General features: G+C 43.4%; 5 protein-coding genes across 8 annotated transcripts; 4 read left to right on the top strand and 1 right to left on the bottom strand.

Annotated features, from left to right (window-relative positions):
• Positions 1-1333: 1333 nt before the first annotated feature.
• LOC130382423 (otoferlin-like) lies at positions 1334-31628 on the top strand. Its single transcript, XM_056590154.1, has 39 exons — positions 1334-1384; positions 1490-1621; positions 1771-1833; positions 1938-2022; positions 2155-2314; positions 3133-3319; positions 3658-3844; positions 5129-5352; positions 6097-6205; positions 6673-6850; positions 7486-7606; positions 8642-8742; positions 9112-9202; positions 9572-9688; positions 10189-10341; positions 10672-10858; positions 11429-11553; positions 12215-12349; positions 13915-14076; positions 18392-18511; positions 19609-19770; positions 20256-20418; positions 21094-21167; positions 21330-21356; positions 21544-21672; positions 21981-22053; positions 22375-22478; positions 22661-22798; positions 23073-23210; positions 23630-23757; positions 23868-24038; positions 24223-24383; positions 24843-24985; positions 26320-26408; positions 26684-26782; positions 27424-27665; positions 27949-28127; positions 28405-28505; positions 31215-31628. Exons 1-39 carry the CDS (start codon positions 1349-1351, stop codon positions 31393-31395), a joined length of 5175 nt encoding a protein of 1724 aa, XP_056446129.1. The 5' UTR covers positions 1334-1348; the 3' UTR covers positions 31396-31628.
• On the bottom strand, positions 30571-47279 carry marc1 (mitochondrial amidoxime reducing component 1). The gene is made up of 7 exons (XM_056590153.1): positions 46890-47279; positions 45671-45841; positions 42761-42923; positions 42399-42542; positions 34611-34672; positions 34424-34495; positions 30571-34153 (listed from the first exon to the last, which is right to left on the bottom strand). Exons 1-7 carry the CDS (start codon positions 47135-47137, stop codon positions 34027-34029), a joined length of 987 nt encoding a protein of 328 aa, XP_056446128.1. The 5' UTR covers positions 47138-47279; the 3' UTR covers positions 30571-34026.
• A 4639-nt stretch (positions 47280-51918) lies between these two features.
• On the top strand, positions 51919-62429 carry LOC130383047 (mitochondrial amidoxime-reducing component 1-like). Of its 2 annotated transcripts, none has more exons than XM_056591063.1 (7): positions 51919-52392; positions 52988-53158; positions 53743-53905; positions 54374-54514; positions 60201-60262; positions 60378-60449; positions 60946-62429. In XM_056591063.1, exons 1-7 carry the CDS (start codon positions 52145-52147, stop codon positions 61070-61072), a joined length of 984 nt encoding a protein of 327 aa, XP_056447038.1. In that variant the 5' UTR covers positions 51919-52144; the 3' UTR covers positions 61073-62429. The 2 variants fall into 2 exon arrangements, with proteins under 2 accessions (XP_056447038.1, XP_056447037.1); XM_056591062.1 differs by having other exon boundaries at positions 51922-52392; positions 54371-54514.
• An 8620-nt stretch (positions 62430-71049) lies between these two features.
• Positions 71050-76331, top strand: LOC130383220 (E3 ubiquitin-protein ligase TRIM35-like). Of its 2 annotated transcripts, XM_056591319.1 has the most exons (7): positions 71050-71957; positions 72262-72357; positions 72479-72709; positions 72998-73020; positions 73373-73491; positions 73745-74373; positions 75755-76331. In XM_056591319.1, exons 1-6 carry the CDS (start codon positions 71340-71342, stop codon positions 74326-74328), a joined length of 1671 nt encoding a protein of 556 aa, XP_056447294.1. In that variant the 5' UTR covers positions 71050-71339; the 3' UTR covers positions 74329-74373; positions 75755-76331. The 2 variants fall into 2 exon arrangements, with proteins under 2 accessions (XP_056447294.1, XP_056447293.1); XM_056591318.1 differs by lacking the exon at positions 75755-76331 and having other exon boundaries at positions 71051-71957; positions 73745-75153.
• A 28109-nt stretch (positions 76332-104440) lies between these two features.
• On the top strand, positions 104441-112113 carry osr1 (odd-skipped related transcription factor 1). 2 transcript variants are annotated; one of them, XM_056590461.1, is made up of 3 exons: positions 104441-104730; positions 108665-109420; positions 110024-112113. In XM_056590461.1, the coding sequence occupies exons 2-3, from the start codon at positions 108693-108695 to the stop codon at positions 110154-110156; spliced, it is 861 nt and encodes a 286-aa protein (XP_056446436.1). In that variant the 5' UTR covers positions 104441-104730; positions 108665-108692; the 3' UTR covers positions 110157-112113. The 2 variants fall into 2 exon arrangements, with proteins under 2 accessions (XP_056446436.1, XP_056446437.1); XM_056590462.1 differs by having other exon boundaries at positions 108668-109420.
• The last annotated feature ends 13967 nt before the right edge of the window (positions 112114-126080 follow it).

The following is a 126080-nucleotide window of genomic DNA, read 5'->3' on the forward strand; positions in this document are numbered from 1 at the left end:
GTAGTTCCATAATGACAAGGAAATGGGTTTAAAAACTATGCTTGATTCAATAGATTGAAGTGAATGTAGAGAGCCAACACAAGCGATATAATGTTGTGTTATAAAAGGGTGCTGAATGTGACTGGGTGCATTATAAAAGGGTGCATGATGCTGAATGTGACTGTCATCCCTCTAGAGCGAGGAGCCAGCTGTTTGCAACCATGAAGCGCAGTAAGCACCGTGCACACAAGGAGAAGAGCGGAGGTAATTACATTACATCTTTCCCGAGGTCTCTTCATGTGCCTAAAGGATTTGAAGAAGATGTTGAAATGATGATGTTAATGTCGATAAAAATAAAAATGTTTTAATATTTCTCAAACTAATATAATTCATTTTTTATGATTTGGTATTCTTCTGAATTTAACTTGGAAATGAACATTGCCTTGAACCAGAGGAACAATCCCAAAATCCACCAGTGCAATCTAACGATGGCGGAGCTATTAGGCCAGGGGGCGCCAGAGACAGAACAACTGTGACCTGACAAGCTCTATCTGTTCAATCATCCCTCCCCCCCCCCCATCTCTAGATGAACCTGCCGTTCTGGAGACGGAGTCCCTGTTCATGGGAGGCCAGGATCCGGACACGGTGTCGCTGGCCTCCGTCACCGCCGTCTGCACCAATGTCTCCAACAAGAGGCAAGGTTCACACCGCTGGAACACAGCAGACCCACCGGTGTACATCACCGGTGTACATCACATGGAACATTAATCACAGCGAGAAGTGTCGTACATTAACACACACAACAGCACATGAGACATCAGGTAGGGAGTTTGTTGAGGCCAGGGATGGCAGAAATCACAAAGAACACGTGGAAAATGTTAGATGATGTTTTCAGCTTAGCTTACCTTAACTTACCTCATCTCACCTTAGCTGATCCCCCTACATTACCTCACCTCACCTTACAACACCTCACCATACCTTGAAATACCTCACCTTACCTAACCTTACAATACCTTACTGTACAATACTTTACCTTACCTAGCCTTACAATACCTTACCTCACCTTACAATACCTTACCTTACCTTACAATACTTTAGCTTACCTTACCTCACCTTATACTTGTCCTACCTTAACGAGCACCAACACCCAACTGCCGAGATAGGTTAGATCCCATCCCACATGTCTGCCAACAAGAGACAACAGCCAACCACCACCCAGGGAGGGGTTTGTTGGTGGCTTTGGGGCAGTTAGCCCCTTCCTCTTACCTTGCCATGTATTTTCTTCTATATTCTTGATGTAGCACATTTTATCTTAAGCTGTTTATCTAATCTTATTTAATCTTATTTTAGATCTAAGCCAGAAATTAAGATGGAGCCCAGTGCAGGGAGACCCATGGATTACCAAGTAAGGCAACGACCACACCACACAGACAAGTTATTGTAGAGACTTGAGTTTGTTCATCCCTCCCCCTCATGTATGGGTCCACTGATGAACGGTTTGTGATGTAAGGTGAGCGTGACAGTGGTGGAGGCCAGGCAGCTCGTGGGCCTGAACATGGACCCGGTGGTGTGTGTGGAGATCGGCGATGACAAGAAGTACACGTCCATGAAGGAGTCCACCAACTGCCCGTACTACAATGAGGTGACAATAGCAACAATGCTAATAATACTATGCTCCTAGCATCCAAAACATGTGAAATATATTCATTCAAATACAATCAAACAATGTATACAAAGTCCTTATAAATAAACAAACCATACCAAATATTTTTCCTTTCCCCCACCCCCCAGTACTTTGTGTTTGACTTCCACGTGCCCCCAGACGTCATGTTCGACAAAATCTTGAAGTTGTCTGTAAGTTGAGCCGCAGTGGTGCTTCCACAAAGTCATTCTTAATCATGGTCACATTGGAGCATTTATAATAATCTTTGATTGTTCTCACCCCAACCGACTACCAGGTCATTCATTCCAAAAACCTCCTGCGCAGTGGTACACTGGTGGGGTCATTCAAAATGGACGTTGGCACTATCTACACTCAACCAGGTAAATGAGGAGTGGAGGAGTTGGCCCAAATATTTATAAATCCTACCCAGCAGCACGCCCTGTGGTCAGGCATGTGTCACTGCAGTCGCTATTCATGCATGTATTTTAAAATAGTGCTCTTCTGTTCTTTAGAACATCAGTTTTACCATAAATGGGCAGCTCTATCGGACCCCGAAGACATCACGGCTGGATGTAAGGGCTACATTAAGTGTGACATCGCCGTCGTGGGGAAAGGAGACAACATCAAAACTCCACACAAGGCCAACGAGTCGGATGAAGATGAAATTGAAGGGTATGGGGTTCCCCGTCAATCGGACATGAATTCTGTCCTTGCAAATAGTAACTAGGCGGTATATTTCTGAATCAACCAAACAATAACCCAGCATGTATTTTTAAATAAGATGCTTCATTGAGCCCAGACTTAAAATGTTCTAACCAGGGCAATACTGGAGAGTATTAGCTTGATAAACATGCATTGATTTTTTTTTACAAACGACCAAAGATATGCATACTATACACAGTAGTAGAAATGTATGTGCAAAAATGTCGGAATAGAAGTGAGTTAGTCAAATTGTGAATTTTATTCTATTTTATTTATTATTTTAACTTTTATTTATTCAGAAAACCTCAAGACTTATTGAGGTTAGGCACTTATCTTGCAAAAGAGACCTGATCGCAGCACAATCACGAACAACACATGACATTGAGCTTGTTCATCTGGATGTCACAGAGCAATGGTCGCCTCCATTTTGGAAGTAGAGTAGCATAGGAATGTTATCAGTAGTCATGGTGTTTTTTTATCATTGTCCACAAATTTATCGTAAATGAATTGGGCCATTATGGGGTGACACTGTTTCATTTGAAACTGCCATAGTGTTTCTCAAATGATAGGAGACAAAACAAAGTTTAGATTAGCCTTGGTTACGATATATTTACATTTATTTTGGATTTGACATGACTACAACTCTCTTGAGTCGTGACAAAAAAATGCATTCTAATGTGCAAGCCCTATGCAGGCAAATTACCCGAATTACCCGAAGGTGGTGTTGAATGACCTCTGTGGATTGCGGAGGTTGTAGTTCTCTTATGCACGTCTACCTCTGGCTACAGTAATCTGCTGCTCCCAGAGGGGGTTCCTGCGGAGCGCCAGTGGGCGCGGTACTACCTCAAGATCTACCGGGCCGAGGGGCTGCCTAGGATGAACACCAGCATCATGGCCAACATGAAGAAGGCCTTCATAGGGGACAACAAGGACCTGGTGGACCCCTACATACAAGTGCTTTTCGCTGGGCAGAAGGTGACTCAGAGTGGCAGACAAGTCATCGACCACACTGGATGAGATAGCGTCAAGAAAAATGATTTTCTATTAAATAATTAATGAATTCCATAATCATAGAACTCATGATGTGAAGCCCTGTGTAGCACTGCATTAACACAGCCAGGGTTAGGGTTAGATCCCCATCTGTGGGAATGAATGTATGCTATCGGTGCTGATGAGATTCTGTGGATGGAAGCATCAACCAAATAATATATAAGGAATGTTTAAAGAGTTATTTTAATCATTTACTTTCGGTTTCTGGAAGTTTCTGTCTACCATTTTAACCGTTGATCTTGACTCATTTATTTTCACTCCAGGGCAAGACCACGATTCAGAAGAGCAGCTATGAGCCCATCTGGAACGAGCAGATTGTTTTCACTGAGATGTTTCCCCCGCTGTGCAAGCGGATGAAACTCCAACTCCGGGACGCGGATAAGGTCAACGACGTTGCCATAGGAACGCACTTCCTGGATCTGCGCAAAATTTCAAACGAAGGAGAGAAAGGTGAAAACGACTTTCTCTGTCCCTTATAAGTCTGTTTCTATTCAAGCAATAAGCAGGGGTTAAAGTAATAGCTGATTTAATAACTAAATAAATGCATTTTCTAAGTCATCGCTGTATGGGCTGGGGTACACCATTTCAACCAGCAGGGGGACGTAACTACCGTTTTAGCTCTTTGTTGACTCTAGTTATGGATTCAGGGATTATTTTCTTTGATTCAGTTTGCGTCGGTCAGTTTGCCAAGAAGAATCGTTCAGAATCGTTTGTTGGTTCGTTCGTTCAGTCTAGTTTCCGGTAGCGGTGAATCGAACTTGGAATGCACGGTATTCAGCTGAGTCAGTCAGACTCAGCCCCTCCCTCGTTATCATTCTCAAACGATCTTGGAAGTCGGTCGTCAATCAACATTACAACTTTAACCAAACGCAGCGGGATGGGTGGGTGTGGTTGATTATTGGATGTATAACTTATCAGCAAGATAATAGACTTGATTTAGAAATTATGGTGGGGGTCCCGGGTGGAGCGAGCCATAAAAGAACGAGACAGATTGACGAGACATTCAAATATTTGATTAATCTAGCATGACACAGAAAGTACAAAGGCACCATGCATTTACCATTTCACTGATATTGAATCGTATTATCGTATGCTCGCTCACTAAGCCTCTACCCTCTACACCACTCACAGTCAGTGAACGAACAGCGAGCCAGCGAGTCAGCGACTAATGGGTCTGGGAGGAGTCGAATCTGGGAACGAACGAGACGAACGAGAGAGAAGAATCAGTTTGGCTCGTTCTTGTTAAAGATTCGTTCATTCGATCTGATTCGGTGGCGACCGACCCATCACTAGTTGACTCGCACTAAACCTGGTTTAATAGGTTGTTACTGGATAAGCCTGAAACATGGAGCCTAACTGACAATAGATACATGCTTTTATGTCAGCTTTAGACATTAACTTAAACTGTTAAAACTTTAATTAAGTGTTCTAACTGTCCCGTCAAAGCTGCTGTCGGTAAGATTTGAGGGTTGCGAAGAGAGAGAACAGAAAAGTGCAGCAGAGGCAGACGGTTATTCACTCACTATAATAGCTGACTATGTGACTGGTCGGACTAGGTTACCTATCTCTAGGGCATTTCTATCGGATTACACTTAAATTATAGCTCTTATACCTAAAGTATACCTACAGCAAGTTGAACTTACCAATAACGAAAATGATTAGGTAAACTATGATCAAATTCAGTTCTCAACTGAACAAGACCTGATACTTTACCATTGACCCCCCTCCACCCAGGCTTCCTCCCCACGCTGGGGCCCGCCTGGGTCAACATGTACGGCTCCACCCGGGACTACACCCTGATGGACGAGTACCAGGAGCTGAACGAGGGCCTGGGGGAGGGCGTGTCCTTCAGGGCCCGGCTGCTCATCAGCCTGGGCCTGGAGCTGCTGGACACCTCCTCGCCCGAGATCACCTGCTCCACCGAGGTGCAGGTGGAGGGCGTGCCCAACATCTCCGAGGTGGGCTCCTCCGTTGACGCTTCCATATACCTTACATCTTTTATTAAATTTTTCACTTGCAATGGGGGAAATATGTGTAAATATAAATGTTTTTTATTCATATATATAACATTAACATTTTTATATATTTTTATTCATTTATAAAGAGGGGGGGGTTCAAGTAGTGAATTATTGATTCACTACAATACAGCTATGTGCATTATTAATGCGACGTATGCGCTAGGGGAATGACTTTCTGTGGATGGCGTGCTTCAGTCACGCTCACAGACTCAGTTGTTTGGCGAGGGCTAAGGGATTCCACCATGTTGGTAGAATAGTCTGTTCTGAAGGATCAGATGACAGGAGTCTAAAGGGACCGTGTTACACAGCTTAGCAGCCTGTCATGCATGACAACAAGCTGCACAGTCCAAGCATGAATTTATTCGGACATTTCTTGAACCTCCACTTGTTGAAATGGGCACCATGACCCCCCCCTGGTGGAAGTAGATGGAAGTGCTTTAACGAGATCAATGAAGCACGTCTGCATTGTGTCGACTGAAACACGGTTTGATATAGAATTTAACTATACCTTTGGATGGAATATCGTTATGGTGTTCAACGTGACCTACTGTGGGAACGAAATGTGTGTTATGTTATTGGGTGATAGGATTCTATGTACTTGAATAGAGGGTTTTCCTGACTAAGTATGGATTATCTCAACGCTGGGTGGAGGTTGGAGTAGTGTTGACCCCTCTGTGTGCCCAGTCCGCCACAGGCAAGGTGGAGGAGTTCTTCCTCTTTGGTTCCTTCCTGGAGGCCACCATGATCGACAGGAAGATCGGCGACAAACCCATCAGTTTTGAAGTCACAATAGGTAAAGGCTATTGATTCATACTGCGTTGACTGACAATTTGTGTTGATTTCATTTTTGATTGATTATTTGGTCTTAATAAGTTAATACGTTTAATTATTAAAACAAATTAATAAGTTAGTTCAGTTAATAAAATGGATACGTTATCAGCCGTTCAGTTGGAATTGCATCACTCCTAATCCTATTGAATTGCCCCATTGATGAACGATACCCCCACTATTACGCTTTGCTGCAAATAAGACACATTTCATCCTTCATGCATGAACGTTTTGGTTAAGCTTGTTACTTTGGCTCATAATATGATTTAATTACAGTACTCTAATATAACTCAAGGATAGATAAAGACGGATGAAAGTATCTCTAGAAAGCACTGTATATTTACAGTGTCCTCGGATTCCATCAAGGGTAAAGGAGGACATTGCTCATTGGTTGAGGTGTGAGGCTGAGGAGAGACTTATTTGACTTGCCAGGGAACTACGGCAACGAAACTGACGGGGTGTACAAGCCCAAGGGCAAGGGGGGGAAGGGGAGCGGCGAGGAGGAGGAGTCTGAGCTGATCCAGAACTCCAGCGACGAGGAGATTGATGACGACCCAGACCTGGCCGCCGTGGCGTCCACGCCCCCCATGAAGCCCGTCATCACGGACAGGTTTGATTGGCTCTAATTCAATCGGTGCATTCTCACGTTCGATTAGCTGACTCTCGTGTTCAATTGATTCAGTTGATTCTTGACATTTGTACATTTGATTGTTGGATTGGTTTATTATTATGTTTGAGCGGTTCCTTCTCACATTTAATTGGTCTATCTACGCTGAGATTCTCTGTTGAATGTAACACAATAACACAATATAACACACTGTAACCAGAGGAAGACGATTTCATCAAACCGCTGCAGAATATCGTCCGTGTTCAGAGTTGCTTAAAAAAAAAATCCAATATATGGTAACAAAAGCTTTTATTTTCTCTATTCAAATACTAATAATCACCATTAACAAAAAAAAAAATACTTAAATCTTCCATGCTACATTTGGATCCTCTCCATATGGGCCAGTTTGAACTGAAAGGTGTTCTGTATGTCAGGAATTGTTCCCACCTGTCCAAAGGCCAGTTTGAACTGAGTGGAGTTCTGTATTACATGAACTATTGACTGTTTGACCAGAAAGGTACTCTATATTACAGGAGTAGCTCCCACCTGTCTAATGGCGTTTGGGAGTTTGACCTGAACAGAGTTCTGTATTACAGGAACTACTGACAATTTGAACTGAACGGTGTTCTGCATTACAGGAACTACTTCCACCTGCCGTACTTCGAGAGGAAGCCCTGCATCTACATCAAGAGCTGGTGGCAGGACCACCGGAGGCGGCTGTACAACGCCAACATCATAGACAACCTGGCAGACAAACTGGCAAGTCGTTGTCTGGTGCAAATACAGCCTTTATCCTTTAGCAGTGACCACAAACACAGTCTTTATCCTTGAGCAGTGACCACAAACACAGCCTTTATCCTTTAGCAGTGACCACAAACACAGCCTTTATCCTTGAGCATTGACCACAAACACAGCCTTTATCCTTGAGCAGTGAACACAGACACAGCCTTTATCCTTGAGCAGTGACCACAAACACAGCCTTTATCCTTGAGCAGTGACCACAAACACAGCCTTTATCCTTTAGCAGTGACCACAAACACAGCCTTTATCCTTGAGCATTGACCACAAACACAGCCTTTATCCTTTAGCAGTGACCACAAACACAGGCTTTATCCTTGAGCAGTGACCACAAACACAGCCCTTATCCTTCAGCAGTGACCACAAACACAGACTTTATCATTTAGCAGTGACCACAAACACAGCCCTTATCCTTCAGCAGTGACCACAGACACAGACTTTATCATTTAGCAGTGACCACAGATACAGCCTTTATCATTTAGCAGTGACCACAGACACAGACTTTATCATTTAGCAGTGACCACAGATACAGCCTTTATCATTTAGCAGTGACCACAGATACAGCCTTTATCATTTAGCAGTGACCACAGATACAGCCTTTATTTTATAGCAGTGACCACAGATGCAGCCTTTATCATTTAGCAGTGACCACAGATGCAGCCTTTATCATTTAGCAGTGACCACAGATACAAGCAGAAAGGAAGTGCCACAGCTAGAGGAAGCCACTTGTATAATGGCTGGTGTTATTTGATGTCTCAGATTGAAATTGTAGCGTATTCATAGCTTAACTTTAAACAGTTGACCCGGTTCACTAGTAATGAGTTGTGCTCTAGATGCTACTATTCTACCTTGTATTTTATTTTATTCTTTATTCTTATTTCCATCCATTTGCACTAATTATTTTTAAGGCAAGCGAATTTGGAATTTATTTTTGCTTGGTGTTATCACCGCGTGATATGTAACCATGAAAACGTCTTGTTTGGCATGGTTGTGCAGGAGGAGGGGCTGAACGATGTGCAGGAGATCATCAAGACGGAGAAGGCCTACCCAGAACGCAGACTCCGCGGGGTCCTGGAGGAGCTGAGCATTGGATGCAGGTCACTAGACGCTCACTAGGACCACCGTAGAAAGTCTGGCATAGTTGTAGCAGCCATAGCATACGAGTGGTATTGGCAGCAGCTGTATTAGTTGAAATTACATCCTTACATTAAAATAAATGCCTTCAACAATCAATATATATCCAAAAAGTGTAAGAATCAGTTGAGTACATAAACTTCCTCATATTAGCAAACAGTTTTAAGTGCTTTAATAAAGAAACAAGAGATAGAGATTATTGTTGAAAATATACTGCCTTTATTATATATGTTATCAATTTATTTTAATTACATTTAATTGTATCAATAGTAGTGGTAGCAGTGGTATGCAGTACAACGTAGCATAATGTGTGTCTGCTGTTGTGATTCCAGTCAGTATTTGGCCCTGGCCAACAAGGACCAGAGCCAGTCAGGCAGAACCAGGCTGGACCGGGAGAGACTGAAGCTGTGCTTGGCTGAAGTGGTACGACATTCAAACACCAGCCATGCCCCACTTCCCAGTAGTTGTGTTAGCGGCTCTGACCAACTCTGTTCTGCCCTCTTTCTTGGACCTCTCATCTGGTCCAACTGCCTCTGTTTTATTTTGTTCATTTCTCTTGCCTCCTATGAAGTTACTTTATCCAAGGTGCCGATCTTACTTTTTTTTTTTTACTGTATTGTATTGTTGCTTTTAACTGTTTAAAGGCAACAGCTACTACAGCATTTTGAGTTTGGAGGAAAACCCTTTCAATAAAATGTGTAAATGCTATCATTATATATGGTGGTGTGTTCAACGCTGGGGTTGGACTGATGGTGGAACTGGGGGATTGACTGGAAATGATGCTGCTTGCAGGAGAGCATCGGCCAGCAGGCCAAGACCATGAGGTCTCAGGTGAAGAAGAGCACCGTGAGGGATAAGATCAAGCTGGCTCAGAACTTCCTGGTGAAGCTGCGCTTCATGGCCGAGGAGGTATGAAGAATGAGATGATTGTTGGTTGGTTTTGTTTGTTATTGTCCTGTGAGTTCCTGAAATGTCAATGAAACGTTTCCATTGTGTAATTCCTCCAATGCGACAAAACAATTCCAAGATAAGCAATTGTTTTGGTTTGTCTTGGAAAGATCCCTATGTATTTTTTTTGGTCGTGCAGTGGTCGTGCAGACAGTGTGAGCTCTACTGTATACACATTATACACCAGAGCTCACATTTCAAAGTCCTTTCTTCGATCCACAACAATAGTTCAGCTCAACATAGCGCATTATAGACGGGCGCGACATTACCAGTAAATCAGTAAAACCATTTTGTCATTCAGCGTTCATCCAAAGCAGCCGTCGAGTTAGGCCGAGGAAAATCGAGGCGTACAGTTATGACTGGCGCTATCACCTCACACAATCTGTGGGCGGAGCCTATATACGTGTTTGCGTTTGGTTTGTATCCTGGTGACCTTGTGATCCTTCTGGCGGACCCTCCAGCCCCAGCACAGCGTCCCAGACGTGTTCATCTGGATGCTGAGCAACGGGAAGCGCATGGCCTATGCCCGCGTGCCCTCCAAGGACATCCTGTTCTCCAGCGTGGACGAGGAGACCGGCAAGGAGTGCGGCAAGGTCAAGACGGTGTTCCTCAGGGTGAGGCCGGCGCGCACACCGTACGGTAGCACACGATAGGAGATGTCACACGACCGGGGGGGACGTAACATGGGAGTCGCAAAGCGCACATGAGATCACATGACGGGAAATATCACAAAGAAACACATGGCATGAGATCACATGTTAGAAAATCACATAAAACCTCAATGTCAGTCTCTTCAAATCGGCATCACAAAGATTTTTGTTTTGTTTTCTTTGGCAACATAGTTACTGTACAGATTAATGTTAATTACTCTGTAAATACTATGCTAATGCCATTCTAATGCTCAAATACTTTTTCTAATCCCCCCCGCCCACCTTGGCTCACAGATCCCGGGTAAGAAGGGCTTTGGCCCGGCGGGCTGGACAGTGCAGGCCAAGCTGGAGGTGTACCTGTGGCTGGGCCTCAACCGCCAGCGGAAGGACTACCTGAGCGGCCTGCCCAACGGCTTCGAGGAGAACAAGCTATCCAGGCCCGGCCTGCCGCCCTCACCCCCCATCAGCCTCACCTACATGAGTAAGACCCCCCCCCCCCCCCCTCACCTACATGAGTAAGACCCCCCCCCATCAGCTTCACTTACATGAGTAAGGCCCCCCCCCCCCCCCCCCATCAGCCTCACCTACATGAGTAAGACCCCCCCCCCTCACCTACATGAGTAAGACCCCCCCCCCCATCAGCCTCACCTACATGAGTAAGACCCCCCCCCCCCCCATCAGCCTCACCTACATGAGTAAGACCCCCCCCCCCCCCACCATCAGCCTCACCTACATGAGTAAGACCCCCCCCCCCCAATCAGCCTCACCTACATGAGTAAGACCCCCCCCCCCCCCATCAGCCTCACCTACATGAGTAAGACCCCCCCCCCCCCCTCCCCATCAGCCTCACCTACATGAGTAAGACCCCCCCCCCCCCATCAGCCTCACCTACATGAGTAAGACGATTTAGAAGTAGTAGCACTAGTAGTATTGTACTTGGCAACAGATGCACGCAAACACGACTAAATATATGCCGGTCATTTTGAAATCGAAGCATTGTCACACAGATCAAATCTCTCTCTCTCTCCCTCTCTTCTTCGTGGATGTGCAGTGAAGCAGATCTTCCAGCTGAGGGTGCACATGTACCAGGCCCGGAGCCTCTTCGCCGCAGACAGCACCGGCCTATCGGACCCCTTCGCCAGGGTCTTCTTCTCCACACAGAGCCAGGTCACAGAGGTGAGGAGAAGAACCACGACACGTCTCGCCAATACCTAAAGTAAACCATCTATGCTAAATGAAAGGTTCTATCTGCGACCCAAGTGCAGACATGCACCCTGAAAGCATGTCGATGCAAAGAACTGTGGGAACAAAAAAAATAAGATTCAAGGTTGTGAAAACTAGGCCACAAGAGGCAAGGATAGAAAACCTGGATGTCTGGCTACAGGACAGGAGACAGGGTGAACTTAAAAACACACTCACACAGATGAACACAATGTGCACGGGTGAAGGAAATACTGAGGGGAAGCTAACCTTATTCTGAGTGTGGAAGACATCTAACGGATAGGAGTAGAACTACATCGGTGATACACCACCAACATTTATCACACTGTAACATCCTGAAGATGGATACAATACATATGGGACAAATAGTGTTACTGGTACTCTCTCTCTCTCTCTCGCTCTCTTTCTGTCTCTCTCTGTCTCTCTCTCTATAACTCTGTCTCTCTGACACTCGGTCTCTCCCTCTCTCTCTCTGACCCTCTCTCTCTCTCTCTCTCTCTCTCTCTCTCTCTCTGACCCTCTCTCTCTCTCTCTGTCTCTCTCTCTCTCTCTCTCTCTCTCTCTCTCTCTCTCTCTCTCTCTTCCCCCCCCTCCCCCCGCCCCACCCTCCTCCCAGGTGTTGGCTGAGACCCTGTGCCCCACCTGGGACCAGCTGATGGTGTTTGAGAACGTGGAGCTGTTCGGCACGGCGGTGGAGCTGAGGGACGACCCGCCCATCATCGTCATTGAGATCTACGACCAGGACACGGTGGTGAGCATCAGCTACAGACCAAGGAGACTAAACTGTCTCCTGGCTCTCAAGGGTCCGGTCCGATTTATGCTGTTCAAACTGTACGACTTTCTGTGTTATTCAGATACTCAAGCTAACAACTGTCCTGGTTTGAAAGACTTTGAAAGACTAATTATTTGTTGTTTTTCCTAGTAGTAATAATTGGTTGAAAATGTATACGTTTCCCGCTAAGTATCTATACTGTATATCTATCTATTAATCAAAAATGGCCTGGCACTAGTTTATATTACATTTTTGTTTTTTCATTCATTCATTATTCACTCAGTTTAGTTGTATTAACCTCAAGTGAGCCTGTTGCGTAAACTGCCATGACTTTTTATTTGAACCATGCTTCATATTGACTCACTCACTCTGTATACCTGCTGCCACCATAAACCATTGATTTGGATGACCCCTTCGGATAAGTAGAGTGTGACTTCTCATGGCTTGGAGTATCGCCCCGAAACACTGCATTGTGTGCAGAGCACCGAATGTAACCAACTAAAACTGCACACTAAAACAGAGACAGCATCTCTGAAGTCTCTCTAAGGCCATGCAAGAGGAACACAGCCAGGCTCTCTCTGTGCTCGTTGGGTCTGGTCTGTGTGGCCCGCATCGATGTGGTCTCCTCGTTGCGCTTATAGACCACCCATATGCTGCCGTTCCCTGACCACGTCTGCGCCACTTCCGGATCCACTACAGTTTCCTTTAAAGGGAATATTACGTAACTGTTATTTAGTCACCTATCCCTTTAAATATTTGTTTATTCAAGGCAATGAATACATCACATGGTAAAGTACTTATGTTACGTTATCGTAAAAATGTAAACGCTACCGAGCTCCTGGATTTATGTCAAACTGGTTGACGTCGGACATCAAATGCTGCACTACACTTCATTTTCGTAACAGTTTAATATTCTATATTCATTTTGAGTATCCCATTTCAATCAGGCTGTGTTGGCTTCAATGTAGTTATAGGCTTAGTTGTAGGCCTAGACCAGTGGATCCGGAACCGCTTATTTGGATGGACAAATGATGTGGGTTGTGGGTGGTCTATACCTGTTGCATTCCTTGAATTACAAGCAGTTGATATTGGATGCTGTAAGTAACGGAGATAGGCTCCACTCATAACCACTAACTGTAAGAGAGATCCACTCTGCCTCCATTGTAATCATTATATTTATAGATATATAACCCTGTTTTATAGTTCACTGGTTATGCTGGATGTCTGGCGTTGGGTTTGTTTTTTAATTGTATTAGCCGTTAGACCTGGGTTTCTTGTTTTGGTGCTACCTATTCTCTCATTGCTCCTCTGTCGATACTGTGCCTGGAAACATGAGCCCTCCGTCAAGCCATGTTTCTCGACCGCGCAGGTACAGTATGTCAAAGGACCAATGACAAACCGCCCAGCGGTGCCATTTAATTGTCATTCCATGGCAAAAAACAACAACCTTCAGTTCCACGAGCTGTGGAAGGAGAGCTAGTCGAGCTGAATCCCTGAAGGAGAATCCCTCCGTCCTCACCACCCCGTATCACGCCGCTCTGTAGGGGAAGGCCGACTTCATGGGCCGAACCTTCGCCAAGCCCGTGGTCAAGATGGCCGACGAGCACTACGGCCCGCCGCGCTTCCCGCCCCAGCTGGAGTACTACCAGATCTACCGCGGGAACTGCACCGCCGGGGAGATGCTCGCCGCCTTTGAGCTGCTGCAGGTCTGTCTGTCTGTCTGTCTGTCTGTCTGTCTGTCTGTCTGTCTGTCTGTCTGTCTGTCTGTCTGTCTGTCTGTCTGTCTGTCTGTCTGTCTGTCTGTCTGTCTGTCTGTCTGTCTGTCTGTCTGTCTGTCTGTCTGTCTGTCTGTCTGTCTGTCTGTCTGTCTGTCTGTCTGTCTGTCTGTCTGTCTGTCTGTCTGTCTGTCTGTCTGTCTGTCTGTCTGTCTGTCTGTCTGTCTGTCTGTCTGTCTGTCTGTCTGTCTGTCTGTCTGTCTGTCTGTCTGTCTGTCTGTCTGTCTGTCTGTCTGTCTGTCTGTCTGTCTGTCTGTCTGTCTGTCTGTCTGTCTGTCTGTCTGTCTGTCTGTCTGTCTGTCTGTCTGTCTGTCTGTCTGTCTGTCTGTCTGTCTGTCTGTCTGTCTGTCTGTCTGTCTGTCTGTCTGTCTGTCTGTCTGTCTGTCTGTCTGTCTGTCTGTCTGTCTGTCTGTCTGTCTGTCTGTCTGTCTGTCTGTCTGTCTGTCTGTCTGTCTGTCTGTCTGTCTGTCTGTCTGTCTGTCTGTCTGTCTGTCTGTCTGTCTGTCTGTCTGTCTGTCTGTCTGTCTGTCTGTCTGTCTGTCTGTCTGTCTGTCTGTCTGTCTGTCTGTCTGTCTGTCTGTCTGTCTGTCTGTCTGTCTGTCTGTCTGTCTGTCTGTCTGTCTGTCTGTCTGTCTGTCTGTCTGTCTGTCTGTCTGTCTGTCTGTCTGTCTGTCTGTCTGTCTGTCTGTCTGTCTGTCTGTCTGTCTGTCTGTCTGTCTGTCTGTCTGTCTGTCTGTCTGTCTGTCTGTCTGTCTGTCTGTCTGTCTGTCTGTCTGTCTGTCTGTCTGTCTGTCTGTCTGTCTGTCTGTCTGTCTGTCTGTCTGTCTGTCTGTCTGTCTGTCTGTCTGTCTGTCTGTCTGTCTGTCTGTCTGTCTGTCTGTCTGTCTGTCTGTCTGTCTGTCTGTCTGTCTGTCTGTCTGTCTGTCTGTCTGTCTGTCTGTCTGTCTGTCTGTCTGTCTGTCTGTCTGTCTGTCTGTCTGTCTGTCTGTCTGTCTGTCTGTCTGTCTGTCTGTCTGTCTGTCTGTCTGTCTGTCTGTCTGTCTGTCTGTCTGTCTGTCTGTCTGTCTGTCTGTCTGTCTGTCTGTCTGTCTGTCTGTCTGTCTGTCTGTCTGTCTGTCTGTCTGTCTGTCTGTCTGTCTGTCTGTCTGTCTGTCTGTCTGTCTGTCTGTCTGTCTGTCTGTCTGTCTGTCTGTCTGTCTGTCTGTCTGTCTGTCTGTCTGTCTGTCTGTCTGTCTGTCTGTCTGTCTGTCTGTCTGTCTGTCTGTCTGTCTGTCTGTCTGTCTGTCTGTCTGTCTGTCTGTCTGTCTGTCTGTCTGTCTGTCTGTCTGTCTGTCTGTCTGTCTGTCTGTCTGTCTGTCTGTCTGTCTGTCTGTCTGTCTGTCTGTCTGTCTGTCTGTCTGTCTGTCTGTCTGTCTGTCTGTCTGTCTGTCTGTCTGTCTGTCTGTCTGTCTGTCTGTCTGTCTGTCTGTCTGTCTGTCTGTCTGTCTGTCTGTCTGTCTGTCTGTCTGTCTGTCTGTCTGTCTGTCTGTCTGTCTGTCTGTCTGTCTGTCTGTCTGTCTGTCTGTCTGTCTGTCTGTCTGTCTGTCTGTCTGTCTGTCTGTCTGTCTGTCTGTCTGTCTGTCTGTCTGTCTGTCTGTCTGTCTGTCTGTCTGTCTGTCTGTCTGTCTGTCTGTCTGTCTGTCTGTCTGTCTGTCTGTCTGTCTGTCTGTCTGTCTGTCTGTCTGTCTGTCTGTCTGTCTGTCTGTCTGTCTGTCTGTCTGTCTGTCTGTCTGTCTGTCTGTCTGTCTGTCTGTCTGTCTGTCTGTCTGTCTGTCTGTCTGTCTGTCTGTCTGTCTGTCTGTCTGTCTGTCTGTCTGTCTGTCTGTCTGTCTGTCTGTCTGTCTGTCTGTCTGTCTGTCTGTCTGTCTGTCTGTCTGTCTGTCTGTCTGTCTGTCTGTCTGTCTGTCTGTCTGTCTGTCTGTCTGTCTGTCTGTCTGTCTGTCTGTCTGTCTGTCTGTCTGTCTGTCTGTCTGTCTGTCTGTCTGTCTGTCTGTCTGTCTGTCTGTCTGTCTGTCTGTCTGTCTGTCTGTCTGTCTGTCTGTCTGTCTGTCTGTCTGTCTGTCTGTCTGTCTGTCTGTCTGTCTGTCTGTCTGTCTGTCTGTCTGTCTGTCTGTCTGTCTGTCTGTCTGTCTGTCTGTCTGTCTGTCTGTCTGTCTGTCTGTCTGTCTGTCTGTCTGTCTGTCTGTCTGTCTGTCTGTCTGTCTGTCTGTCTGTCTGTCTGTCTGTCTGTCTGTCTGTCTGTCTGTCTGTCTGTCTGTCTGTCTGTCTGTCTGTCTGTCTGTCTGTCTGTCTGTCTGTCTGTCTGTCTGTCTGTCTGTCTGTCTGTCTGTCTGTCTGTCTGTCTGTCTGTCTGTCTGTCTGTCTGTCTGTCTGTCTGTCTGTCTGTCTGTCTGTCTGTCTGTCTGTCTGTCTGTCTGTCTGTCTGTCTGTCTGTCTGTCTGTCTGTCTGTCTGTCTGTCTGTCTGTCTGTCTGTCTGTCTGTCTGTCTGTCTGTCTGTCTGTCTGTCTGTCTGTCTGTCTGTCTGTCTGTCTGTCTGTCTGTCTGTCTGTCTGTCTGTCTGTCTGTCTGTCTGTCTGTCTGTCTGTCTGTCTGTCTGTCTGTCTGTCTGTCTGTCTGTCTGTCTGTCTGTCTGTCTGTCTGTCTGTCTGTCTGTCTGTCTGTCTGTCTGTCTGTCTGTCTGTCTGTCTGTCTGTCTGTCTGTCTGTCTGTCTGTCTGTCTGTCTGTCTGTCTGTCTGTCTGTCTGTCTGTCTGTCTGTCTGTCTGTCTGTCTGTCTGTCTGTCTGTCTGTCTGTCTGTCTGTCTGTCTGTCTGTCTGTCTGTCTGTCTGTCTGTCTGTCTGTCTGTCTGTCTGTCTGTCTGTCTGTCTGTCTGTCTGTCTGTCTGTCTGTCTGTCTGTCTGTCTGTCTGTCTGTCTGTCTGTCTGTCTGTCTGTCTGTCTGTCTGTCTGTCTGTCTGTCTGTCTGTCTGTCTGTCTGTCTGTCTGTCTGTCTGTCTGTCTGTCTGTCTGTCTGTCTGTCTGTCTGTCTGTCTGTCTGTCTGTCTGTCTGTCTGTCTGTCTGTCTGTCTGTCTGTCTGTCTGTCTGTCTGTCTGTCTGTCTGTCTGTCTGTCTGTCTGTCTGTCTGTCTGTCTGTCTGTCTGTCTGTCTGTCTGTCTGTCTGTCTGTCTGTCTGTCTGTCTGTCTGTCTGTCTGTCTGTCTGTCTGTCTGTCTGTCTGTCTGTCTGTCTGTCTGTCTGTCTGTCTGTCTGTCTGTCTGTCTGTCTGTCTGTCTGTCTGTCTGTCTGTCTGTCTGTCTGTCTGTCTGTCTGTCTGTCTGTCTGTCTGTCTGTCTGTCTGTCTGTCTGTCTGTCTGTCTGTCTGTCTGTCTGTCTGTCTGTCTGTCTGTCTGTCTGTCTGTCTGTCTGTCTGTCTGTCTGTCTGTCTGTCTGTCTGTCTGTCTGTCTGTCTGTCTGTCTGTCTGTCTGTCTGTCTGTCTGTCTGTCTGTCTGTCTGTCTGTCTGTCTGTCTGTCTGTCTGTCTGTCTGTCTGTCTGTCTGTCTGTCTGTCTGTCTGTCTGTCTGTCTGTCTGTCTGTCTGTCTGTCTGTCTGTCTGTCTGTCTGTCTGTCTGTCTGTCTGTCTGTCTGTCTGTCTGTCTGTCTGTCTGTCTGTCTGTCTGTCTGTCTGTCTGTCTGTCTGTCTGTCTGTCTGTCTGTCTGTCTGTCTGTCTGTCTGTCTGTCTGTCTGTCTGTCTGTCTGTCTGTCTGTCTGTCTGTCTGTCTGTCTGTCTGTCTGTCTGTCTGTCTGTCTGTCTGTCTGTCTGTCTGTCTGTCTGTCTGTCTGTCTGTCTGTCTGTCTGTCTGTCTGTCTGTCTGTCTGTCTGTCTGTCTGTCTGTCTGTCTGTCTGTCTGTCTGTCTGTCTGTCTGTCTGTCTGTCTGTCTGTCTGTCTGTCTGTCTGTCTGTCTGTCTGTCTGTCTGTCTGTCTGTCTGTCTGTCTGTCTGTCTGTCGTTCTGTCGTTCTGTCGTTCTTTTAGCTGATGCTCAAGTCCCCCGTACTGATTGGATGATCTGAGTGGTGGGCAGCCCTTAAGGTGCCATTTGATCTTCTGATTGGATGATGGTATTCACAGGGGAAGTACATTGAGATGGGGACGAGGCTAGTCTATAATCGATATACGTTATACTTAGGAGGCTGGGCCTTATACTCTCTGTGGTTGTTTTCTTTCAGATCGGCCCCAACGGGAAGGCCGACCTGCCTCCCATCGACGGCCCCACCGACTTCGACCGCGGGCCCATTCTGCCCGTGCCCCTGGGCATCCGGCCCGTCCTCAGCAAGTACCGCATCGAGGTGACGATTGGTTGGTGTCTGCTCTGTGGAGCGCAGGCTCTGATTGGTTCAAATCATGGCTGGACCATCCCAACTACAAACGATATTTAAACTAATAAAAACAGCATTTGATTTATACATTTTTCTTAACATTACAATTAGTGCTGTCAGTTTAACGCGTCATTAACGGCGTTAACGCAAACCAATTTTAAGGGCGTTAATTTTTTTATCGCGCGATTAACACTCTTTTGGCTTGGCAAACGTTGACGTTTTTTCACCTGCTGTCTAGCAACAATTAGTCACGTTAGAAAAACTACAACACTATACCGGATCTAGCTACATCGGGAACAAAACAACAAGCACGCCGCACAAACTAGTTGGGGCAAGCAAGGAGTCGGAGCGGGTGAAAAACTCTTTGAAAGTGTGTGTGTGTTTGTGTGTCACTCTGTTCGAGCCTGCACGAGAGTTCAATGTTGTCATTAGCTGTTAAGTCTTTCTGACCAATCGCAGTTCAAGGCCCACCTGGGCTGTGCCGCTCAGTTACTCCCCTCCAGAAAAAATCGACTTGGTTGCGATGTTGACAGTTTGATAGTGTTGCGTCTGTTGAGTGAGTGAGAGGTTGCGGACGCACAGCTCAGGCTGCAGGACGGCACTGCAAGGAACTTTTATAAACGCAATATTGTTATCCTGTAGTAATTGCGTATTAATTCAGTGATTGCAACAAATAAAAGCATGGGCTATTGAATTACGGTAGGCCTACCACTGTCATGCACCTACCCGATGTCAAGTGGACCGGGTTGAATTAACTGCGGGTCTCTCTTCTTACTGTCCTTCTCAACACTCTCTGATCTCACTAAAAGGCTAGCAGCACGAAATCAAGGAATAGAAAATAATGTGTGATTAATCGCAATTAATCAGGTGTTAACTATGACATTAATCGCAATTAAATATTTTAATAGCTTGACTAATTACAATATTAAATTGGTTAATTAAACAAAATATTTAATGACTAAAAGACTGTTATTATTATGAAACCATACATAATATGTGTATATATATATTGTAAATAAGCTGCTCTCCGCGTGGCGGCGCTCACTCAGTGGACCCCCTGCTCCCAGGTGCTGTTCTGGGGCCTGAGGGACCTGAAGAGGGTCAACCTGGCCCAGGTGGACCGGCCCCGTGTGGACATAGAGTGTGCCGGCAAGGGGGTCCAGTCGGCCCTCATCCCAAACTACAAGAAAAACCCCAACTTCAGCACCCTCGTCAAGTGGTTCGAAGTGGTACGCTGTCCCCTTAATGAATCTGTGTGCGTGTGTGTCTCTTTGTGTATTGTGTTTATATATGTTTGTCTGTTTATGTGTGTGTGTGTCTGTATGTGTGTGTGTCTGTATATGTGTGTGTGTGTGTGTGTGTGTATTGTGTTTATGTTTGCGTGTTTATGTGTGTGTGTCTGTATGTGTGTCTGTATATGTGTGTGTGTGTGTGTGTGTGTGTGTCTCCGTGTGTATTGTGTTTCCATGTTTGTGTTTTTATGTCTGTGTGGTGTGTGTGTATATGTGTGTGTGTGTGTGTCTGTATATATGTGTGTGTGTGTGTGTGTGTGTGTGTGTGTGTGTGTGTGTGTGTGTGTGTGTGTGTGTGTGTGTGTGTGTGTGTTTGTGTGTGTGAGCTCCACCGTCAGCATGTCCCTTTCTCCACCTAGCTCTGTCAGTCTGTCTGTCTGTCCACACTGAGCTGACGGTGTACATCAACCTGCTCTCTGCAGGACCTCCCGGAGAACGAGCTGCTCCACCCCCCTCTCAACATCCGGGTGGTGGACTGCCGGGCATTCGGCCGCTACACCCTCGTGGGCTCCCACGCCGTCACCAGCATGCGCAAGTTCATCTACAGACCCCCCGACAAGCAGGCAAACAACTGGTCCTCCTCGGGTAGGTCTGACACCGGGGCCTACACCGTACCGTACGGGGCCCACTCCGTACCGTACGGAGCCCACTCCGTACCGTACGGGGCTTACTCCGTACCGTACCGGGGGCCCCGGGCTTACTCCTTCCCGGGGCCAAATCTGTACCGGCCCTACTCTGTACGGGGCCTACTCTGTACGGGGCCTACTCTGTACGGGGCCTACTCCGTACGGGGCCTACTCCGTATGGGCCCTACTCTGTACGGGCCCTACTCTGTACAGGGCCCTACTCTGTACAGGGCCCTACTCTGTACGGGGCCTACTCCGTACAGGGCCTACTCTGTACAGGGCCCACTCCGTACGGGGCCTACTCTATATGAACACGTTAAACTACATCAGAGTTCTACAATTAGCCTGTTCTGTTTCTGTGGGCCGAGAATTAATATTTAGTATGGTCGACATTAATGGTTATCACATGTAGAAATGCGAGTACTATAGTTCATACAACGACATGGACAGTCCAGTCAATTTGCGGGGGTGTTGATTCGTTAGTGTTCATTTGAAATTAGCTCATGTTTGGTTATACATACATTTTGGATTTAATTAAGTTTGAATATGGGGTTATTTTTTGGTGATTCAAACACGGTTGTGGATATTTATTATGAAGGTATTGATCATATCAATTATTATACTCCCTCCTCAGAGGAAATAGTTGTGGTCAGTTTGGAACCAGAGCAGAACTTCAAGAAGATGGACACTGTGGTGAAGCTGGACTCAGTACGTTTTTCAATTTTATCTGAATATAGCGTCTACATTCTAAAACATTTAATAATTATAGGGGATCAGAGTGATTAGGAAAAAACTGATAATGCATTTCAAAATAATCAAAGAAAGTCCCTGTTTAACTTTTACATGTTCTTATCTCTTGCTTTGACTTAGGGTTCAGATGCAGTGATCAAAGTTGAGGTAAGCAGGACGTATAAGTCCCCTGTTTGTTTAACAAAAAGATTTTACAGTATAAAATCATAAAATATCAAGATCATTGCGTGATGGATTAGTCAATAATACCATAGTTAGTTCTTAAGTTAGAAGAACATTTTCCCGTCATTATTTAAGATAATAAGATTTTTCATTAAAAAAATAAATAATCTAGGATGATGATGGAAAAGGCAAGAAGAAGAAGAGGAAGAAGGGCGGGGAGGACCCGGAGGAGGACGAGCTGGACGAGAGCATGCTGGACTGGTGGTCCAAGTACTTTGTCTCCATTGAGACCTTGACGGAGGTAAGACCCCCACCCATTAGTGACACACCACTCAGGGCTCAGAACATGCATCACGGAAAAGCTAGTGATTAATTTATTAACTGTTTTTATTGTAACATTATAAAAGGTTTTAAAAATAAATACATATGGGGATCTTCTTGCAGGTTACATGTTGATACGGCAAGATGTATTTTACTATTTCCAGACAGGAAATGAGGCAGGAAACTAATTTTAAGGAATTATTTGCAGGAAATATATAGATATAAACAATCTGAGTAATGGGCATGGTAAGTGAAATGGTAAAACCTATTGATCTATTTCCCCCACAGACTCTCAGATCCCAGGAGACGGCTCTGTCTGACTCAGAGGACAAGGATGACATGGACATCACAGAGGGTGGAGGTATAGTCGTCTCTGAAAGCCTCCATCAGGGTTCTTCATGGCCGTGTCAAATATCATTCAGCCACCGTCTTTAGTAGTCTGGGTCCGTGCCAAGACTGGGCCAAATATTACTTGCTACTTGCAAATGCTCCCACAGTGCGATGTTTTACCTATTTATCTTATTTATCCATACCTGAATAACTTTCAAAGTATTCTGTCCCTGTCCCTCCGGTACAACACTGATTTTGTATGTACTTATTTTTGTCCAAATAACAACTCTGCTGTTGTCACCCCCTCCCCTCCTTCCCTCTGTTCCTGTTTCGACCGCTCCCCTGTTCTCAGAGATCAAACCGGATGATTTCCCCGTAAAAGCCAAGAGAGGGAAGAAGAAGAAGAAGTCCACTGAGACACCAGAGCGGAAGAAGCCCAAGCTGGACGAGCTCAAGGTACTCACGTTTTATTTGATTGTGTTTCATTGTCTTTCCTTCCCCTAGGTCGCATGGCATATGTTGTATTTAGCCGGCCTGGGAAGACTTTTGCTCTGTAGAAGTGTTCTGCAAATAACATTGACTTTTGACTCGATCCAGTGAGATGACATCGTTTCTGATCATCTTTCCGTTGCGGTTAGGTCTACCCAAAGGAGCTAGAGGCGGAATTTGGCAACTTCGAGGACTGGCTCCATGTTTTCAACCTGTACAGAGGGAAGAGTGGCGACGATGAAGACCAGAATATGGCAGATGAGGACAGACTCATAGGGAAGTTCAAAGTAAGGGCCGACCCTAGCTCTAGTGAAGCCCAAGCAAGCAATTGTAAGCGACTGCAATAATGTGTTTGAGCACAAGATGTGCTGTACTAACAGTTATAATGTAATGTTTGGCTAGATCCATATATTCTGACCCAGAAAAAGAGTGACAAATAGAGCAAACTATCTCTTTTTAATAATACAAATAGAATTATAGATGCTGCTTTAGGGAGAACCACCAGGTGCTGTCTCTCTCTCCATGCCATCTTGTCCTGACAGCCCTCTTGTTCTTTCCCAGGGGTCACTCTGCATGTACAAAGTGCCACTGTCCGAAGACTTCAGCAGAGAGTCGGGCTTTGACGCAAGCATGGGCATGTTTCAGAACATCCCGCACAACGATCCAATCAACGTCCTTGTCAGGGTCTATGTCATCAGGGTGGGCGTCCGCTGCACCTCACATCCATACGGTTCACAGGATACAAGTTTAAGAGAAGCTACAGTCGATACAGCCGGCCAGATTGAAGGAGGTTAAGGGACAACCAAACATTCCTTTGAGCTAGTCCCCAACCAAAATTGGAAAAATGCATTTAACCTATATATATTTTTTATATATTGGGCATTAAAGTTAAAATTTGGACCAGGAGGTTTCCATAATGACTGTTTAACCCACTATATCACTTTTCATTTAAAATAACTGGTTTGAGGTTTGTTTAACATGTTAGAAAAAAAGTACAATACATAAAACCCTAACCTTTAATGCTAAATCTACCACTAACACTAACACTAACACTAAGCCTTAATGCTGACCTATCCCAAGCTCAGCATGTATTTACAAATATTGTGTATTTTGACCAGGCCACCGATCTGCATCCAGCAGACATCAATGGAAAAGCCGACCCCTACATTGCCATAAAACTGGGAAAGTCTGACATCAAAGACAAGGAGAACTACATATCAAAACAGCTGAATCCGTTGTTTGGCAAGTAAGTCAGCTAAGGAGAAGAAAACAGAATGAAGCGCCGACCACCCAGGGAACCGTTTGGGAACACAAAGATATACAATTAATATCCGCATTTCCCTTCCCGCTGATCAGGTCGTTTGACATCGAAGCCACGTTCCCGATGGACTCCACCCTGACGGTGTCCATCTTTGACTGGGACATGGTGGGAACAGACGACCTCATCGGGGAAACCAGGATCGACCTGGAGAACCGCTACTTCAGCAAACACAGGGCCACGTGCGGCGTGGCCTCCAACTACGCCATGTGAGCTCCAAGTGTTTTAGTGTCACAAGCGCACTACTGCGGCCATGTGAGGGCGGAGTGATTAGTGTTTAGGGTTTCACAACACGGTCCACAATGTGTCAGAAAATATATGAATTTTTTTTATAATCTTTATTCATTAAAAATGTTGACATGAATTTTATCTGACATGATCTCTTTTCTTTAGCCACGGCTACAATGTGTGGCGGGATCCCATGAAGCCATCCAATGTCCTGGCTAAGCTCTGCAAAGAGGGCAAGTTGGACGGGCCTCACTACGGGCCCGGGGGTCGGGTGAAGGTCGCCAATCGAGTGTTCATGGCTGGCACCGAGATAGAGGATGACAACGGTACGTCTTCCTTCGTCCTGTCATTATAGAGTACATCGAGTACTGACATGAAATACATAGCACTGCAAGCGCTCCCTTTTGATTGGCTCAAATTGGTTGCCCTCCTAAGTTTCCAAGTGACATCACTTCTACACCAGTTTGAGCCAATCGGGATTAGAGTTGTTGTGATTGTTGTAATGGCATGCGTTTGACCGGAGGTGGCGCTGTTGCTACAGTTCGCTTAGTTAAGAGCTTGGATCCTCGTTTGATATCACACATTGCTTGCTGTGATTCTGGTAGATATGTCTATGTTATTTATCATAGGTTGGATGATGAAAAATATGGTGGTGAATTTAATGATTGTGGCGAAGATGATGTTGTTGGTGGTGATTCTGAGATGATGAAGGGGATGATAATTGTGTTGGAGACGACGATGAGGGTCATGATGATGATGATGATGTTGATGATGTTGATGAGCAGGTTTGAAGAAGCCTACCGAGGAGCACCTTGCCCTGACGGTGTTGAGGCACTGGGAGGACATTCCAAAAGTGGGCTGCAAACTGATCCCCGAGCACGTAGAAACCCGGCCCCTCCTCCACCCTGATAAGCCCGGGATCGAACAGGTACGTCTGAAACACACTGAGGCTCAGACGGAGGCTGAGGCCGTCCCCGGTCGAGGTCCTCCCAGCGGAGACCTGTTGAACCCCACGGGGCCTCTCTGTTCCACTTCACTAAAGAAACGTGTCTGAAGCCAGGGGCGGAGGTGGAGATAACAGAACCCCCGTTCCACAGTGCTAAGCTCAAGCTGCGCCTGCGCTGTGGAAGTCCTCATTGATTCACATGAGCGGAATGAAAGGGATGGTGCTCTACCTCTGTGCTTTGGTGTGTTTCAACAGCGTCAGAGCGCTCACACACACACATAATAATAATAATAATAATAATAATAATAAATGAAATGTATATAGCGCTTAATATGGTACTCTAAGACGCTTTACATATTGCCATCAAAACTATGTAAGACAGACTAGGAATAAAAGAAAAACAGAGGTTAAACATGAAGAATAAGGTGGGAGTTTTGAGTGCAGATGTGGGTATACATGTTCCCTAAAGAGACAGGATAAAGGAGACATATTATGGTGTTTTCCCAACAGGTAAACATTGTATCTGAGTTCCAGAAAACATGTTTTTGTCGCCTAGCGCTATTCCCCTCTGGTTAACTCCCTTCAGAATGTGCTGTTTCTGGTGTCTTTAGCTTAAAAGCAAATGAGCTGCTGCTCATTGACCAATGCGCTGTCAGAGTGTACCACAGCATGGAGAAGTGATTGTTGCTGTTTGCGGACCCCTGGAGCTCTATATCTAGATAATATAATATTTAGGTATTTATATAATGTATCTAATATCACAGCCAAAAGCTATGTGAGCCTCGGATGATATTATGAATAATAAAGACTGCGTCTGACGTCTCTGGTACTTCCACAACGTAAAGACTCGTAGTGGGGGTTAACTCGGCCATGGTTGAGAAGAATTGGGAGAAAGGAACTTTGGCCTTGACTCTCTGTAGCCCATATTGAACCGCGACATGAAGGACAAAGGGATTCTACTCCGGGAGCTGAGCTGCCGGACTGCCGCCGAGCTCCCCCCTCTGGAGCAGCTCCGGCGGGGGGAGCACAATCCCTTTGTCCTCCATGTCTCCTCCGCCTTTGGCGGCAGTCCGGCGGCAGTCCGGCAGCACTCGTCCGCTGGTCCAATAAATGTAGCTTTGCTCTGATTGGAGGGGGTGGGGAAGTTGGAGGTAATATTCACATGTGCCCCCTTCCTACGTAGGAGGCCCCCTCCGACGTAAACTGACTTGCTCGTTTGGTAACTGTAGGCGGGGTACTTTGAGAAATGTATATCTAGATGTTGGTGGACATGTTCCCTAAAGACATGTTAACATGTTGTGATGTTTTGCGATCAGGGGAGGATTGAGATGTGGGTGGACATGTTCCCTAAAGAGATGACTGCCCCTGGGCCTGCCCTCGACATATCACCACGGAAGCCAAAGAAGTAGGTTCTCCGACTCAGAGTACATCCAATGTGCATAGTGTGGATCAGGATCCAACAAACCACATGCTTCTGTTAGGCACTGTATCTTTCTGTTACACCATAACGAAGTTGTCGTTGTTTTATATTCAGGTGAACGTTTCCATTCTTTGCTAAAATTGTTCTGCCTGTCTGTCTCTCTAAATGTCTGTCTGTCTGCCCATCTCTCCATATGTTTGTCTGTCTCTCTCTATGTATATCTCTCCGTCTGCTTCTCTATACGTCTGTCTGTCTGTCAGGTTTGAACTGAGGGTGATCATCTGGAACACAGATGAGGTTGTGTTGGAGGACGATGACATCTTCACCGGGGAGAAGTCCAGTGACATCTTTGTACGAGGGTAAAGAAACCTGCTGTGGATACACTAACAAACCTTTGAAAACACAATAACAAACCTGTAAAAACATATTGACAAACCGTATCGGAACACACTAACAAACCTGTAAAAACATATTGACAAACCGTATCGCAACACATTAACAAACCTGTAAAAACATATTGACAAACCGTATCGCAACACACTAACAAACCTGTAAAAACATTGACAAACCGTATCTGAACACACTAACAAACCTGTAAAAACATATTGACAAACCGTATCTGAACACACTAACAAACCTGTAAAAACATATTGACAAACCGTATCGGAACACACTAACAAACCTGTGAAATCGCAGAAACAAACCTTCTGTAAAAACACTAACAAACCTGTAAATAAACAGGGACAAACCTTATCTGAATACACTTCAAACCTGTAAACATAAACCTTCTGTAAAAACAGTAACATACCTTCTGGAAATACACTAACAAACCCTTATTATACATATTTCTTATTATATCGATCATTGCAGTATTTTTCTGTTGATGTATGGCTGGCTGTATTGCACCAGCAGAACCAGCCATCCTAAAAAGGTATGTAACCTCTTTGGCTGGCTAAAACATCTGTATGGTGTCCCTCTCTGCTGTGCTCCCTGTCCACAGCTGGCTGAAGGGCCAGCAGGAGGACAAGCAGGACACCGACGTCCACTACCACTCAATCACCGGCGAGGGCAACTTCAACTGGCGCTTCGTCTACCCCTTCGACTACCTGATGGCCGAGGAGAAGATCGTCATCTCCAAGAAGGAGTCCATGTTCGCCTGGGACGAGACGGAGTACAAGATCCCGGCCCGCCTCAATCTCCAAGTGTGGGATGCCGACCACTTCTCTGCGGACGACTTCTTAGGTGCGGCGGGCGTCTCCGTCTGGGTGTCTGAAACTGAGATATACATTCCAGTTTTCTAACCGTAAGATGGCGAAGCGGTTGAATGATGACCAGACGCGTTCTTGAATCGTTTGATGGTGTACAGAGATTGGAGCGTTGTTGTATTTGTGATTCCTCCCCACAAGTGTCCAGCTGACCGGCGAGACTCTCTGATCCTTGGTCCAGTAAGACATCGTTAGGCCATGTGTCGTAATGGTCTAGAGGGGATGCTAATTCTTTTATTATTTATTCTATGCGGTTGCAGGCGCCATCGAGCTGGACCTGAACCGCTTCCCCCGGGGCGCCAAAACCCCCAAGCAGTGCACCATTGAGATGGTGACCAATGAGGCCGAGATGCCCATGGTGTCCATCTTCAAGCAGAAGAGGATCAAAGGATGGTGGCCCTTTGTGGCCAGAAACGAGGAGGACGAGTTTGAACTGACAGTACGTGGTCTCTGAAATGCGTTGCGGCACACAGTATATATATATGATTATGATTGATCTGATGTGTAGCTGTGCTCATCAAAATGGCAGGATCTAACCTCCCTCAAACGCATGTGCTCATAAATGGGAGGGAGAAAGAAAGTAAGTAAGAAGGATCCCCATGTTCGATCTAAGGGGTGTGTTTTAACATCCCAGCGGGGTGGGTGGGTCTGTCAAGGTCCCACCGGGAGGGGTGTTCTACCGAGCAATAGTGCCCTGAACAACATCTCTCTCGCAGGGCAAGGTGGAGGCGGAGCTGCACCTCATGACCGGGGAGGAGGCCGAGAAAGGTCCCGTTGGGGAGGGACGCAATGAGCCAGAACCACTGGAGAAACCCAAGTATGGACCCCATCCTCCTCTTCCTCCTCCTCCCCTCTTTCTCCTACCCCCTCCTCCTCCCTTCCTCCCCCTCCCCCTCCTCTTCTTTATCTCTCCTCCTCCCCTCCCCCCTCCTCCCCCTCCTCCGGTGCTCCTGTGTCCTAAGCGGGGGGCCTCCCCTGAGACTCCGACCGTGGTTCACTCTGAATTTCCTCTGCAGTCTGTAGTGAAACTAACACGTTCCCAGCATCCGCCCACGCCTTGTGGGCGTGTGGTCCAACGTCCGCCACCTCCCATCCCGAAGGAGAACTCGAAGCTAAATTGTGACTTAAACTAAATTAAAAGGGAAATCAAACGTGTCAATTAAAGTGATGAACTGGTCCTAAACATAACCAAACATAAACATACCCATAAACGTTGGCAAGTAGCATGTATATAAAATACATGTATAAAAAAACTCCTAAACAACCTTAAATTGCCTATAAACAATAAAAAGAATAACTAAAATACAATTTTAATTAGAGACAACACTGATAAGGGACTTTTTCCACCTGAGGAGTGACACTTAGGAAAGACACACACCTGTGTGTGTGTGCTGGACGGCCCCCAGGATCTTCTGGTCACATGGTAAGTCGTGCCTCTGTATCCCTCCTCAGACTCTCAACTTTGTTAAAGACAATGTGAAAGGGCATTCAGAGAGCACACGTTGCTTCTGTAATGTGGCGTATGTAAGGATGTCCTCAAAGGCTTAAAATTCTACAAAAGATGTGAAAACACCTTACCGGGGCAAATATATATATATCGGACTTTGATGAAAAGATTTGACTATTCTTTCATTTAAAAAACAAATCAAGATTGTTGTTCTTCAAATGTATTCATCAAAGTCCTTATTTTTTTCCTTGTTAAGCAGTTTTCACATGAAGTCTTTAGGACAGCCCCATATGCACTGTATGTCCACGCCAAGAGGCAAAGTGTATTAGGGTTGTGATTGGCTCATTAGCGATTATTGATGATAAGAAAATCAGTCAAGATATAATTTTTTTGCATGCTTTGTTAATGCATGAATCTGGGAACAAGCCAGCAACAAAAACGAAAAAAAGAATTTCATGTTGTCTTTAAATTGTATTCTCGCCCCTTCTGCCTTATCTTCCACTTATCCCAGTCAAATCCACATTTGCATACATGTGTTGCATGTTTGAGAATACAAATAACCGACCACCCCTGCTTTGGTGGTCTTAAACGTTTGTTCCCTGTCCTACCCCCCCAGCTGCCCTGGTGCCTCACACCACACAAGGCAATTAAGCACTTTGTGTGAAACCAGTACAAGACGCTGGCCATCAAGATGGGGCTGGCTCTGCTCCTGCTGGTCCCTTTGGCTCTTTCCCTTTACAGCATGCCCGGCTACATGGTGAAGAAGAGGCTCGGAACTTGATTAGCCTCACCAGGCGATCTCTCACAGTTGGCCCGATTTCCCCCCTACCCATTCACCTCCTAGTCTTTAAGACAGTAAACAATGGTTGGTTATGGTATACTTCATACTTAGTCCAAAGGCATCGTTTTTGGGGTAATCTGGAGTCAGTTTGGGATGTCTGCCCTATAGCAGCGCTACATATACAATAGTGGAAATAAACACCATCTTGCCTTTTTTTATTTAGTCAGAACTGGTGTAGAATCAACGCTGCTGGTCAAAGTATTGAAACCATGTTTGTGTTTGGGCTACTATCACCAACATATTTTAGCCGTGTAAAGTTGAAGACGACAAGATTTTTTATGATGAGGAACTGGGGGGGGCAATTACTGAAGAAGGAACAACAAAAAGAAAGAAACCCTAAAAAAGAAAGATTCAAATAACACACCATTTCACAAGTGAGGCATTTTGTATGTTATGCAATTCAGCCGCAGAGGAACCAAGACAATACCGAGGAAAGAGAAGATAGGATAGGACCCATGGGGGTCTGCTATATGTACCTTAATGGGAGAGCAGAAATGAAGAATAAGGAACGGAAGAAAGGTGTTTGCATGACCGTGATCTTGTCTCATCTGGTCCACTTTTAGACTCAAACATAATGCTTTTGAGCCTGGTGAGTTGGAAAAGTGCATCTCCAGTGGACAGGTGAAACAAAACCAGGACCACAAGGAGAGCGATCTGCAGGCATGTATTTGGTCCTGACTTCCTGCCATTGACCAGGTAATAAGGGCAGAAAAAAAGAACACTGAAGGGCATCGCAATGGCGGAATTAACACCAGAAGAAAATAAAGTACCGCCAAACTAACAGGGAGATTCCCCTGGAGTTTGGTGAAGCAGAAGGGCATCTCCGAGTCCACTTGATCCACTACTCAGGTGGTCCAACCAAGAGGAGACCCATGGACATTTGGCACACACAACAGCCAATGATAGATGAGTTTGTTGCCCCTTGACCAAAGCGGTTGACTTGATATACTGTGGTGTGCATTCTTTTGGCTTCACAACAAGTTTTAACTGTTCGTTAACCCATTTTCTGTGATTAATTAACATATTTTGTCAGCATTTGGAAAAAATAATGAATCTTATGACTTGGCATCTGTTGGAATAAACTGAAGGAAAAAATAGATAATTTACAGGGACAGAAAACAAATGGAACAAAGTTATGGAGAGGAAAAAACAACAACACGACAGACATGGAAATGTTCTGTGGTTGGCAAAAGAGGTGTGCTCTTTGTAACGGTGATGATATCTTGTTTGTCCCCCAGCCGGCCAGACATCGCTCTCCTCTGGTTCCTCACCCCCTTCAAAGCCATTAAAAACCTGCTGTGCAACCAGTACAGGTGGCTGACCATCAAGATCGTCACGGCGCTGCTCCTGTTGGCCCTATTTGGCGTCTTCCTCTACAACATGCCCGGCTACATGGTTAAGAAGATGCTAGGGGCGTAGCCACGTCAAGCTGTGATATAGCCTCTATCGCATATCTGGGGAAAAGCTAGAGGTTTCGAGTTTCTTACTCTTCAAGGGAATGTATTTTAGGTGTATTATGTATTTATCAGGGTGCAGCATATTGTAGCAGGCCGGGTCAGACGAGAGGTACTGGGTCGAACTCCGATGTCCGCAGGGACGGTCTGACCTGAAGGCATTGTTGAAAAGATGTCCAATTCCTACTTGCTTCCTAATGACACACGTCTTAATTCGCTGTAAATTGCTTTTGTTTAAAGCAACTGAATAAATAATTAAGTAGTATAGGACTGGGAAAGAATCCTCTGTGGGAGTTATATTGCATTGGCCTTGTTGTGAAAATCAAACAATTGTGTTGCTGTTCAAAAGAGGATCCCTTATGGAGGGTATTGAAAACAATGTTTTCTATATTGGCATTATGGAGGGTTTCGGGTGCATACTTATGGCTTTGTCTGGAATTGCTTATTTTTCTATACACATTTTCGGATCGTCAATCGATTCCACGTTGCAAGTCGGTAGAGGGTTTACCTTAAAGCTTTCAATTAAATGCAGACTGGTCAGTAAAGTTATTTTGTGTTTGCCCTCTCTTTTCTCGTTTTTAGTGTTGCGTTGTTTAGACAAACACAGAATGTTTGCCTTGGTCTAGCTGTTTCGAGTTGGACGTATGTTGATTTTGAATTATTGGAGTGCGGTTTTCATATATACATACACAACACCTGGAATTTGTGAATAAAGCTCTCTTGAGTTCCTTCAGTGTCCAATTATTGCGTCCTTCCCATGTCCGTGTGTCCCGAGTCTTTCCTGTACACTCTCAAATGCACCGCTTCCCTGTTCTTCTTACACCATCCATAATGACTTCAACATGTCTCGCATACAAACCAATCATGATGCAAAGCCTATTGGGTAGTCTCCCTGATATAACAATAACAGTTACACACATGAGCTGTGCGGTACGGCTAAACTACAGACTACGCACCTCCCTCGTGTGACCAGTATACGGTGGAGGAGCAGTTTCGGGTTCAAATTTATGTTTCAATTTAAATTATTTTTCTGTGAGCCCACCCATCAACCAACCGGGTAGTCTAGTGGTAAGGGTGTTAGAATCCCAACCGCAAGTTATGGGGCAAACCCAAATCCCTTCAAGTTGAGCAAGTTGTCCCAATCCCCAATCTTAATTGACATGTATACCTGGAATTCATTGAAATTGAACTATTCACTGCTACAAAGTAATGAATAGTGCAGCCAAAAAGGCCCTTCCTTTTGTCATTGTCTATCATGGATAGTCTGTGTCTTGCTGGAGCTGAATTCTCTCAGTCAATTCTTTAATGCGTGCTCCCTTCCCTCCTTCCTCCAGCCGCCCTGATATTGCGCTGCTGTGGTTCCTGATCCCTTTCAAAGCGATGAAGAACTTGGTGTGTAACCAATACCGTTGGCTGGTCATCAAGCTGGTGTTTCTCCTGCTGCTGGTGGCTATTTTGGGCCTGTTCATCTACAACATGCCGGGTTACATGGTCAAGAAGATGCTGGGGGCTTGAGCTGTCCACTGGGAGACGATGCCCATATGCTAATGGTGTCCATGGGCTTTTATGCACCTAGCTATTGGCTATCTTGGTTCTAAATGCTAGTTGGGTTGGGGAAACTGCATGCAGAATTCCACATTCAGTTCGCCCACCCAGAAAGCCTTTAGAAACAAAATTGCCGCTTTGTGAATTAGGCCTATTGCGCTCTTCTCGGTTACATGCTGTATTGTCAATTTACAAGTTTTCCATCATGAAAATGTACTAATAATTAGGTCTTTGAGAGTCATAACTGAAATGTCTAGGTGGAAATTAGTCCATATTAATAACCATAATTCCGCAACATCAAATTAATTCAATATTCTGTATACCTGTTTGTATACCTGATCATCTAATAGATACATAGGCAAAGATCTAAAAGTAGGCTACATTGTTGCAATGTTGTGTGGTATATCTGATATTTAACACATTGTTGTTTCAGCGTCAGTTTCTCCATACTTTTGTCTTGAATTGTTTTCAAAATAAATATTTCTTTTGTTGGAAATATATATTGGAGATTTAAAAAGGTATGTTTTCCCCATATCAATGAGTGAATTGGATTTATGGCTTTGACTTGGATTTATGAATAAATAAATGAAAATTAAGTTCATTTATTTGTAATTTATTAATGTCAACTTTATTTACATCAAAAATGAATTGTGGGCTATTGGATTCTTGCAAAAATGCATGCTTGTACTATACACACTAGTATACACATAGATGTAAAACTGCCTAATAATCGTAATTTATAAAAAAATCCCAATTAGTTTATGAATAACAGTACAATACAGCAAATATTGTAGCCCCGTAGTCCTCTGTAGTGTTTTACATGTACTTCACACACACATTGATTATGAAGAACATGTGTGGGCGGAGGAGTGGAATTATTTAATTATATATTATTGTGAGGACTGCAAAATTTGCCCAGAGATCTAATCTCACTTTTTGCCATCATTGTTTCATAATTGGAAATGTACATCAAGGAACTGGCTTTTGTTATGCTGCTAAAGAGTTCTAAATTACAGTGATCGCCAACAGCAAACAACCATTTTTCCACTTCCTAGCGACCAATCCGATATACTACATCCCCAACCTGTATGATTCCCGTCTTTTTGACAGTGAAAAACTGTCCAAACAACGGTGATTTTTTGTAGATTTCTGCCTCAGACGGTTGGCACTGTCGATATCTGATTAAAAAAAGATAATACATACTTTACAACAAGGAAGGTTTAGAAATTAAACTAATTTGTCCAATGGAGTACTTACAACACATTGCACACTAGGCTATATAATGGCCAAATTGACTAAGACCAACAAAAACTATTTTTGTTCCCAAAAATCTCTTTTGCTGAGAGAAGTCAATAAAAACAAGCGAACACTTATGATACTCAATCTTTAAAAAAAGTAATAAATCACCAATAACAAAACATAAATGTAGAGTTACTCTTCAACCTTACCCCTTTAGTGTGTCCAGGGGCTCTTTCCTGCTTATAATACCAGTTTCTGGGTCAACGGTGGTGAAAATGCACCTGCAGTAAAATAACAGAAAATTCCATTAATGTTTAGATTTGTTGCATAATGTGAGACCAACAGGTTGAAAATGTTAAGCGTAAAAGGGTTTTTCAGAAGCTAGGTCTGGGTCACCTTCCACATGACATTACACGATGGAGTCTGACATCGCCAATCAGCAGCTCCGTCCAAGAATCCTAGAAAAGTAGGATAGAAGAACAACTAATGATTAATTTATTTGTACTTTCTTTTTTGAGTACAGCCAAGGAGAGAAAAAGTTAGAGAGAAAGATATGAAGTGAGGAAATTAAAGAGGAACAGTGCCTGTTGGGAGATAATCCACATTAGATCCAAGAAATATTTTAAAATTCTTCATTTTTTGACATGTACAGTAACCATTTATCCCAGCCTTTAGGAAAAGAGTATTCCTTAGTTTTTAATCTATATGCGAGTCTCTCCATCGTTTGAATATCACCGATAATGTTGAGCAGTCTGTAGTCAGGTTCAACAGACTGGAGCCAGTTCTTAGTGATGGCTTCTTTTTGCGGCATTAAGAAGAATCGTTTTCAAATATTGGTCTTCTTTTTGCACAGATCCTTCCATATGTCCCAGGTATAAGTCAAGACAAGACAAGATCGGGTGATTTTGTATCCTAGTCCCTCGCACAGCACAACGTGGATATGATCCCAGAAAGGTTATATTTTACTGCAGCTCCAAAACACGTGCGTACGATTAGGATCCATCCAGCAGGATTGTTGAGTGCTCAATTGTTGACTAGTATTCTTGTTGACAAATAAAAATTAAATTCTCTCCATCCATGTGACTATGATAATGTGGAAAATAAACCATACAACTACACATGTTGTCCGGGATCTTTTCACTCAGTTCTTTTTCCCATTTAGCTTCGACGTATAACGTTGAATCATATTTAGCTTCCATCAAAGCAGAATACAGAACTGACACAGCTCTGGGAATGACATCATTGTAAGATTGTACAATCACTTTTACCAAAGGATGTATCTCATCAGCATTTTTCTTAATTCTTTCTAAATAGTTATCCCTCAATAGTAGGAATCTGAATAAGTCCCGATTTTTTAGGTCATAGGTAAATTAAATCTTGAAAGTTTCTCTTTTCACCCTTTTGAATAACCTTGCATATTGCTGTTAGACCCATCTGAGTCCACAGTTTGAATCTGCTATCAGAAATTCCGGTTTGAATTCTTAATCAAAAGCTTTCCATTTTAATAGACCAAGTTACCTTCCCCCTTCAGTTGTTTGATTACCATGTATTTAAGGTAAATGTATCAGTTGTTTGAATACCATGTATTTAAGGTTGATGTTGTTATTGGGTTTAATTCTTCCTCTTCTTTAGTGTGGGCAGGAATTCCTCTGCCCAATTAGTGGTTGAATCACGGGCCCAGATGTAGGTATTTCAATATCTTTCCAAAGAGCTACATAATCAACATTACACCAGTAAATAAGTGGACGAAGTTGTGCTGAATTAAAGTTAAGAAGTGCAAGCCCCCCCCCCCCCTTGTCTTTAGGCAGCTGGACAGTAGTTTATTGAAATCTCGGGTTCTTTACCCCATATAAAACTAGATGTTCGTCCATCCCAACTGTGAACTGGATCTGTGGCATGCAAACAGGCAAAGATTAAAACAAATATAATAAATGTGGCAAAATATTCTGTTTTAATGCATTTATCCTGTCAATGAAACTCATTGGATATGTTGACCACTTTCCAATATCTTTCCGTATGTTGCCATCAATATGGTCATTGTTGTTTCGTTAAAGCTTTGACAAGTTTTTGGTTATTCCTAATGCCGAAATATTGAATTTATTTAGCGTTCCAATTGAATTGCAATTATTTAAATTCTTAATTTGGAGAGCAGTTAAACATGAGAATGAGTTTTAGATACGTTTAATTTGTAACCTGAGTATACGCCAACATTTTCTAAAATGTGCCTCAGTTTCGCAAAGGAGTTACTGGAACTTTTAGTTTAATCAAAACATTGTCTGCAAAAAGACTTATAGTATGGTTTTGGTTATTGATATATTTTCCTGTTATCATATCATCTTGTGTAATCGTTTGGACTAATGGTTCTATATTGAGAGCAAACAAGGTAGGGCTGAGACAGCAGCCCTGTCTGGTTCCTCTTTCCAAAGTAAATCTGTCCGATATTGAGCCGTGGTAATGGTCCAATTAAAAGTTTGGAGTAATAGTGGCGACAGTTATTTTTCAAGTTTTTTGTACCACTCAAGATGGAAATCCGTCAGTACCAGGATCCTTGTTGGTTTTCAATTTTTCCTATTGCTTTATGGATTTCATTTGTAGATATCTTTGCTGTTATGCATTCATTTTGCACTTTATCTATAGAAGACAGATCCAAGGAGTCTAGAAATGTTTTAGTATCCTTATGATTTGTTGTTGATGTTTGTGTGTAAAGTTCTTTGTCATAATCCCTGAACATATTTTCAATATATTTTCGAAAATATGTTTAGTTTGGTTGGAATTAGGATCAAATAGTTTATTGAATGTAATCCCTGCCTGTTGTCTTCGTAATCTCCTCACCAGTAATTTGGCAGCTTTAGGGCCTAACTCATTAGCCTGTGAATCAAGACCCACATCGCACCAAGCATGCATTCGAAAAAATCACTGCACGCACTTGGATGACACTACAACCAATCAGAAGAAAACAAGGGGTGACGTATCCAGACCAGCGGAGCTACCCAATAGATAAGACTCTTGCGTATCCGGTCTGTAATGCCCCGTTTACACCATCCCGCTAATGGCCGCTAATGGCCGATGGACCACCGATGTGGAAGTCGGGGTGATTCGGGTGACATCGGGCTAAAAATGTATGATCGGGTCAATTTATCGGGGTAGCATTTACACATACCCGATGTTATAACGATAACATAACGATGTATGCCAGGGAAGACACCCGAAGTGCGTTTGGCGTCATTTGACGTCATTTCGAATGACGCCAAACACGTCAAATGACGCGTTTGGCGTCATTTGCGCGTTTGGCGTCATTTGGCGTCATTTCGGGAGAAGGCAAAGGGGCGACTGGTTTAGACTGATATTTATTTATATATTTATTTATATTACAATAGCGATTTTATAATAATAGAACGCCGGTTCTAAATGGGCGAAGTACCCTGTAATTATAATAGTAGGACATCCATCCATCACCCCCTATTTATACCCAAGTGGCAGATTGAGGGTCTTCCTTAACACAATCTTGTCACTCGCAATCGTTATTTGTCTAGGGTTCTCGAGGGTCTTTCGTGTGTTGAGGTTGCCGATATAAAGACGATAAAACACGATAAAGCGCGGAAGATTAACGAATATAGCCGATGTGCCCAGGAAAATTCCCGAACGATTTGCGATGTCTTACGTTATACTCCCGTTCTATTCCCGATTATAGCCGATTAGCCCATAGCAACACCTGGTAACCGATTCTACCCCGATAGACCCAAAATTAACAAACATGTTCGTTCTTTGCCGATGTTGCCCGTTGTTGCCCGATCATTGAGCATTTCTTCCCGTTTCTTCCCGTTGTCTAACAATGTTCCCGGGAAGAGTAACGGTGTTTCCCAATGCAACCACGCTATTTGCCGATGTTATAACGATAGCTGCTGATTTAGCCATCGGGGCCCACTATCGGGTAGGTGTAAACAGGGCATAAGACAGCAACGCTTTCGGCCCGCCTATATCAGATAAACCGATGTGATTGTTTAATGTTCTGGGGGACGGGGAATCGGGGAGTAAGTATACTGCTCGTTCCCAGAGTGACTCGCTGAGCTAATTCAAATTGTGCTCTCGCAAGAACTCTGGATTTCCAGGGTACTAAATCATAGTAATTTGGTTTTAAATACCTAGCCTTTATCTCCATTTCCTGTTCTAGTGTTCTTTAATTTGGTTTCTCACTTCTATCATTTGTTGCTATTTTTTTGTCGGTTTTCTTTATGTTTTTGTTCCAGGTCAGCTAACAGACTTCTACAGATTTTCTTTTTCTTTTTAATCGGCCACTCCAATTTGACATTCCTGTATTCTATCCCTGTTTTCTTTCTGCACAAAATATATATATTATTGAATATAAGGAGTGTGCTGCTGAATAATGAATGTAGTCTCTCTCTGTAGAGGATGTACGAATCAAAAAAGCAAATTTCTTCACATGTATTTTTTTTTTTACTACCTTTTTGGTAAGTTTTCTATTTCTCTTACAACTAGTTGTGTCCATGTCGTAGTTCATTATCACATTGAGATCTCCTCAACCTTCTACCTATTTAGCAATCAAATGAAATAGGAATTTAAAGAAATGTTTATCACTTTCAGGTGGGGCATATATGTTCACCAATGTTACCATTGCTTGGTCATTTGTTCCTTTTACAGTAATACATCGTCCTTCTTTATCATTTATTTATTTTTAAAATTCAAATTTGGTGGCATTGGAAATAAGAATTGCTACACCTCTTTTGCGGGCGTTAGAATAGGAGCTATAGAAAATGTTTTTAAATCAAAATCTTTTCAACTTTGTGTTCTGTTTGTGAAAGGTGAGTTTCTTGCAGGAAGTCAATCTGCGTCCTTCCCTTATTAATTTTAGCTATAATTGTAGCTCTTTTGACTGGGTTTCCTAAGCCCTTAAAATCAAGGGACATATGTTTAATATGATCTTGTTTGGTATTAACAGGCTGCTTTTGGTCTGTTCACATTGTAGTGTCTCCCCTTCAGGCTAACAGTGCAATAACCATAGGAGCTGAACATAATATGAAACAAACAAACATAATGTAACATACCCAGTGACGGCTGGTGGAGATTTTGGGTGGGTGGGCTAACGAATGCATTACATTTATCAATACTTCACAGGGCTCCAGACACCATGATTGAGGAAAAACAAGGTGTTCAAAGTGCTTCACTGAGCTGAAATTGAACATTTCAAACTAAACCATTGAGCAAAATAAAACTTTTTTTGTGCTTAAAGTATTAAACAATTAAAATATTGACCGGTCTCCCTTTGCGCAAAATGCGGCTGTAGACGATCACACACTCTTTGGTAGAGACGTCTGTGTCGCCGTCAATCATGAAGGACATGTATGTGGCGTTTCCGACGTCAGCAGCTGTCTTTTGCTTTAAGGTGTCGCCTATTACCGCAATGAATTGTGCATATTACATCTCATTGCTATACGTCGGGTTGACGTTTAATCCATTTTTCTGCATGAGAATAATTTCGGATTTAAATTTGGTGAATGGCAACTCCTCTTTGGCAATGTTGTATGCAACATTAAATTTGATCATTTCCGAGAGAACCTTATTGTTACTGCCTGTCGCTGAAATACAGCTGGGAGAGGGGCCACTTTCTCTACACACTTGTCACGTCGTGTTGGGTTATTTAGACATATGCTTTTTTAATGTTTCGATATGAAACGTTGTTGACCCGCTTACAAATGCACTACTACCGGCCATATTCTGACCGCACTCCTGACAGTAAAAGCAGTCCGTCCCGTAATGCACTGCGGAATAATAAAATGTTATATAGATGAGTCAGCATTTAATTAATTTGTGTGACAGAAACAACTACATTTCATGGATACATTTAAAGTTTATTCAAATAAATAAATTATGATAGATATGTTTAAAAACACATACGCTACTGTGCTGTGATTAGCTGAAGGTCACTGTACTGTAGCTACTGTGCTAGCTGTAAGTCCAAGGTCAGCCTTTGGGCTAAACAAATTTAGCCCAAATGGCAAGCATATGAAGGGGGCGTGTCAGGGAACCTGTCAATCAAACGTCAATGGAAGCTTACGCTACTGTGCTTGGGCTAAATGAAATGAGCCCAAATGGGGGCGTTTCAAGACACCTGCCAATCACAATGAAATGGCCGCTTACGCAACTGTGCTTGGGCTGAATGACTTTAGCCCAAATGGGAAGCATATGAAGGGGGCGTGATACCTGTCAATCAAAATTGAATGGAAAGTTACGCTACTCCGCTTGGGCTGAATACATTTAGCCCACTCACTGGACAAAACCCAAGATAAATCATATATCCTGGGTTTTTCTGTCATTTTTTGGTGCTGTTGATGCTTTAGGTTCTACCAAAATATAAAACAATATGTTCTAAGGTTTTTAAGAATATTTTTTTATTTTTACTGTAAAAGGTAGGAAGGGCTTAGCCCTGTTAGCCCATTTATACCAGCCGTCCCTGAACATACCTATAAACAGAAGAGGCGACCTCCAAAAAGAGATGTCAACAACCCTCATACAGTAAGTTGACTCCCCTTTAGTTTCGAGGGGAGATGCCTTCCACAAGAGAAGGGCCCACAGCTAGTAGTTAGATGTAACCCATAAGGGGTAGATCTGCCCATACTAGACTATGTTGTAGCCAGCTGTGCTTCAGTCCCTTTTGCAGCCAACATGTCTGAAATCGATATCCCTTCAGGTCACATCGAATTTGACACCAACTTATTTTCCTTCTTTTTGACCTGCATTACAATTTAAGGATATTTTATTCACATTTATACTTAGTGTCCGGTATTCATCTCGCGTTGTTTTCAGTGTGTTGGAAATCTTGCAGCCGTCCTCTCACCCGTCTGCCTGCCTGCGAGGTTCGGTCTCGGTACCTCCCAATGCATGTCAAAGTAGGGCTGGGCGATATGGACCAAAACTCATATCACAATATTTTTCGTTTTGAATGGCGAAATAAGATATTTTGAACAAAACGGGCAAAGTGTGTCATTTTAACTCAACACCACAAGTAATCATCATCAACAATTTATTTAGGTTTAGTTAAAAAAAAAATTCTCAACAAAGCACAGCTGTGCATAAAAGTGTTGACAGGCTGACCCTGGAACAGGCCTACAGCTTCACAGTATAACAGAGAGATATATTAAAACAAAGGCCTACATAAGCCTATATTCTGATCCAATAGGCAAGCATACCTCTCAAAATAACAAAAATGTACAAAGTAGTGCAGGCCTCACCTGTTTGAAAATATACAGCTGCATATTTAGTAAACTGTGAAAATAAAATGTATAAAACATAAATAAGTGCTTGGTGTATTTCAAATAACAATAAATGTGAAAATAAAATAAAATATTCCTACTGAGGTAGACTGAGATGACTATGTCTTCCTATGTAAACTTGTATATTTCTTACAGGTTCTGTGATAGGAAAACTAGCCTGTCGATAGTGTCTCGACTACATGTCTCTTTCAAAAATATACAGATAAAACTCTTACTACTGGCGTCTATCTTATCCTTTTGCTCTTCCACGTCCGCGTTTAATCTGGTTAATGTTTCTGGTTAATGTCCTCCTTAAACTCTGCCAGTTCGTTTTTCACTTGGGTGGTGGTGTCGTCTTTGATGGTTTTCAGGTCAATTTTCAGCTTGTTTTGTATGGCTTGGATTTGCTTGCTAATGTTATCTAAGCTATCTTGCAGAATAGCCATAGCTGTAGCTTAAGCTGTTAGCTTGTCACCTTCCTCGTCAGAATGATTTATTTCATTACCTTGTCCGTCCGGGACTTTTTTCTTCTTTCATTTCTATGCTCCTCCGCTCATTGTCAAAGTCCATGCATCTTTCTTTGTAACATATTCATTTTTTTGCAGCGTTTATCGTGTTGGCGTTAGGGAGCACAAAATTCAAGCATCCATACTGCTCAACCGTCACCCGGGAGTTTTACAAAACAACTATTGTTTTGTATTTACATTTCCCTCCCCAAAAATTTGTAAAGAAAGATTAATACAAAATGTAATAGTTATAAACTGGGATAAGACTTCCAAGTTTAAGTAACATTTATGGATTTCAGAAAAAGCTGTGTTCAAGATATTTGCATTGGATTGTTTATCTCGCACTTGTAAAAATTGAAAGTAAATGAAAATATGCATCTCATGGTAAAAAAATCGAAGTAGAATAGTACCTCCTCAAAGGCATTGCAGTCACTGACGACGATGTTAGGACGGAATCTCTCCACCGTAACGTCCTTCTGCAGTTTGCCGTTGAGGTCTCCAACTGACGCCTCCGACAGCAGCATCACAGGCCCAACGTCTGGATATGCCACCTTCTGTAAGGTTGAAGAACAGCAACTATAAGTACCTCCGAAAGACATGACAGCTTTTATTAAGCAGGGGTCTAATGAATTCAGTTTGATTAATGAATTACAAAAATATGTACAAATACACACATGACATGACTGCCGTTAACTTCGGCAGAGCAAGCAAATATTAGTTAGTAATTCAAAGAAGAACAACCAAGCCCGGCCTGCGGCAGGCTGATGTTCACCTCGTCCTGGGAGAACAGCTTCTCCTGGTCGGCAGACTTGCGGGGCTCCATGTGGGGTTCAAAGTGCACCAGACGGTAGCCTATCTCCCCCTCCAGAAAGCGGGTGAGCCAGCGGGCTGCCTCGTCGCCACAGTCCCTCCCCTGGATGTCCGTACCGAACACCCTGGAGGAGTAGAATGAGAAGGTTATTAAAGGCGGCTGCATGCTTCAGCATTGGTGTTACGTTGTTGCGCAAAATTTACTCAAAGCAATTCATGCTCCCTTTTAGGTTGCGCGTGTTGCCAAGCAATTCACCGCCAGAACAGTAGGTGGAGTAATATGTGGAGTAAAGTTTTTCGTTGAAGACGACCTCGAGAATGACGTCTTTGTCTGTGGGAGTCGTTGGTTTGTTTATGTGCCAGATCGTGTTCTCCCCATACACAGTGAATGATGGCAACAGACAGAGGAACAGGGGTGATGAAGTTGTTGATCATTGGGGTTGTATAAATGTGCATATCTCTCTACATTTTAAAACGACATAATGTGTTGGCAGCAAAGTTAACTTCACTTCACGTTAATGCTTTTGTATATGAGCCTGCCGGGTGATACTCCAGACAGGAAGTAGTAACCAGACCAGCAGACCAATCACAGCCTTGCAGGCTGCGCGGCTCGCGTAAAAGCTTACGTAAAAAATGACGCAAGTCTAGAAAAATCACCCGACGCACACAAGACATGAGAAGTCGCGCAAGGGGTGCGCAAGGGCGCGCAAGGGCCTCTTGCGCTTGCGCTTACGCTTACGTAACTGAGCATAAATCGGCCTTAAGTTGTGTATTGTTTCGAAAAACACAAAATCCCATTGTTCCATTCCACCCTGTCATTTAAATAGCATCTGAACAACACGCCACTGACTTTAAACCACGTATTTCCTGGTTTGTGGCGCAAGTGGTTTCTGAAACTGCAAAATAGCAGAGATGTGGACTCGAGTCACATGACTTGGATTCGAGTCAGACTCGAGTCATGATTTGGATGACTTCAGACTCGACTTGACAAAATTACGCATGACTTGCGACTCGACTTAGACTTGAATGCTATTGACTTGGGACTTGACTCGGACTTTGCCAATTTGACTTGTAATGACTCGACATGTCTTGAGTCCAAAAAAATGATTATGTATCAGCTGCTTTCACACCACCGCGCGGCAACTCGCCGCCTCCAATGAGGGAAGGGCGGCAGAGGGGAGGCGGTTACGAAAGCAGCCCCTGGACCAGGAAGCAGTGGCCTCCCACGTGAACGCGCACAGATTTTTCCCTACCGCTCAGGTTTCCCTGTGTTTAAACTTTCGGCGGCAGCAGCAGCCGCTTTTGAAAACGCCTGGCCCTTTCACACCGCTGTGCTGAACCCGGCAGCGAGCCGGTTATCAGGGCGGTTGCCGCGCAGCGGTGTGTAAGCACTGTCAGACATGCAATGCGTAGAGTGAAGTCTGCGAAACTAAGTTAATCCCACACTCAACAGGACTATGATTGTCCTAATTTCCCGTTCGAAGTAGATCCTATGAAATGAAATGCTGCCAAACACTCCCTGGTCAATTAAACAGAAACTATCGCAACCATTTTTACGGTCATATTTTTTATTTATCTTGAGCTAATCCAACATCTCCTTCTTGTCACATGCACAGTACATTACAGTGGCAAATGACCGTTCTACCTCTCTTACTCAACCATTCATGTTCCTTGTTCAGTTCACCAATTCTCAAATCATTATTTGACTATGTTGAAACCAAATCAAATGTAACTTTGTTCATTCTTTGTTCATATTCATTTATTTTTCATTATATTTTTTACCAACCCTGTTGACTGTTGTTTGAACAGGTCTTCTAGTTTTGCTGAAGCCTTTAAAATGTATTAAGAGTTTTTCAATGCAGATTAAACATTGAGATTTAATATTTAAATAAAACAATGTGTTGAAAGGAAAATTGTGGCATACTGTAACATCAAGCAGTCCTTTCAGACATCCATACATAGCTCATATGCCGCACTAGTCAGGCGTGGCTTTACCAACTTTAGGGTCACAGTGGTGCCTTCCGTAGCAATTCAAACCCAGCGTCCACTCTCACTTCTCCTCAGAGACAACATAGGATTTCGGTGCATGCGCATATCATAACACATTTGAAGACAGAAACATTGAACATATTATAACTGTATATAACAAATTACACTGTACATTATGAGTGATATGTTGAAATTATGATCAATAGCCTAATGATGACATTAAGTAAAAAGTACATGGTGACTTGTTAAGGACTTGAAAAAGTTTGGGACTTGGACTTGGACTCGACTTGGCTTTGGTGTGACTTGGACTTGGACTCGACTTGCCTTTGCCTGTCTTGACTTGGGACTCGACTCAGACTTGACTGCTAAGACTTGGGACTTACTTGGGACTTGCCAAACAGTGACTTTGTCCGATCTCTGCAAAAATAGCACCTGGGAACGGTGCTATATCAGAACACGCCTCCTCCTTTCGCCGAACCGCCCCTTGGGGCGCAAGATCATTCCCTAATTTACCGACGCGTGGCTCAGGAGGGAAAAGAACGCTCTGCGCCAGTTGCAAACTATCATCGACACATGCGCCAGTGATTAAGTCAATTGCGCCGGATGCAAGATAACATATTGGTACATTATATTTGTCTTTCCCTGATACTTTTTTATTGAGATTTTTTACAAAAATTACAACTGTACCCAAACCAGTCTCCTCATCGTCATCGTCATCGTCATCGTCATCATCATCATCAAATCCCGATGGGGGTTTGTTTAGAACAGAATGATGTTCCACCAAAGGAGAAGATGACAAATAGACACACAGCCTGTGGCAGTAGCGCTACTCAGACCAAGTTAAGGTCAATGCTACGCTGCTGTACCAAAACAAATTATCCACCTGCAGTCCATGATGGGGTTGTGGGGCTGCTGAAGGGGCATCTGAAGCTCTTCCATGCCAGGACCGTTCAGACATAGCCTCCCGCCGTCGCTGGTCAGGGCCACCAGCACCAGCCGCGGCTGCTGCCTCCCGGTCACCATGTGACCGTCCTCCTTGACCACCAGCCAGTGCCTGTAAATACACGTCAGAGCCATACAGTCTATAGAACCACACAGTCAATAGTAGCCAATAAGTCTATAGTACCACCATACAGCCTATAGATCCGTACAGTACACGGTACCACAATACAGTCTATAGCAGCGGTCCCCAACCTTTTCAGCATCGGTAAGGACCGGTATGATTCTCCGAAAAGTTTCACGGAGGGGGGGGGGGGGGGGGTGGTTGGGTTATGTTGCGCAGAGGTTGCCAAAAATGCAAACATGTTATATGCAATCTAACAACTGCATATAGACTTATGGCATGTAAAAGAGTGACAGTATTGCGAAGTGAATAAAAAATAATAATAATAATAATAATAATAATAATAATAATTAAAATAAATAAATAATCTTTCTCTGCGGACCGGTACCAAATGACCCACGGACCGGGGGTTGGGGACCGCTGGTCTATAGTATCACCTATAATAAAACCATACGGTATATAGCAAAACAATACTATATTTAGTACCACCATTATACAAGTTTGTGGTGTGTGTGTGTGTGTGTGTGTGTGTGTGTGTGTGTGTGTGTGTGTGTGTGTGTGTGTGTGTGTGTGTGTGTGTGTGTGTGTGTGTTTCTGTGTCAACTGTCTGGATAATAGATTACTTATTGTTGACCAAGTAAGAGTGCCCCCTCCAGCTCGGTTCGTCAACACAGAATGGACGTTTTGATTTTGCAGTAACACAACGGCCCAATACGAAATAAACAAAAACTGTCCAGTCCATTTAGATATACGGATCTATATAACGTGTTTTGGATACTTTTTACTCCACATTTCCAGCCCACGATGGTCAACAGCGCAACATTTGTTTGCAAAGTTCGGTCCATGCGTAACCTAACCAGAGAAAATGCAAATGATGAATCGGATTCATCATTTGCATTTTCATTGACAGTGGGTTAGGAATATTGTTCCTAATCCACTGTCACTCATTAGTCCAAAACCGCTGTCACTCATTAGTCCAAAACCGCTGTCACTCATTTGTCCCCGATCACTTTTCCTTTAGTTTAGAACCAGTACATACCGATCCCGAAGTTCTCCATGTTTTAATCCGATGTGGTGGCATTCTGCCAAAGCCACTGAGATGCCTTTCCCGGACTTCAGAGGGTGAACTAAAAGTTGCGATACAACTCCAACTCGGACCTTTTCTCTACTCCTTAAACTTCTCCACGCCAGACCCAAGCAGACCACCGCAGCACCCGCTCCTCCGATCACAAGATACAGCTTTTTATTCTGCATAATTGCGGCAATCGAAAGCTTTTCGAAGTCCATGTTTGAGTTGGGACGAGAGAGGAGGCAGGCTGTTGGACTTTGCAGCGCAATGATTGTTTTGTAGTTCAAGGAGGACGTAGGCTACTACCGTCTGTGACGCTGTAGGCTACGCAGTGGTTACGTCAAGCGCAGATTTATGCTCCCAACAAATCGTGCTACCTAGTGGTTCTATTTCATGTAGGTTACGCCATAGACATCCTATACATAGACGCAGCATTGGCTGCTGGGACGCGAGAAATGCGTCCGCCATGGTGAAGTGGGGGTGGGGAGCCAGGGAGCAGCATAAAGTCCGAGGGGAGATTGGAACAGAGGATGTATTTCTGCTTGGGGAACACAGTTTGGCATCGACAACCACCATTCGGACATCTTATCATTGGTTGTGTCTGTGTTTCCTAAGATAAGGCTGCACCACATTGCCAAACTCGCCTCTCTTGAACTTCAGAAAGGAAGCACGAGAAAGAAGTTATGCAAAACAGTCCTCTTTCAGGGTTTTAATCCCACAAAGATATTGATATTTTTGACATTCACATTGCCCTGCATATACTACATTGGTCAGTCTGCATTTAACCAGGCTGCTTTTTATTGTAATTTGCATTTCACTCGTTCTGGTCTGATAATGATGACCTCAGACCTGTGGCTCTCACCTCTGGTCATGAAGGCCATGGAAGGGATCATCAAGGATCACATCACCAAGGCAACTGGCTCGATGACGGACCCGCGGCAGTTTGCCTACCAGGGTGGTAGGGGAGTTGATGACGCGAAAATATTCATCATAAATACCATCCACAAGCATCTTGAAATCCCCAAGACCACAGCCAGACTTCTGTTTGCAGACTTCTCATCGGCATTCAACAGCATGCAGCCACACATTCTGGCTGAGAAGCTCATCACACGCTTCCATCTCAACCACCAACTCACTCTGTGGATTATTGACTTCCTCACCAAAAGGTCACAGAGGGTGTTGGTGAACCACACCCTGTCCGATACCCTCTTCATCTCCAGGGGCTCTCCACAAGGATGTGTCCTCTCCCCACTCCTCTTCATTCTCTACACAGATGACTGCAGATCCACCCAGCCTGATTGTCACCTTGTGAAATTCGCTGATGACACAGTCCTCCTGTCTCTGCACCCCAGCCACACACAGCATCACAGCTCAGCTCTGCAGGACTTTACAGAATGGTGTGAAGGCTCTGGTCTTGAGCTCAACATCACTGAGACCAAGGATATGATTGTGACCTTCTCCCCCAAACAGAAACAGGTGGCTGAGGCAGTCACCACTATCATCCAGGGGGAGCCAGTGGAGAGAGTAGAGGAATACAAATAATACCTAGGAACATTATTTAACAACCTGCTAAAGTTCTCCTCTAAAGTTCTCCTCTACTCAGGAAGCTGAAGTCATTTGGGATCAATAAGGAGATTCTCACCACATTCTTATGCCTTCATTGAAAATGTAATAACCTTTTCTTTCACTAGCTGGTTACACTCCATCACCCTGCAAAACAAGAACCGCCTGTTGAATGTGGTTAAGGTCTGCTCAAAGATCATTGGGCAGCCTGTCCGAGCTCTCTCCCCCCTATATGACCAACAGACTGTAAAATCTGCCCGTAGGATTCTTCAGGCCCCCTCCCAAATCATGTTTACTGAGTTTGAGTGGCTCCCCTCAGGACGCAGACTCCGCTGTCCATTCTGTCTGACACAACGGAGGAAGGCAACCGTCATGCAGGGTATGGAGGTAGATTTGTGTCTTTATTATGCAATCAAAAATAATAGGTTTGAGAGCAAAACTTTCCACACTGCAATCAAAAAATAGGTTTGAGAGCAAAACTTTCCACACTGCAATCAAAAAATAGATTTGAGAGCAAAACTATCGACACTGCAATCAAAAAATGTTTTATTGCAAGATGAATTAATGTGATAAAAAAAATATTAATGGGAATCCAAAAGTTTTGTTTGCAAACCCAAAAGTTTTGTTTGCGAATCATAAAGTTTTGCTTGCGAATCCAAAAGCTTTGCTTGCTGTTGAGCTGAATCTCGTGGGCGGGACCTACGCCGAAAGATGTAAGACACGTCTCTATTGGCTAGTCTCGATCGGAGTGACAGCTTGGCAACATCCGAAAAGCCGCTGCCCCCCGACCGCCTCCAGAAGCAGATTGTCGGCCTGACGGACAGAGGCGCCGCATCCCATTAGGCATACCAGGCAATTGCTTGGGGCCCCGGGCCACTACTAGGGCCCCCCAAAAAAAAAAAGAAAAAAAAAGAAATCGCTCTATACCCCCCCCCCCCCCCCAATCGAACATCGCCCTGCTCTCATCTGCCATGGTCTCCTTTTCGGCTGACAGGGAGGCCTACGGAATTTTCAGGGCGCGCATGCGCGCGCACGGGACAAGCCCATAAGGCGAAGCCTAGACGGCGTAGCCTACATGAAATAGAACTCCCTCTCTCGTTACTAACTGTGGATGTTGCCAAGCTGTCACTCCGATCGAGACTGGCCAATAGAGACCAGTGGCGGCTGCTGGTCTTTTAAAGAGGGGAAGCTCATTTTTGGCCTACATCAAAATAGTTGTCAATTTATTTATACCTCAATTCGGCCCTCCGTTCCTTTTCAAGAAAATGGTCTGTGACCCTGTTAAATTAATAATGGAAGCAATTTCGCCAAGCAAATACCAAGAAATGTGTTGCAGTTTGTCATTAGAATTCACTTGCAAAATCCGCGATGGGACTGTCACTGAACTCAGATAGTGAAGTGACTGTGTATATCTCAAAATAGCTGTCAATCAAAAAGTGATTCAGACTTTCGACTGATCCACCAATCATAACGCGGAAGCCCAGCGTCCAGGCTAGCCCAGGCCAGCCCACTGCTCCATCCACCCCCAGAGACGCTGAGCGTCCGGGGGCGGGACAAATCTGGGCATTTATCCAATGACCGTCGAGTTTCGAGGCAATGAAAAAAACTGTTCCATGCAGTCTCATTGAAGTGAATGGACGCTCGGCTTCTACGGTCTAATGCATTGACATTACGGGAATGTATGAGAAGTTAACAAAATCGAGTCAGTCTTGGATAAGATTCTTATCGAACTTGTCTTCGAAATGAACGTATTTTAACGAATTTGTAGTCAATGAAATGTTAACACAACAATACATATTTGACAATTTAATGTTCGAAATTTTAGGGGAAGCTGAGCTTCCCTTGCAGTCTTAGAGAAATCGCCACTGATAGAGACGTGTCTTACATCTTTCGGTGTAGGTCCCGCCCACGAGATTCAGCTCAGCAGCAAGCAAAGCTTTTGGATTCGCAAGCAAAACTTTAAGATTCGCAAACAAAGCTTTTTGATTCGCAAACAAAACTTTTGGATTCGCAAACAAAACTTTTGGATTTGCAAAAAACGTATGGGTTTGCAAACAAAACTTTTGGATTCCCATTTATATATTTTTTATCACATTAATTTATCTTGCAATAAAACATTTATTTATTGCAGTGTCGATAGTTTTACTCTCAAATCAATTTTTTGATTGCAGTGTGGAAAGTTTTGCTCTCAAACCTATTTTTTGATTGCAGTGTGGAAAGTTTTGCTCTCAAACCTATTATTTTTGATTGCATAATAAAGACACAAATCTACCTCCATACACAGTGATCCCCAAACACAGGAAATTCCTGCCTTACTCATTCCAAGGGACACACTACCAGTACAACCGTCTCCCGTTCGGCTATTCTCTAGCCCCACAAACGTTTTCCAAGTGCGTGGAGACGGCTTTCCGACCGCTGCACGCAACAGGAATGGCTCTCACAGCAGAGGATGGAGACGCTGTGGTCTCTCCTCCGTCGCTGTTCCCCGGGCAGCGTCGTGACAGCCCTCTCTGTCATGAGGCTGCTGGGCATGATGTCAGCCGCTCACACGGCGGTGCCGCTGGGGCTGCTTCACATGAGGCGGCTGCAGAGATGGTTTTATCGCCTGCGCATCGACCCGGTGCCCCAACGGCGGCGCAAATTGACCATTCCCCTATCAGTGGGCCCCGATTTGACCCACTGGGGCGCCCACAAGTTATTAATTACAAGTCTAAACTGCGGAAAATAACATATTCCAAGGTGCCTTTTGAAGGAAACCTTGGAATATCTGTCTATTTCCTAACCAGCGGAACCTAGGTCACGTGACGTTGACACAGGCCTATTGAAAAGAAAAGGCCAAAAAAACGTAGGCATGTCACATGTGTAAAGTTATTAATTAATTAAATATTTGGTGTGACCACGCCAGCACTATCGATTCTAAAGGCGTCAAGGCTTTCTTTGACCCTGGCAACACATGATGGCTGAAATATGATTGGATAAAAGCTCTAACAAAAACATACACTAGTGGAAGCAGCGCAACCAAGAGAAAAGCTATTAAATGAAGAGAATAGACTATTGGAAATAATTTAATACATATTCATATGCATACAAATATATTAAAAAATAAGTCAGTGATTCTGATAGTGTTTATACCAGCAGAGAAGGCTTTGCTGGCCCTGACAGCCCACCACTGTTGGAAGTACACCAAGAGCCGAGACGATCATATCAGTTGAGATTTTCTTTGCTGGAACACGGTTGCGTAAGTATGATTTATTATTTTGATTTATTTAGGTGATTATTTATTGATATATTGTGACATTCACAATAAACATTGGCCTGTTTTTTAATCAGCATTTATGTTTGATTGTAATGACGTTGTTTGACATCAGGAATAGCAGTTAATCATTTTTCAGTTATATTTTTTTGAAACAGGGGTAAATAAGCCCAGACAGTGGGGCTCAATTTCGATAATGATCTGTATATTATCCCGCTTATCTCATGGCTACTTGCCAAAACGAAAAAATAACTTCAAACAGTGTGTCTTTTTACAATTTATTTGTTACGAGCAGGGGCGATTCTAGGGTCAGAGACGGTAGTCTGCCCTCCTTGAACTAAACTTGCTTGAAACAAGCATTGCGTTGCAAAGTCCAACAGCCTGCCTCCTCTCTCGTCCAAACTCTAACATGGGCTTCGAAAAGCTTTCGATTGCCGCAATAGCGCAGAATAAAAAGCTGTATCTTGTGGTCGGAGGAGCGGGTGCTGCGGTGGTCTGCTTGAGTCTGGCGTGGAGAAGTTTAAGGAGTAGAGAAAAGGTCCGAGTTGGAGTTGTATCGCAACTTTTAGTTCACCCTCTGAAGTCCGGGAAAGGCATCTCAGTGGCTTTTGCAGAATGCCACCACATCGGATTAAAACATGGAGAACTTATGGATCGGTATGTACTGGTTCTAAACTAAAGGAACAGTGATTGGGGACAAATGAGTGACAGCGGTTTGGGACTAATGAGTGACAGTGGATTAGGATTCATCATTAGCATTTTCTCTGGTTAGGTTATGCATGGACAGAACTTTGCAAACAAATGTTGCGCTGTTGAACATCGTGGGCTGGAAATGTGGAGTGAAAAGTATCCAAAACACGTTATATAGATCCGTATATCTGGACGTGACAGTCTTTGTTGATTTCGTAGTGGGCCGTTGCAAAATGAAAACGTTGCCCAAGCCCATTCTGCGTTGACGAACCGAGCTGGATGGAGCACTCTTGCGTAACTGGGTCCACAATAAGTAATCTATTTTCCAGACACAGAAACACAGAAACACACACGCCACACACTTGTATAATGTATGGTGGTACTAAATATAGTATTGTTTCACTGTATGGTTTTATTATTATAAGGTGATACACTGTATTGTGGTACCTTGTACTGTACAGTTCTATAGGCTGTATGGTGGCACTATAGACTTAATAGCTATAGGCTACTATTGATGGTGTGGTTTTATAGTAGACTGTATGGCTCTGATGTGTATTTACAGGCACTGGCTGGTGGTCAAGGAGGACGGTCACATGGTGGCAGGGAAGCAGCAGCCGCGGCAAGTGCTGGTGGCCCTGACCAGCGACGGCGGGAGGCTATGTCTGAATGGTCCTGGCATGGAAGAGCTTCAGATGCCCCTTCAGCAGCCCCACAACCCCATCATGGATTGCAGGTGGATTATTTGTTTTGGTACAGCGTAACATTGACTTTAACTTGGTCTGAGTAGCGCTTCTGCCACAGGCTGTGTGTCTATTTGTCATCTTCTCCTTTGGTGGAACATCATTCTGTTCCAAACAAACCCCGGGATTCGGGATTTCAAATGGTGACGATGATGATGATGATGATGATGATGATGATGATGATGATGATGATGATGATGACGATGAGGAGACTGAATGGGTACAGTTGTAATTTTTGTAAAAAATCTCAATAAAAATGTAGCAGGGAAAGATAAATATAATATTCCAATTTGTTGGTTCTTCTTATCTCACACAAAAGATTGCAGGCCGGAAAACACTAGATATTCATTCATAAGATATGTTAATAATAACAACCAGAGCTTCACAGAAATCTTTTCCCACTATCCATCCCAGCGGGACATGCCTCCAAAAAATCCACACGTTCACATGCCCGTACACTCCCAGCGATTGTTGTTTAACGGAAATAAGTGACAGTGCGGAATGGAACAATGAGATTTTGTGTTTTTCAAAACAATACATAACTTAGGCTACTAACCTTCTCATTCTCCTCCTCCAGGGTGTTCGGTACGGACATCCAGGGGAGGGACTGTGGCGACGAGGCAGCCCGCTGGATCACCCGCTTTCTGGGGGGGGAGATAGGCTACCGTCTGGTGCACTTTGAGCCCCACATGGAGCCCCGCAAGTCTGCCGACCAGGAGAAGCTGTTCTCCCAGGACGAGGTGAACCTCAGCCTCCTGCAGGCCGGGCTTGGTTGTTCTTCTTTGAATTACTAACTAATATTTGCTTGTTCTGCCGAAGTTAACGGCAGTCATGTCTTGTGTGTATTTGTACATATTTTTGTAATTCACTAATCAAACTGAATTCATTAGACCACTGTTTAATAAAAGCTGTCTTTCGGAGGTACTTATAATAATAATAATAATAATAATAATAATAATAATAATTCATTTTATTTGTTGAGCATGTCTTCATTCTAGCAGAATCTCAGAGTGCTAGTATACAATTATTATTATTTTTTTTTAAAAAGTAGGAAATGCCTTTATGAATAAAAAGGTTTTTAGGCCAGTCTTAAAACAGGCTAGTGTTTGTGTTGCCCTTAAGTGGTCCGGGAGGCTGTTCCACAGTCGAGGGGCTGCAGCGGCGAAGGCCCGGTCGCCCATGGTTGCTGTTCTTCAACCTTACAGAAGGTGGCATATCCAAACGTTGGGCCTGTGATGCTGCTGTCAGAGGCGTCAGTTGGAGACCTCAATGGCAAACTGCAGAAGGACGTTACGGTGGAGAGATTCCGTCCCAACATCGTCGTCAGTGACTGCAATGCTTTTGAGGAGGTACTATTCAACTTCAATTATCTTACCATGAGATGTATATTTTCATTTACTTTTAATTTTTACGAGTGTGAGATAAACAATTCAATGCACATTATTTGAACAAAGCTTCTTCTGAAATCCATAAATGTTACTTAAATTGGGAAGTTTTTTCCCAGTTTATAACTATTACATTTTGTATTAATCTTTCTTTAATAATTTTTGGGGAGGGAAATGTAAATGTAAAAAAAATTGTTGTGACTTCCGGATGACGGTTGAGGAGTATGGAATTGAAAAGTGTGCTCCCTAACGCCAACATGATAAACGCTGCAAAAAAATGAAAATATAACAAAGAAAGATGCATGGACTTTCAAAGAAATGAAAGAAGAAAAAAGTCCCGGACGGACAAGTTAAATGAATAAATCGTTCTGACGAGGAAGGTGACAAGCTAACAGCTTAAGCTACAGCTATGGCTATACCGCAAGCTAGCTTAGACAGCATTAGCAAGCAAATCCAATCCATGCAAAACAAGCTGAAAATTGACCTGAAAACTGTCAAAGACGACACCACCACCCAAGTGAAAAACGAACTGGCAGAGTTTAAGGAGGACATTAACCAGAAACATAAACCAGAGTAAACGCGGACGTAGAACAGCAAAAGGATAAGAGAGACGCCAGTAGTAAGAGTTTTATCTGTATATTTTTGATAAGAGACATGTAGTCGAGACACTATCGACAGGCTAGTTTTTCCTATCACAGAACCTGCAAGAAATACACAAGTTTACTTAGGAAGACATAGTCTTCTCAGTCTACCTCAGTAGGAATATTTTATTTTATTTTCACATTTGTTATTCGCAATACACCAAGCGCTTACTTATGTTTTATACATTTTCTTTTCACAGTTTACTAAATATGCAGCTTTATATTTTCAAACAGGTGAGGCCTGCACTACTGTGTACATTATTGTTATTTTGAGAGGTATGCCTGCCTATTAGATCAGAATGGCTTATGTAGGCCTGTTTTAATATATCTCTCTGTTATACTTTGAAGCTGTAGGCCTGTTCCAGGGTCAGCCTGTCAACACTTTTATTTATATCTGTTATATGCACAGCTGTGCTTTGTTGAGAAAAAAAACGAAACTAAACCTAAATAAATGGTTGGTGATGATTACTTGTGGTGTTGAGTTAAAACTAGACTCGAACCTCGCAGGCAGGCAGACGGGTGAGAGGACGGTTGCAAAATTTCCAACACACTGAAAACAACGCGAGATGAGTACCGACACTAAGTATAAATGTGAATAAAATATTCTTCAATTGCAATTCAGGTCAAAAAATGGGTTACATCTAACTACTAGCTGTGGGCCCTTCTCTTGTGGAAGGCATCTCCCCTCAAAACTAAAGGGGGGTCAACATATGAGGGTTGTTGACGTCTCTTTTTGGAGGTCGCTCTTCTGTTTATAGGTATGTTATGTTATTTTTTGTTTGTTTCATATTATGTTCAGCTCCTATGGTTATTGCATTAGCCTGAGGGGGAGACACTACAATGTGAACAGACCAAAAGCAGCCTGTTAATACCAAACAAGATTGTATTAAACTTATGTCCCAACATTGTAATGGCTTAGGAAACCCAGTCAAAAGAGCTACAATTATAGCTAAAATTAATAAAGGAAGGACGCAGATTGACTACCTGCAAGAGACTCACCTTTCACAAACAGAACATGAAAAGTTGAAAAGATTTTGATTTAAAAACACTTTATATAGTTCCTATTCTAACGCCCGCAAAAGAGGTGTAGCAATTCTTATTCCTAATGCCACCAAATTTGAATATCAAAAATAAATAAATGATAAAGAGAGACGATATGTTACTGTAAAAGGAACAAATGACCAAGCAATGGTAACACTGGTGAACATATATGCCCCACCTGAAAGTGATAAAAATTTCTTTAAATCCCTATTTAATTTGATTGCTAAATAGATTGAAGGTATATGTTCAGGAGATCTCAATGTGATAATGAACTACGACATGGACACAACTAGTTGTAAGAGAAATAGAAAACTTATCACAAGGGCAGTAAAAAAAAATACATGGGAAGAAATTAGCTTTTTTGATGCATGGAGCTACATGCATACTACATCCTCTACAGGAAGAGACTTCATTCATTATTCAGTAGCACACTCCTTATACTCAATTATATATTTTTTTATGCAGAAAGAAAGCAGGGATAGAATACAGGAATGTCAAATTGGAATGGCAGATTTGTCTGACCATAGTCCAATCTATTTAAAGATATATTTGAAGTTCTGACGACAAGAAACAATATGGAGAGAAACGTGGGGATATTAATGAAAAACTGGTCAAACAAAACAAAGCTGAAATACAGAAGATCTTAAAGGAAAATGTCAATGACGATAAACACACTGCAATACAATGGAACGCCGTAAAAGCTATAATACAAGGATTATTTATTGCAATAACAAGTCAACTTAAATAGAAAAAGAAAATCTGTAGAAGTCTATGTTAGCTGGCCTGGAACCAATACATAAAGAGAAAACCGAAAAAAGATATAAACAAATGATAGAAGTGAGAAACCAAATTAATAAAATACTACAACAGGAAATGGAGATAAAGGCTAGGTATTTAAAACCAAATGACTCATGAATTAGTACCCTGGAAATCCAGAGTTCTCGCAAGAGCACAATTTGAATTAGCTCAGTGAGTCACTCTGGGAACAAGCAGTATACTCCCCGGGCCCAGAACATTAACCAATCACATCGGTCTATCTGATATAGGCGGGCCGAAAGCGTTGCTGTCTAAAGCCCAGTTCAGACCAAAGATTCACCTTGCAACGGCTTGCAACGAGACGGTTTTAGAACGTCGCAGGGGTGGTGTGAACGGGTCGTTGCAAGCCGTTGCAAGCAGTTGCAAGGCGTCGCAAGGAGTTGCAAGGAGTCGCCAGAGATTGAACATGTCAAATCGCAAGGTCCAGTTTTAGAACGCGGCGATTTAACTATTCCTCTTCAGCCAATCACAGCACAGAACAACTTGTACGTCACGGCCTTACTCCGTCCCGGTACCGTACTGTCCACTCCAGCATAAGTACCCAACTGCGGATCCATAGTATTGGCTTTATAACTAGCCGTCTTCTCCTTTTCATGATTAAAGCCACAGCAAAAACTGCGACCATTTCACTCTCACTAACATAATTAGGCCTGTTTATAATTAAGTAGTAGTTGAGCCGATGGTGAACAAAGACAGATCAAACTGAAATTCAACTAACGGAAAATGCAATGTATCCAACAAAGGGTAATCTAAACTAACTGTAAGCTCCAGCTATTTACTCCAATGCAGATGTAGTGGAGAATGACAAAACACAGTAACTCTAGCCTACTCTCAAGCAAAATAAAAATAAAAATAATTGCAAACCTAACTAATCGCAAACCTAACTAATCTAACCTAACCTACGCAAATGATGATGTTACGGCTCTCAGCTGTGCCAGAGCGTTCAAAGTTGCTATGAAAACCACCTAGCGTCGCAGCCCGTTGCAGCGCGTTGCAGCCAGTGTGAACGGCCCAGTTTTAGAACGTCGCAGCCCGTCTCGTCGCAAGGAGTCGCAAGGAGTTGCAAGTTGCAAGCCGTTGCAAGGTGAATCTTTGGTCTGAACTGGGCTTTACAGACCGGATACGCAAGAGTCTTATCTATTGGGTAGCTCCGCTGGTCTGGATACGTCACCCCTTGTTTTCTTCTGATTGGTTGTAGTGTTATCCAATTGCGTGCAGTGATATTTTTCGAATGCATGCTTGGTGCCGCCCCTCGAGTTGGGCCATTTTCATGACTCGTTGTCAGACCCTACAGCTTTCTAGACGTGGGTCTTCATTACGAAGACAACAGGCAGGGATTACAGTCAATAAACTATTGATCCCAATTCCAACTAAACTAAACATATTTTCAAAATAAATTGAAAATATGTTCAGGGATTATGACAAAGAACTTTACACACAAACATCAACACGAATCATAAGGATACTCAAACATTTCTAGACTCCTTGGATCTGTCTTCTATAGGTAAAGTGCAAAATGAATGCATAACAGCAAAGATAGCCACAGATAAAATCCATAAAGCAATAGGAAAAATTGAAAACCAACAAGGATCCCGTTACTGACAGATCTGAGTGGTACAAAAAACTTAAAGGGAAACTTCACCCATTTCCATTAAGCTTTGTATCGTAAGAAACCCACTCATATTTTTGAGTGGTCGTGCATCATTCCCTTATTTTCTGGAGAGACTGGAGAGATCCGTATCGATCTCCAACACTTCCTGTTTAAGATGACGCAATATGACGATTTTTTGCGTAGAAGTAAATTGGAAGTGTAAGAGGGGAGGATTCTCGTAAGACTACAATCACTAGTCCCACCCCTCTATAGGGGGTGGGACCCACTGACGCTACAGACCTATTAGAGCAGTGCCAGTGGGTGGGACTTCACCAGCAGAAACTAACATCCACAGCGTCTGAAGCTAAGCTAACAGAGGCTGTTGATACGACTGAAGTACAATGGCGGAAGGTACTGGATCTGACATAGAAGATGGCACCAAGCAAAAGTTCACCATTTCGAAAGAAATACAAACGAGGACTAATTCACTGAGTTCACCAACTAATACTCTTCACTAGAAATGGTGTGTGAAATGATTTTCAAGCAGTCATGCGGTATCACCTGGTAGATCGAACAGCGAGGTGTCCGATAGGCGGAGATCTAGATGAGCGGGAGTGGCCAGCGAAGCTGGGCATCATGGTGCATGGTGGGGGTTGTTGTCTTCAATCCACAAGCACCAAAAAGTCACTTTCTGCCTTTTCTCGTTCAAGACGGCACCAAATTAGAATTTTATTTTATTATTCGACTACATATAGGACCCAATTTCAATAGATATTCATGCCTCCACTGGTGAAATGCTCCTTTAACTGTCGCCACTATTACTCCAAGCTTTTAATTGGACCATTACCAGGGCTCACTATCGGACAGATTTACTTTGGAAAGAGGAACCAGACAGGGCTGCTGTCTCAGACCTACTTTGTTTGCTCTCGATATAGAACCATTAGTCCAAATGATTACACAAGATGATATGATAACAGGAAAATATATCAATAACCAAAACCATACTATAAGTCTTTTTGAGGACAATGTTTGATTAAATTAAAAGTTACAGTAACTCCTTTATGAAACTGAGGCACATTTTAGAACATCTTGGCGTATACTCAGGTTACAAATTAAACGTATCTAAAACTCATTCTCATGTTTAACTGCTCTCCAGATTAAGAACTTAAATAAATACAATATTTGATAACTATTCGTCTTGATGCCGCAAAAAAAAGCCATCACTAAGAACTGGCTCCAGCCTGTTGAACCTGACTACAGACAACGGCTCAACATTATCGGTGATATTCGAACGATGGTGGGACTCGCATATAGATTAAAAACTAAGGAAGACTCATTTTCTAAAGGCTGGGATAAATGGTTACTGTACATGTCAAAAAATTAAAAATTATAAAATATTTCTTAGATCTGATGTGGATTATCCCCCAACAGGCACTGTTCCTCTTTAATTTCCTCACTTTATATCTTTCTCTCTAACTTTTTCTCCTTGGCTGTACTTTAACTAATAAAAGAAAGTACAAATAAATCAATCATTAGTTGTTTTTCTATCCTACTTTTCTAGGATTCTTGGACGGAGCTGCTGATTGGCGATGTTAGACTCCATCGTGTAATGGCATGTGGAAGGTGACCCAGACCTAGCTTCTGAAAAACCCTTTTCCACTTAACATTTTCAACCTGTTGGTTTCACATTGTGCAACAAATCTAAACATTAATGGAATGTTCTGTTATTGTACTGCAGGTGCAGTTTCATCACCGTTGACCCAGAAACTGGTATTATAAGCAGGAAAGAGCCCCTGGAAACACTAAAGGGGTAAGGTTGAAGAGTAACTCTACTTTTATGTTTTTGTTATTGGTTATATATTACTTTTTTTGAAAATGTGCAGCGTTGTGACATCACAGGTGGGCGTGTCCACCTAGATGTGAGCTGGATAGATCAGTCTACCAGCCTACCCAGTGGACTGCAGCAAACGTTGCTCATCTATCCGTCACACATCTAGGTGGACATGCCCACCTGTGATGTCCCAATGCTGCACATTTTGAAAACGGCTTGTAATGGCTAATCACACTCACACCTGGTGGTATGATAGGTCCCCTTTAAAGATTGAGTATCATCAGTGTTTGCTTGTTTTTACTAACTTCTCTCAGCAAAAGAGATTTTTTCGAACAAAAATAGAGTTTTTGTTGGTCTTAGTCAAGTTGGCCATTATTTATAGCCTAGTGTGTAATGTGTTTTATGTGCTCCATGGCACAAATTACGTTTCATTTCTAAACCTTCCTGGTTGTAAAGTATGTATTTTTTTTATCAGATATCGACAGTGCCAACCGTCTGAGGCAGAAATCTACAAAAAATCACCGTTGTTTGGACAATTTTTCACCGTCAAAAAGACGGGAATCATACAGGTTGGGGATGTAGTATATCGGATTGGTCGCTAGGAAGTGGAAAAATGGTTGTTTGCTGTTGGTGATCACTGTCATTTAGAACTCTTTAGCAGCATAACAAAGGCCAGTTCCTTGATGTACATTTCCGATTATGAAACATTGATTGCAAAAAGTGAGATTATATCCCTAGGCAAATTTTGCAGTCCTCACAATAATATATAGTTATATAATTCCAGTCCTCCACCCACACACGTACTTCATAATCAATGTGTGTGTAAAGTACATGTAATACACTACAGAGGACTACGGGGCTCACTTTTCTGTACACTAGTGCAGTGACGGACTGGACGGTCTGGCATTCGGGCAGATGCCAAAGGGGCCACGGCCTCTTGTGGGCCGTTTGGGCCGGGCGGCCGGCCAATCACGGGGCGGCATGCTTGTCGGGTTAGGGCACACTATCAAGCATCTATAGTGTTAAAATCTTCAAATTAGCCTTTGTCTCTAAATCCCTATTCATGCTATATAATAGGAAATGAATTAGTATTTATACCAGATATGAGTTTCTATATACTACAGTCATGGTTGCCCTTAATATTTACATCGGTCTACATTATTTTGTAGCCTTATTCAATCAGATGTTTAAAAAGTGCATTGTTTGAAATTGAAATACAACAAATCTGCCTGTATTTTTTATGTATTATTGGTTTACAAAAGTTTTATGAAGCAATGACTTCTGGGAATTTCAAAAAAGAATCAGACCGCGTCTGCGTATAGGGGGTTGTTGGAAGTTGAAAGTTGGAAGATACCAGAGTCTGCTGAGGTTACTATGAGTATGAACTATGAATCAAGGAATTAAGCGACAGAAGGGAGGAGCGGAGAAAAAGAGAGCGAAATGCAGGAAATGACTGTTGGCTGACAAGTGCAGCTTCAGCTAGTAGCACCAGCGCTAGCACTAATGTTCAAGACACTGAGCAAACAGACCAGGGGCAGGGAGTAAAACAGGAGGACAGTGAGGACAGTCAGTCTTTATGCATATTAAAGTTAGAGAGTTCATCACCAATGGGGCTACAAAAGTGTGTGTTATTTCCGTGCATGTGAAGTTATATCTGTGTGTTGCGGGCATACGCGTGCGTGCGCGTCCCCGTGTGGGCCGCTGGTGGGTGAAAATGCCAGGGCCGTTTTTTAATCCCAGTCCGTCACTGCACTAGTGTGCTAGTATTTGCTGTATTGTACTGTTGTTCATAAACTAATTGGGATTAATTGGGATTGTTTTATAAACTAAGATTATTAGGCAGTTTTACATCTATATGTATACTAGTGTGTATAGTACAAGCATGCATTTTTGCAAGAATCAAATAGCCCACAATTCATTTTTTGATGTTAATAAATTACAAACAAATGAACTTCATTTTAATTTATTTGTTCATAAATCCAAGTCAAAGCCATAAATCCAATTCACTCATTGATATGGGGAAAACCTTTTTAAATGTCCAATATATATTTCCAACAAAATATATATATTTTTTTGTTATTTTTCCCATAAACGATTTTTATTGAATTTTCTTTTTTATGCAAACATACAAACATTTACAACCCCCAGCCACACCACATCCCAAACAATCCTTGGACAGATGGAAATTACATTAAAAAAAAACAACATAGTAAAAAAATAAATAAATTACATGAGTATTTCACCTTAATATAGACAATGCCGATCAAATACTGTGCATCACATATGCACACATTCATACAAATCTTAAAAGGAGTACCTTATTTAGCTTGGTTACCGAACGGACAGGGTTATTACTTAGCCATCGGGAAGCGACTTAACTTTATTGAAGTGAGAGTTGAAGGCGTGCCACCGACAAATTTCTTCAGAGAACATCTCAGAGAATATTACATTTTTCCAGTTTGATAAAGAACATAACATCACTCAACCAAGAAGATGACAGAGGAGGCTTGGGAGACTTCAACTCAAAAAGTATTCTTCTCCGAGCTAAGAGAGAAGAGAATGCGATAACATCTGCTTGAGGTCTAGAGTAGGCAGAAGGCAAAAGGGGAACCCCAAAAATGGCTGTCAAAGGACATGGCTAAAGATTTAGATGCAGGACGTCAGACAGTGTTTTGAAGACCGAACACCAAAAATTGTTCAGTCTTGGATAGAGAAAAAACATATGACTGTGGTCAGCCGGGGCAAAGCAACAGGTTGCAGCTATGATCTACGTCAGGGTATATCTCTGCCAATTTGGCTTTAGAAAAGTGGGTTCTATGGAATACCTTAAACTGTATGAGCCCAAGGCGAGCACAGGATGATGTTGAGCTCATTCTATCGATTGCCTTAGCCCACCAGTCATCTGTGAAATCCACCTTTAATTCTTTCTCCCATGCAACCTTAGCTTTTAGCACAGGTTTGTTATTGAGCGACATAAGACCGCTATATACCCGGGGTATAAGAGCTTTCTGATTGGGACTTAATTTAAGTAATTCCTCCCATGGCAAAGTGTGGCTTGGTGAGGGAAACGATTTGCACGCACGATACTGCGTGCAAATGAAGTGCCTTATTTGTAAGTAACGAAAGAAATGTGAACATGGCAAACCAAATTTCTTAACTAGATCTGTAAAACTGGATATTGAATATAAGCTGACCAGTAGTAGTACATAAAGTTTGGCAGGGCAAGGCCCCCTCCAAATTTACTAATTTCTAGTACAATCCTACTAGTTCTTGGGTGTTTTCCTGCCCAAACAAATGATGTAATAAGTTTGTTCAACGATTGAAAGAAGGATTTTGGTAAGAATATTGGAATGGATTGGAATAAGTAAAGAAATCGGGGTAAAATTGTCATCTTCACAGAGTTAATTCTGCCTGTCAGCGTCAGAGGGAGGTTACCCCATCTCTGAAAGTCAGATTTAGTGTTTAAGTAGGGGAGTGAAATTTGCAGCCATAAGAGCTGAAATGGACGGAGTGATATTGACCCCTAAGCCCTATGTTAAGAGGGAAAGACTCACTTCTCTGCAGGTTAAGCTTATAACCCGGAAAAGGGTTAGCCAAATTCATTAAGAATAGAGATCACAAACGGAATATCTGTAGCAGGATTCGAGACATAGAGAAAGTGATCATCCGCATATAATGACACACGATGTTCGATTCCCTCACAATAGATTCCCTGAAGAAGGGGGGAAGAGCGCAGGGCTATGGATAGGGTCTCAATAGCTAGGGCAGATAAAAGTGGACTTAAGGGGCAGCCCTGTCGGGTCCTGCGGGACAGTGGGAAATAATCAGACCGAGTGTCCCCAGTGCAAACACTTGCCTGGGGATCTGTATAGAAAATTAATCCACGAGCTAAAGCGGTCACCAAAACCAATTTTTTTAAGAGCAGTAAATAAATAATTCTACTCGATCAAAGGCCTTTTCGGCATCCAGTGATATTACAACTTCAGGACGTTTAGAGGTAGGGGTCGAATAAATTATGTTTATTAATGTTCGGATATTGAAAAAAGAATGACGCCCTTTAATGAATCCTGTCTGCTCCTTCGAGGCGATATCCGGCAAAACTGCCTCGAGACGCGTTGCTAGCACCTTCGCTAAGACCTTGACATCAACATTGAGGAGCGATAAAGGCCTGCAAGACCCGCAACAAGTAGGGTCTTTATCCTTCTTAAGTAGGAGAGAGATTGATGCCTGGGTCAGGGTAGGTGGTAGTGTCCCCCGTTCGATTGACTCGAACGGGGGGGAAGTGGGGCTAGTTTGCTACTACATTTCTTAAAGAACTTGGTGGGATAGCCATCAGGGCCAGGGGCTTTGTTACTTTGCATAGAATTTATTGCATCAACTATTTCCTGCAGCACCAATGGCAAATCTAGGTTGTGTCCAATTGCAGGGTCAAAAGTGGGCACACTAAGATTATTAAAAATCGGTCCATGGTGGTGTTGTCGGTTTGGGAGTCGGATTGGTAAAGAGCAGAATAAAACGTTTTGAATGTTGCATTAATGTCAGAAGGGGCAGACAGGGGAGCACTGAGTGGGTCCTTAATTTGAGTAATGAGACGTTAGGAAGCTTGGCGCGAGATCGGCGAGCAAGCGACCACCCTTATCGCCATGTTCATAGTAATTACTGCGAGATTGCAAAAGCATGCGTTCTGCCTGCCTAGTGGTGAGCAAATCGAACTCAGCCTGCAGACTGAAGCGCTCCTTATACAGATCGGGACTAGGGTTACTGGCATATTGGTGATCTAAATTGAGGATTAGCTCCGTGAGTCGATTCTGATCAGCTTTATACAGTTTAGTTAATTTTTGTTAATTTGGCCTCTAAGGTATGCCTTAAGCGATTTCCATAGTAGAGAGTAAGAGGTAGAATCATTTTTGTTAATAGAAACAAACTCGTCAAGGGGAAAATATAATCACAGAAACCCTGGTTAGACAGAAGCAGAGAGACCAGTCTCCACAAAGGACGGGGTCTTGGATGGGATGTCAATAGCATGTCAAGAACCAAAGGGGAGTGGTCGCTTATAACTAGGAGACTAGCATCAACAAAAAAAACAACAATTCTAGAATAGGAGCGATGTTCCGGTGAAAAAAAAGAAAATTCTTTCAATGTGGATTAAGAAACCTCCATGGGTCAGTGCATCCGTTTTGTAACATAAAGTCTGCAAATGCCCTTGACATGGAAGAGGGATGAGCTAGCCTGGGGCTGGAGCGATCTAATACGGGGTTAATAACGCAGTTCAAATCACCACCAAAAATTAATCGACGTGTATTTAAAGCTGGGAGACTGCAAAGTAATCTGTTTGAAAAGCCAGAATCATAAAAATTAGGAGCATACACGTTAACCAGTAAAACAGGTGTCTGCTGTATGGTACCTGTTACAATCAAATGTCGCGCAACGACATGACATGATCAGTATTGCGTCTCCTGTATGAAAGCTATATCCGTTTTTAAATGTTTAAGGTGCGACAAAACTCTGGATCTTTTAATCGGATGTCCCATGCCTTTGACATTCCATGACAGAAACCTAATAGAGTTTACTGAGTTATTAGACATCATTAGGGTAAGTGTGTAGACATTGTCCTACAAGATTATACAGTGATATGAAAAGACCAACCATAGAGAGATGATAAAAACACACATTGCATACAGATGTAAAGAAAATAGAATAACACCAAGGATATCCCTCCCCCCACCCCCCAAACCCAATGTCCTCATCCCCAAACGATGAAGACGGCAGGTTGAATGCAGGTTTAAACATCCGTTGCATCTTGACAGAAAAAGAAAACGCTATCCTCTCTTCATGCAGAGAGGCTCCGAGCGTTCAAACAGAGCACCATGGGTGCATATAAAACACAAATGAACACCACAATTGAGAAAAGTCACGTCTTTAGGCACTGTTAGCCTAGCATGCATATCCAGCCATTAGGGCCGGATAACGATGACCGACAAAACGATGTGTAATAAACAAGAAAAAAAAGAAAGAGAAACACACGCAACTCAGCTGGGAAACCCTATTAACATTCATCACTAAAACAGTGAGGTTTATAACGGTATCCTAAAGCCCGTGTGGGGATGGAGTAGATAAAAAATTTAAAAAACAACAACACCCCACACACATCAGCTGGGAAATTAGCGCCGTAGCGTTTCCGTCTACACTGCCAAGACGCAAAACTCTGCTCAGATCTGCTCACGTCCCGTACGCGTTTACGTCACATGCATGCGCCAGTACAGGGAAAGAAACAAACATGTTGGATTATTTCCATGTGTCGGACCGTCAAGCTGCTCTGGCAGCTCTAATAAACTTAGAGGAGTCTTTCCATGAAATGTAGAGGATATGTACAGATAGTATTACTGAACAGAGAAGGATCTGTAATTATGTTTTGGTTTTCGCGGCGCAGATGAGAAGAAGGAATATTCTACGCATGCGCTCAGACATGGCGGTGTTGTGTGACAGTGTATCACAGCACCAATCGAATTCTACACACTTTTGCGTCACCATATGCACGCAGATTTCCTCTCGAAAAACGCTTGTCTCAATAAAAAGTCTAGAAAAGTCTTTTCTTGAAAAAAAAGTGAAGACACAACGCCACTTTTGCGTCTTCTGTTCAGACCGTCATCATGTAAACTTAGCCTTAGTTACCCTACATAAGTAAAAGTAACCCAATAAAATGACCCAGCAGTGTCAACCCAGCGGTTGGGTTGATATATTAACCCAGCATTTCTTAAGGTGCGGCCACATCAGACGCGTATCTCGCGTAATTTTTACGCGAGATACGCGTGTAAAATGTTGCTTGACCATTTTGTGTCAAAAATGGTCGCATACGCGCCATACGCGCCATACGCGCCTACGTCACTCGCCTAGATGAGTCCATGTCCATGCAAGTGAACGGAGCGTTCCCTCTTCGTCATAACTATCAAACCAAACATCCTTCACATTCACAGAGCGAACATTACGAAAGTAAAATGCACATTTCTCGCTAAAAATGTTTCCATAAACGCATTTAATGGCGTAACGATGTTACTATTTCCACCCAGAATAAAGAAAGTTGTCGGCCGTGGCTGCGCTGGAGTCCGAGGTAGGAAACCCAAACGCCGCCGTGTTTGGGTGATAGAGTTTAGATCGGGTTAGATTAAATAATCTCGGATATATATAACAATAATCGGGTTAAATAACTTCACATGGTGTGTCTGGTGTGTTTCCAGCATTCGTAGTGTTGATCAGCAGATATATAGTCCGCCAAGACGTTGAGGTTGCTTAACCAGAGACTCTGTCCATGCAAGTGAACGGCGCGTTCCCTCTTCGTCATAACTATCAAACCAAACATCCTTCACATTCACCGAGCGAACATTATGAAATTAAAATGCACATTTCTCGCTAAAAATGTTTCCATAAAAGCATTTAATGGCGTAACTATGTTACTATTTCCACCCAGAATAAAGAAAGTTGTCGGCCGTGGCTGCGCTGGAGTCCGAGGTAGGAAACCCAAACGCCGCCGTGTTTGGGTGATAGAGTTTAGATCGGGTTAGATTAAATAATCTCGGATATAAATAACAATAATCGGGTTAAATAACTTCACATGGTGTGTCTGGTGTGTTTCCAGCATCCGTAGTGTTGATCAGCAGATATATAGTCCGCCAAGACGTTGAGGTTACTTAAGCAGAGACTCTGTCCATGCAAGTGAACGGAGCGTTCCCTCTTTGTCATAACTATCAAACCAAACATCCTTCACATTCACCGAGCGAACATTATGAAAGTAAAATGCACATTTCTCACTAGAAATGTTTCAATAAAAGCAGTTAATGGCGTAACTATGTTACTATTTCCACACAGAATAAAGAAAGATGTCGGCCGTATGCTTCTGTCCAAGCTCACTACTCTCTGCCAGTGACGTCGGGTCAAGCTCAACGCTGATTGGGCAACGCGGCTAATCGTCATGCGTATGAGCGTAAAAAGAAATGTACGCGATATACGCGATATACGCGCTTTACGCGCGTAAATATACGCGCGTAGTTGCTTTTACGCGTGTAAAGGTGCGGCCACACCAGACGCGTATCTCGCGTACTTCGCGTATAAAATCGCCATTTTTTCCATAGGGAACCATTGGTTTACGCGCGTATTACGCGTTTCACGCGTATAAGCAACATTTTACGCGCGTATAGCGCGTATGTGGCGCGTATATTTACGCGCAATACGCGCTATACGCGCGTATATCGCGTACATTTCAAGAGTTCAAAAAATTGAACTTTTTACGCTCAATACGCATGATACGCATGACGATTAGCCGCGTTGCCCAATCAGCGTTGAGTTTGACCCGACGTCATTGGCAGAGAGTAGTGAGCTTGGACAGAAGCATACGGCCGACATCTTTCTTTATTCTGTGTGGAAATAGTAACATAGTTACGCCATTAAATGCTTTTATGGAAACATTTCTAGCGAGAAATGTGCATTTTACTTTCATAATGTTCGCTCGGTGAATGTGAAGGATGTTTGGTTTGATAGTTATGACGAAGAGGGAACGCTCCGTTCACTTGCATGGACAGAGTCTCTGGTTACTAAGCAACCTCAACGTCTTGGCGGACTATATATCTGCTGATCAACACTACGAATGCTGGAAACACACCAGACACACCATGTGAAGTTATTTAACCCGATTATTGTTATTTATATCCAAGATTATTTAATCTAACCCGATCTAAACTCTATCACCCAAACACGGCGGCGTTTGAGTTTCCTACAACACACACACACACACACACACACCCAACCGTGGGGAGCCTCATCCTGGGGCAAGACACACACACAGACACACACAGCCACGGCCGACAACTTTCTTTATTCTGGGTGGAAATAGTAACATAGTTACGCCATTAAATGCGTTTATGGAAACATTTTTAGCGAGAAATGTGCATTTTACTTTCGTAATGTTTGCTCGGTGAATGTGAAGGATGTTTGGTTTGATAGTTATGACGAAGAGGGAACGCTCCGTTCACTTGCATGGACATGGACTCATCTAGGCGAGTGACGTAGGCGCGTATGGCGCGTATTGCGCGTATGTGACCATTTTTGACACAAAATGGTCAAGCAACATTTTACACGCGTATCTCGCGTAAAAATTACGCGAGATACGCGTCTGGTGTGGCCGCACCTTAACGCGTGTACGCGTCTCATACGCGCATAAACCAACTGTTCCCTATGGAAAAAATGGCGATTTTATACGCGAGATACGCGTCTGGTGTGGCCGCACCTTTAGAGTGTACCAGGGATACCACTTGATACAACAGATAAAGGCAGATAAAAAAGGAAATCCCTACACCAAAGACATATAGCCTATTTAAACCTGGTTGTCAGACCAGGCTAAGTGTCAGATATCTGGTTAAGGTGACAGATGCTTATGAGTGCAAGTGATGTGCAAATCCGCATAGAGTCCAATAAATAAATGCATTGTATAGTTATAAAGTAGCCTTTAAGAAAAACCAACAGTATATAAAAACAGTAAAAAGTAGTGGATGTTATACAAAGCCACTAGAGTTCATGATATGCTGCAGCGATGTAAAGTTGATAAGAAATGTAAGGGTTCTGCCGAATGTGCTGCTGAGGAAGCGGGGTGTTTTTTGTTTTGATGGCCCTCAACCTTCTATCTGATGGGAGGGAATTGAACAGGGTGAGATTTACCTTGAAGAATTGACAGGCCTCCGTGATGGATTTGGGCCTCATAGATGACTGGAGAATCGGGGAGTCTGCAGACACACACACACACACACACGCACGTACGCACGCACGCACACACACACACACACACACAATATCACTTATAATACCTTCTTGCATTTGCATAAATGCAATTTTGGCTTTTTATAGTATTTTTTAGCATTAGGTTTATTATCATCAACACATACACGAAGACATACACACAAACACACACACCCATACACGTAAACACACACACACAAACACATTACTGAATATCACACACGCACGCTGAATATTATATCATTTATATATAGGCCTATGCAATTGTCATGTCTTTTTAAGGCATAATCGTACAAGTGATTATATAAAATAAAGACAAATATTTAACATGGCAAACCGAGCAAATTATTTTTAATATTTTCATAGTATAATGACACAAAAGTAAAACAGCACAAAAATCACGTACTACAGGAATGCTTCTGTCTTTGTTTTTTTGATTGATTTTTTAATTCCTTTTTGTTCTCTAGTAGGATTCACATTCAAACAATCAATTGGCTTCAGGCATCTTTTTCAACATATCCATTTAAGTTGAAATATGAACTGTAATTTTTTTTTTTTTATTAAACGGCAAGTCTGAAATATGGTCTGTGACCAGCAGATGGTGCTAACATTATTTGAAATAACCGACTGAAGGTACATTTTAAGGCCTTGCCTTTAGTGGAAATGATCCATCTGGTAAACGTCCAAAAGCTGAAAATAGATCAGAGATACTGGTGGCACCGGTGTTTGTCAACAACAAGTCAACGCAATGAAAAAATTGTTTTTGCATTACAAAAGTGAATGCATATATTTGAATATGCATATATGTATAGCATAGCAGTACACATTTCTTACTTTTATTCAAACATGCTAACATGCAAAGCTGGATTTGAGAGTGGGAGGAGCTTGTGTGCATAGTCTCAATCTGTTGGGACAGATATCATATCATATTTCTATTGGCCCTTTGGCTTCTCCCTCCAAAGGCAGACTGCTACATATAGGTGACGTTGACAGGGGCATACATGTAAACCATCAAATTAGATAGAACTGACTGAAGAAAAAGTGAAGACCAATACTGTCAGAGTACTAAATCTGCTGAGCGTTCGGATGGCAGAGAGAGGCGCCAGTGATGGTGATCCAGGGGAGAGGGGGTTGCGGACACAAGCGGATAAACAACCTTCTCCGGCTGAAGAGGGCAGCGCGGTTCTAGAAGCTGTCCCGGACCGTCAAGTCGTTAACTGCCAGGAAGGTCAGGCCCAGCCCCCTGGTCCTCAAAGCACAGAGGCTCCTGGGTCTCCTGAAGAGGACTCCGGCTCAGAGTGTCCAGGATGCCAGGCCATGGGTGCCCTGGTGCTTCCCTGTGGGCACAGGCTCTGCACAGCTTGCGTCCAGCTCAGCGGCGGGGGCCGGGGGGAGATGGGCCCCGGCTGCTGCACCGTTTGCTACGGGACCCAGCTGATGGACTCGGTCCTTCACACCCTGCTGGAGGTCCTGTTCCAGGGCCAGTCCAGGAGGCCCCCGGAGGGAGGAGGAGATGGGAAGAAGGCCGCTGTGGAAGCAGGGGACTCAGGTAGGGCCGGTGTGGAGGAACTCTGCTCACGGCACGGCCAGCCTTGCACCATGTTCTGCTTGGAGGAAGAGGAGCCACTCTGTGAGGAGTGTGTTGAGGAGGAACACGACCACCACCACTGCTGCTCCTTACAGGAGGCCGTCAGGGCTTGCAAGGTGAGGAACAGAGGATGGAACCAAACACTAGGATTTAGTCGCAAAGCAGTAAACATTGATGATCAATTGGTCCGTGCCATTTATAGCTTCAATTTGTTAGAGCAGGATCAGTAATTGAATTGACCATTTCAGGAATTTATTTTTTGAAAATAGATTACTTTCACTTCATATAACATCTTTTGAAGTTGCTTCAGAAGTAAAGCAACTTCAAAACATTCGCCGTACACAACTGTTCATTTTTTGGAGTTTGCGATTTGTGTGACATCCTTCAACTTCGATTTGAGTGTCCTTATTTTAATTTCAGAGCGAGTTGCAATCTTCTCTTCAATCCCTAAGAGAGCAGCGGGAGACTCTGAAGTCCATTAGGGATTCCTGTCAGGACACTGCTAATTATGTCAAGGTACTTACTCACATAGTATCTGTTGTTATGGAGACACTGTTACATGCACAGACACACACATATTTTAAAACATACACATCTTAAATATATCTTAACCGAAGGCCTCACATCCTGACCTCAGAACCAGTTAGTGCGCACGTCACAAGTGCTGCGGGAGGAGTTTGAGAAGATGCACCAGTTCTTGCGGGACAGAGAGGCAGCTGCCATGACATCCCTGAGGAGGGAAGAGGAGGAGAAGAGTCTGCGGATTGCTGAGAAGATGGAGAAACTTACAGACGGCATCGACGAACTGAAAGACGCAATGCAACAGACGGAGGAGGCCATGGTGTTGGAAAACCATGTCTTCCTGAAGGTTAGCTGCTAATCCTTTGGTCATGGAGACAGAAAAATGACAGCCCGTTCAACCCCAGACTCTCTCAAATGTACCCATGGGCTCCAGTGTCCTAAAATAGTAGTAAAGTTCTGATTCGTTTTTATATTTTAAATGGTGATCGTGAGCCTGTACCTTCCCCCTGTTCAGATTCAGATATGTTTCAATGAATTCAGGATTAAACTCACCTAAAACTGAAACGTCTATGTCGTTGCTGCAAACACTTTACGACCCTAACTCAATTTCAATGTCTTTACTGTCTCACAACAGAACTACAAGAGGGCTTCTGAAAGGTATGTTCCCTGACATGTTTATCATGAAGGTCGCAGGCATTTCCATCTCACAATGGAATGCCTAAACCAATCGACATTTATACATAGATGCTGTATTGATTGTTTAAACCCATTGCTGTGCTACTTCAACAAGACTGTAACTAATACAATTCAACAGGGGAGGCGTGTTTTTCTGGATAAAAAGCACCATAACGTTTACATTTATTAACCGATCTGAATCGTCCGCTTTTGTATTCATATTAAATAACATTGTAAACACTTTGAAAACTAGCATTCTTTTATTTGTTTTACTCCACGTAGATCATAAACCCTTGAATTAAAATGATTTTTATGTGGGGGTTCCTTACTGTAGGGCTGGGTACAGAATAGCTGAGCCAGAAGAGGAGTTAGGATCGCTGCTGGATGTGGCCAACCACCAGGGTTGTCTTCGCTTCCATGTCTGGGAAAAGATGCTGGACACCTTTGAATATGGTGAGTTCATGAAAAAACGGGAGTTCATGAAAAAAGGGATTTGTAATACAAATGTATTTTTACATTAATCTTGATTATCTCACTTTTTACCAGGTTTAGAGAGTTATATAATTCAACAACACTTTGAAGACTAGCACAGGCAAAAAACAGACTAATCAAAATGCTAATAGAGCTGCCTGTGTTTCACCAGGGATGGGGCTTAAAGTTGAACAGTTGATTCACTCTTTACCCCACGTCTATGTTTCTGCACTAGTCCCAGTGACTCTTGACCCCAACACAGCCTCTGCCTGGCTGAGCATTTCCCCAGACCTGGCCAGCGTGTGTGCCTGCGAGGAGACTCACACGCTTCCAGTTCCGGCCAACCGGGAGAGATTCGTGGGGCCGAGGGCCGTCCTGGGCTCCGAGGCCTTTGAGGCCGGGAGACACAGCTGGGAGGTTGAGGTGGGCGACAACACCTGCTGGTCCCTGGGAGTAGCCAGAGAGAACATCAGCCGCAGGAAGGACTCCTGGTCAGGAGGATTGGAGCCAGGTGGGGAGGACAGTGTGGCCGGCCTCGGCGTCAGTGAACGCTGGGTGCTCTCCCTCTCCGATGGCCATTATCGTGCCTTTCCCAGCCATGGTGGCGGACCGATCGGGCTGAGACGAAGGCCCCGTCGAGTGACGGTTCAGCTGGACTGGGAGAGGGGTTGTCTGACGCTGTCGGATGCAGCGGACAACAGCCTGATTCACCGCTTCAAGCAGCAGTGGAGCGGCCCGCTACGGCCCTACCTCTCCACCACGTGTGCCAAACATCCGCTGCGTATCAATGCCAGGAAGGTGACAGTGATCGCAGACTAAGACGTCCTGTTCAGAAGGCTGTCGTTGATGTCCAGAGTACACTGGGTAAACACACCAACAGGGTTTCTCTTCAGGAATTAACCATTCAAGTGTTCCTCAGAGGCTTTGTGTCTTGACGGTCAACAAATATGGTTATGAAAGTGTGAATACCACAATATAAATCCCATTTAGTGGTTAAGGTTATTTGGATTGAATAAAAGTATGTACATTGGCCAATATTTTAGAAAGGTACACATTTAAATATGAATTTAATAGGTAGTTAGCTTTAAAAAAACGATATATACGGTTGTTTCACACTTACAGACTTTTAACCTTGTGTCTGTGTAGATTAAGATAAGAACTTTATTTCATCCCATGCATGAAAATTCACTTGTTACAGCAGCCCATGGAATATAGAAAGTATTGCTGCATAGAAATACAGCAATACATGCATACATACATCAAATAAAATAAAAAATCACACAGTGATTACAATGTCATGCCAAAAGGGCATAAATGTACACCCCTGGGGTTTTCAAAATAAATTAGGCTAAGAGGTCCTACACTACATAATAAATACTTAATTACACATGGAAACAGCGGTTTACAGCATAACAAATTACAGATGCAACAATATTGTTATAAAAAGTCCTTAAAAGAGGCCTACACACCGACTTTCTTTTGACGACTTTTGCCCTTCTCTGTAATCTAGGGCCTTCTTTGGCCCTAGATTACAGCATGTTGTGAATTTACAATGATAATTCTGTTTGTGGTCAGTATGTTTATCAGTCTAATTCTGCTGGGTTTACACTGTGGGTGCATAGCAATTAAATAGTTTTCCACCTCCATCGACTCCATCTCTTTGGGTCTCGCCATGCTGACGGGAAACACTGTTCACTCTTGCGCAGTCTCTCCGAGTGAGTATCATATGATCTGGCTTTACTATGTAAACACATTGCTCTACAAATACACAACCAACACCACACCAATGCCATCGACCTTCTTCCTAAAATAGAGAAAGCAACAGTTACTCAACACAAAACCAGAGTGGACCCCCTACTGCTTTCGTGTAGTGGTTTGTATTGGCATCGATAATAGACACATTTATCCGATGACTGCAATTGTCTTAATTTTTCAAACCATCTCATGTGGGCTGAATTATTCAGAGACAGCAGAATCCATTGAATATCCAATAACAAGAATAGTGTTGATAATAATTAAAATATTGAAAACAACAATAATTACATTGATAATTAGTGTCAGATCAAAAAAGGTAGAAAGTGTAAGTGGAAAGTCTCGTGTACAAAAGGCTTTGGAGCAAATGTCCCATATTTGCAATACAAGAGGCTGCAGTTTCCGGACCGCAGTTTCAATTTCAATGGCCATCGTCTTTCTATTTATTTAAAGGGATGATATAATAAATTGTCGTATTTTCCCTTTGTTTCAGACTGTTAGATGATGTACATATACCTGTCCTGTTGTACGTCAACCAAGCTAGAAAACCCGCTCCTCAAAAAGTGCGTGAATCAGCTTGAACTTGCGTCAGACTGTGCAGTGGGCGGTGTTGAAGTGAAGAAGTCCTGCCTCCCAGCTACCCGAAATGTTTACAACTTCTCGGGGATGTGGATTTGCTGACACACGTGCAAAGCATTCGCCCAATACTTAAAGCGACATAATACAAATCAGACCGTTTTTGAAAGACGCTGAAATTGGTTTTGCAAAAATTAACAGTGTTCGAATAATACGGGGTATTTATTATACAGATGTAACCCTATTTTAGTAGTTCCCCCAAATGCAATTATTACTGACAAACCGTCCACTTCTGCCACCTAGTGGGGGCCAGTCTCATCCATTCATCTCCCACACACCTGCCCGCAATCCTCATCAGCTCCCAGTATCAGCCCCGGACAATCATCGCCAGATCGTAATAGACTGAACAGTTCATATAGCTTCTTGGCCCCATCAGTTTAATCCTACTTGTAAGAATGATCCTGTCCCACCAACCTAACCCGTGCTTCCTTGTTCCCCAGTTCCATGCTCCTCAGTCAGGACTTAGCTTGACCTGTTCCGGATTCCCCCCATTCTCCAGCGCCCCGGATTCTCAATAAATTCCTCTGTACCGTCAATCTTGTCGTGCCTACCCCGTGTCGTGCTTTTGGGTCCGCTACCTCCCCCCGAGACCCTAAAAAAAAAAAAGCATGATATGGGATATTTTTCTAGTGGAATTCTGTGTTTTAAACCGGTGTTTTTAAGTCAAATTATGTGCAGCAATGCCGAGTGGCCCGTTTATGGTATAGTCATCTGATTATACTTAGTTACAATATATATGTATGTATCATATAACATGAAATAGGAAATTATATGATTGCCTGATGATGATTTATAAAATAAAAAATCGAATAATACATTCAGAATTAATTGAATTACATTTAATATAGCCTTTATATGACAGGATGTCAGTGCCATGGGGTGTGTATTTGTGTGCCATGATTGTGTGTCAGTGTTAATGTTAATTGTGGACACCTTAAAGGGAGACAGAATTTGGGTTAATCCAAAAGAGACCATAAGCAACGACAAAATTGTTGTTGTATGTTATGTTAGCCTGTAAGATCAGATGAAAAATAATGAATACTATTTGCCCATGTGCTTTTGTTTTTATGGCCATTCTGACAAGGCTATACTTTATGGTGGTTGGTGTCAGTAAGATTACCCTGCCACATTCTTAAGTGTTTACAAATACATGACTACAACTGCTTTCGCATTATCCCAAATGGCCCCTGGTGTACTTATTGATGAAAGTGCACAGTGCACACGGCTTTACAAGTAAGCTATGAGTCAGACTCATAAAATAGGAGCAGCATTGTTTACTTTGGGAAAAACAGGTGTAGGGGGTGGTCGAATGTGCAACCAACAACAGCCTTGAGGTAGTCGTTTCCACGATAATAATTATGATTAAATCCTTACACCGCCACCACACCCCACACCCCCACCATGTCTTCTCCGAGCTCTGAGCACCCCCCCATGGCCTCTTAGTGAACAAAATGAGGGCAAGCTTGATGGGAGGAAGAGCAGCGAGGGGGCATTCTGATGGCCTGATGGGCAGTTGTGCTTGGCAGGTACCCATTCAAAGCTACTAGTTTGTACAAGCAGCCCCCCACTTCTCCAACAAGCGAGGAACTGGCACTGGCACTGGCACTGCCTCCATGTTAAATGGATGACAAAGCTCAGAAAGTTTATTGAAAGTCTATCAAAGCGGGGCCAAACTTCGAGGCCAGTGTCGGAGTGCGCACGTGGGACTCCCAGAAGGTGTTAAAACACCAGGAGCCCTCTCCCAGAGCGCTGAAGGGGGGATCAGATTATGCTAGGAGGCTAGCAGGTGCAACATTCAAATTAAAGAAGCACCGGCCAACGCCGCCTTTGTGAAACACTTTTACGACCCGCATCTGTTTTCGAGGCCCCGCTGCGCGCATGTCAATAAGAATGCTTTACGACCAGGGAGAGCTGCGGGGGGGCATGCCTCTGCATTTAATTTAGTTGAAGCTTGGTTATGATCATACGAGTGCTGCAAACAGATGATAGACTAGGACCACCTTTAATAATGTGGAGGCTGTACCAAACGATGTATTGCAGTTGAGTGGGGGGTTGAGTGGGGGTAAGTAGGCTGCACCTGAACATGTGCTGGTCTAGCCTCATTAATAACACATGCACAACCATCAAGATGCACCACCAAAGCTTCCTTGCGTTTACGCATATCGATGTTTGACCATCCTCATCTACAATTGATCCAAGGTGTCATAATCATCCTTATGATCATAATTGCAAAAAAAGTATTGCCAATGTCCCTTCTTACCGTAATACCATGATATTTTCCATATAGTAGGACCTGTCCACTGTGCAGCGTCTAACAGAAAGCTGTTTACACAAGGGTTTGGATTCTCTCTTGAAATTCATTCACCTGAGGAATTGTCACACGTGCCAACTTTTCTTATGATTGTAGCTTGCATTTCTATTGTTAAACTTCATCAAAAGACATCTCAGGGATCGGGATGGAGTACGCATATGAAACTTGCATGTGCATGCACACACAAAATGAGGATCTCTCGTACACCATGTGTTAATATGGTGGTTGTGAGAAGGTTGTGAGTGCATTATTCCTTTTGTGTGAATATATTCTAGTTCTAGGTTTTCTATCTAAAACGGTTGTATAATCTAGATATGAAGCCCTATCTGAAAAGATTCTTTGTTGCTAAAGATTGTAAATAATAAAGCATAAAAAAACAAAGTGAATACTCGGGCTGCAGCTGATCAAATCTTATTTGAGTTTGAATGGAGCCTGCGTGTCCGGAGAAAGCATCTCAAATAAACCATCTATTCTAGTGTGTATATCCCACTGTATCGTCTTGATACAGTTCATTTTCTGCCACGTGTTTAAAAGTCTAACACGATTAAGCCCAGGTTACATTTGATATTTAAGTAGGTGCATGATCAATACATGCTTGCATTTTAATACTTAAAAAGCGTATAAACCTTACATATATACCTCTCGTCTGTGGTTGCTCGGCCTCTCTGCTTAACTCAGAGCCTTGGCATTTTAATGTAGCATAGCTAGACCTGTTAAGTACACAATAAACCAGTGGGGGGGAAAAGTCAACCTTTTCTTATTTAGCCTTTAAAAAAAGTGCCCTCCTTTTGCTTGTTGACATCATGGACAGATAGCTGCCCTCAACATTGTAGAAATAATCATCCACACAACGGTTACACACGAGGCCTGTCAACCTCACCTATAATTGAAGCCCTGTGTACTGTGTTTACGACGATGAGTCTGTGGCACACCAGCTCAGCAAGCAACTCCTGGAACCCGTATGAAGTCATGCCTCAACCGCGCAGACCCTGAACACCCAGCTTGTGGTCCTGCTGCTGTTTGTTTCCAAGAGGGCCTTTTATCTCCACCTCAGCACCTGTTTATTTGCTTTTGCTGTAGCTCAATTTAGCGTGATGTCATACGGCGGTGTTAACGTGACCCCCTTCGTCGGTTCGCCTGATTGTAGACCTCCGGGCCATGGGGGTGCATTTGTCATTAACCCAGAGAAGCGTTATTTCCATGATCTTAGCCCTGTTCAATGATTTACCCTACGGTGGATCTAGAAATGGTAATATGATTGTGAATACGGTGGCGATCAAACAATGGAACGTTGTTTTGCCTGGAGACAACGGATCATGTTGAGTCTACTGACGTGCCCTGCATAATCTAGGACAATGTTCTCATCGTGCGGTTCGTGAGAATGTATTGCCATGTTTCATTGTTTTGAACATAGTAATGCACTTAATTGGGGTAGACGTTTGTTTTTCTTTGTTTATATTTATTTGTCCTTTCGCACCTAACTCTGAAAGAAATACGTAATGTTAATGACATTTCGCTCGTTAAATCTGTTATCCAAAGCAAAGATCACACATACGTACAATCGGTATTGGATTAATTTATTTGAACAAACAGGTTACAAAACAAGAAAGCAGGACAGAGCGCATGTAGGAATCAAAATCCAAGGTTTGACAATTTCTTCATGAGAGGTACTCAAATGCATAATGGCATAACACAAGTTATATTAGAACAAAATAACAAACTTACATGACAAAATATATGTCAACAACATTGATAATGTCTTATCTCATGAATAAAGAAGAAACCACCATAGGGATACTCTAAAAAGCTGAGCAAAGAATTTTTGTTGATAATTTAAACTAGGGGTGGGCCATTATTTCTCCTTGGAGGAGACACAATTCAAAATGCCTTTGAGAGCCAAGTAAATGTCTTGTCTTAACCAGTCGATTGGTTTATAGAAAATGTATCACTTTAACTCTTATTAAGCATTTGTAAATAAAAGTGACAACAAATTGTGTCAGATAAATCTTTAAATGTAATTCCCCATGTAAACAACATACACCGTTAGAACATGTTTGATACCTATGTGTACCTGTAGCAAGTACACTGGACATGAACAGGTGCTTCCAAACATCCCAAAATACTCAGAAATCAATTTGACCTATGGCGCTTTTTACTGCTCATTTTAGCTGGCTACCGGATCCAATTTACTTCGCTTTGATGCTGTGTTCTATTTATAGTTTTCACATTAAAATCCCATTTGAACTGTTGAAAATTACTGGGAAAATTAAAAACCAACAATCTATTTTGCTTGTTTTGGAACTTGCGGGTCAATCAGAACTGGCCATCACACAACATGTGACCTGCGGGACCACACGTGACCATCACAATGCCCAGGTCTGAGTTAAACAAAACAATGTCATTGCTGCATTGTGTTTCTACATTTGGACCTTTTAATCTATCAACTTTACAAGGGCCCGTTCTCAGAAGGCCGGAAAATTTCTCCATTTGAGTTGATATCCTTTCCCGTTGTTTTCTCTTACTTTTCTGATGTTGCTCTTCAAAGCCGCATGCCAGTAGGAACCAGCAGCCGGAGGCATTCACTCACAGCGGTAAAACCACAACCATGGGTTTGATGTGCCCACGTAGACTCCACATTTAAACACTTCAAACAAGGAATCAGCTTCATTAATATATTGCAGTAACTCCCAACCAAATTATTGTTGGGATACACCACGGGGTGCCTATTAGAAGAGGTGATCACATATCTCTGCCATGTGTGCGCAACCTTTTTTTCTTTCCTCTTTATTTTTTTTGCGATGCCGTTGTGTGAATCAGACAGTGTGAAGTTTTGGCAACTAATTTGTGAAAGAGTCACGCTACATTTATTCTTTGGTTATGTTTGCAGTGTTCCACGAAGATCGCCAGGAGCATTATCACTTTGACCCCCGGATGTTTCTTCTCTGGAGGCTAAGAGGACCGGCCTTTGTAATTATAATGATGTAATGTAATGGCTCACAGGAAGTCTGCGTGGACAAGAAACAATGAGGTTGTGAAAGGGATTGTGCCTTTTGAGGACCATTTTAAGCATTTTTCTCAGTCGAGAACACCACTGAAAGTCATTATCTGATGACGGCTTTTAATTTGTGTCTTTCATGTTTGTGCTCTATGTGTGTGTCCATGTGTTTGTTTGTATATGTGTTAGTTTGTCTGTGTGTGAAACCTCAGGTTCAAGGAAGTTTTTATAGTAAGAGTACACCGAACTACAAAATGGCAGTATAAAAACATGCCATATTTTTCAGGACCAGTTCTTTGAACTGGTTCTAACCCGGTTATTTTTCACACAAAAAGGTCAATAGTTTGATTAATATTCAAAGGAACAAAACTGTTATTTCTTTATATCCTATTATCTTCTCAGAACCTGTGGTGGTCTCTAACAACTCAACAGCAGCTACTGTACCTGTTTGGTATTGTCCAAATGTGTCAAGCACGGCCCAATTGACCCTGTCTAGGACGCTAAACAACAAACTGAGCCTTGTGTTTCTAATGTTCCTTTCAGTTAGGCACCTGTTTGGAGAAGTCATGCATCTCTTATGCAGTGATTTACATTTCGGGCATTTAGCAGACACTTTTATCCAAAGCAACTTACAATAAGTACAGCATTGAGTACTGCAGCAGTAAGTATTTATTGCTGCAAAGTCCAAGCAAAGTGCCTTAAAACCACTAGCTGAGGTTAACAATGGCAGCATAACATTGTTCATGACGAGGGTTCCTCCACTATTCCTCCTCCTCCATAGGTTCAGCCTCCTCCAGTGCCATTTATACAGTATGGAAACCATTAACCCTCTGAGAAAAAATAAAATGTGGATGGGGGCTCCAACAAAGCTCCCTGGAATAGATAAGTTGATTTTACAAACCATTTCCAAATTATGCGTAAACTGTTGGCCAGCTGCTCGGGTTGTTTGGTTGTGTGTTCTGGAAGAGCAGATGACCACTGGCGTGGCCTCAGCATGATCCAGCGGACTCTGAGCACTGGACACCAGCCATGATGTCATGGCTAGCCAATGCAGGGAAGACATCTGAAGAATGCCAACGAGAATTATTCTGACCCCAGTCCCAGCATTCGCAGTCACTGTTGTTGGATCTCTATCTATCCAGCGCACGCTCTTTCTCTTTGACTCTTTCCCTCTCTCTCTCTCTCTCTCTCTCATGTGTTCTCTCTCTCTCAATTGATCAATTCCTGGTCAAACTAAAACACCAGTTTGCGTGGTTGTTTACGAGGGCACACTGACCCATTGAAACACAAAAAGAGTAGAATACATGAGTAGGTCAGAACTGATGACAGGTGAGTCTTCGTATAGGACGTGTTTTTCTTATGACCTCAACTGTGTTCTCTATAGTGTTTCTTCCCTAAAGGGGGGTGGCTGTAAGCGTGGGAATGGCACCATTCTGATGATAGATACTCCGGCTTGTGCCATTTAAAATATTCATCTACCGCCGTCTGTCTTAAGGAGGTGTGTGTGTGTGTGTGTGTGGATGGGGTGGGGGGGATTGCAGAGAGTGAGGAAGCTCTAACAGTGCCAATAACTACAGTCACCCCCACCACAACTAGAATGCAATCATCCATCTATTCTTAATGTGTTACTATAAAAGTGAATGATGATTGAATTAAATCATTAGAACAATCCGGAACGACAAAATAAGACATAATGGATTTTCAGAAAGTTGTATTGTGTCTGTGTCTGTGCAGTCAGTGTACGCTTATTAAGGTGTGCACTGTCTATGTGTGTGTGTGTGTGTGTGCGTGTGTGTGTGTGTGTGTGTGTGTGTGTGTGTGTGTGTGTGTGTGTGTGTGTGTGTGTGTGTGTGTGTGTGTGTGTGTGTGTGTGTGTGTGTGTGTGTGTGTGTGTGTGTGCGTGTGTGTGCGTGTGTGTGTGTGTGTGGTGAGGTTGCTGCTGCTTGTGTAGGCAAACATTCTCACTCACTCATGCATTGAGTGCTTTTATTTTGTAGTAATGTTGACTCATGCTGTCAGCAGTGCTGAATCAATGCCCTCAGAGGCAGGGCTGGAGAACACTATTCGGGCGCCCACTCAAACTTGAGATTCTGTCCACTCACAGGTTTCTATTCATGTGTAAATATAATCCCTGCGCAGTCTAAAATCAGCACCATGACATCGATTTAAAGAGGGCAAAGTGCTTGTTCTTTTGATCATAGTGCGCGGTTTACCAGATCGGATCTACAGGTAAGCAACATGTATGTGTGTAGCGTTTCCCCCCCCCCCCATGTATATACATTTTTTGTACACGCCGTTGCTACACTGCAGGAGAAAACGATTCCATCTTTGTTCCATTGACAGTAATTCACAGTATGTAGAGTCGGATAAAAGCCCATCTCGCCATCTGGAGGTTGAGCGCATGGACGTGCATATACACAACCACGGTTAATTGGCTCATTAAGTTACCTTGGTTCCACTTAGACATAAAATAATATTTAGCGTTCCATCGCGGATCACTGATGCGAGCGCTGACCGAACCCAGAGCTCTGCGACCAGAGAGCGAGGCGCACCGCATGGAAACGTGCTGCTTTTACAAACTCTGTTCGCTTCCCACGAAAGAGGAAACCTGTTTCTCATAAAGCTGTGATTTGTGCAAGAAAAACAGGCAATCATCAGCGAATCCCACCCCGAAAAAAAAGAGAAAGAAAAGGAAAAGTAACACCGGTGCGTCTTCCCAAGTGTGGTGAATCGCACAGGGCGCCCAATCACAGCGACCTTCCTGTCATTAGCACTCATCAGCCTGGGCATGTCCAGGCATGGCTCTGGCCTGTCAGACGCACAACCTGGAGCCGGTCGCAGGCGGACTGAGGGGGAGGGTCATGGGTAATAATGCAAAGGGTGTGTGTGTGAGACGGCTCGTGATTGATAACAGTGGCAGCAGAGGTTCTGGCGGGTTCTTCTTCATAGAAAGCCAACTCTGCTCTCCCCCCAGAACAAGATTCTTGTTCTTTTGTAAAGTCCACTTTCACGTTGCATAACGCAGTCCAAAACAGTTGTTTTGTGGTGTTAGGCGTCTTCTACACACTGCATTCAGATGAGATGTTTTGAGATGTTTTGGGATTCGAGGTGATGTCAATTATTTTAGTCTATGCTTTATTGTGACCACATGTTTCCAGCTAACCCCAGTTATGAATGGTTTCTTCACTACATAGAGGTTAAGGCTGTTTCCAGGAAATGTCCACAGCTTCCCGATGAACCGTGATCCCGCGTGTACAGAATATCGCTACACTGCTACCACCTGATCACTTCACACTTCTGCTCCTAATCTTTACTTATTTTTACTTATCTTCACTTATCTTTCGTTATCTTTATTTTACTACCTTACTTTATCTTGTATCATTACTGCTATGTGGCTGTTGCGGCTCCATGGTAAAGAGAAGATGAAGGCGAAGAAAAGGAAACAGAGGAAGACAAGGAAACATCAGAGTGGGGGAGGAGGGCGTGGCTGGTTGGAGGTTGGTGGGGGGGTGGGAGGGGGTAAGGGGTAGGGTGTAGGACTTGGCACCCTGACCTCCGGGACTGTCATGTATTCTCACTGACATCATCATTGTAAAATTAGGAGCCCTGGTTTCATCTTTCCTGCAGATGTGGAAGCTTGAAATTGCATTCCGTGGGCCTGTGCCACATTTCATCAGTGAATGTTCCCCTCACCGGCTCCAAGGGGGGAGGAACAGGCAGAAGGACGGGGGTCGGGATGGTTAGGAGCCTCAAACCCCCCCTCCCCCTCTCTACCCCTATTGCCTCCCAGCCTTTTACTGCTTGGCACCCTCCAACACTAACCTCCCTCCCTGCGCACACACTCACACACACACGCACACACTCCCACAACACAACACAGTGTTTTGGCCGGAGCCAACCTCTGTTGCACTCCACAGCCTTCCAGCGCCGCGGCGCAGCGCGGGCTGGGCGACTCCCGGGCCGGACCCACACCTGCGGCTGATAGAATCCTTCTGGTAGTACAAAGCCTGTGATTTACGGCCCCCGAGGAGCCCGGGGCCTCGTACAGCTGTGGACCGGCAGGAAAGGGAAGTTGTTCATCACGCAGTGCGCGTTTTCACCAGCAATCTTTGGCCACAAACGCCCAAACAGCCCGAGCCCGAGCAGAGAATGTCACCGTAACGACAGGTGGTCGATGGTGCCGGGGAACTTTGTAACACATTAGCTAAAGGCTAATAGCGAGCAGGGCTAACGGCCGATCTCAGGTGGCCGAGGAAATCAGTGTGCAGCTCCCTGACTGACGGCGAATGACATGTGGGATATACTTTCATTCATCCGGTGATCTTTCTTCGCCAATGTGCTTAATTGTGTGTGTGTATGTGTGGATCTTTGGTCTGCGTGCTCAAGTGTGAATTATGTGACACACACATCCAGTAACAAATACTTTGGTTGCTTTTGTTTTACTCTCCATTTTGACTTTTTCTAAGTCACGTTTCTGGTCTACGTTTTCACTTTCGCATTAGAGACGCAGAACAGAATTAGTTCTGGAGCCACGGCGGGGGAACTCTGCCAGGAGGTGGTGATGTTGAGAGATGGATTCCTGGAGAGGAGGTAGGGGCGGGGGTCATCCAACACCACACCGGATGAGAGCAGGGTTAGAGTGGGGGAGACACGGTGACAACCGCCTGTATGGCAATAGATCTAAATATAAAAAAATAAACCGCAATGACATCACAACAGCCTGGGTCTGAGTAATGTTCCTCGTGCTGTCACATGGGTTCCATGAAGACGAGGTCAGACCTAAATACGGGGGGGAGTGGTAGTTGATCTGGACTTACAGGACGATAGTGATAGGGCTCGGAATGTATATCCTGAAAATGCGCACGTCTTGTTCCGAACCGAGTGATTTATTGACTCTGCATTTAGTGTGTGGATGGACCTGGAATTCGGTGTATCCTGGAAATATTATTTCTCTTTCTGTTTTTTAGGGGGGGGGGAGACGTTGACATGTTGAGCTCTTACACACATGTGAGTTTGGAGCAGGAGCTTGGGACGCAGCGTCTAGTGGAACCAATGCATTCGGTCAGGCCTTTAAAAGCCATTTCCATACGGTACGTTGTGAAGACAAAACGCATATTTCTCTCAGGCCTGGAGGTACGCTGCATTAGTATAGACAGATGAACGTAGCTAAATCATCTAATGGCTGCCATACAACATTTAATAGGTTACTAGTATGTTTTTGTGGTTATATCACAACAAGAATGTTCATTGTTGTGTGTTTTGTTGTATGTGTTACCAGCAAGCAAAACACAATTTTGTATATTTCTCTCATGACTTGAAGTCCTGGTAAACTCATTGTATTAACATATGTATTAGCGTGAACATGTATTAAGCTATGCTACACAAAAGTTAGGAATACACAAAAAAGCTAGATTAACTGTTGATATTCATAGCTTCCATATCCACTCAATAAATTTTTTTACTGGACTTTTAGACACGGAGGGCCGAGCAAACACAAGTTTTCTTAGCGTTAATTACTTTCTGGTTAAAATTTGCAGACAGTTACAAATCCTAGTTTATGCCAGTAGAGACCCTCGGAAATGTTGACACTGAGAATGAAATGAGGCCTTCAAGTTAATGCTCACACACACACACACACACACACACACACACACACACACACACACACACACACACACACACACACACACACACACACACACACACACACACACACACACACACACACACACACACACACACAAACACACCACCACCACAGAACCTGGCATGCAGTTCTCAGTTGCAGCTGTGTTGGAACGGCTTCTCTTGTTTGTGTACCCGATGTTGTTTGGTTTTTTTTTGTCTTCTTGCTTTAGAGTTTTTATTTGCACATCCCCGAGCTCTGCAGCCATGCCTCCCAGAGCCAGACCACCTGCAACAATTAAAAGGAAGAAAAAAAAGAGAGAGAGAGAAGAAATGGCCTGCTGGCTCAGCAGGGCTGCTGTGATCAACACAGAATTATATCATATGGAGGAGGGCTTGTTGTGCACAGCATGTCTCAACCTTTTAAGGCCTCATTCCCCCCCCCCCTTCTCTGAAAGTAGTGTAGGGCCTACATGGGAACTCGAAACTGTAGCCAAATTATGCAAGATAGAAATAAGGGAAGTTCATGCCTTCTTTCTCAAGTGGGGTGATTGGCCAGCTCTGCTTGCAGCAACCATGGGTCGTTATCTGGTATACGCAAGTCTTGTGTTGCTTATTTTATGTTATTATATTTTATATATAAGACCAATGTTGACATGACATTTTTAACCTTTCCAGAAATGTTATATTTTCTGACTGTTACTAATTCTACTAGTATTACTAACTCCATAAAAAAAACTCCTTTACAATACTGTTATGAAGAATATGTAGTGGATATGTTGCTCTCAAACAACTTGTCTAGCTATCCATCACTTAAACTATCCCACTGGTTTGACAATCAAAACAGTATTGCGGGGTACAGATTCACAATTGTGAAAGTGTAGCGATATTTTCAGACACTCCTATAAAATATGTGGGGTTATGTGTTAACATTGCAGCGCTCCGGTCGGGGTACATTCTTTTGAAATGGTCTGCGTTCTCCATAACTCCATAGCTCTGTGCTGTGGGCGTGTCGGTGCGGAGGTCCACTGTGTGATACGGTTTGTCATCAAAACATCTGTTTCACAAAGATGGACTGGAGCAAAGCCATGACATTATAGACTCAAGTGTATCTCTCTTGCTCCCTCCATTCCTCCCCCTCCCTCACTCTTTCTCTCCCTCGGTCTTTCTCTCTCACGTGCTCTCTCCCCCGCTTTCTCCTTCTCTCTCTCTGGCTCTCTCTCTGGCTCTCTCTCGGTGCCTCTCTCTCTTAACATCAAAAGCTTTAATTTCCTTCACCAGCCCTGATTATTCTGAGAAAAGGGATTTCGGTGGTCGCTAAGGGTGTCACGATAGGGACGAAGAGTCTACTACCACCACCTTTAGGACAAACCCAGGTGCTGCACGTCCTCTTTTGGGGCAGTTCACTCAGTAGTTCAGTCTACAACCCCTGCCCCTGGTACATGAAAGGAGCAGGCCCATACTTACTGTTATGAGCGACACCTATGTGTGTCTTATGATTATCACAGGGTCTAATTCTTCATATTGGCGCTCAACCTTGATACATTTATACATTATGTGATAGAAGAAGGAAAATAAACATGTTATTTCACAACCTCTTTCCCCCATGCCCTCTCTGCTAGGAGATAATCACAATTCTCTGCTTTTCTAGGACCTTTCCACTCATGGCGGCGTTGTTGGCGGCTATTGTTGTATTTGACAGTAACCTTTTTGTTGTGCAACACATCCCATCAGTCACTGTGTCAGACGATGTGAGGCTGCAGAATGCTACGAGATGGCTCAAATGTTTCGGACTGACGGCTTTCTCCAAATGTTACCCATTCCCAATTCCGTCATTTGTTATCTTTGTTTTCTTTCTCTCCGTTATTTTCCCTGAAGATGGCATTTTCATTGGGTGGGGGAGGGGATCTCACCAAATGTGCCAAAACGGCCCAAAATGCCACTGGTCATCATGATATATAACAACTGTATTGTTGTTAGGGTCATCAGGAAACAACAAATAAAACAGTTTTCCCCACAAATGTTGACAGCAAACTATCCAAACCTTGACAAATTAACCATTTAGTCCTCCTAAACAAACGACCCAGAAGCATTTATTGTTCTTCCACATCTGAAGCCGAGCACTTCTTTATGGTTTGGAAACTACAGAGGCGGTTTGAACAACGTGATTCATCTTAAAACAACAGGAGGGTGGGCCTTTGTTGAAATGCATCTCACGTGTGTGTGTGTGTGTGTGTGTGTGTGTGTGTGTGTGTGTGTGTGTGTGTGTGTGTGTGTGTGTGTGTGTGTGTGTGTGTGTGTGTGTGTGTGTGTGTGTCTGTGTGTCTGTGTGTGTCTCTGCGTCTGTGTGTGTGTGTGTGTCTGTCTGTCTGTCTGTCTGTCTGTCTGTCTGTGTGTGTGTGTGTGTGTGTGTGTGTGTGTGTGTGTGTGTGTGTGTGTGTCTCTGTGGGGCTTTGAAGGAGTTTTGATGAATGTGACTTGTGCAAATGTGCGTTTAAAAAAATAAATAATGGTAGCTCCTTCTCCTCCAGCAGTGTTGGTCATCTCTCCCTGTAGGAGTTCACCGTGATCAATCCAACATGTGATACCTCTCACAGCGACGTCCAGAAGATGACAAATGTTTCGGACGTGCTTCGTACAGTTTGTCATCGGAGATACCTATATGTTGTTGGGCCACTGCTTTAAAGAGGGGGTTTGTATATTTATTTGTCTATCCCTGGTGTTCACAAGTAAGAGAAAGACATGTCGTGATTACTTTATTTACCAAAAAAGGAAGCACGATCCAATAGGAAATGGATTATGCGTATGTATGAGTTGCAAGTCTGTTGTAAGACATTTCTCTCTGCCCTACTGTGCCTGTCCATTTTGAGCCTCCATTCCTCCCCCCAAACCTAAGGATACACAGACACAGAGTCATCCACGCACGCACAAAAGCACACACACAGAAACCTTGCCTTGTATCTGTTCAGCCAGTCAGCTCCCTCCTGTCATCTGCGCCAATCACCATCTGCCCCAATTTACCACTATTTATTTCTAATTGGGCCAAAATTGAACTGCTGTCAGTGATTAAAGTTGTTCCAAAAAGGAGGAACGAATCTCTTTGCCCACGTCCATTATTAACTCATTGATTACAATAATGCGGGAAATTGCCCATTGGAGTCAAATGTTAGCGGAGACACCTGGCCTGAACGCACCCAGCAAAAAAAAAGAAGGATAAAATAGAAACCCACAGGAGCCGCGGGCCTTGTGAGTAACGGGATGTGGCAGCTGCCGCTAACTCTACGGGGCCTGCCCCACCAAACGCCTCCTGTTTGACCAGGCGTCGTACCGCTTCCTCTCCAGCGGCTGGTGGTGGGAGTTTAACATGTCGCCGATGGACTTGCTTAAAAACAGGTATTCAGTTAACCACGAGTCCGCAAAGTCCGCCAATACTCACTGAATGTCAATTGTCGAATTACATGGTTGAACGCGCGCTACACCACGCGCTAGCTTGCATAAAAAAAAAAAAGAAATGTGTCCCACAAAATAAGAAAATAAATTGTTTTGAAGGTGCATGTTATCACCTTCAGGTTAACAATAATAAGTCGTGGGAACTTTTGGGGTATTGAGTTGATGGCACGTTCTGCATTTGCCTTAGCAGTGCCTATCCATGACTGAGTCAGAGGTGCTTAAAGACAGGATGAAGTTATTGCATTCCTCATGGTAACACATTTCAGCATGCACATCATGTCCTGTTTAGCAAAGCATGCCACAACAAAACAACAGACGGATTCTGTTTGTCTATCTATTTTACATTTATATCGAATCACCTTAACTGTGACTGTGTCAGAAAATCTTTGATGAGTGATAAGTATGCCAGCGAAAGACAACGTTTATGATCCAAATTGTTGTTTTGGTATTTCCAACAGGTAAATGCACTATAAACAGAACCATTATAATAGACAATATAAGTCCACTTGAGTGGAGCCTTAGTTCTTAAATATAACATGCAGAGATAGTAATGAGTTTGGTCTAGAGATTTATGTTTGGTAATAAAGTATGGCTGAATTAAGGGGAAGGTTTATAGCAAACATTTAGTAGTAAGTTAGTATCAAGTAGGCTGGAGAGCTCGGCTGGAGGTATGCCAATGCTTATCATTGCTAGCATATTAATTTTATGGTCTTCTGTTATTTCGATGCTATCCCTTCAAAGTCATTCAGTCAAAAGGGTGTTTTGAGGTACAACAATTTCAAAATCAGAGATCATGCAATATTCACTATCAATGTTTTTATTGTCATTTATATGAGAACACTGGCAAAGCGAATTATATAGACAACTAGGCTAATTCAGAAAACTATTATTTTTGCTAGATCAATGTTAAGTAATTATATATTACTTAGCTACTGTAATCATGTAAACTAAGCTAAGCTAACTTGTCTATGGTTGAACAAAGAGTCATTCTAGAGCTCAATCCTAATGTACCTGTTTTTTACCTGTAATCCCTGGAGTGAATTAAGATTATTATAGATAGAAATGTGTGTTTATGTCTTTTTTGTTAAAGTTCTCAATGACAATTTAAATGTTTCTTATCATAAGTTATATTTGGCTATGATGTCAAAAATACAGTCAAGTATAGTATGATAAATTCTCAGTCTGTGATGGCTGACCAAAAAGTATTGCCATTGTTTCTGTTTCAGTACCATCAAATAACTACAAATGGACATTGATGTCATCTTAAATGAAGAAACAAGATATTAAATAAATGACATCAGATGGATTCTTTAATTAGAACTTTTGAGACGGGTAGTGAAACATCAATATTGTGCAAAATTCCCTAGATCATGGTGATGCATTCTTCTGTATCGTCCAGCCCTACTTACAAGGAATGTTGTACGCTTTCCTTTCCCCAGACTTTCCCAGCTTTGTTTGATTTGATGTGGATTTGAACTGGCGACCTTCCATTCACACGCCTACTCCTCCTCCTCCTCCTCAAACTGACGACGGCAATGGTGAGTACATGCTTTAACCTTTCTCCTTTAAACCTAAGCTATTAGGGGGAAATGAAGTCTTTGGTCCCCTGGGAACTGTGAATAACTCTACATGTACCAAAGGGAGATAAGTAGATTAGCAGTGTAATATAATCTAACTCCCTTAAATAAACTGTCCATTCCTTCACTGATGCTCTCCTTCAAGAAAAGGGGTGTAGCAGCAAAAGCCAGCCAAACATTTGATGCTACAATCCTGCTTGCCCTTTGCCCTCCCTCCATCCCTCTCTTTTCTTTAGTTTTGTTTCTTTTTCTATAAATGGTGCATACAGTTGCTGTCAATTTGTCTCCTTTCCAGTCTCTACAAATCATCTATATGTAGGACCCACCTTGTTTCAAAAGGTTAAGCAGTCAGGCAGGACCGCCCGAGTTCTTGAAAGCAGCCACAACGCAGGCCCGGTTTTTGTCAATATAGTCTCGAAAGGATGGAATACCAGCAAATTAACTGAATGGCTGCGAATACATCCTCTTTTGTCATGGAAATGCAGCTGTAAATGTGCAGATATTTTAGTTAATTTTACAAAAGCAAGTACAATGATAGCTAAGCCTACAGACAAACCTGAATAAGTGCAAATAAGTGAAAGCTGAGTGCTGAAAATCTATGATCCAGTTAAAAAAGCACTCCCTGATTTTAGCTAACGAGAATGTGGCATGGGTAACATGAGCCACTATGGCCCACGCATTGCCCCATTGAGACCTATCGCCTGCATACGAGAGCCCTAATTGTGTACGCACACCCTGTCCCATCATGTTAGGGTTAAAATATTTACCCCACAGCCAGAGGGGAAAAACACAGAGATGTGTACAGGAAGCCATTATCAGCATTACCAATAGTAATCCACACACAAGACTATGAAGAAGACCAGTGCATGACAAAGGTCCGGGGAATTAACCAATTCCACCTGCTGCTCAGCTCCTCATTCGCCAACAGGAAAAAATACCATTTGGAAATTGCCAGGTGCTGCATCTTTCATTCCCCCCGCCAGCAACAGCTGAATGCTTATGTTGTTTACATAAGCCATGGCCTTGTTATGCTCATTATCAGAGAAGGTCAGGAATCCATCGACTCTGAGCCAAGTGCAACTGGAAACACATGCATCCAACAGGAAGGCGTCCGTGAATGAAATATACGTTTTCCTCCATTGAATCTCACCTGAAAGTGATATTTTCTGGCTGGGCCATACATGACTATGCTATGAAACGTGCTGGGATTGCCCACCTTAAATCAAAGCTGATCTGCAAGCAATGCTATTCTCAGCAAGAAGATTTGTAAAGATGTTATAGAAAAATAAAGACATCCATAGCCTGGTCTTTTCCAGAATGTTTTGCTGTTTTCCCCTTCAATTCCCTAACCCTAACCCTTACGCCGATGATAACCAGCTTCATACCTCCACAGCAACCATCACTCCTGCCATTCTCTCTACCCTCACAAACTTGGATGACCAACAATTTTCTCAAACACCACTGCAATAAATCGGAAAACATCATCATTGGCCCCAAATCCCGTCTCCACTCCACCAAAGACTTGTCACTATGCATGGATGGACACACAGTCACTCCCTCCCCCTGGTCCAAAACCTTGGAGTCATCCTGGATCCCACTCTGTCTTTCAAATCCCACATCATGAACATCGCCAAAATATCTTTCTTCCACCTCCGTAACATTGCACGCCTTCGACCTACTCTCTCCCCCTCCACTGCAGAAACACTCATTCACGCCTTCGTAACCTCCAGACTGGATTACTGCAACAGCATTCTCTATGGCCTCCCCTCCACCGACCTCCACAAACTCCAATTTGTTCAGAACTCTGCTGTTAGATTACTCACCCACACCCGCTCTAGAGAACACATCACTCCCATCCCCAAACAACTTCACTGGCTCCCAATGCAGCACCGAATTAATTTCAAGATCCTTGAAATTAACAAAGCCCTCAACAACCTTGCCCCCCCTACCTGACTGACCTCCTCAAACGTCACTCCCCCACTCGCCAAGTCAGATCATCTAACACTGAGCCTCATCACAAGTTCTGACCACCGTCACAAGATCAAAGCACCGCACCCTAGGAGACAGAGCTTTTGCCATTGCTGCCCCAACCCTCTGGAACTCCCTCCCCGCAAACATCCGAGACTCAATAAACTCATTCAAAGCCAACACAAAACTCACCTCTTCAAGAAAGTATATGACCCCTGACCCCACCCATACCACACCTGACTCTATTCAGAACCTTGTTTTGAACGTTTTGTATCTTGTTTTCCTGTTTTTCTTTTCTTTATGTACTGTATATTCTATGTGATGTAAAACATCTTTGAGTGACCTCCAAAAAAGCGCTATATAAATCCTATCAATTATTATTATTATTATTATTAATGTTATTATTATTAATTCAAATTCTACATCAAATATAAATGATAGTCTGGCAAAAGTTATACAAATAGCGCTTGTGCTGTACTAATGCAAACCATGGCTGATTCAGTCCCTGTTGGTTTTGATTGTCCATACCACACACCCTCCCTCCTGCTTTCCTTTGTCTCTTAAAATCAACTGAGGCTGAATTTGATCCATCTGTTGCAACATAAGCTGAACGAACCGAACCTGATGCTCCAGCCTGACCTTCTGTGAAGAAACAGTAGTAAAGAGAGAGCGGGCTAGCTCCATTCCAGTGGACTCTGTCGGCAACTCTCAATTAAAAGACCCTGAAGGGCCTTTGTCAAGCAATAAATACAATGGAATACAAATGGAAGTGTTGAATAATTCCCCACCTAATCAAGTACAAGATTAAAAGAAAAAATGTGAACCATGTGTCCACGGCCCCTGGAGTCTTGCATTTATTTTCCCACGTCAAAATACCCGAGGGGAACTGATATGGCGAGTGACGAATTTGGCACATTCAATGTTCAGATAATAATTGCTGTTGGGCCAAGATCAAAATCAATACTCTCAACACAGAGAACGTGTTGTCTGTGTGTGATTGGTTCTCTGATCCTGGGACATGGGTCTTGGAGATATGGTCACCTATTCAATTTAACCTTTTTTCAAAACTCTTCACAAGCAATATTACAAAAGTAGAATGATGCTCACATTCCACTATTCCTCCCTACGTTTCCTCTCTCCTCGCAATCATTTTGATACAACTTTACAAACATTCCATTGAAAATAACAAAAATTCATTAGCACCCATTGAAAATGTCCGCTAGCCTCTTTCAGCCAGAGCTCACCGTCGGGGATTAGATCAAATGCTCTTTGCCTGACAACAGACCTTCTCGCTGGTTGTAGTTTGGGAAACAGCAAACGTCAGTGCTGAATAAGGGACGGGCCGAGCGTGGGAGGAGGCTGTTTGGGATCCATTTGTTTTAGACTGGGATGTGTTGCTTCTTTGGACATGCCTCTAGCATGGATATGGTTCTCCAGGGCTCCTGCATAAACCAAGAATGCCGCGGCGCATAGCTGCAGACATCTGTCATTACTTCAGAGCCTTGGTATCAAACTGTTTATGTTAGCGGCTACTTATTGCACTGGCATTAAATGAGAATTGCAGTTCACAGATAATAAATAACATGGCTTTGAAATTAGCCCTCTTTTCTTAACATTTCTGGATATCCAGGCGGTGGCAAGAAGGATAAATAAGGATAAATAAAGACAACTTACCAGCTGAGAACCAGTCACAAGTCTGTCCTATAGCGCACCGTAAGTAGCGCGCAAGGTAAACACAGACTTGATTGGAATTCAAGGGTCTGAATCTATTGATCAAAGATGGAGATTCATCAATCCAAGGTCCAATGAGATAAGGATTCAGGAAAGATATTGTATGGTTTTATAGAACAGCTTGTTTTCTCAAAAATATCGTACTTCTTAAAAAGTACAAACGCAAATGAAGCAATCATATTTTCCGGTTTCCATGTACCCACATAAACGGTTTAAAACCACACAAACACCCATCAGAATGAAATTACAGTTAAAGACTAACAGTTGGCCGATGAAGTTCATCCACACCAGCTATCTGGTTTGGCTTTTCCAAGGTATACAAGCCATGGTTTCTTTTGGATGGTGGAGTGGACCTCAGACCACAAGAAAACGATCAATGTATGATGTAATCAGTAGCACATGGGTGCCCGGTCTCCCCTGTCACATTTAATGATTCACTATGGATTCACGGTAGAGGTGAAGTCGGTGTGCAGTGTGTAAGAGTTGCAGGATGTTGGAACCTGTTTTAAGACACGCACGGCGCGGCCACCCCCTCATACGAATCGTAAGCTAAAGCTGTTTGTTAAATAAATTGTTGGGGGGAATTTTTGTCATGTTTTTTTGCACAGGTATACAATTGTATAACTGACCTGTCTGACTGTAATATATAGTGCCGATACATATAGATTCACATTTGCTATCATGCACGCACGCACGTACGTACGTACGCACATACACAAAGACACTTATGCATGCAGGCAAATACACACAAACACACATGCACGCACGCACACACACACACACACACAAATACGCACAAACATAGACACACAGACACATACACACACACACACACACACACACAAACACATGCAATCACACATCCATGTACTTAGTGTAATTAGCATGCTGTACGGCTGCAGCATGTTAGCTAAAGTGTCCTGTGACAAGCCTGGCTACTGCTTCCTCCTCCTCCTCCTCCTCACATGTGGATCTGGTTAGTAGACAGAGGAAAATATGAGTGGGATACACAGGTAGTACACACTCTCCATCAAAGGCCAAAGCTTCTGTCTGGTAAAACGTACACCGCTGGGATGGAGGGTGGGCAGTGGCCGACTAAAGGGCCCCGGCCCCTGGCTCCTATTTATATATATCAGTGAAATCCATGCTTTCATCTTTTGCTCTGGTTACAAGACACAGTACATCCCCCTCTCTTTGATTTATAATCCCTGCTTTGGCGCAACACTAATCATTTATTATGTTTCCCTGTGTGCCAAAATACTTTCACACAAGCTGTCAAAGGGATGATTAATTTTATGATATACATCTGAAGGTATTAATCACCCGATTTGAGTGCTGTATTGTGTTACAGGCCATTACATTACCTGTGTGTGTGTGTGTGTGTGTGTGTGTGTGTGTGTGTGTGTGTGTGTGTGTGTGTGTGTGTGTGTGTGTGTGTGTGTGTGTGTGTGTGTGTGTGTGTGTGTGTGTTTGTGTTGCTGTTCGTGTGTGCCTACTTTTAAGTTACATCTGTTTGTTTGTGAGCATGTGTTTTCTTGTGTGTGTGTGAGTGTGTGAGTGTGTGTGTGTGTGTGTGTGTGTGCCCTTTAAAGTGTGTTTGTGAACCATGTATTGTTTCCAGGGTTTGCGCCGTTCTTCGACCAATCAGAAGACTGATGCCAGCTTCTTCATCGTTTTCTGTCATTCTGCAGGGAACACTTAGCTGGAGAACCTCCAAAAGACAATTAAAATCCAAAAACTTTACACATCTTAAAACAGAGTAAATATGTGTCGAAACAAAAGGGTTAGGTCCGTACTGTAGAACCTGTCGTGAACAAGCGTTTGAAGTCAGAGTTATGCTATGATAGATGCTTTGTTGAAAGTCTTTGTCAGTGTCCGTACGTCGTCCCAGAGAAAACACACATTTTAATTTCACTGGATCTCTTGTGGCTCCCAAATTACTTACGTTCATCCAAGCACACTACATATGTTTCAGATGTGATTTAGGAGGTATTTTAAGAAAACCCAACCACTAGTTCCAAGGCAGCATTTTGGACCACGATAAATAACATTGAGGAAGTCGGCCCCTTTTTAATATTTCACTATGGGGATGACCCCTCTTTTGTCGCATCTCGAACTGAACAGTAAGGACACACAGGGAGGCACATGTCGGTAGGTGATCAACAGTCACTTAAAGTCACATCTATGTCTGCAGCCTCCCTGTCTAACCCCAACCTGCTCTCATGCTGTCTATCTGAATTGGATTGGAATAAAAGTTTCTGCTAAATTTAGCAAATGGTACTTCATTAGAGATAGTTACTAGAAAAAACACTTTTGAGTTCACTTATATTCTATTGGTAATTGTTTTGTAGGATTGCTTTGGAGACAACATCAACAAATGTTTGTAATCAAGCGCAAAATTCCCTTTGCATTTCCACATGTGTCTCTTTACTCTGTGTGTGAGACGAGGGCGTAGCGTGGCAAGGGCCTGGTTTGGAAGCGTATAAACGTATAGAGACACCTGTACTTTTAACAGTTTGCTGCTAATCAACACCAGCTCTGACCGCAGCAGAATAGTTCCCCGGTGAGTAAGCAATGCATGGGTCTACCATCAAACAGGCAACGTGTTTTCATGCCATCATAAAATTACACATTCCCATATAGGATATTGGCCCAGACCCAAACGATACCAATGCTGAGCAGAGTTGGTGGGTTAGGCTCCAGTCACAAGCTTTGGCTAATCCACCATCTTGGGTTGATAACCACCGCTATCTAGAAGAGTCAAATGAACAAAGACTGTGGCCGATAGCGTGGCAGATGGAGTGGGGAAAGGAGCTCGCAATGAGAGGGAGGGAGGGATGGAGACACGATGAGAGGGATAGAAGCAGCAATGATGAACCACAAATTAACTCTTCTTTTGCTTGTTTGATCGCCAGCTAAAGGCATAAACCAATAGAAGACGGATGGTATTTTCGTCTTTCATTTGGCGTTTGCATAAAAGTTGAGGTTGGGGCGGGGCATCGATTTTCAAACAGTGCAAGGGTTGTCGCGGTGGCTAGGGAAGTGCTAAAATTAGCAGTCGCTCATCGTGCTATGAGTTAGTTTCACAGATCAGGCTATATAATTTGACTAAATATGTGTCAACTTATTGCCAGTGTAGGCATGTGTCATTATTACATAATAAAGCCATTTACCAGAAATAGCAAAAATATAGGAGCAAAATAGGAAAACTAATTCCATTGAAACAACAAAATTCCACTATTAGTTTACCCAATTTGAACCTATAAGGGAGCATATTTTTCCTTTTATTGGGGACTTTCAACGAATAAAGCGCAGAAAAGGAACAACAGGAGTATTCCAACATTTTGTTTGATTTGGAACCATGAAAATTACAATGTTCCAAGTAAATATTAGAGGTGATTTATCCGAGAATAAATAGCCCCAGCAGTACCTCTCAGCCCAAGGTAAATCAGCCACACTAATCACCACTCACGACCACACTTCAGGATACCTCCACCACAAGCAGGGATGAAGGCAATGGGGCCGCTCGCATCGCTCTAATGAAAATAGGCTGTGTCTTCCCTGGGAGCCTCCATCGCAGGGCCAGGTGCAGACAGGAATTTATACTTGCTTGGAGGATTGAGTTTTGAGGCCTAATTAAACCTGACTCGCAATGTCCATCGGCGGTTTGTGGAGTTTATGAAAAAAAGAAGCGACATGATATGAGTGCATTGGTGCATTGGTGCATTTGTGTAAGTGCATGCATGTGTGCTGCGGGACTGAAATGTGTGTGTGTGTGTGTGTGTGTCTGTGTGTGTGTGTGTATCTTTTTTTTTTAAAACCCTGTATGTGAATGTTTCTGTTTTTATGATGTGTACGTCCATATGTGTATGTTTATGCGTGTGTCAGTGGCTGTGTGTTTGTGTGAGTGCCCGTGTATGTCTATATATGTGTGTGTGTTTGGTAGTGTGTGTGCCCTTTAAAAAGTATAAACGTCGGAGAGTGTACTTTTTAAGGGTGCCTGTTAACCGTATTTTATAGAGGTTATGTTTGCACAATGTCCGCTCTGTTAATCCCCTCACATGATCCCCATTGGCACACCAAAGCCCCCTAACACTGCAATATGTATGCCCTATAATCTATTGACACTCATGGACTCCTTTTGATTACGAATCAAATGAATGCAGTGAGTTGATACATCAAGAACAACGCACCCAACTTTTATTTATTGATGATTTAAATTTCTTTAAATTAAGAATTTTCAAAATTCGGGTAGCCTGCCAGCCAATCGACCAATTGCAACCGGAGAAACCAAAGTCTTGCACAGCAGAGGCAGGCAGTGATCCGTAACATTGCTGCGTATCGAGTGTGTGCTGCTAGCTTATTGGTCCCATGTGCACCTCGGCTTGAGAAGGCGTTCTATCAAACCTGCAGATTTCATGCTTTGTCTCAAACAGAAAGTGCAAACCTTTTCCTTATTCAACCTGTCCATGTCCATCCACGTGATTGCATGATTTTCGCCCTGTTGAAACCTGAGGAATGAATTCATTTTATACTTATACTCTTAATTTTACTCTACGATTGCTGTCATGGACGGGGTTAATTGGAGATCCTTGATAATCTGCCAGGGTTACGGGTGTGTGTGTATGTGCTGCTATGTATGTGTATGTGACCCTTTGTTGGAGTGACATTTCATTAACGGTGTCTCAGTGACTCACTTATAATCCCTGCGTAGCCTGATTGGGAGACGGCTGACCTGATGGACAGATGGACAGATATATAGATGGATGGATGTAGGAATGCATTTCTGGCTATGGCTGGATGGATTAATGGATGGATAGATGGATGGATGTGTCGATCGACTGATGGACGGATGCATGGACATATGAATGGATGAAAGATGTGTAGATGGATGGATGGACAGATCATAGTTGGATAGATGAATGGAAGGATGGATGACTATGAATGGATGGGTGGATGATGCTGTTCTTTTTGAAGAGGATGGCGCAGTCCAATCATACAAGGTGACGATCTTGAATCTCCAGGAAGAGTGTCTTGCCCAAGGATATTTCAGGTGGATAACAACCAGCAACCCTATTACCAGAGTATTTACTAGTAATTACTGACTGTACCTGACCACATACACACAAGTGACCCCACTGGTATGTTTGAGTTTGTTTTTGTTGGGCTGGATTTGTGTTTCACAACGTGTCGTTAACGTTTCTGTCTCGGAAATGCCGGGAAGGTTTGTTTGGATATTGTGCAATGGAAATCCATGTAGAGATAGCGGTAGGCTTTGATTTCTGACTACATGTGCTTTGTGTTCTGCTTATGCCTGGCACGCCCCCAAGATGCTGCAGTCGATCCCTCCCCCTGTGGTTCATCAGACAGCGAATAAATCTGTAGATATAAGAATGGATTCAAACATAAGGGCCAGGGCTTCTCTGAAACCCTTCATGCTAGCACAACCTTTACTTGCACGGCTGAACCAATGTGTAATGGGTGAGCCAGGAGCATTATGTGGCCCACCTCCACACCAATGGAAACTGACTGCATATTCTTTCTCAGGATTATTCACTTTGCAAGAAAATAAATAACATTGAATATTTGAATTGAATGTGGCAAAAACAAATGCTGCTGGTCCGTACTTGGAGGGGCTGGGATTTATGCATCCAGGACCAGATGATGACATGGTTTTCATGTATTTATTTTTTACAGTGCACGTCCACACCGCCTCCATCTGTCTTTATTTTATTGAAATCCAGTAAAGCAGCCTTCACTTTCTTGGGGTCCAAAATCTTTATTTGACCTATGAAATGTTTATTAGGGTAATATTGAGGTCTGCATGGGACATCAACCTGCTATTGGAGTTTCTATTGATACATCTCCTGTGTTTTTAAATAGGGCAAGGTTTCACATTTCAAACCTTTTGATTCAGTTGTGTTATGCTCGAAACACGGTCAAATTAATTTGCAAAGAAATAGGACCCTGATTGGCAACGATGGCAACTGGCTGGCTGACAAGTTACTCCGTTTTTCTAGCAGTGCTTATAATTTGCAAAGCCATTAATACATCATTGCTGTGTCCCCATAGTGGTTATTTTGTTATGCGTATATAATGCAATATTTTTCCATGAAACACATGCACATGTACATCCCCCAAGTTGGTACACAGCACGCACACACGCACACACGCACGCACGCACACACACACACACACACACACACACACACACACACACACACACACACACACACACACACACACACACACACACACACACACACACACACACACAAACTCAGATACTCACTATGTAAAGCGTTTTGGTACCTTGAAAAGTGTTATTATAGCACTAAATAAATTACAACATTCAAAAGCATGCGTGTAAACGCAGGCAGAAAAAAATGCACACACGTAACGGATAAATGGAGTGATTGACGTATCTGCCATATTTGCTGTTTATGTTGTTATGTTACGATCTTAACTCTAGGTGGTACTGTTTTGCTGGTAGCCTATATGCTGATTTGCTGATCGAGATTATTTCCTCAATGCCAGTTGCAAACCCGTGTTGCGCAAACCGCTGCGCAAACACCTGCGGCCCATATTTCGTGCCCAAAATATGTCTATGGATTTCATGGTTCTGGTCATCGCAAGTTGGACCTCAGGCGCCGTCCTACCATTGCGGAAGAGACATTGTGTGGGGTTGTTTGTCTATGGGTGGGTTAGCGTTACTGTGTGGTACTGAGTTATTATTCCCGTCACCGAGCCGTTTATGTTAATTAGTTATGTTGAGTGTGTTTTGGTGTGTCGACTCGTGTGTGTGTTCATTAAAGCCAACTCTCGTAGTCGTGCGGTGTAAGGGGCGCGAGATTTGCATAACCGCTTAACCTGGGCTCCCGTCTCGTCCTTCCCGCGCTCCTCGCCACAATACAAACAAATAGTCAAGTCACCTAGATAAAGAATTTTTAGGTTAGGCCTATGTGAAAGGCATCTAGCGATGCCGAGGTACGGTGAGGGCATGGGGAATTGAACCCATTGCCTTTGAGATTGAAGGGATCGGGCCATTACACTTTATCCTCTTGTGAAACCCCCTCCTGACCCCCACTCGTAAATAGCTTGTCCAATATGTGTGAGTGGTTTGTAAACATGGCTTCAGAGCAGAGCCAGTGGTCGACTCATCTTCTTGATGGGACGTCCGAGGCAGGAATTGAAGTGGGCGGTGATATCGTGTTTGTATAGCCTACGTAAGGACAGCTCCCATACGCATGCGCTGGTAAGCGACCGCGTAATCGTGCGTAATTAAATCCGTCTCACATCCGTCGCCCTACATGACCAAAACTATGGAATGATTGTTTTCCGCTGCCTAGGGAAAACCATGTGTCAATGACTTGTTGGACTAGTGTTTTGACTACACGCGCACTCATTTGCTCACAGGCACACACACACACACACACACACACACACACACACACACACACACACACACACACACACACACACACACACACACACACACACACACACACACACACACACACACACACACACACACACAGAGAACACACGCGTGCGCGTTGACAGACTTATGTGGCAACATCTGATTCACTTCTATGGTTGCACTAATTAAAACTTGTCGGCTAGCCTTCTCTCCTCCAGTCAGGTTGAACATATTCTGCCAGGTTTTCTCATAAAACAACAGAAGTTCCGCCAATGTAATCCCCTTAAATATTGTCAGTCGAATGTTTTGCAGACTCCCACCAAGTTAACAGAAGCATATTGGTTTCCTTTATGACCATGGTCTCTCCATGATCCATGATCGCTGTTATGGTTGAAAACTCAAAATAAATACAGAGCTCCACGAAAGGGCCTGTTTGTCACTGAATTGCCAGGTCCGATTGAAACCCTTGAGAACAGAACAGTGATTTAGTGCGATCCCGACACTCCAACAGTTGGGATGAATGAAAAAGTGGTTCAGATGAGGTAGAAGGGGCATTTAGCCAATAGGGGGCAGTTAGGCTCTGACAGACCTGAGGGGTTGCCGTGAGGGACCTTTTTAATGTCCCAGCTGACTAAATCCCAGTCAAACGGCGGTCAAATATGGCAGGATACAAAGCCCAACAAACAACTCTTAGGTTTATGACATGATTCCCAAAAATTACTCGTAAAATAAACGATTATAATATGCCTGATGGGCTCTGTAATTTCCTTAAAGATCACTTCAATAAATGTAAATGTTATTTGACATGTTGTAATTTATTATTATTATTATTATTATATTAATAATAAGAAGTAAGCCTACATACAAATAATAAGACAATTAAAATAAACTACTACTAGGCCTACTAACTTAATAAATAATAATAATAATAATAATAATAATAATAATAATAATGACACTAAAACAATATTAAAGGATTCAATATGTTCTTGTTCGATTACTACATATTTTATTATTAATACTAAATATAATCGCAGTAATATATAGCCTATATATTTTTTTAACTCACAGTGTCTGATACCGAGCGACTTACAGTGAAGGCCTACTAGTTCTGAGGTAGAGGATAAAATCCGTGTGTGTGTGTGTGTGTGTGTGTGTGTGTGTGTGTGTGTGTGTGTGTGTGTGTGTGTGTGTGTGTGTGTGTGTGTGTGTGTGTGTGTGTGTGTGTGTGTGTGTGTGTGTGTGTGTGTGTGTGTGTGTGTGTGCTTATTTGAACAGAGACCGCAGAACGTTTTAATATGTAAACAGGGATTCAGACTGAGGTTGTTTCATAACATGTGGTGCGTAATGCGACGATGCCTTATCCTTTTACATTACAGTCGTGTAACCGTGCAGCGTGGAGCGAGAGGAGACCCCTGCAGAACGTGTGGCCTATGGGGGGCTGGCTAAGTGACGCGCATGTGGGTGTAGGGCTTTGGTTGCATTAAAGAGGAGGTTGGAGTCCTGACCGCAGAACAGATTCAGGTCGTCCCTGGGTTGCGCGCAACGCAGTGTTTGGAAGTCCTTCTCGTTTGCATCTATTGGTGACATGCTCTTCGTCTGCAGAAGCGTCGGATTGATCATGCGCACGTCTTTTACAGTCTGAGACAGAAAGCGTGCACAAGTATTTCAGAAACCCAAGCACGAAAGCCATTTCAACTTCTTCAACGGGACGCCGAACTTTTGCAAAGTCGTCCTGGTCATCCTTTTTTGTTTGGTAAGAAGATTTACAATATCTTTTCGTCTATTTAAGTAAAATATTTGCGGCTTTGAAAGGACAAATCGAAATATAGAATGACCGTGGATGTGAGGTTATAACAGCGATGTCATGGTTTCAAGGGGTTTTGGAATGTTGTCGTTTTATGTCTTCTGCTTTGGATTTGCATAACAGACCCTCTTCAATAGTATAATATGCATTATAATATTATTTTGGCCAAGCATGGGCCACTGAGTGAATCTAGCGGAGAGGTGCACGGGCTGTCCCGCAACAGGTGGGACCTTTCCGATGCGAGCCACTCCAGAACGTGAGAGCTAAAGGGACTAGAGTTTAAATAATGTCATGTTTATTATTATGTATTTTCATTTGTTGTCCAATACTGTCGTTTGAAATCGCTGACTATAGAGCTTTTCACGGAGATACCCATGTTCCTGCTGGCAGATGAACTCCATCGGGCCATTGTAGTTTATATCTTTTAAATGTGAACATTTTCTGAACAGGCCATAAAATATATATTATATCACCAGCCATTTGATCTGATTATAGTTGTCTTTTAAATAGCTGTTTAACATGAGACCTTAATCAAATTATTTCGGGAAAAATGATTTCATGCCATTTATCTTCAAACATTCGTTCTTTTTAACGCCACTTTGAAGATTAATAAATGTACAGATTAAATATAGTCTATGCCTACCACTATTGGGCCTATATTTTTTCATGGTTTAAACGGTAGCATTTTTTCATATGATCCCTAACAAATCTCCTCATATCCTTTAATCGACTTTAAAAACTGAATTTCCTCATGTTTATCTTTGTTTTTTAAATCCATCAAAATAGATTGTCTTCAAACATTGCATACAACACGAGTCGCCCCATGGATTGCCTGTTTCCTATACGGGCCTGCAGGCTCAGTTCAGTGAACAAAAGAGTCCACAAAGCTTTCACTAATTGCCGCAAGTATTAACGAGGGAAGCGCTCTGAAGTCGGCCAATACACATCCCGTTAGACACCCCTGCAGAGCCGCTACACAGGGACCGAGTCAACGTTTTGAAGCCAATCTTTACGCTGTATTGGCTCCACATGTCAACTTAGCGCACGCCTGTCTAGGCCCTAAAGTAACTGATTTAGACTCAATTGCAGTGGCTTACCATGAGCCTCGGTCGTGTCATGCAGCTCAACGATGAGAGTGTTTAGAGAGAGAGAGAGAGAGAGAGAGAGAGAGAGAGAGAGAGAGAGAGAGAGAGAGAGAGAGAGAGAGAGAGAGAGAGAGAGAGAGAGAGAGAGGTAGCCAGGTGTGATAAGGGGAACCCTTTGCCCTTTGTTCATCACCTCAGTGGAGATGTGGTCGTGCCCAAATGTATCGGCCTTTGAGTCTGATCCACGCTGTCGGCCTGCTACACCAACGCACGGCATCAAAAAACACAACCACAGCAATGTCTTGATACGTTTTTAAAAATAAGAATGATGCAAGTGAACGAAGGGTCCAGTTTGTGGGGGAAGGCTGATCCGTTAACATCGTTGCATATTGGTATTTTCACCGCATATTGCGCGCCTGCGAGCTCCGCACTCCACACACAGACTATCTGGATCAGTGGTGTAAAACTCATAAATTCGTTTATAGCCTTGATACTGTTTAATATAGGTGACTTTGTAATTGAAATGTCTACGACAAGCTCGTGTCACGCTTCGCCCTAATTTGATCATGCCTGCTGCTGAGGTGTTTCACCTTCATGCGGCGGCGCACACCTCGACAGCTCCGAGCGCGCAGAGGCCCCTCGGAAGGCGTTACATGTAACAGTGCTCACCAAAGAGCCGGGCCACATCGCTGTTTGGACTTATGTGGCCATTGGTATGCAGACACATCAAAGGGTTAAGGATATGAGACGGCTCAGGAGCAAGTGCTTATCTCCACTAATGACCTCCTAAGTAAAAGTCAATTACTTCTGCGTCATGATCAGAACAGAACACACTGCAGGGGTCTTTTTGAGCTTAACATCCAGTTTTTTTTTGTTTTTTGTTTCAGACTTAATGATTTTTACTTCTGTGTGCTCCTGGACTCATTGTAATGGTTTTAATGAATGGATAAATGTATCACGTTTTTTCTTTTTTCACTTCAAACGTGGGTTCATTAGCATAGGCCTACAATGCTTAAGTAATGCAATTTAGTGGACAATAATGTAGAAATTCAGATCAGTTAGGAAGTCAAATATTTATCTCATGTCTCAAAAAAAAATTAGATGATATGACATTATTTCGATTGAAGTGATCCACTGTTTTATGTTCAGCCGTTGGAAAAGCATGTCTCTGATATTCCTTTGAATGACTGGTTCAAACATTGAAAAAATAAAAACATATCCCCGAAATATATGAGGTTTCAGTCTCAGCAGAGGAGAACCATAAGTGAGTCCTCTGTCTAACCTCATGGATTTCAGGTCAGGTTGTAAGTAAAAGAAAATCAGAATAGAAAAAAAAAATTCCACCTCCAGATCTGTCGGATGAGCCAAGATGGCAAAACTTTCCTGCAATGGATCCTGTCTGTCAAAGCCTCCCTGGATACAAAGATACATTATTGTCTATTGTTAGTCCTTATCAAACTTGATTTAACAGCGCTCTGGTATTCCTGGGTCTGAATGCTGTCATTCTGTTTACCTGCTCTCAGACAGCCCCGGGCATGTTTTATGAAAAGGAAACACCCACACCAAACACAGAATGCCACTGTCTTCTCTCGCTCGCGTATTTCATGAATGTCAGCCTGCCAATTGTTTTGTGTTCACCTTCACCGACACACGTTTGGCCTCTGTGCATGTTGGTGTGTGTGTACAGTATGTGTGAGTGCACATGTGTATGTGTGTGTGCAGAGAAACTGTGTGTCTTTCACACACACACACACACACACACACACACACACACACACACACACACACACACACACACACACACACACACACACACACACACACACACACACACACACACACACACACACAGGATGGCAAGGATACGGATACATGATAGATCAAGTAAAAATGAAACCATGTAACTTATGACAGAACTCACTTACGGAAAGAACAGTACCACAATATAGTGGACTGTGCGCTGAGACAAACAAACTACATTCCTTACTATTGTTAAATTAATTATTAACATTGTGATTCTGATTTGAAACACATTGGACTGCATTGTAGTTATGTGAATTAATAAATATATATTTATATACATATATAAAACCATGGGGTTTTGCTGGTAGGACAGTGAAGGTATTTGAGTGGGTGGTTAGTGTAACTGCTGATCAAACATGCAGCAGAAAGAGGGTTACATTGAGAAACAGGCCTACATGTTGTAGTTGTCCTGGAACTGCCCGGCAGAGAGCTATCTGTGGCTATACTTTAGGGGCCGGTGACATGCTGCTCTCCTGCTGCTGATAACTGAGGGCCATTCAGCTCCATTGTCAAGATGTGTACTTGATGTGTATTGGATTCAAGATAAGACGTGTCTGTGTTTATCTGCATAGTGTGTGTTTGTGTGTGTGTGTGTGTGTGTGTGTGTGTGTGTGTGTGTGTGTGTGTGTGTGTGTGTGTGTGTGTGTGTGTGTGTGTGTGTGTGTGTGTATCTGTCTGTATGAACCTAGAGCTAGATACTTAAATGACATGCTTATACACTAAATGACATGCTTAAAATATCCATCTTCTGTACACATACAAACAGTATGAAACTAATATCTCTCTCTCTCTCTCTCTCTCTCTCTCTCTCTCTCTCTCTCTCTCTCTCTCTCTCTCTCTCTCTCTCTCTCTCTCTCTCTCTCTCTCTCTCTCTCTCCCTCTCTCTCTCTCTCTCTCCCTCTCTCTCTCCCTCCCTCTCTCTCTCTCTCTCTCTCTCTCTCTCTCTCTCTCTCTCTCTCTCTCTCTCTCTCTCTCTCTCTCTCTCTCTCTCTCAGTAGGAACGTCCAGGTGACTGCAGCAGCTATGGGCAGCAAGACGCTCCCGGCTCCGGTCCCCCTACACCCCTCCCTGGCCCAGCTGGCCAACTACTCTCTGCTGCAGAGCTCCACCACGGGCCTCCACCTGCCCGCCGCCGCCGACCACTTCCCGGGCCTCTACAACTTCAGCGCCCTGCACGCCATCCACCTCCACCAGTGGACGCTGGGCTACCCCCCGCTGGGCCTGCCGCGCTGCGCCATCGCCAAGCTGCCCGCCCACTTCTCCGCCGCCATGGCCTCCACCGCCATCCCCATCTTCCCCCACCTGCTGCAGCCCAAGCAGGAGCCGGGGGCGACCACCGGCCCGCGCGGCTCCAAGAGCAAGCCCCGCTTTGACTTTGCCAACCTGGCCGCCGCCGCCACCCAGGAGGACCCGCTGAAGGCTGAGGACCTGAGTGTGGCCGGGGCGGCGGCGGCGGCGGCGGCGCTGCAGAACGCGCCCCTGAAGCGGTCCTCCGCGGGGGCGGCGGCCGGGCTGGGCTGCCTGCTGGACGTGGCCAAGCTGACGTCGTCGTCCTCGCCCGAGCGCAAGCCCCCCCGTGGCCGGCTGCCCTCCAAGACCAAGAAGGAGTTTGTGTGCAAGTTCTGCGGCCGGCACTTCACCAAGTCCTACAACCTGCTGATCCACGAGCGCACGCACACGGACGAGAGGCCCTACACCTGCGACATCTGCCACAAGGCCTTCCGGAGGCAGGACCACCTCCGAGATCACCGGTAAGAGCCGGCTTGTTCACCCGTCGCCCGAAACGCCAGTGGGCGGTTTCAGTAATTGTCAATCATCTTTGGTCAGAAATTCGTCCTTCGGAGAAAGGAGTATTATCACACTGTTAGCACTGAGGCTGTGTCTAGCGGCTCTTTGTAGAGAAGTACTTTCAGTCGCGTGTGTGTATCAAGATGGTTTAGGTGTTAAAAGGCTGTGCGTTAAGTAAGTGTGTTTGTGTTTGTCTGTTTGTGTCTGTGATGTTTGTGTGTATTAAGACATGTGTGTGTGTGTTTGTGTGTATTAAGACGGTGTGAGTGTGTTAAGACTGGTAGATGTGCCGTCAGAAGGTGCAACAGTAGGTGTTAGCGAGGTGTGAAAGTATTGGGGATCAAAGAAAGTCTGTGTGTGTGTGTGTGTGTGTGTGTGTGTGTGTGTGTGTGTGTGTGTGTGTGTGTGTGTATGTGTGTGTGTGTGTGTGTGTGTGTGTGTGTGTGTGTGTGTGTGTGTTAGGTGTGGGTGGGGTGAGAAGGGGTTATCTTGTGCGAGGAGGGGGGGTGGCTTAAAATTTTTTATTTTAAATCACTGACAGCTTTTCCGTTGCTCTTCCCTCCCAGGTACATTCACTCCAAAGAGAAGCCGTTCAAATGCCAGGAGTGCGGCAAAGGATTCTGCCAGTCAAGGACTCTGGCCGTGCACAAGACGCTGCACATGCAAGTCAAGGAACTAAAGCCGGCCAAGATCAAGTGATTCTTTTTTGTCAGCTTTTTTTTTTTTTGTTCTTTTTAAAAGACAGGGACACTGGAAAAAACAAATGAATCCAAAGAGAACTGCTAACTATCTTTAATCTACCACAACCCAAGACTTCTCCCTCATCATCTCAACTTTGGCAAACATCTCTCCTAATGGTCGAGTGGTTTTGTACAACATGGGAAGATTGTTCTGGGAAGAAATGTATCACCAGCCAAATATACATAAACAAATACATGTATGCGTATATATATGTATATATATTTAAATATATATATACATACATGTATGTTTTCCTGTTCACTTGGGAAGGTCTGCAGAGGATATTTATGATGTGCCGTGCTTCCGTTCTCAGATAAAAACCTAAAAGCAGGGGAGTAGTGATTGAGAATACGTTTGATATGCATAAACAGATTTATCTGAAACATCAAGAAGAAAATAAATATATTTTATGGCTGCTTCCTAAGACTGACACCTTTGATCTAAAGATGTCATAAAAATGGGACAGGCCATCTCTTTTGCAATGTTTTTTTTGTAAACATTCTTAATATGATTCAAGCCATGTTTGCATAGCCAACCTTTTTTCTCCTTCCGTAGTATCACATTCCAATGTTATTTTTGTACATATATATCTAATTGTATTTTTGCACTTTAACCCAATTGATTATTTACCTATATCACTGGATTTCCTAAACTTATTTTCAAATGAATAGTCATTTTCTAAATAAAATATTTTTTACTGTAGTTGCTTGCTTTATTGCCTGGGAACAATATGACTTGTTATTGTATTTGTTAATAATAATTTGGGGTACCAGGCCTGAAGTTATAGCTATCCCTATCGTTTTTATAGGTATTCTTTTTATTAGTTTCCTGCCTTTGGTCAATTTCCTATCATGCTAGAGACGCAGAACTTGGCAGGCAGATAGTTGCCAGTAACCTCAGAAATGAAATATTATGTTGCCATGGTAAAGTTGTTGGCATGGCCTTTCAAGCAATAAGACTTCTTGTTCATTTGATCGATCCAGAAAACACATTTGGAGATAAACCCTTTGTTGATGCTTCTTACCGAGTGTCATGCTGATTGGTGAAATATTCTGATGCGGTTTGAGTTTGAAAAAGCATCTGCTATAGAAATTACATTTATTTGCAACCAAACCGCAACATATTTGGTACACGTCTTCTTCTTAAATTAAATCAGTGTCCGTATTTGTGAACGCTTCCTCACTGTTATCTCACTGGCCTCAGTGGCCTCATTCCTCTCTTTTACTGAACTTATACGTAACCTAATATTAGCCAATCACATACTCTTTCAGTTATAGCTCCACCAAGTAATTGTCATTATAGCCGATAACACACACCTGCAAGGTGTGCATGAAGTAAGGGAAGGATTTTATTTAAAATAAAAAAACAAAAATACTATTCTTCTTCTAGTTTAGAAGCAATATGAAAAAGTTTAAGTAGTGCTTTTTATATTGGTATGCATATTTTATGTTAGGATTATATTTTTTCTATTCTTTCACTTGAGGAGCCAAAGAGAAGCACCTCTCTTCCTGCCTTCTGCGTTCATCAGCATTTGGAATAGGAAAAGTACTATTGTATTTATTAGGTTGCACATTATTCATTAACTTTGATCTACCCGATCTCATCAAATGAGAGCTGGGGTACCTGGTCTTAAAGGGGCTGTAGGAAACACAAAAGAGACATCATTTTATTGTCATTTGTTGGAATGCAATATATCTGGTCACTGATTTGGGACTGAAATGCTCTGAGAATCGGTTCTGGATGAATGTGATTCTCTTTTCCCTAATTGCTTCAGGGAATCCATCATTCCTGTCTTTCATATTGATGCACATGGTTGATCATATATCTACCCGAGGAGATATGATTTTTTTGGGGTTGATATTTCGGCCTGCTTTGCACCTCTCCAATGTATGGTTGGCTTTTTGTTTGCATCAACATTCTTCAATGGAAGTCCAAAACTTATCGTTGCAAATGTTGTGAGAAGCAAGATTTGTTTTGTGAGGTTAAAACTTACGGAATGCTTTTTGTCTCTTTCTGCTAAAGTAATTTAGTTTAAATGAATTCGACAATGTGTTGGGTGTCCCTGGAGAGCCAGACAACGTTGCATGACAGGAGCAAGGTGTCAGTTGTTTTGAGTGTGATTGTGTTGCTGCTGGCATACAGCATGAGCTTGGGTCTTCCAACACCTGGAAAAGTTGAGCTCAAGAGCACCAAAAACTATGTGTTCTGAACAAACTCTAAAATGCTATCTCATTTGAAAAGCCCATTTATCATTTTGCTGTTAGGTTTACTATTGTTTGTATTTCTCTGTAACTTGTTTTGACATGACCCTAGTATCCTGATTTTAAGCATCTACGCTCTCAAGGACAAGAATAAGGCAATCTTTGTCATGATCCTGGTACCCCAAAATGTTGCATGTTGCAATGTTTTAATATTTATAGTAGTGGTAGTAATATTTGTCATTTTAACTTAAAGTTAAGGCTTTAGATTAGCCAGATCTTATCAGCCGATGACATTGTTGGTCTGGAGAAACACATTTTACATTTTTAGGTTTCTGCCATGTCCAATCATAATAATAATTTGTTCAATCAAGAACTTTTTGCACTGACAAAGTAACTATGCTCTTAACTAGACCTCCACAAGGGTATACACATGTAGATGATTGCTTGTCTTCAATCACAATTGTAACCATCTGTTCATCAAAGTCCACTTTGGTGTTTGGTCTCCAGTGAATATCTTACTCACACATTGGTATTTACATCGATTGGCCGGATTAGCACAGGGTTACGTTAAGGACAAACACGAGGCTTAGCACAGCAGAGCTGAACAGCCCTTGGCAGCACCAATAGTTCTCTAGGTCCTCACAGAGCAGATTGTTAGTGACTCCTGGGTCGAAGCCTTCTCTGATCCTTCTAGGGACTCCAATAAAGTCAGCCTGTTTTCGATGCCCTATTCCTACCCCCCAACATAGAGGTCCCCAGAAGACATGCATCCCTGGAACATCTGATCCCAAGAAGACATACATTCATAGAAGATATTTGGCCCAGAGGACAGTGTCCCTGGGAGACAAGGTAACAGAAGATCTCTTGGTAAGTGTATGAAGTGTATTTGACCTATAGTAAATTCTAAGTTTGCTTGGGGCTTACAGTAGTTCTGGCCATAAACATGATTTTTAAGAATCTTTTTGAGTACTACTTAAATTTGGCAATTGGTCTGGGAGAAAATCTCAAAGATGAGGAGTAGATGTAGGGCAGAGGAGTTCAGGGATGATTATATCAAATTCCAACATGCACCCAATAGAACATGTTGCTTACTTTTATACTGTACACCAATGCGCTAACAAAAACCATCCAATGTATCATCTTTTTCAAACCATGAGTGACGACATTTACTGTTCAACACACGTTATTGCCCTAAGCCTGTTAATACAAAATGCGCTGAAAGGGCAAGATGGCTTCTTCTACAACATCCATCCATCTGCTATGGGATTTGTAATCAATTAGTTTAAAATATAATAAAATTAAACAGGCATCAGTAAATGTGTACCTTTCCCTTCATGGATTAAAGTAGGACTGTCAAAGGATGTTTTGCATTTCTAAATTATCTAACAAGTCTTCTCTGCGTTTCCTAACATCAAAAACATGCTACTCATCTTATTGGGAATTTACCAAAGCCATTGCCACTTTCCTCTCCCAAATAGCGTTTGGCTTATTTTAACTTCAGCAATCAAAATTTCATTACTGTTGGGGATATCATGTTGCTAGCATACCGTTAGGTCTATTTATTAGTGTAATTTATTAGTGTGATTGTGTTTCTTCTGCTCTCTCTCTCCCTCTGCCTGTTTGGGTGTACAGTGTGTTTGTGTGTGTGTGTGTGTGTGTGTGTGTGTGTGTGTGTGTGTGTGTGTGTGTGTGTGTGTGTGTGTGTGTGTGTGTGTGTGTGTGTGTGTGTGTGTGTGTGTGTGTGTGTGTGTGTGACTCATCCTGCCGGGCCAGGGGAAGGTGCCTGGCTGAGAGGATGGCCAGCTTGTTGCTCACTGTTTCTCTCGAAGCCAGGAACTCATCAGTCTATCATCAGATACCTAAGCAGCCAGGGACCCACACACACACACACACACACACACACACACACACACACACACACACACACACACACACACACACACACACACACACACACACACACACACACACACACACACACACACACACACACACACACACACACACACACGACAATCCGACTAAAATTAAACCAGACCTGGGCAATGCCGTTTGTGTACACCAAAGGTGCAGCTGGGTTGTTTGCGATGGTCTGGGGGAGGCGTACGTGACACTTGTCTGGTCCAGCACAGGGGGGACGGGCCGGTCCCTGCCCCGAGTTCGGATGGGTGGGGGGTGGGGGGGCGGGGGGCGGCAGTACTGTACTCGGACTGAAAACAATGGGCTTCTTCGCACCACTGAGACCTGGAACAGGAACAGACCATTTTACAGCCGACGCCAGACTGAAGAACACACTGTACAGTTACATACAGAGCACCACGTACCCGGCCGGGGACTGCCTCATTCCATTGATTTGATTGATTCCTTGAATTGGTGATGGTAGTAGGAGTGGTAGTATGTCTTTAATGTAGCCAGGAGATCAATCTCACACACAGGCGTCATGCTAGGACAAACCAAGGTGTCGCTCGTAACACTTAATATAGGTCAGCTCCTTTCATGTAGCGGGTCACAGGTAGCAGTGGAGTCATGCTACTCCCACGCTACAAAGAGTAGCAGACCTATGACCCCTGAACGAGATTTAGATAACATGAGTCAGATGGTAAGACGACAAGACGTCAGAAAATGTCAGGTTTATGCAGCTGATCAACAAGTAAGGATAAAAGTTAAAAGGGACTCTTGTGGAGGTGAAGGGCTTCCGTAAGAAAAACACTTGAGTAAAAGTGATAAAGTTGATCAAATTAAAGTAGTAATAAAAGTATTTATCTGGGTTCGATTGTATTTGAGTATCAAATAAGTAAAATTAAAAAAGTCCATCTATAGGTAAACATTTGTGGTAACTATGGTGACAGATGTTTCTCTTGTGAAGTCGTCCGTTGGTCGGTCAGAGGATAAGCGAGTAATCATGAGTTCACTGCAAAGGTATTGGAATGAAAGTACTGTTTTATTTCTGAAAGTAAAAGTGAAGGTGGAACGATAAGTAAAAACTCAAATACAAATCAATCAAAAACAACTTAAGTACTGTAACAAAGTATTTTGACTTTGTTACCTTTTGCCACATATGTAGTACTAATCTAATCTAAACTTACTTTTAAACCTGACACATGAAATGAACCAGTAGTTTATGGTCAGGAGAAGTATTGATGTATAATATATCTCCCTGCTTTTAACATGTCAAACATTTCAAGGGAAAGATTAAAAAGAAAACTTATCATGGGAAATGTTTGCAGGGATCTTGATGCCTACATTCTGTGAGCAGGAGAAGCTGGCATTGGACCAACACCAACACCAGCATTGCTGTGAGGCCGTCCCTGGCCAATAGGAAGTTTCAATGACCAGTTAACATGAAATGGACTCGAGCGATTGTTCGTTGTGTGGGTGTGTGTGTGTGCATGTGTGGGATGATTCAATTTTTCATGGCATTCCTCAACCGCTATTGATAAAGATAATGATTATTTTTGAGCTTTCAGAAACAGTTGAACTAGCAAGATGCATGATGGGATGAAGAGGAGTGGGGGCCGGGGGTGGTTGTGCAGCAGGCACAGTATTCAGGGTAATACTGTATGTATTGGCAAACACACACACACACACACACACACACACACACACACACACACACACACACACACACACACACACACACACACACACACACACACACACACACACACACACACAGACACACACAGACACACACACACACACACACACACACACACACACACACACACACACACACACACACCCACAGACCTGGCCCGAGCTTTACCCCGAGGCGTGGAGGGAAATGTCCTTCACTGCTACTGTCCGAACAGCGAGGGGGCAGGAGGAAGGCGGGGGGTGATTTAGTAGGGGGTGGTCCGGGGGGGACAGGGAGCCGTGAACAGTAGACGCTGTCCCTGGCAGCGACGACATGTTAACAGCTTCCACAAGAGGGAAGGTGAGTCAGAGGTGGCTCCCAGAGTGTGTGTGTGTGTGTGTGTGTGTGTGTGTGTGTGTGTGTGTGTGTGTGTGTGTGTGTGTGTGTGTGTGTGTGTGTGTGTGTGTGTGTGTGTGTGTGTGTGTGTGTGTGTGTTTTGCGGAGAGAGATAAACGGAGGATGTGTTTGGGGCAGGACACCCAGATGGGTAAACTGACAGACAGACGGACCCGGCAACCCAAGGGACCCACATTCTGTCCCTACCGCCCCTCACCACACACACACTCACACACACACACACACACACACACACACACACACACACACACACACACACACACACACACACTCACACACACACACACACACACACACACACACACACACACACACACACACACACACACACACACACACACACACAGTTCCATTACCCCCCCCCCCTCCTCTGGTGTGCTTCCTCCTCACACCAGAGGAAAAGGGAAAGGAAAAGGTGGTTGCTGCCTTCCAGCAGATCCCCAACACCCCCCCCCCCCCCCCCCCCCCTCCCCGATTACAATGCACACACACACGCACGCACGCACGCACGCACACACACACACACACACACACACACACACACACACACACACCCACTCACACACACACACAGCCACTCACACACACACAGCTACAGAGCGTTTAACTGTGAAGGCCAGGAAGGTGAGAGCAGGTCCCTTCCACTCGGTCAGCTGGCCTTCTGACCCCCCCACTGGTGTTACTAGCAGAGCACAGTTCGCTCACAGTTCACTGACAGTACAGGTTCTGCTGAATAAGCTCCCTTGAGTCGGCGCGTAAGAGCGTGCACGAGCAACATGAAAATGGCATGAGAATTTTTTTTTTGCAGAAAACAATAGTCAACACTTTTAACATGATTAAGCTGCATTTTTCCAAGGACAATTAGCTTGGATGAGAACATTTTCTACAATAAGTATCATGGCCTAGGAGGTGGTGATGACTTGTGTAGTGAAGACAAGTACATTGTGCATCGTTGACAATTATAGGTTAAACTGAATGTTAGAGCGGTCAAAAAACGACCTGCTTATTCAAAAGACAAAAATCACATTGTATAAGTAAGGAACGTTCCTTACAGTTCCATGATTTTTATTATTATTTTATTGACATGAAAACAATGTATCACAAACAATTACTGTTACAGAGCTATGCCTCAATCTTGTTAAGATTGCTAGTGTGAATACAGTATACTATGGCCCTGGTATTAATATTATCAACATAATACAAATGGAATTGAGGCAAATATAGAGAGGTTGATAAATAGAGTTGAATACGGGAATGATTCATAGCCTATACAAGCTAAGTGTTTTAGCCTTAAAGTAAAGTTGAAAGTTCACCAAATTATTTAGAATAGGGCTGTTAAATGCCTTCACAATTGAAGGGATTCGAGTTCACCCCTTGGCAAAGACCCAGACATGGTCTCTAGAATGTAATTGTTTGAATAAATTGTGTCTAACGCGGAGAGGCTAATTGGAGGAATCAAATCTAATGGCTGACTTAACCGATTCCAGAGCTTTGGAGGGGGTGATGTTTAAGAGCATCATGCAAAAAGAAGAGAGGAAAAAAAGAAAGGGAAAACACAGGAAGGATATCCAAATGTAGTCTTTCTTTTATTTTCTTTCTTTTAACCCCTCAAATAACTAAAGCTATCCCCATGGAACCATAACTGTTATTTTCGTGCAATAAAATGTGTGATTTTAAAGATCAAGACAATTCCACTGCACGGAAAAATGGGAAAGAGCCCAAATGTTTTTGATATCGTCAGGCCGTAAGCACTCCTTCATAAATCCACCCCCAATTTACCGCTGTGCGACCGGTTACACTGTTCTGCCCATTAGGCTCACTCATGGCTCCGCGGCAAATTCTATTCTCATGCCGAGAGAGCTGATCGAAACCATAAACCAAGCATTTTATGGCTATTTAACAACTTTGTGATTTAATCGAAAGGAACAAGTCCCAAAATAATTTGTAGACAATTTCAATGTGCCTCAGGCCTAAAAAATGTGCATCTGAGCCAAAGGGGTAGAAGTGCAATTATTTGTCATGCAACACAGTATGTTTATGGTCAGCTGCTCTGCTAGTCCAACTGCAGCTCTCTCTGTTGTGCAGTTTGTTTGTTGTGTGTGTGTGTGTGTGAGTGTGTGTGTGTGTGTGTGTGTGTGTGTGTGTGTGTGTGTGTGTGTGTGTGTGTGTGTGTGTGTGTGTGTGTGTGTGTGTGTGTGTGTGTGTGTGTGTGTGTGTGTGTGTGTGTGTGTGTGTGTGTGCGTATGGCTGTCAAACATTTTGGAATGGTAGCTTTTAGCTCAGTGTTAGCCTCAGTGATTATCACCACTGATGTTTTTCCAACACATTCAAAGGCAAATGTGCTTTGAAATACGGATTGCTGTCCGACTTTCCTAGGCAGGAGCACATGGTTATTGGATACAGCGTGTGAAGGTATCGCTTCTTACCCCTCTCTCCTCAAAAGAATAGCAAACCTTTGTCGATTGGTTAGTCTCACTGGATAATAATTCTCATAATTCTCATTCTCATAATTCTCAAAAAATATAGTTACAAATATGTCAGCAAACTTTGTTAATGCCAGTTTATTACATATGTGTATTATATATGCTATATTTCCTTTCACTACATTTGTGTCTCAGATATATATATAATTTGTGTATGGAATGTGATGAACGTATTTTATAGTTACTGCCTACAGTCCTTAAAGGTATATGGGCAACAAATTGGAATACTGGTATAGATACAACAGGACTTTTCCAAATGACAGTGATTTTCTGCTCAGTATCAATCTGAGACATGAAACGATACAGTGAAAAGCATAATGTCCCAGGGTTCTGCATTTTGAGTTGTAGTTTTCCAGCAAATCCAAAGATTACTGCTTTCCAAAACTTTCCCAATGCAATCCCTACGTCCCAAATATTGCTTCCAATCATTGTGAATTGAAAGAAAAATAGGTTTCACATCAATGGAACAACTAATCTTTTCTTAAACAGGAGAAACCTTTGAGCGTTTGAGCGTTCAAACACAAGTCACCCAGAAGAGAAACGGCCACGCCTGTGTAAATGTAATGGCACGGTGTGATCTCTGTTGACTCACTAAACACTCAATCATGAAAGAAATGCGGCCAATTACAAGTGCAATGGAAGAGTACCCCGCACCAAACCCCATATTTACTGGCCATGACGGTGTTGCTGTTGGGGCACAGATCTTACTAAGTATGGGACGGTATATATTTTTCTCTTTTATTTCTTCGTTTTTACAACTGGGGAATAAACCGTTGGTTCATTAATTCCTTCACTCTGCACTGTTTTCCTCAAGTGACTTCTTTGAATAATTCAGCAGCCCGCTCTGACCCCAGAACCTTTACACTTCTTGTTTCAATATTTTTCCACCACATCAAACAGATATTTATTTGACTCTTTCTCTGCGCAGGGGCCTTTACGTTTTCATTGCTGCGACTATACGGGTTTAATCAGTTGGAAGCCCTGGTCGGTAACCGAAACTTGAAACTTCCCCTGTGTTGTAACACCGGCTTATGTATGGAAACGCAGACTCAATGTGGTGCTAAAATATCCTACTTTGTTATCCTACACTAACATGAGATACAGGGAAACTAAAGGCCATCACAAGAGATATATTTAAATTAGATTTGACTGAATTTCCCGAAGCAGGGCTGTGTCGGGACAGGCGTGAACAATGGACCTGCGTCTGATACGGAGTGAGCGGAAAACTAAAGTCCTTCGCTCCTTTGAAACAATATGGTGCCATTTTAATTTATTAACCGGAATTTTGGCTGCTTGTGCTTCTGGCAGAGACCTGAACCATGACATGCAAAGACAATTTCAGTTCAAATGAGCATTTTTCCATTATTTAAAACTAAACACTTTCAAAGTGTTTCTCTCAAATAAATGTACATGAAACACATTTGATTCTCAATTTTTATATATATATATATATGTAAATAGTATATATATATATATATATATATATATGTAAATAGTATCACGTAAGAAAGAACCACCATCTCATGCCACCAATCCTGACTTTGGATGCCAGGTCGACGCCAACCGACTGTCAAGCAGCCTTCAGCTACAGCGACCCGTGCTGGGACGATACATCAGAAGCACTCGCGTCCAGCAGGAACACATTGTGAGCATGAAAGCATTGTAAAACGAGCTGAAAAGCAGTGATGTTATTATGCTTTTGTATTGGAAACTGTCCCTGAGGGTGTAAAATATGTTCCCATGCGCTGAGGACTCCTTCGTCGGACCCCACCACTGGTTCTGATTTGGATGCAGTGGCATATGTTGGTGGTTTCAACTAATTCCCGCTGCAAGTATCCTACTGCTGTGCGTAAAGCATGGCCTTTCATTAAAAATCAGTTCTGGTTTCTGTGAGAAGAGCCCTCCAAGAAGGACACACAATGTTATTTTTTTGGCAAGGGCCCCCTCCGAAACATCTGTACTCCCTGAAACTCGAGCGATATTTAACATAATTGAAATGAGCTCTGTTGGTTTTGTGGGGAGCTACTTTGTTTAGACACATTGAAAGCGCAGAGATCTCTGGCACACGGTGGCTTCCATTATTTGTCACAGCAGATCCTTGTTTGGTCGTGGTTTCAGAGGAACTCTGCTTTGCTTTCAACAGTGGCCCTCGCTTTTTTGGTGTTTTTTTGTGGTCCGCTGTGGGCTATTCTTTTGGTCCTTAAGGAAGAAGGCATGTGTCTATCTACAGCGTGGCAATGCCGTTGTGTTGAGGAGCAATGGTACCGGGTTCATCGTGCTCTGTGAGAAATAAAGAACATGTTTCTTGTTGTTCCTGATCGATGACTAAGCTTAATCAAATTAAATCATTTGTTTCCCCACGGTTTCTGAAATATCCACATATTTTGGCAAGAGACGACTTGAGTGGAATGTTTCCAGAATCAAGAAGAGACCGTCCTCACGCTGCTGCTCAGATCTTTGGTTCTCTGGTCCCAGTGCCACATGGACAAGACACAACTTTATTAAGATTGTACATTTTCACATTTGGGACAGGCAAGGTGGTTGTGTGTGTGTATTTGTGTGTGTGTGTGTTCGATTATCGGGCTACATGTGTTTAGACTTGCAGAACCCAAAACGTAAATTCCCAGCATTCAAGCAAAGCTAAAATAACAAGGGATGTGTGTGTGTGTGTGTGTGTGTGTGTGTGTGTGTGTGTGTGTGTGTGTGTGTGTGTGTGTGTGTGTGTGTGTTGTGTGTGTGTGTGTGTGTGTGTGTGTGTGTGTGTGTGTGTGTGTGTGTGTGTGTGTGTGTGTGTGTGTGTGCGCGTGTGTGCGTGTGTGCGTGTGTGCGTGCGTGCGTGCGTGTGTGTGTATCTTGTGATGTAGAAGATCTACTGTAATAGTAAGCTTCAATGTATTCAAGGCTCAAAGTTACATTACTAGACTGTGCTGCAGTTATTTCTAACGAGTAGCAGTGTAAGTAATGCAAATGGAATTAGGAAATTCCAGTATTGCAGACTTTGGCTGTAGGTGTAGATGAAGTGTTCCACACCTCTCCTTATAAGACTTAGTAGCCGTGCCCATTATGACTCTTTAACATGTAAAACAAAAAATAATGCAATTAAATGTCAGGCGAAAGACTTAAACCTAAGCGGCCTCTTATCAACAGTGTTGCTGAAGCATTTCACATGAATAACAATGTGCAGACGTTGACAGATAGACAACAGATGTTGCTGAATGTATTTGACACCTGTAATTCTGTTGTGATTTAAATACATTAATTAGAGACATTATTTAGTGAGACCTTCCAGAAATAAGGCAACAGGCAGACATATAGACAGACAGACAGACAGACAGACAGACAGACAGTGAGGCAGATGGACAGAGAGACAAACAGGCAGCCAGACAGGCAGACAGACAGATGGATAGATACATAGATATGAGGATGCGGAAAGCCTTAAAAGGCAACAAAAAAACCAGAGTGAATTCCAGTAAGAACCAGTGCCAATTCTACCCATGTGTGTTTTATATGTTCCTGCATGTGCCATGGGGTGTTTGTCTCTGTGCACATGGTTCCTCAGAGTTCAGGCCCTTCTGCTGAGAAACCCACCATGAATCAATCACTCATCCGCCCTGGAAATAGGTGCAGGCTACCTTCTTGTAGCTTAGTGGAAAAAAAGAATACTTGCAGGTGCGTCTGGATTGCGATGGCTGGAAAAATCCATTCATAATTTCTCTGACATCATCTTACCTTAGGTGCGCTGTTTGCTCTCGCAATTGCGTGATCGTTGCCACATGGACTTGATTAAACCAATGGGATGACAAGATATATAATCTGTCATCTTCCGTCTGCCAACTCGTGTCAACTTCAGCCAACCTGCGGATGGACTGATTCTGCCTGAGAGACAGACACTGAGAATGACTTCAGCGCTAATGACACACAGTGATAATAAACACAAGTCGCATCGCATAGCAGAGCCGCGACGGCTCTGAGTCTCCTCTATGCTCCCACATGGACCTCCACTCCCATCCCGGCCCTGATTCAGGCCTCTTCCTTCATGTTGAAAGCTATGAGCGGGTTTGTTCTGAGATAAAAAAAAAATAGGGAAGGGAATAAAACAGAGGAATAAATGAAAGCATGTGTCAAAAAGGAAGCAGAAACAACAGACAGACAAAGAACATCTCTGGCTTCATGGCGCACAACCCATTCAATACCCTGTAACGATATCGAAGTTCAGAAGCAATTTAAGCAAATATTACTGTTTTTATACTCAAATAAACAATGGCATAATCGATACGGCAAACAATGAAATGTTGTTTCTATTAATGGACTGAGAAAGAAAGCTATTTCAAAACTGTTTTTAAATATAAACAGTTAATCCATTGCATTTACTGTAGAGTTCTCGGTCTCGATTGGTATTTACAAACCCATTGTTTCTTCTTGTTTAACCTTTTAGCTGCACACCTTAGGTACGTAGTTGCTCCGCCGCGCCGTGCATGTCCTAAATCATGTTTAGTGACCATGGCCACTGAACATCGACCTCGGTTGGAATGAAAGGATTATTGCTTTTTGGCTAAATAGAAAATACCTTTTACCACCTTCAACGATTCAGGCCTGTACAGACCACCGTAGTTGTTTGAAAATTCGGTTGGTTGCAATGTGCAACCTCACTGCTAGATGCTACTGAATTCTACCTGCTGGACCTTTAATCTATCAAAAACAGTCAACAGCTGCAGCAAACTCTACATGAAGATTGTATTTTGTGTACGATTCGGCAACGGTTAACTCAGTAGTTCATCACCTTTTCCCCGCCTCGAGCCTCTTCAGGCATCGATCACACCAGACGCTTCTCCACTGTGCGACACTAAGAACACACTTTTTTTTTTCTTTCTTGGCCTTAACTAAAGGCCAAGAAAGAAAAAAAAAAAGCGTTACGCCTCGCGTTTAACAACCTGAAAAGGTTTTCGTTGTGATGGCTGGCAAGAATTGTTGACATCCTTATCGATGTAAGATGCTGTGTGTGAATAGTAAAAACAGCAGAAATACCAGGAGGGTGGATGAGCACTGCGGCAACAAACATGTGTAAAGCAACAAGGAGCAGATCAAAAACAACAACCTAAGACTGCAAACTGAGGTTGGCTGTGTTCAGTTTACAACATGGCACGGGTTCTCCTTCGGGCCTGTTTAGCGAATGTACCATTACCACGCAGCCAGCGTTGCAATATTAAGGAACCTAGCATATGGAGTAATGGTTTACATATGTTCCTCTGGTATTCATAACTGGTTCTGTAAAGAAGGGGGGGAGTGGTTAAGAATCGATGACATCAGAGGCAAGCATAATTAGAGTGACCTGCTAGTGTGTACTACCACCCTTGGCCAAAAACTCACACACACACACACACACACACACACACACACACACACACACACACACACACACACACACACACACACACACACACACACACACACACACACACACACACACACACACACGCACACATATGCACGCACACAAATGCATACACACACACACACTCACCTTCCATGGCTGTGTTGGTGTTTTGGCTGCATGCACACCTTGTGATTGCACAGCACTGCATACTACATGTCAAGTGCTATGATGTGGTGAGTATGTAATGCCTGTTATTATTATTTGGGGCCGAGGGGGGGGGGGGGGGGGGGGGGGGGTAAATGGGTACAGTTATGTATATTTGGGGATGTGGCCAAGTCCTTAAATGTATACTCTGTCAGATGAGGAAGGAGCGTTGGATCACACTGAGTGTAGAACCACCGTTGAACTTCACAGCCATTAAGTGATTAGAAGGGCATGACAACATGCGTCGTAGTCATAGAAACGAGAAAAAATCCCCCACGCTAGGCAACACAATAATAAAGTTTGATCGGGTAATGCAGACAATTTAATTCACCACAGAAAACATAGAAAGGAACCCCACTCTTTTCCTCTCTTTCTCTCTCTCGCTCTCTCGCTCTCTCGCTTGCCGACATATAATCTAGTTGTGACGTAAACAGTTGAATAGCCATGAAGAATAAGGCTGTGCTGTTGACAAGAGGTCCAATGATCTGACCAGCAGTACATTCCCTGGCCTCTGCTTTGCAAAACTCTGAGGGGGGGATTCATCAGAGGCCCAGAGATCCACATGAACATTGTTCTGTTATCCACATTTTTTTGCAGAATATAAATGGTATCAAATGGTATCATATCATATCCTTTTTTTTCCAAAGGATTCAATATGCATCAAATATACAACAAATATACATATCAACTGCATGTAGATTTGTGAGCTGTAAAGAAGATGTACTAAAGATGCATGTTGCCCTGGAACGGTTTTCTCTTTTGGGCATTGTTTTTACCTTTTTATTTATATTTATTCAGAGGTTTAAGTTAAATGTGATACTATATGTAGACCAACTAGACCTGTGGCAGAAGCATGGGAACGTGTTGTGATTTGAGTGCAGCCCTGACTCTAGTCCTAACCTCCTCAGAGAGAGAGGCAGACAGGCAACGCAAGATGCAACCTTGTTTGTGTCACAGAGGAAGCTCTCCTGCAGAACAGAGCCAGCAGGGTCATAAAGCCTATGCAAATATTATAAGTATGTTGTAATGAGGATGATGATGATGATGATGATGATGATGATGATGATGATGATGATGATGATGATGATGATGACGATGCCGTGGCTGGCAGTGAAAATAAGAGAGTCATCCAAGGTTTCCTGTGTGACTCGGCTGGTAGGCTGGCTGACAGCAGCATGACGGTGGGGAGGGGGGGTGTGGCGTGTTTGGCCTTCCACATGGGGCCCGCTTTGATGTCAGAGTTCAGATATGGCCTCACCGACTAGATGATGGCTAATGTGGGTGTGTGTCTGTGTGTGTGTGTGTGTGTGTGTGTGTGTGTGTGTGTGTGTGTGTGTGTGTGTGTGTGTATGTGTGTGTGTGTGTGTGTGTGTGTGTGTGTGTGTGTGTGTGTGTGTGTGTGTGTGTGTGTGTGTGTGTGTGTGTGTGTGTGTGTGTGTGTGTGTGTGTGTGTGTGTGTGTGTGAGAGAGTGAGAGTCATCATACAGCAGTATTTGAAGCAACAGTCCACCAAATGAACATCCCTCACAGAGATGTGATGTATTTTCTTCCCATTGCTTGACCAACGGGCGCCTTAAACAATGAACCGTCAGCCATGTTTGAACATGTGTACTAATAGTCCTTCCA

This window comes from Gadus chalcogrammus, chromosome 5 (assembly GCF_026213295.1).
Source record: "Gadus chalcogrammus isolate NIFS_2021 chromosome 5, NIFS_Gcha_1.0, whole genome shotgun sequence".
Lineage (NCBI taxonomy): Eukaryota > Metazoa > Chordata > Actinopteri > Gadiformes > Gadidae > Gadus > Gadus chalcogrammus.

Excerpts from the sequence above, each read along its gene's own strand:
- osr1 (XM_056590461.1), top strand. The coding sequence starts at position 108,693 with ATGGGCAGCAAGACGCTCCCGGCTCCGGTCCCCCTACACCCCTCCCTG. Across the intron at positions 109,421-110,023 it reads GACCACCTCCGAGATCACCG|GTACATTCACTCCAAAGAGA; the intron begins GTAAGAGCCGGC and ends CTTCCCTCCCAG.
- marc1 (XM_056590153.1), bottom strand. The coding sequence starts at position 47,137 with ATGGACTTCGAAAAGCTTTCGATTGCCGCAATTATGCAGAATAAAAAG. Across the intron at positions 42,924-45,670 it reads AACCCCATCATGGACTGCAG|GGTGTTCGGTACGGACATCC; the intron begins GTGGATAATTTG and ends CTACTCCTCCAG. Across the intron at positions 42,543-42,760 it reads AGCTGTTCTCCCAGGACGAG|AAGGTGGCATATCCAGACGT; the intron begins GTGAACATCAGC and ends TCAACCTTACAG.
- LOC130383220 (XM_056591319.1), top strand. The coding sequence starts at position 71,340 with ATGGCAGAGAGAGGCGCCAGTGATGGTGATCCAGGGGAGAGGGGGTTG. Across the intron at positions 71,958-72,261 it reads AGGCCGTCAGGGCTTGCAAG|AGCGAGTTGCAATCTTCTCT; the intron begins GTGAGGAACAGA and ends TTTTAATTTCAG. Across the intron at positions 73,021-73,372 it reads TACAAGAGGGCTTCTGAAAG|GGCTGGGTACAGAATAGCTG; the intron begins GTATGTTCCCTG and ends TCCTTACTGTAG.
- LOC130382423 (XM_056590154.1), top strand. The coding sequence starts at position 1,349 with ATGGAGCCCAGTGCAGGGAGACCCATGGATTACCAA. Across the intron at positions 24,986-26,319 it reads ATAAGCCCGGGATCGAACAG|GGGAGGATTGAGATGTGGGT; the intron begins GTACGTCTGAAA and ends TTTTGCGATCAG. Across the intron at positions 26,409-26,683 it reads TCACCACGGAAGCCAAAGAA|GTTTGAACTGAGGGTGATCA; the intron begins GTAGGTTCTCCG and ends TCTGTCTGTCAG.
- LOC130383047 (XM_056591062.1), top strand. The coding sequence starts at position 52,145 with ATGGGCTTCGAAAAGCTTTCGATTGCCGCAATAGCGCAGAATAAAAAG. Across the intron at positions 53,159-53,742 it reads AACCCCATCATGGATTGCAG|GGTGTTCGGTACGGACATCC; the intron begins GTGGATTATTTG and ends CTCCTCCTCCAG. Across the intron at positions 60,263-60,377 it reads CGTGTAATGGCATGTGGAAG|GTGCAGTTTCATCACCGTTG; the intron begins GTGACCCAGACC and ends ATTGTACTGCAG.